Consider the following 144,179-nt stretch of genomic DNA (forward strand, 5'->3'; position numbering starts at 1 on the left):
AGTTAAATATTAACTTGAAAATATGTAAAATGTGTAGATAAATGAAACAATCAAAGGCATGAGCAGCAGCCTGCAGAAGCCAACATTCCTGCTGAAACATGTTGCTTGAAACACAATATTCATCAGGACATCGGCACATGCTTGTCTGAGTGTGCTTCAGCCTGGAGTACTCCCAGTATCGTGGCACAATGAATTTAATCAGTTAGGTTTTAGATGAAGTTGCCAGTGCTTTTGAGGTGACCAAGATTTATTATTTTCCTTAAATTCTTTCTAGCTCAATCTATTGAGGTTTAATCATACCCTGGGCTCTATGGGTGAAACCTGTGTTGGATGTGAACAACTTTCAGCACATTTGCGGCATTAAAATTGATGCTGTGTCAGTTTTGGTTGAAAGCCCATACACGCAAAGCCCTGATCCCCACAGTGTGGCAGCAGCTCTTGGACTGTCCCATGTTCCCTCCAGTGGCTCCCTGGCAGGAAGGAGCATGAGATCCATTTTTGGAGGTCAGAGCTGCAGAGCCTACAGTGGAAATGCTGATAAGACATGAAAGTGCATATCGACAGGACAAGGGGGAATGGCCTCAAGCTCCACCAGGGGAGGTTCAGGCTGGACATCAGGAAAAAAAATTCACTGAAGGGGTCATTGGGCACTGGAACAGGCTGCCCAGGGAGGGGGTTGAGTCACCTTCCTTGGAGGTGTTTAAAGGACAGGTGGATGAGGTGCTGAGGGACATGGTTTAGTGATTGATGGGAATGGTTGGACTTGATGATCCAGTGGGTCCTTTCCAACCTGGTGATTCTGTGATCCTCACAATACCGATACTACAATAAATACTCTGAATGGGATGTTTTCTTGCAGATTTCCTTCAAGACAGGGCGAGTGTAAGACTGCGTGTGGTAGAAGCAAGTTCAACCCTGGGACTCTGACATGTCTCATGGGACACATGCAGGAAGATCCCTGTGACCCTATGGAATGAACAAGTACTGCTGTGTGTCAAGGACAGAAGATAAGTGGCTCTGTGTCCATGTACTTTTGGTGACAGAACGAGCACATTTATAATTCCAGTATTTTTCTAAATCACAAATGGCTCTGAAATGGGATCAACAACCTGCCCAGGGGCTGGAGGTGGGCTGGGAGTTTGTCCTGGCAGCAGAGAGATGATATTGTGACAAATTCCATGCTAGATGGAAGAAATCCGTTCTCTAGCTTTTCTAACTCCATCTAGGACAAGAAACATCCCCATAAACAAGGAAGATGGCAAATAAGGTGCATGGTATAGTGTTTGATAGGAATGGTTGGACTCGATGATCTGGTGGGTCTCTTCCAACGTGGTTATTCTATGATTCTATAACACAAATTTTGGTGCAAAATCTGAATTCTTTCTGATACTGCCTGAAAAGGGAAGCCTGAAGTAAAAGTTAAATTCTGGAGGGGCCCTTTGCATTATGTACTCTTTAATTTGTATAGTAAAAGTCACCACTGTGGCTATTATCTTCTGTTCTGAATTTATCTTGAGTATGTGAGATGTTTTCTATGAATCAAAGGTGGCTGCAGCATTACTAACAACTGGATTTTGGACTATTTTAATGAGTTACTGGCTGTTCAGAGAAATGTATTTATGGGAATTTATTGAAAGAACTTTATGTAAAGAGGGGGAATTAAAACAAAGTTCTTAGTGACAGCTTCATAAAGCCCTTGCGAACTTACTAAAATGCAGTATATTCTGTAGTTAATGAAAATCTATTATTTCCTTTCCAAATGTAGATGCAGCTGGCAGCTATGACTTTATAAGTTAATGTTTACCAGAGAAATCAAAGGATAAAATTAGATGCTCATTAACTAGTTACACTTGCCTTATCTTGCAAATCTGTATTAGACCTTAAAAAGAGACAAATGAATAACCAGCTCACAGGTGACTGATGCTATGTGCTATAGATGCTCTTGGGGCAGCGCATCTTTGTGCCTTCTCTGCTTTGGTCTCTAACACTGAGTACTTAAAGGAGAAAAGTTTCCTCACATCAGGAAAATTGCTAAAAATGAGGTTTTATTTGACCTACCTCAAGTACTGACAGTGACTTGACCTTTAGACCACTGCGTATTAATAATCCATTTAAAAAGATGCCGTCCTTATTTGCTTTGAGGCTCTTGCCTAATCCTGAAGCTGCTGTTATTAGGACTGTTCAGATAGATTATTCGTTTGCCTTGTCCCCAGAATTGCAGTATTTTCTGAGAAGCATAAATAAATACCCATGTTCTCCTGGGCTATTTTGCTCCTAGAAATGTATCTTTGCCAATGTCGCTTCCTGGTGAGGAAGGTACTGGAGGAATTTGGAAGTGATGGATCAGATACTTCTGTAGCCTCATTTCTCCCTTCTGCAAACTCCAACTGTTCTCATTTTTTTTCTCCTCCCTAACTGAAATTTAACCTAGAAGCTGAAAATTTATGGTCTCTGAAGATAACGGCATTCCTGTAGAGCAAGTTAAGACATCTCCTGGGTGTCATGCGGTTCCCTGTGCGTCTGCCCTGCTCCTGCTCTGCCTTGATGGCCTCGACCCTCCTGTGGCACCCACAGGGCTGCCTTGGGCAGAGGGGCAGTTCTGGGGGAAGGAGAAGGGATTTGTCATGTCTGTGACCCATGAGGTCCCAGAGATAACAGCAGCACCTTTTCTGAGCGTTTGTGTGTTTTTTCTTTTAATCCCATATTTAAGCTTTGTGCTCAGGTTCCAGCAAAAGTTCAGCTTGGAAAAAAAAAAATCAATCTGTTCTTTTAAAAACTGACTACCTTTTAAATATAGTTAATACCTTTCAATGAGCTCTTTCAGAACTTGTATAGAAACTTTGGAGATTTGTTCTTAAATATTGTAATTAGCTGTAATTTAATCTACGCTCTAAACAAATGCCTCTGAGCATATCTCTGATGTGCCAGGTGCCATCTCCAAACAGGGCTTCTACCTGTAGACTTTTGAGGCTGCTACAAGTCATAATATTCTTAATTTTACTGTTCTCCTTAGTACTCTCCTATGACTCTTCCAGCACAGACTCACTCCATTGTGTTTTCCCATTTTTGTGTTGGATCCTGTATCTGAGACAGCACATGGAGAGCCTTGAGAGAGGAGCAATAGCAGCAGGGACTGACTCCAGCACTGCTCTGAGGCTGCACGAAGGGTTTGTGGGAGCTGGGATTAACACAGTCAGGGCTTGGTTGCTGAGAGTTAGCGGAAGAAAAAGGATCCTGATAAAGCATTTGTGTGGAATTTCATACAGAATTTGCAGCAAAAGGAAACTCTCCTTTATAGAATAAACTTCTTGTAGGTGAATGTAACCAAAGCTGCCTGAGGTGGACACTTAACAGTCCCTGCCCTTATTTTCAGTTCCAAGCTATAGAAGGGATAGGCAAAGTTAAAAATGGGGGAGGAGTTTTGTTTCAGTGGGCAAATCTGGTATTTGCAGACTTGCTCAAAATGATCATCCCCCCTCACAGCTAAGGAAGGTGTCTGGGCCGTGACCTGGAACATGTCTGGTGCAGATTACCTGGCCAAGGACTGCAGAAACCAGCAGAGACACTTAAAGCTGTCCTACCTCACTCTGTCTTGATGTTTTATGGCTGTTAGGCCAAGACCGATATGGCTGAGGGAGCTGCAAAAACATAGAGTACTTCTAAATATGTCTGGATTTGAGAGTCTATGGAAAACTGCAATTTATATATAACATGCAATCTCTAAATATTTGCATTTTGTTCTGTAGCTGTATAGAAAACGGTGAGAGTGGGATCAAGATGCAGACAGTCTTTGTTTTGTTAGCATGAGGAGTTTTTAACAGGCTTCATTTTCACTACATAAGCCACTCTGTGATCTTTCTTATGCATCTGTTTCCCCTTGATCTTGCTGTGTGAGTGACAGCTACTTTACACTAGCATTATCTGTCAAAATATTATTTAACTGAAATACCTTCTAGAACAAGTTTTTGTTATTATTAGAAATAAAAATGCAGCGATAATTGAATCCCTTTATATTCCCTGTGTAATGCAAGGAGTAAGACATATTCACACCTAAGGGGAAAACACATCTGGATTTCCTCTTTGCCCCAAGACCGTGTGCTCTCCCTTACACTGTAACGGCTTTGATTCATTATACCTTAGAGGGAGATGAAATTTGCAGTGTATGCATATCATCTAAGGAAAACAATAGCATACATACATTTTTTTTTTGCTATAGGAATCGCATTAAATAAATATATAGCAAGCTGCAGTGTCACAACAAGTAGATGTACAATTACGAAGACAAAATACCCCAAGGAAATCAACACAAGGCTTATTAATATCCAGGCCTGCAGAAGACAACTGTCAGACAATTGGTCAACAAGGTACATGGTATCTGTTAGATACTGACTAACCCATTATGATCTTTATGAAGTGTCCTTTTGGGGGTCTAGATCTTCAAATATGAGTTGGAAGACCCTTTTCTTTTATTAGTTGCTAAGCTCTTTATACTTTTACCATATTGCGGCAGGTTAGAAGTCTGAGCTTTATTGTCTTATGTTATTGAAAATCCAGATTCCCGCAGCCTTCTCCCTCAGGTCAAGATTTGTCTGAGAATACATTCTCATTTCTCCATGTACAAAGGCTGTCTGGAGAGAGGCAGAAAAAGATTATGACTGTAATATACTTAAATCCAATTTATTTGCCTGACTAGAAACTTCCACACTTCACAATTGCTTCCTACAGAAGCTTTTGTATTTAATTCCTTCATCGCAGTAAGAAGCAGAAATGATCTTAGTCCTCCAACAGGTATATACTCGGCACACACCTGAGCCAGATGGAGCACGGTGGAAGAGATGATGAAAATAGCAAATGGACACACTTATTTTGCATGTTTGTGGTTTATTTCTGCTCAAGAATAATAAATCTGAAAGGGATCTTTAAATATCCTTTGCAGAGCTGACATTTGGGGTCATTGCATGGATAAACAGATGGTTGTGGGCCTCACCTGTAAATGTTGCTCGATGTAGATGTCACTTTGCTTAGTAACTCTGTGTTCGTGTTCCTCTCAATTAGTTCTCAGTTTCAGACAACTAGTAAAGCTGCTGTGGTCACTAACAAAGCAATCATCATGTCACTGCTTCTATTTTAAACCTTCATTTGAGAAGGCTTGAAAAAGATGTGAGGATCTCGTGTCAGGTTTCCTGCACCCTTTCCCTAAGCACTAGTGGCACCAAACATTTTCTCACTTGTAGAAGCGGTGAAGGAAAACATGGACAGTCAATAATGCTCTCAGCAATCTAGGTCTGCAGCAACACGTTTGTTTAGGGGAAAAAAAGGGGATGAAAAGTTTCCTTGCAAAATGCAGTGCTTGCCTTTGCACTGCAGTTAGAGGACTGTAGCTGAGAGCTGCCACTTTCCATAATGCTGTCTGGGGCCTGGGATATGTGTAGAAGATTGATAAAGCGTCACAAACAGATCAGTAAAGCTGTAATGGAAACAGCTGAATTATTAAACTGTAGCATCAGCTCCTGCTTGGCTTGGGTTTTGCACGTAGTCTCCAGTAGTGGTGGCAGCTCGTTGCCTGGGCAGGGTGATGCTGGGATGCCTGCTGAGGGCAAGGTCAAAAAAGAGAATAATTCACAGTTATGGCAACCACATTTTGGATGCGTGGAGGGCAATGGGACACAACGGAATTGGATGTGAAGGTCAGATTCACTTTGAGGTTGACACTGCCAGTTTGTGGGCCTGAGTGATGAGGGAGATGGTCAGCAATTCCATGTAGCCTGGCAGTGCTGGGCAGTAAGGGGCTCCCAGTGCCCTGCAGCTCCTGGGCACGGGGCTTCTTGGGGAGTGAAGGCTGGGCAGAGTTGGGGTGCTGGGATGCTCTTGCAAACATCTGTGCATGGGATGCCTACATGGGTACGCCTGGGGCTGGAGAGCAGATCAGCAGGGCTTGAGCAAAGGGAGCTTGGCCAGTGCTCACTGATGTACCATGATGGGACAGTGTACACTAAGCAAAGACCCAAGTGACTGGTGGCTGTGGATGGGGGGATGCTCAGAGAGGTGTGCTGACACCAGATGGCACTGAGGTGCCACGTGCCAAATGTCCCAAAGGTGGGAAAGGTCTCTGTATCACTCAAGGTTTTCTCACTACATCTTTCCTGTCTGTCGTAAGACTGAAAAACAGCCTAAAAAGATTGCAAATCAACTCTGGGACAGCTATTTATTTATGATAAATGCTACAGATGTGGTTTGAGGTTGTGGGGTTTTTTTGAGCGTTGAAAAGAAACCTAAGCTCAGTCCTTGGTTTGAAACAAATACAATTCTTTCAGAGAGCACCATGATGCTGATAAATACAGAGCTGACGGGCTGGGCCCTATAAAGCTCTTTTTCATAGCAAGCACCAAGCTAGAGGAAGCTCTTCTGTGGATCACCTGTGAAATCTTGGTTATTTATTCAGTTGCTCCTGAGCTTCTGCAACTTGTAAACTTGAAGCACGCAGATGTATGCTTATGCTTTCGGTGAGCGCTGTATCTTCAGTCTGTGAGCTGGAATGATTTAATTCTCTTTCCTGGCACAGAGACCTGAAGTGCGGGTTTCCCAGCACCGTTCCTGTGCAGGCATTGTGCACGGCCACAGCGCTGGATTTTTTCATTTTCCTCCCAACCTTTAGAATAAATTCTCCTTTTCAAAGTCTCCACCCCATGGGGCTCTAAAATCATAACAATTAATGCTGGAAAAGACTCTTGAAGCCACCTAAGCCGTCCCTTCTGCTAGGGCAGGATTGCTCAAGCATGCAAAGAAATTAATGGAGAGGGAAGGTGCGGGAACTAGGCAGAGACATAGTCTGAAGGTAAAGTTGGGTTAAAAAGTAGAAACTACTTGAAACAGCTGTTTGAGGGGAGGTGGCAGAGCTGCTCTGTTACTGTCGTGTTTGATGGTTGCTCTGGAAACAGTTGTAATCACAAGTTTGTCCCAACTTTAACTCCTATTTCAACTCCTGCATTTTTTTCCTTCTTTTTACTTTATCATAAAGCCTGATTTTTGTAGCAACAAGGGGTAATGTAAGAGACTTACAATAGTCAGTGTTTATCGCCTATTTCACAGACATTAAGTGGCTATAAATGCATATGAAATATCTTTGGTGGATTCATTGCCTGTTAAGCAAAGTGCTCTTCCTACATTTCAAATTGCTAGCAGGAAAAATAGGAGGAATTTGTTTACTAGCTTCCTGAATAATATTCAGACATCTGGAGCTGCTAGGTCTGGATGGCGTTCCTAGGGGAGAGAAGATACATCAAGGACAATTAGACAACTTGGGAGCTGCAGCCTAAAGGGAATATGCCCAAACATGGCAAAGAGCCCTGTTACGATGGCTCCGGCACCGACCGAGCTCCAGCGCTCGCCCTGTGCACCCAACCATGCCATTTCTGCTCTTCCTTCTCTGATGCAGTTTTTTTCCCTGCTCCCATTTATCATTTCCTTAACGAAAGCTGTTCGCCATCGATGTGTGTTGCTGGTGGCTGCCGGGGAGCTCCTGGTGCTGCTTCTGTTTGCACAGTTCGGCTGAGGAACGCAGCGGATGGAGCGGCAGCATCTGTGAGCAGGAGAGAGGGGCACTGACAGGGGATTTCTGGCCTGCTAGTTTTCACCATCCTCAAACATCAGCCCCATCCTTGTCCCTTGTCCATGGGCAATTTTTTCCAAAGAGGGGGCAGTATCCACAGGAAAAATAATTTTTATGGACCACAGGATTTATGCCTGTGTCACTTAAGGATGCTTTAGAAGCTATTTAAGCTATAAATATATAGTCTTTTATGCATCCTGGCTGTGTGAGCCCTTGCCATTCCTTTCTCCCGTAACAGACTTGCAGGTACAAACTCTTGCATTTTTGTGGCTTCCTCTGGGCTTGTGCCACTCCTTGAAAATCTAGGGATCACCTTATGAAAAATGGGGAAAAGCAGTCCCACGGGGATGTTTTCTCATCTGTGACACAGATGGGTTATTGATGATATTCTCTTTTCTTATTTAACTGCTTGAGATCATCTGAGAGATATGGCGTGGATTGATTTAAATCAGTGAGTCAAGTAACTGCTTTTAATCATGATTTAAATCAAGAAGTGGGAAGCCTTGGTTTACGTAATTGATTTTTTTCATTTGCTTTGCATTTGTACTTTTTCAGTTTCCTAAACAAAGGTCTGTCCCCTTTGGTGAGGTACTGGAACTAAGATTGTCCTTGTAACAAATTGCATGATTTTTTTTTTGCCTAAGACTACACAGTACCTGCTTACATTTTCTTGTGAACATTTTTATTCAAATTCTCTTTTTACATAAAAATCATTGCTTCATTTTCATTCTTTTTTGTTGCTTTTGTTGCTTGTATTTTATGCTTCATTACATCAAGCTGCAGCAGGAGAGTTGATTGCAACACAGCAAATGGACAGAGCAGTATTTTTTTCTTGCAGATAGTAATGTTGTTAGGTGAATACCTGAGAAAAGATGCTAAAATATACCTGGCAGTAGGGCATAAGGCTGAACTAATCATACTTGGTTCTGGGGCAGCGTTTTGGGAGAGCACCTGATGATGCACGTGGACAGGTATTTGCAGAGAGGCTGGGGGGGCACCGTGCTGCTCTGCAGCTGCAGCCACAGGCCCCCACTGCAACCGACCCCTTCAGCTGTGGCTTTGCAGAATTCATAGAAATTATCCTCTCGTGTGCACATATATATATAAAAAACAATGGAAAGGAGCATTATTTTTAAGCTCCAATTATTTTTTCAATTTCAAGGGAACTAGCAAAGCTAAAGAAAACCTTTTCTCACTTCCAGGCAGTTCAAAATCACAAGTAATTAGTGTTAAAGTTTTCCAGCACAATGGAGACAAGCATCTAGATTTGAACACGTGTAACTACTAGTATCGGCTCTGCTGAGAGCCTGGAAAGAGTACGGGGCTGCAGAGGCAGAGCCTGTTGTGACAAACAGAAGCCGAGGGTGGCTGCCCCAGCTGGGTGTTGGTCCCCTATGGACCTGCACAGCGTTACCCTTTAGTTTTGAGAGCCTGAGTTTCCTTGGTATGTCACAGTACTTTTATTTCTTGGCTTGATAGGTTTGTTACAGGTTAATAGGTTTGACAGCTTACAGTGACTTTAAGCCTTAGCCCAGGTGTTTGCACTTTCAAGTGATCCTGACCAGCTTGTGATGTATACAATGTCCACTTTCTAAATTTATTTCTTATCAGGTCTAGAGAATGAATGCAACCTGAATATAAGTGTATTATGTAAATTGTGAGAGCACAGTACACTGTGCCAGCTGTGAGTTAGTGCAAGCCCCTGGAAACCTTTTCCTTCCTGGGCAGGAGAGCAGTGATGCTCAGCTCCACCTTTGCCACCAGACCCACCAGGAGCTTTGCAGACTTTGTTCCCTCACACGTTCTGCTGAATATTATGTGCAGCTTATTGGGAAAAGTGTTGAAAGTCTATGGGCTCAACTCCTGGCAAGGATAGACATGCGCCGTTGCTCCTGACTTGTAATCAGTGGGCTGTGCTGACTGGCTGAGAAAGCCAGCATCAAATTGAGAAAATGCAGGTGGAGGGAAAATCCAGGAAAGACAGAAGTTATGTTGCTGGGGAAGCAGGAGAGCTACCCCACAAAATGCTTTCTCCACTCATAAATTATCATCTCGGACCATTTTCTAGTTGTTTTTCTACTTCAGGTGCTAGTCCCCCATATAACTGCATATCCAGGAGCGGTGCAGAACCACTGGCATGAGATTTATTCATTCCTTCTAATGATGCACAGACAGTGTATTTATGTACACTCACTGCCCCCTCATTGACTTACTGGTTTATTGTGTTTGGAAACATCAGCTCTTAAAAAAGGAAGGGTAACTATGATGACTGTGATATCCCTGGGATACAGGACTGGGAGCATGTCACCCCTTTGGGCTGCTTTTCCTCCTGATATGTGAGCTTGTCTTCAAAGCTTTGAATTTAGGGGGTCCAGAGGAGCAGAGATGCTGCCTCAGCCCTGGTGTCTGCTGCTCTGTCTGGCAGGAGCAGAGCCCCTCCACCTGTGCCCACCCTTGCTGGGAACCCTCCTAACAAACCATCCTGCTCCTCTCTGCAGAATTTAGGTCCCCAAAAGGGGGCAAAATGGGGAGCCATGAGTGACAAGGAGACGAACCATAGAGGGACCCCTTTGTAGCACCCAGAGATTGTTAATTTATCCACCCAACTGGTTTACTGTGGCAGTTTTTCACTGAGCCACCTGCACTTCTAAGAAGGCTTTTCTGCCAGAGCTGGTGCTGGGATGGGTTTCGGTGGGCATCGTGTTCTTTTGTAGCAGCAATAAAAAGGCTGCATCAGCTCACCTGCCTGGGGCTTTGTCCTGCCAGGGTGGGAGGTGCTGGGCAGGCAGCAGGACCCTTAGGATGGAGCCCTGGGGCTGCCAGGTGAGGGGGATATGACCATTTGTCTTTGAACATTTGCACTGGTGAGCAGGTAGCTGAGTTACTGGTATGGCCAAATGGTTATAGCTAACTCACAGGGGTTAGAGCTCGTTCAGATCAAACTGGCACTGCTGTGCCTTCTCCAGTTAGGGCTCTGCTCCCTCTCCCATGGCAGAGGTGTGGTTCCCACCTAACAGAAGGCTGGTGCTGCCTGCTGAGAACCTGGCCATTCAGTATTTCACCAGATGTTGAAGGAGGCTGGTGTCAGGAGTGCTCGCTTGCTGGTTTTATGAAGGACTGATCAATATGTGAGCCTATCTTTTGTTGCAGCTGACAGCGCCTGGCAAAGGTTACACTTTGCACTTTCCCTCTAGATAAAACAGAACATAATGTCTTCTTTGAATGGTTTTCAGAATTGCAAATCGCCTGCTCCTGGAAGTGAGATACAGTGAGATACTTGTAGGCAGCTTTGCCAGCGTCAGGCAGGGCTGGTTTCCAGCAGAAACAAGACTCAGACAAACTAAGGTTCCTCCCCAGCAGTCCTGAGACGTGGCCCTGTACCCTCCCCTTGCTAAGCGAGGACAGGGCTCAGAGGGAACCCCTCTGGCTTCCTCGAGGACCCTCAGCTATGGGAAGTGTTTGAACTGAAGAGTGGCAGTGCTTAGGAGAAGAATTAAAAGAGAGTTGAGAGAATAGAGCTGTACATACACAAGAGAGCCCAGGTAGCAGGGAGCAGAGAGCGATGCTCCAAGAGCGGTGCTTGAGCTCCTTCCTGTGGTGGCAATGATGAGTTACTTGTGTACCACTAGCTTTGCGTCGGGAGATCAGCCTGAGCGTGCCTTTGCTTCCAATCTCCCCTTCACCTTCCCCACCCAAGACCACAGCAAGGAGAAGAACAGCCCTGCGATGCCCATGGCTCTGCAGAAGTTGGGGATTGGGGCCGCGCAGCCTGCCCGTAGCTGTCTGCTTCCTCAGTTACTTAGGCTAAGAGGAGTTGAGTTGGATGGTCGTACCCATTGGTTGAGTCGTGGAGAAGCTCTTGGCTGGCCATATGGTCACTTATGGTGCATTCCTTACCCAATGCTGCTTTATCACTGCAGTCACGTGTGTTTTCCCAAGCAGGAACAATCAAATCAAAAAATTCTTCACAGAAGGGGTCATTGGGCACTGGAACAGGCTGCCCAGGGAGGTGGTTGAGTCACCTTCCCTGGAGGTGTTTAAGGCACAGGTGGACGAGGTGCTAAGGGGCATGGTTTAGTGTTTGATAGGAATGGTTGGACTCGATGATCCGGTGGGTCTCTTCCAACCTGGTTATTCTATGATTCTATGAAATAGTTTGTACTGGGCACGTGGAAATGGAGCAGGGGGCAGACGAAGTGGCACATGTACCTGGTGCTCAGTACAGGCCATGGTGAGGAGTCTTGGACCTGGGCAGCTCCAGGGAGGCCCTGTCGGAGGTGAAGGGCAGTTGTGGGTCCTGCTTTTTCTTACCGCACGGAAAGCAGCACTAATTTGCAAGTTGGGCACACAGATCTTCAAAAGAACAGAATTTGGCCCTTAATGTTCTTTTGATGTATTTTTTTGTATGCAAATAAGGTTTAATTTCTGAACTTTGAACAGTTTGCAGATTAGTTTATTGGAGTGTTGTATTATTAAGTTGTATACTCTGGGGGTCAGAGCGAGGCATTTGGAAACCTCAGTGAACATTATTTATATTGTTAAACAAAGTCAAGAACTTCAGACATCTGGTATTCACCACAAAAGCAGACAACCAAAACAAAGACATATTTGTAATCATACTCAGTAGTCTTTTTATGTGAAGTAATTACTAAAATAATCTAAAGACATGGCTCAGATTATTAATGAAAATTATAGCCTGCAAACTACTGTAATATACATCTCTACCTTTCATAAAACAGACGGGAAACTGTATAATGTAATGAATAGCCCTGGGGTTCTGCAATGCCAGAATTCATACTTTGAAATCTGTTGTCTCAGCTGATGAGCTCTAAGGGGAGTATTAGCAGACCTACTGCTGATTGGGCTGTAGCTAGAAAGAGTAGAGTTCAAAATTACCATCTGATGCACTGATTTTGCTCTTTTTGCACTAAAGAAACTAAGTATGAGTTATTAATGAATTCCTTTTAATATAAGCATTTATATGCATATAGCTGGGTAAAATTCAGAATAAGGTAGAAAACATCCAGGGCTAATTTGCTTGAATTAACATAGGAATGGCAAGGGGGAGTATGTAAGTATAAGTGGGAGCCTGTTCCTGCTTCCCCAGTGGTCACAGATCTGGGCTGTGACATTCATGGTCCAGGCTGTGCATTATGTTTGCCTGCAGAACTCTGTAAAGCCCAGTCTTACCAACACCTAGCTGCCAAAAATTAACTGATAGAGATGCACACCAGGTATGGATTTAACTCTCTGACCCCTGCAGGGTCTGCATTTGGGGCTGGGCGTTGCACTGAGAGCAGAGGCAACTGCAAGACTGTGTGTGTGGGGGGTGAAACAAACCCCTTCTGCGCTCCTGGAACAAGAACACAACAGCCAAGCAGCTGAAACAACATGCCACCTGTTTTCCTGCACTAATGAATATCTTGGAGTGCAGGAAGAGCTCTGCAGTGTTATGAAGTCTGGATTTTCAGCTACTCTTAATTTTCTCTTCTAAAAGTGATAGTGAGGCTCAATCCTGTCATCCACTTCCTCTTACAACTGCCACCGACTTCAAAGGAAATCCTGCTGGCAAAATAGCTACAGAATTGTGTCAGTAGTTTATTTGCTCCCAAGATTAGATAATTAATGAAGATAGAATACTAAAATTGCATTTACATAAAGCTAAGGGTAATCTTAAAGTGTTCTATTATTTTGTAAATGACCTGGAGTTTGTAATGCATTTATAATCATGAATCGGGAGACAAGTCCTTTCAAATAAGGAAGTACAATTTATAATATCAGTTTCTTTCATTATTTATTCATACTACTGTTGGATCATCTGCTCTTCAAAACCTGTAGAGCCACAGAGCTTGCTTTACCTGCCAATGCTATTCTAGAAGAAAGTTAAGCTAAGCTCTGTGTTTGAGTCAGTCCAAATTACATCAAAAGGTGAACTCCAAACAGATCCTTTTGCTTAGACCTAGTTATTCTGAAATGCTACAGGACTTGTGCTGTTCGGCGTTCTCTTCAGGCTCAGACTTGCGGTACACCTGAATTACTGAGGACTCGGAGATGGCAAAAGCAGACTTTCCCTGTTTTCAGCATCAAACTGTGGAAAATATTGATTCTGTTCCACTCTAGTACTGTATCTGCGACAGGGCTCTGAGCAATTGCTATTAATGTGAACTCAGTTTTGCTTGTTTTGAAATATGCATCTTTCCGACATCAGAGTTTTATTTAAAGCCAATTACCCCTTCTCAGATGCAGTAGTTCTCCCAGCCCTTTGATGCTGAGGAGGCATTTTCATCACACAAGCATCTTGTGCACACATGGTCCTCAGTGGGAAGCAAGAGTTCAGCAGGATCCACCCAAGTAAATCAGGTCTTTAACCTTCGAGCAGTTCCAGGAGCACAATCCCGGGGGCTGTACCCAAAGCAGCAACAGTAAGAATCTCAAATTCTTTGTCACAATGCGCAGCACTAAAACTGAATTACTTGACTGCTTTTCAATGTAGATAGCAATTCTTTTGTCAAGAAATGGGAGCGAAAAACTTTTAGTCTCTTTTCTAAAATAACTGTCACAGTCGGTGATCTGGGAAAGTGATTGGCTGCACCCAAGACTGCGAAACTGTTAGTCTATAAGGTCTCAGCTTTTAACAGAATGGGAATGGCCTCAACATGATCACCAGCAAAACCATCAAATGGATGCCACCCTGGCAATTAAAAGTGGAAAATTTCTGAATATGATTTATGGTACTATGTATTCTAAATTATTGACTCTTCAGTGAAATAACACTTCTTTACTAAATAACACAAACTATCTATTTCCCTTTCCTTATAAACATATTTTAAAAAAATTTCCTCTGAATTATTTTCCTTCTTGGCTTTTGCTCAGAAGTTAACGTTTTTAAAGCTTCACAGACTCTTTATGAGGTACTGAATCATGGACTCAAAACACATTTAACTTACTATGCATTTTCCAGACAGAGTTGTTGAGTCCAGATAACTTTCTTTTTATATAAAGGTTTCTTTTTACATTGATAAAAATGATCTTGTTTAAGACTTGAACAAAGCAGCACTCGGCAAGAGGCAGCTCTGGGTGCAACCAGCACTGAGGGACTGGGGACAGATTCCAGAGTCCTTTCCTTGTGGCTGTGAAGGTGATGGTGATACAGGCAAAGACCAATGCTCAGGAAGGTGCCCACAAGCAGAGGGAGCCTTTTGGCCAGCACACAATGGATTTTAGCAGTGCTCTGGCTTGCAGGCAGGCTGCTGCTGTCAGTATTGTAAAATACAATGTAATATCCACATGCCACTAAATCTGGGTCTTGTTTTTCCCCTGGATGTGGACAAAGCCCAGTTTAGGACACTGGTGAGAAAGGGAGAGATAGTATTGACATCTCTTTATGAATTAAGGCCTGTTTCATAACAATGCATGTCTAACCAAGCAATTCAGTGGATCCAAATTTCTTGCTTGGGAAGTATCTTGTAGAATCAAGGTTTTAACTTTTAACATTTTGGGTGACCTTTTTTTAATAGTTTCAGTTGAGAGGATTCTGCTTTCTCACCCAGCTGGCATTTTCTCCTTCATAGATGTGGAAACCTGAAAGCAGTGTTAATTTTTCTGCTTTGAGCTCTCACTGTCTCAAACCTTCCACGTGTTTCCTTGTTTTCATAGACTGTATTTGCTGCTCTCCTGCAGAATGTCTCTGAGCACGGGTATTTTCGTTTGGAAATATGGAAGATTACATAGCCACTTTCTTCCTCCTTCCCTTCAGTTGTCCTTGGCCAAGAGGGCAGCTTTGAGGCTGCCATGGGATACTACATCTTGCAGGTGGAGATGGGGATAGGCAGCAGACAAGTTCTTGTACACACAAGGAAGTCTGAGATGACTTTGTATACTATCAGTTTGCTTCCCTGCTGCAGGAGAGGTGGAAGCAAGGGGAGCTGTGATGGAGCACAAGAATACAAGAGGAGAGGGATTACACACAGTGCAAAGCTTTAGTCACTCCCTGTGTGGATACTTAATGCAATTAAGAGGTAAATGTAAATATCCTGGTTTCAGTCTGGAGAGGAAACTCTTGCAGGAGCTGGACGGACTCTCCAGCGCAGACAGATTTGCAGACCTTGAACAACTGGAAAGGGGAAGAAAGTACAATATGAGCTGCGTGTTACTCTTTCAGTGTTCTGAGATAGACAATTTCATTGTAATTATTATTATTTAACCGTTGTGCCTTCTCGGAACCATTACTGGCCATCACTAGGTGGCAACACAGCTGGTGGAAAGATATCCCAATGCTGAACACCCTCGTAGGGAAACCTCAGGCTGATTTTGCACTGCTGGCTCCGTAGATCAGGAAAAATCTTCTTGCTTCTGCAGGTCTATATTCCATCTGTAGGCTTCCTGCAACTTCACAGGCCTCTCACTGTGCAATTACAGAAGGATTTTAGTCTGATTATACATTAAAAATTCCCCTCTATAAAGAAATTGAAAGATCAGAGACAGTTTCTTTTAAGTATTACACTGAAATTTGAATGCTCCTGCTGCTTATTACAAAATGTTTCTACAAGGCACTATGCAACTCTCAGACTTCATATTTTCATTGTTAGAATTTTTTTCTTTTCTCTATTTTAACATTAAATCTGAGCGTTTCACTTCCACCCATTTTTTTTACTGATGTGTATTTTATGGAAGTTTTAATTACAGCCTGAACAGGATGCACAGTCACAAGTCATTGTTATGGATAGCATTAACGGGACTAAGAGAATCAAAACCAAACAACAACAAAAAGACATTTTTGTCTTTCACGTATTTGAAAATGTGAATACAAATTCTGTAGTCTTATTTTTTCTGATCCCCACTATTCTCTAATCTTATCAAATATACATTCCCATATTCTGAGTCAGTCTGATAAAGCAGCTTGCTATAAACAAGTTGCATTAGATTTTGTAGAGCACATTTTCCTTGAAAATCCAATTTCACAATCTTTTTCTGGTGACATATTAGCCATTCCTTAGTATACAAAATGTTCTTTGAATATTTTAACCACTGTGTTCTACAAGATGTAGCATAATGCAGTTGTACTGTACGTTCTCTTTCTTAGAGACCATTCTTTATCAGCAATGCTGTATCATTTTACAGTATGCTCCTTGTTTACCCTTTCAAGGCAGAGGTAAGTAACGGTCCCCAGTAAACCTCTTGATTACAGGTACCTGCCTGTGCATCCGCACAGTTAGCTTTGGATATCACTGTTTGTCTGTGAATGGAGGTGCCTCAAGGTTCATAAATCTGTATGCAGTAGTATGGGTTCTCTAACAGCAATTCATTTTAATTATGTGAGACATAAAAAGACCACCTACAGATGAGACAATACAGCTGTAAGATTCTCAAGGTTACTGTGGGGAATACTTCATAACTGAAGTATGTTTTCCCAAAGGAATTGCACTACCATTTGATTTAATTTTTAATTTTTACATTTTAATCAAAAATAGATCAAATGGTGGTGTTATCTCCTGGGAAACATACTTCAGATATGAAGCAGTCCATGTTCCTTTTAAATATGTAAAGCTGCCATTTATGTATAACTCATGAATGACACCCTGTGTTGCAAGCAAATATCATGCAGTGATTTCTATATTGTTTCAGTAACAACACTATAATCATACACAAATATCACTACATCTGATTCTACAAAGCAAACGGCATTAAATACTGTGGACTTCAGAAGTTAATACAATATATACCTAGCACTACGTAAGAGCTACCCTGTACTGAACGTGTGCACATTAATATTGGCAAGGACCGAATCCCACGGGGCAGCCAAATACTGAGCAAGTTGTTGTTCAGCTGTCAGAAAGGGATGGTTTGAAAACTTGGGTTCGGAACCACAGTTCAGGGCATTCTAGCTGAGAACAAAGCACAACGTGTTCAAATCTGGATGTCACGATTTACAAGGACCTTAAAAACACATTGTCATGGAACGGCAAAAGTAGTTTTTAGAGTTGTGAGGGCATATAATTTGACAGGATGAGGTTCAGATCAATCAATGTCTATTTGATCTTCCTGGGATTCTTTTTCCTTTCTGTATGTGTTTAAGAAGACAAGTTGGCCAATGTTTTTCTTGCCACTTGTGAAAGAGTTGGGAACAACTCAGGAAGAAAGAGAAACAATCATGGAATCACCAGGTTGGAAGAGAGACCCAGTGAGTCCAACCGTTCCCACCAATCTCTAAACCATGCCTCTCAGTACCTCATCCACCAGCACCTTAAACACCTCCAGGGAAGGAGAGTCAACCACCTCCCTGGGCAGACCATTCCATTGCCTAATGACCCTTTCAGTGAAGAATTTTTTCCTTATGTCGAGCCTGAACCTCCCCTGGCGGAGCTTGAGGTGAGCCTTGATGCCTTTTGATGGGGGATATGTCCCATTATACCTGTGGACTATATTTTTTAGTAAAAGTCACTTCAGTAAATTATCTGTCCCCCAGCAATGGAAGCTCTTTGTGCTTCTCAGACCAATAGGTAAATATTTGCATATACAGTATTTGTATGCCATTATTCTGAATGGAAGTTTCACAGGTGATAAAATGTCAAGGTGTAACTTAATTTTCTAATTACTGCCAGTAATCAAGGCAAAAATAGCTTTATTAACGTGTGACAATTAATCTGCTAATACCTGGTATCATACTGTGTTTTCAGGAATCACTGTATGGGGTTCTTGGGGGAGATGCTGAGGTTTTAATACATATAGAGTTTTCCCAACTAATTTAGACATAAATACCATTAATTTTAAATATATTGTTTTCAACATTTAAGTTGTATAAATTCCCTACCTTTGCAGCTAGTCATATACAGACTGCCTTGAAACCCCACATACTAAACCCTGAATTTGTTTTACCATCTTTTTTTTGGCAGTCAAGATAACAAGTCAACATGTAATTATCATCAAATGAATAGTTAAGCAAATGCTAGCACCATAGTCTTGAGCAACTAAACTTAGTGCAGAAGCTTTATATAACATAGATAATATATTTATTATTTTCATCAGTATTACACTTCTCCTATCCCTTTCATGTTTGCTCTTGCGCTTCTTGTTACTTCAGACATCAGATCAGGATTAATTCTCGTCTTGTCTTATGCTTCATCTGGTTACCTTTATACAAAATGTATGTACAATGTTATCCAGCCAGAATCCTGTTCATCTACAGACACTGCTTTACAGCTGATACGTGAAAGAATAGGTGACAAAAGAAGAAAGAAAAGTAAGCAAAAAAGGATGCCTTCATCCTCTCAGGATTCAATATTCCTGTTGTTGAGGACAACTCTTCCTTTTCTAGGACCATTAGCCTGTCCTGTATAGCCAAGGCTAGACTTTTCCAAGGCAGTTAAAACCAGTTTTCCCCAGAAAGGAATAAGTGCAAGCAAGCAAGTCAATGTGTGCTTATTTATCAAAAAGTTTCATTCTACTTTTGGAAGACTTTTGCAGAGTTAAGGGCTTTAAAGGGCAGCGAGGATTCCATCTGTGGTTTAGCAACTGCACTGAGCCTGCAGGAAGGCTTCGCACAGATGAATGCCCTGTACCAGGCTGTCCTAGCACAAGGCAATGGAACCTCTTTCAGGGTGGGAAGGGGTGAACAAACATGCTTATGTGCAGACCAGCAAGTGGTTGGGTCCAGCAGGTGAGCAGCTCATAGCAGCAGCTCCTGTCGAGGCCCCTACAACCACACCAAAATGTTTGTAAATGTATGTTTACAAAGGCTTGTAGTCATGGGAATAGGGGCAATGGGTATAAACTGGAAAGGGGTTAGATTTAGACTAGATACAAGGAGGAATTTCTTCACTATGAGTGTGGTGAGGCCCTGGCCCAGGTTGCCCAGGGAAGCTGTGGCTGCCCCATCCCTTGGGCATCCAGGATTCAAGGCCAGGTTGGATGGAGCCTTGGGCAGCCTAGTCTGGTGGGATGTATCCCTGCCCATGGCCGGGGCATTGGAACTGGATCATCTTCAAGGTCCCTTCCAACCCAAACCATTCTATGATTCTATAATTTGGAGGTTTTATGCTGGGCTCATCAGTCTGCTGCACTGAGCTGAAGCTTTCCAAGGAGCAGCCCTTGGTTTAGACTCCCATGGGGAGAACCCAAGCGCTGTTGGAGTGGAGATCTCAGAGCAGACTCACTTTGAAAGAAGCCATTTCATGTGCACTGAAACTGTGTTCCCAACTGCAGTGAAGCACAGCAAGTGGCAATGATTGGGGATTTGCTTCAAAACCACACTGCTACGAAGCAAAATGATTACCTAAATAAAGCAACAGTCTAAGAAGATCACAGCTTAGATGCATGAAGGTACCTAGATACCCATGTTACTACTGAAATTCACAGGAATTTAGGTCTAGTCCTCAGGTGTTCCAACTAGATGAGGGAAAACAAAATCTGGAAACACAGATGCAGAAGATCAGTTGAAAAAATATCAATGCTTAACTCTCTGTTAAGCCAAAGCTGTTGAGGAATTGCTTTGTTTCATAATATTGATTCTGCGTATCATCCACACATCTGGCCCATAAGGGGGAAACACTGTGTGGGGTCCACTCTACAAGTGAAACTGTGTATAATAGAAACTGCAATTAATTTTTATTTACCCTTATACCTCAGTGTCTGCAGAATGCAATTCAATTACTAATGGAATAACAAAACCAGTTGATTTCATACTGTAGCCAAAATGGTGTTTAATGCTTCTGCTTTTGTAAGTAACAATTTACAAAATACAAAGTTAAAAATATTAGATTTCATCATTTTAACCTGAATTAAAACCAGACCATATGCCAAATTTGCTATATATGTGTAAATTAAGTATTGCTCAGGTTATTTTGTGTAAAAATCACAGTATTGGGAAATACAAAGAGTACATAATTTTTATCAATAAAACAAAATCTCATAGTTACACGAGGCAAAGTCTTACAAAAATAATTTTGTGTTCTACTGCAGATTTAACACAAATCTGCTTTATAGAAATATTCACCTGTACCTATTACAATAGCTTAATAATTCTGACTGGCAAACCCTGGAACAAATTACAAACACTATACATCTATTTTAAAAAATATCACAAATAAAAACCCCCAATACATTAAAGTATTAAACTACAACTTGTTTTCACACTGATTGATTTATAAAAGCATTCCTCACCCCATTAGAGAGCATGGAGGAAGGAACCACCTCCTAGCCAAGATTCACTTTAAAGTTTATTCAGAAATGTATGCTCTCTCATTTATGAAAAAGTCAGGCAGAATGATGTTTCTGAACAGCTTAACATGTTTTTAGTCAGCAGGAGAGGTCAGTAGACACTTTAGAACTGGTAAGACCTGCAACCACTCTGAAAGCACCACGGGAAGCAGGCACAGCAACGCACAGAGGATGCTGCTTTGCCCTGTGAAACAATGAGCGCTTGGATATAAACTCTGGCTCACAAGGTAGCACCACCAGTTATTCACTTTAGAATACTTTACACAGAATATAACTGAAGTTTACATCTATTCAGTTTACTTTATTTATCAGCAGTAGCATTTCCAGAAATGTAAGTAAAACCTGTTTCAAATTTTTTGTTAGGAGTTCCAAGTTTTTGTGAGGACCTGTGGCCTCCCACAAGGAAGAACGTAGAACACTGGATAAAAAGGTACAGTGTGAGTACCCTTCTGCCTCCTGCCTTAAACTGCAACTCCCAGAGTTTCTTCCAATTTTTTTTTTATATTGTAAGCCAACTCAACAAAAACAAAAAGGAAGGAGATGCTACTTTTGACAAATGCTAGGAAGAGTACCCTTACACTGTGCTAATTAAATATGAGTACACACAGGCACTTGGAGTCATGCAGAAACTACTTCTCAGACATTTAAGATAACAATGCTTAATAAAAAAAGTCAAGCTTAACATTCTCCTGATAGCTAATATGTTTTTTTATATCAACAAAACAATAGCAAAGAAAAAAAACTGTTGGAAACTATTGACGTTTTCATAAATTTTGTAGTATCTGATGTTCAAGGCTTAGCTACAAGGCAAGAAATGATGCCCACAACAAAAACCTGATGTAAAATACTAAGTTTGTATTTGTAAAGAGTCTTTCAATTCAATACGTGCCTTGCCTCTTGGACTCTTCCCATGCATCTCCTACTCACTAGAGCATACAGGATACGGGACTAGGTGTTTTCCATTGATCCAGTCTCATGCTTTTGCAGTTAAATAACTAGAGACAATTATCCCAGAAATTAAAATGTTAGGGATTCAAAAATTAAACCACCCATCAGCTCTCAAGGAATAGAAAGATCCAGACAAATTTTCATAGAAATCTTTGCTAAGGAAGAAAGGCATCGTATTTCTGTATCAAAACCTTTTTTTTTTTTTTTTAATACCCTTTAATTACCAATTGTGGGCTGGTAACTGCCGAGTGTTTTTCATTCCATTTCTGATACACTGATATATTTTTTTGACAGGACTCAGTGTAACCACATGACAGTGGTAACTGGGATAGGCTGAAAATCAGGGGAGTTAATTTTCCCCTAGCTAACCTATTTCTATACTCCTTTTTGAAGTTCATTCTCAAAATTCTACTTAACATTTTGAAGTTCATTCTCAAAGCAGATTAAATTGGTAGGGGAACGTGTGTGTCTTTGTTTGTTTGTTTCTAATTTAAATATTATTACAAAATTGATCTGATATATTCAATATTGTGTTCCTGGAGAATGCAAAAGGCTATAGCTAAAAACAAACAAAAGGAACTCTATTTGTGACCATTTTACTCAAGTTTACTTTCTATAGTATAATATGTAGATGTTCAAAATGTATGTATTAATAACACAGGTGCTTACACACTTAGATTTGATGTAAACTGCAGCCTTATATTTTTAACAGTGTAAAGAAAGCACAACAGGCCGGTGTTCACACTGCAGGTTGCAAAGTAAAAAACAGGATAAAGTTCTGTTTTGTTCAGTTGTATAGATGCAGTGATCTCCAAGGACAGTCTTGAAAGTCTGGGTGGACAGTGCAATAAAATACCTGCACAGTGTACAGTAACAATGGGAAGACTGATAGGAAAATATTAGATTAAAATCGAACGTCCATATGACTTCATCAGCCTCTGTAATGCAGCCAGGAACTATGACCAATCCTGTGATTGATGTACAGTAAGTGTTTATAAAAAAACAGGTAATGGTTACTCTAAAAGGAGAGGAATTAAAAAGAACATGGCACAAAACCCACGAGAACCATAAGGAAAACAAATTGGTTGTTGATTTTGCCATATCCCACACCAGATTAAAATACAGTTTAAAGTAAACAGAAGAAACACATGCATTGGCATCTGTGAATTCTTAACATGATAAAATTTTAGTTATTTAAATGAAAAACACCCTTTTGCTTTGATAATCCATAGATGTATCCCCTGTGTTTTAAACGTGATAGCATACTTCTTTGCTCTAATATATACTAGCAGAAAACTCTTCCATCACGGAGTCCAAGTCTACTTTTAATATTCTTTTATTTAGATACCCTAAATTTTGACCATATGCTGTTCTACTAATCATTACTTGTCAAATATATTACTTGATGAAACAGAACCAGGTTTTGAGTAATTTTGGAGTAACTAAGCTTTGACACACCTTTTAGCTTTTTACCTTCAAGCAGCTATTTTGACTTTTACAGCTCAGGAACTGTTGCTTTGACATCTTTATTGTGGCTGCTGTCATTACCAAGATTTTAAAAAACAAGAGTTGCAAAAAGTAATAATTAATTGTGCACAAAGTATGATCAAATTATCCTGGTAACAAATACATTATTTCAGTCTTGGAAAACATTTTACTTTATTATTTTGCACAAGCTGATAAGCTCTGAGATCAGTATATGGGAATTTGCTCATCCCACTATTGTTTCAAGTGAGGATATGTTCCTTCCTAGCTTGGATAGATAATATTACTGGCATCAACCTGCGTTGTGAGTGGAAGGATTCAAGATAAGTTTCAGATCTTCAGGGTAGCAGGGACACTTCTTAAACCCATCATGTTTCTTGGAGATCGTACTGTTGTTGTGATTGAAGAATAATTTGAAGTGCCTGAAAAAATTTTGCACTTGGAAAATATTTATTTTCAACGTAACTAAAATTTCTACTGGCTTGGAGGAAACTTATTCTTTCCTAGCTAACAGTCTGTATGCCAATTAGTGCAAGTCTACTTTATAGACTTATTTTCTCATCTACTACTTAACTGAATTTAGTATTTAGATGACATTCTTATATTTAAGAAGAATATCTCCTTAACAACAGTCAGTTTGGTGCTAGCTACAACTCCACACACAATATGAGAAGCATAACAAACCTTTAAGGATTTTGCACTCTGATGAACCCCACTGGGAAACTAACCTTTAAAAGCCTGTCACTATATTTTTGCAACTTTGGAGCTGCCATTTTAATGTGCTGCTGGCTGCTCTCAGAACAGGAGAGGCCAAATGCTGTTATGCCTGCTGCATCTGTTTTGGTTGAACTCTGCCCGAAAGCTGAGTGGCAGCAGGGCATAGCTAGAGCTCAGCAAGTTCTCCAGACAGTGGAGATTGCTTTCTTTGTGAGCTTAGGCAGGTCACAACAATTTCCCTCCAGTGCAGAGGGTAAACACACTGCCATTCAGTTCTGAGCTTTCAGGACCCTCCTGCCTATCCCAGAGCAGCCACTGATGTGTCACACCCAAACAGCACAACTCCGGTATCTTAGAGTCTAAAAATCTGAATGTGTTAAGAATTAGACGGTCCTATATACTGGTAAGATGTAGATGAAATTATTTGTGACAAGCCGATAAAAGCATGTTGCATGACCAGTGTAAGACTTTTGAAACAGATTTCTTCTAACATCGCAATAACTGGAAAGAACGAACTGGAGAGTATCAAGTGGTACCTTAACAACTTAGGAAGGACGCTACAGAGATGATTTACTATTCACCTTCACTTTATATAGCATTGTTCAAATAATACTGCTTTTTCTATTAGATACTTCCTTATCATACTCACAAACTCTCCTTGTTAAAAAAAAACTAGAAGTTTAGCATCCTGAATTGGATGCATATTTTGGATTCAAACATGTTTCAATAATTATTTTTTTACTGGCCTTCATAGCTGAATAGTCTCTCAAAATGAAGACGTTTCTGTCCTCCTATTTCTGCCCCTGTATTTCTGCCTGTGTATATAGGGCTAAGCTAAAATTGCAGGCCCTGTACCCTGTAAATAGAAGGACCACTTTCCAGGAGTATCAGAGAAAGTGTCCGAGAGAGACAGGAAAATCTCTTGTATCAACAATGACCTTTGGCCGAGTTCCAGGTGGAGACTGGGCCAAAGGCCAAATCAACTTAACTGCTCTAAAATGTTAAATCAACTTTTTTTTTAAAAAAAAATCCATAATATACCAAACTATCTCAAAAGCAGAAGCTTTTTTTTCAAGTGTAATACAATGATAGTCATAGTTGTGCACCGAAAGAAGACAGCAAACTGCTGTATGCTGTATATCACACAAATCCATGCCGTGAGTGAGTGTACAGATATCCAGCTGTACAGGGGTCACAGGTGCGTCTTTAGAACTTGAAAGGAAAAGCAGTGTTGCCGATCTGCCGTCTCTCAGTTACTAGAAGCCCAGGATATGACTGAAGTGTCCCTGAAATGAAAAAAAGTCTCATGTAACTAAAAATTATCTCATCAAAACCTGAAGTCTTTTCCTCAGTATGTGTTTTCAAATTTTATTTTAAAAGAAACTGACAGTTCCACTTACAGCATCACAAATATTCCCTTTTTCTCCCCGTGGGACTCATGGACAACTAAAAAGTCAGGACAGTAAAGGAAATGTTCACTGTAATCTGTATAAGCAGCATGACTTGAGTTTTGACACTTGTTTTGCACATGAATTTAAAATACAGCCATACAGAATAGACAATTTCAGCATTGTCTTTTATACCTTTCTCTGTTCTATCATTAAATGTTTAAGCATTTTTAAGGATAGAACAGAACTTTAATTTCTGGTTGGCAACTTCTATTTCAAACTGAAGCCTGTGTTTGTTTGTATCACCTTGTATTTGTTTAAAGAATATATTCACGTTAAGACTTTAAGAACAAAAAAAAGTGTTATCTTTAATTATAACGTAACATAGAAAAATCTCAAGAATGATTACTTTCTCCCTGCCCCAAAATCCTACCTAGCTTCCTTCTTGTTTACACCACTTATTCATCTTCTTCTAAGCCTCTGCCTAAATAGCCATTAACACATTAAACCAAAGAAAGCTCATTAAAAATGCAACTAAAGTAATACTCTTTTCTCAAAGTGTGGTTTAATACACATCTATTATTCCTTCTGAAACGTGTGGTAGTCATTAAATATAGAAAAAGAGGTCTAAAAGTTAAGAGAGCAAACATCATAGTGATACTTCCTTTAAATACATGCAGAAGTTCAGAGCACTTACACAATTAAATGTGTTCAGGAAAGCTGATGTTAGTCAGGCTCCTCACATGAGTGACCAGCTCCCTAAACATTAGGTTTTGTTGATGCAAAATACAGTCCTGGTAAGGCTACCCACAACAAAACTGTCTCAGCCCAATATGCTTTGTGTTTAACTTATTCCAGCTTAGATCTTTTAATTTATTTGAATTTCCCTGCCATAAGTAGAATAAAACTTCTTATAGGATTTTAACATTAGTATTGATTACGAAAAAAAATTACAACACTCCTTATCTTGCTATCTGTAGCCTCCTCCTTTCTGTTCATTTCAGCTGTTCTGAAGAAATTCCACGATGCATGTTAATCTCTGCAACAGCCTCCCATTTTCCTCAAGTGAAACTTTAACTGTGAAGAAAGTTATCTATCTGAGCTCTTACCGACTTAATAGATGTTACATTCTTAGGATAAGCTTTTTATTATTTTAATAATGAAGAAGATTTACTAATATAATTCCTACCAAATCTATTGAAACAAAATTGTTAACATGTTATGTTACTGGCTATGAATAACTGATTACCCAAAAAGAACACAACTAACAAATCTATACTATCAGTTTATCATCCACAGATAGAATCATACTGTGAATGCAAAGACACTCAGACAAGCCAGTTTATATCATGGTGGTTTTGTCAGCTCAACACGACATGAATTCAGCTATACTGGAACACAATTCTGGCTGCTCTAGTCCTGTCTTTGTGTGTCACTATGTCTAAACTAGCAAACTCTCCTAGTAGGAACTAGGACAAAAGAGTCCTTCCTTTCTGTAAGAGCAGACTATAAGTGCAAAAGCAGTCACACTTTCATCCAGGTTGTTCCAGCCTCATGACTCAAATAATGGAGAACTGAATATATACACTAACTTCATTATTTCATTACCAAACATTGTATGTTACCCCTTGAACTCTAATTTATATTTGACATTTTGCAACACACGTGGGTAAATGCTTCCCCCCACTACAGGGTATGTCATGGAAATCAGAATCATATTTAAACCCAGTCATATTTAAAATCACTCTGCTTTGAGCTAAGTGTTTTCCATTTCTACTCAACAATACGAGTGAGGCTAATTTAGCAAGAAGTCTACCGAGTAGCTCTACAAATGCTCCAGATTTTTCTAACATTACCTTGAGTTTCTATATCAAAAATGCAGATGGACAGTCAAGTAGAAAAACTGTTTAGTTTTGAGACTCCAGTTCTCATTGAATAGAGTATGTTTTCAGTCACAGCTCCCAACATATGACAACAGCCTCAATTTCATCGCATTCAACGGGAACTTTGCTGTTAACTTCATCAAATTTGCTATCAATATTAAGCCTTTCTGAAGAAATGCATGGCATTCCCTCATGCCTTTTGGGTCTCTAAGGAATCCTGTGTGATGGTTCAAATGGATGCAGCGGTTGCAAACAAAAGGCAAGAGTAGCACCCATACATTTAAGAAACTTCCCAAAATTTGCTAAGACAATTTGCCTGGAAAGTGAAACTATAGGAATATTGTAACCTCTTTCATCATTACCAGCCATCTTCTCTTGAAGGTTTTGACCTACTATCCAGGAGAAAAAGAGGGTGGTTAAGATCACTGTCATCTGTCAGCAGGAGATTCTAGTGCTACTGCTGTAGTATTACTGCAGCCTACATGGTGCCAAACTGTAGCTGTGACTACAACCTACGCAAATAAAAAAACCCACAGGTTTTAAACAGCTTACTTTGGATGCCAAGAAGAGCCTATCTGAATCAGCACAGAAGTCAGCGCTGTTCAGCTGTCCAAATACTTGCACTGTTTTTCAGAAAAGTCAAGTTGTCTCTGCCAAGCTCTGATTGCTACTGGTTCTTTAGCTAGCTCATTTAAATCTAGCTCTGGGATGTCTATAGTGTAATATTTTTAGGCTATGTCTATGCTTGGAAAGGAAGTATCCCACTAGAGGGAAAAATAGGAGATGGAATGGGATTCCTGAATATTTTATGATGATCCAGTAAATCAAAGAAGATAGAAAAATGGGGCAGAAGAAGTTGTAATGTTACTGTTTGCTTCAGTTACTTCCTAAACTCTGCTTTTTAGAGTGAATTTGAAAAATGCGTTTGCAGTCTCCATATTTTCCAACTGCTGCTGGAAACATATTAGTTTGTGCTCTGCTGGCGTACCTCAGAAATGCTAAATCAATCTGCCTTCTTTTATTTACATGCTTTATTCCTGAGAAATGTAATTGCGGTTTTTATTAACTTTATGTTTTATGGATCTAATACTTAAGAACAAGTCTATCTTTTATGTCACAGAAAGAAGGTTAATATACTTACAGATTCTCCAGCAATACATCTTGGGCAAGGCTGGGCAGTACCTCTGCTTCCATGGTTTTCAAAAATCTAATGAACAGGAACATACACAAAGCCATCAAAAGGAAAAAGGGGGGCAATTATTTGCAATTTTATTATAAAATTTATTTTAAATGTGTTCTAAAAAATAGATGTTGTTGACAGTGTAAACATACCATTGAATTTTGCTTTGTCTTTGCAGCCCAAGGACCACAGTCAGTGTAGGTTTTCTGTTTAGAATCCAGCTCCATAGCACAGGCAATGAGGCGAGCATCAGCCTCATTTGGAATGGTTTCTAACAGCTTGCATGCTCGCTTCTGAAAGAATCAAAAGCAATATTCACATGTCTTCACAAGGCAGAGGACGCTAAATACAAGTTTCCAGGATTTTATTGTTTGTGACTCATCGGGACCTTGCATTCATTTGAAACGACAGTAAGTTAGTAACAGATTACCAGACACTAGGCTAGAACACCAAAATTCTGTATTTAACATTGCACCCGGTGCTGGATGAGCAGGGAAACCTGCAGATCTCACTAAATGCCTCTGTGCCTCAGTTTCATAAACTGGGGATAAAACGCCACTGGGAAAAGAGCATACTTCATCTTCCATTAGTGTATAATTTACGATGGCATTTATCAAAGGAGTGGATCAGGGAAGTTGTGTGAAATGACTAATTACATCAAGGAAACGGAAGGAAAACCCTGAAGCCAAGTCAGACAGCTATGAAGACATATTTTGTAATGACTTTTGTATCTTTCTCTAAATGCTATCACCTTTCTACAGCTTTCCATTTCTATACAACCCATTAACATCCCACTCTTGGAGTTCTGTCCTGAGCTGTTTTTAGGTACTGAATGACACTTGGGTCTGCTGTGAATCAAAGGCACTCCATCTCCAGAGAAAGGGCTGGTCTAAGCAGGAATCCTTCTCACAGCAATCCGCACCCCAACACAAGATCAGTGGTCCCCAGAGATACCGTTCCACTACTCTGTGTGAACCAGGTTAGGAATGGCTAAGGTTAAGATGCAAATCTGCAGAAGACACCGATGGGAAACCTTAAGAAGACCTGTGACTGCTATTCTGTGCAAGGGGAGGACTACCTAAATCCCAGGGGCTCCTTGAAAATGTAACAGCAAATTCACAGAATAATGGGAAATTTCAAAACTGACACAGATATTGCAGGGTCTGATTCTGGATTCCAGAGAAATACACATGCTTTTGAATTTTTTTTCTAATGGTTTTCTGAACAAACTTTGTTTAAGGAATAACAACATTCGATCTCTTTCACAAGCATGTGATTTCACAGGCAGAAGATGCGTAGCCACAGAACTAACAGACTATTGAAGCATGGAAACTAAATTTAAAATTTGAATATGTTATGCAAAAATAAAATGGATCAATACCACAGGAACCTCAGTGGAGAACAGTTGAAACGGGAACACTATCAAGGAATACAGGATATTTGGACGGGTAGTAAAATCAAAAAGTGAAATATGTATTGTACTAAGAAAGTGAATAATATAATAACAAAATGTCTGAGAAGGTCCTCTAAAGATAGTCTGTCTTCCACTGGGAAAACATTCTCTTCCCTTTGTTGCTGCAGAACTCGTCCTTTATTAAAAGGTACAGCATAGTGGTACAGCAGCATAACTAGCAAGATGTGAGATGAAGGAGAAAAGGGAAAAAAATATTTACTGCCATACATCAGAAGAAATTTGGCCTATTAAAAATAAATTCAAGGTATTGTTTTTTTGGGGGGCTTAAGATGCTTAGCATCAGTGACAGGAATTCAGAGTAGATGGCTGACAAGACTCATCATACTGATGCCAAGACAGTTTGTGGAAGTTTTTAGCAGAAGCTGGCTTCAGGGAAGGCTTCACTCTCTGGAATTCTCTTTCTTAGAAAGAAACAATCAATACATCAATCCTGCCTGTGCAAAGAACAGACATTCAAAGAGCCTGTGATTAACGAGGATCAACAAGCTCTCTATTCAAAAGGCAAGCCAGGATTTCATCAAAACGACTACTTTTGTTAGGGAATGATCATGCTACATCCAGCTTGGAAATGTAGCTTAAGACAAGCAACAAGAAATCACACTGTTCTAAAACATGTAGAAAACAAGTCTCTCTGCAGAGATGATATTCTGTAACTTTCTTCTCCATCTGCAAAGTCCTGGAAAAAAGTGCATTTTCACTGATGCTGAAAGGATGAGGGCCTCACAGATGTTGCTTTTCATGAAGAGTGAAACTAACTTGGTACAAACTAGCCACGTCAAAATAATTAACCTCAAAGCAACAGAAAACATTCTTAAGAAAGACCGCCACTTGCTTTTTTGGTTTTTTTTTTTTTTTAATTTAGCTGTAAGATTTTAAAGATCTATACATTTAAAATGTTAATCGCACGCAATTTCTGTTTAGTCTACCACATTTTTAAAAGCTAGGCTAGCTTCTGGTTTGTGTTTGATAAACCCCAGTTCTATAAGTACAAAACAGGTCTCCATCTAGCCCAGCTTTACTTATTAGCTCTACTGGACACCTTTATAGAAAGGACGACGACGACCACGTGTAGATGCTCCCTGTTACTAGAGCCCAGCTCCCTGCTAAAAGAGGTGCAGATGGCTCAGTCTGGGAAAGCAGTAGGAACGTGAGGTCCATGTAGGTCCTCGTTCTGGGAAATTTTGTTTGCAGTCCAGAACATGCCATGTTACTAGCTCTAGCCTTGAAAATCTGTTAATTCTTTACAGGCCTGTAAGTCCAAATGCCTTAAAACCAGTACAAGATCAATGAGCTCCATCCTAAAGCAAGTTTCTGAAATACTTGCAGATAATTACATCGAAGTACAAAAGGAAATCATATGTATGACACAGTAGGAGTTGAGAGAGAGCAGAAAAAAATGTAAGAAATATTCCCCAGTTGCAACAGCCACTTGCACAAGACACTGCATGATAGCAGCATCACATGAGAGGGTGATTAAGGCTCCACAACAGTTGCCTTCTCAGATCAGCCTGGCCCTACTTGCTTCAGTTAGTACAGCTGAGTTGAGAGCTCCCCTCCCCGAGCGGCTGATTCAGCGATAACATCTCTGCGAAGACCAGTTAACAGTGTTCATAATGACTGCAATGGCTTAAAACCCAAACCAGACAGAATCCCAGGGGGAAAGAGTGACAAATGTTCTGATTTTAATCCTAAAACGTGGAAAATTCTGTACAGCATCACAGCTTGTATGAGCTACAAAGCAAAGCACCGTGTCTGCATTGTCAGTAAGACTCATGCTGCTAGCTAAAATCTAAATCAGAACACAATTGTCCATTATTTGGCTAAAAAATCCCTGCAGCACAGTGAGTAGGTACTGTGGAGAGCACAATTTGACTAGTGTGCATCACCTCAACAGCCAGAAAGGTTTAGCGGAGGCATTTCACCTCCTGTCTGTGATACAGCATCTGACTGCAGTGGCTCAAACGTTTGCTTAAACACACGAAGCCACCGTGACTCAATTGTAATCTGGACCACGACAACTACTGTTAGAGAAAAAAAAACCACCTCGAATGTCTTGGCTAGGCTATTCTACACAGAAAAGTGCTCTGAACTGTAATAAGTTCTCTTTTTAAACCTATCTTGCAGAGCTTGACTCATGTATTCTGCTATCTACAGAGGCAGCAACAGCAATTCAGAGCTACTCGCTGTCATTTTCAAAAGAATTTTATCTGGTCTCCAACCAGCTCATTAGTGCCTTTGTTAGCAGACAAACTGCAGTTCATGAATAAAGCCATTATTTGCCTCTCTAACCTCAAAAACAGGAAAAAGAGGAATTCCTTCTTTCCTCTGTAACCTTGTCGGTTGCAGTCACAAGTTCACTGAACAGATGTTCCTCTTCCTCCCTGAGCACAGCATTTCTCTGATAAATGAGGTTAGCCCCTAACAGTGCAGATTTTTGCTCAAGTCACCCATGAACAGGGACAATGATATGATAACAGCGAGGGAGAGTAGAAACACCAGGGTAAGCTTTTCTTGGAACTCTTGCTAACTTTTTACAAAGTTATATGTAACTTTATTTCACATGATTCCTATCCAGTGCAGGATTGAAAAGAGAGCAGAGGTTACTGAATATTTGAAGACCACTTGAAATCGCTGCCCAGCTGTTAATTACCAATTAATTACCAGTTTATTTATAACTTTTGCAAAGCTAGCAGCTTGGCACTTATTAGGAAGAAAGATGTTTCCAAGGTGGTGGATGAGAGACACCTTGTCAGAATGGATCCAACTGGAGGAACAGACACACACACAAGCTTAGCAGAAATGGGAAGTGATTTCAGCAGCCCAACATATAAATGCTAAATCCCCCCGTTCTGGTGAGCCAGAACAGCAGGCAATGAATCACAGAATGGTTTGGGTTGGAAGGGACCTTAAAGCCCATCCAGTTCCAACCCCGCTGCCATGGGCAGGGACACCTCCCACTGGATCAGGCTGCTCAAAGTCCCATCCAACTTGGCCTTGAACACCTCCAGGGACGGGGCAGTCACAGCTTCCCCAGGCAACCTCTTCCAGTGTCTCACCACCCTCATCATGAAGAATTTCATCCTAATGTCTAATCTAAATCTACCCCTTTCCAATTTGAAGCCACCCCCCACCTTGTCCCATCACTCCATACCCTTGTACAAAGTCCCTCCCCAGCTTTCTTGGAGCCCCTTTGAGGGGGCTCAAAGCTGCTCTAACATCTCCCTGCAGCCTTCTCCTCTCCCGGCTGAACAACCCCAGCTCCCTCAGCCTGTCCTCACAGCAGAGATGCTCCAGATCATCATTGTCGCCTCCTCTGGACCCCTATTAATGGACAGCATTAGTCAAGCTGCCTGCTACTGAAGAGGTTGTTGAGCAAAAAAACCAAAAGAGGCAACCGCTCCTCGAATCCTGTGTTCAGTTCTGGGCCCCTCACCACAAGAAGGATGTTGAGGCTCTGGAGAGAGTCCAGAGAAGAGCAATGAAGCTGGTGAAGGGGCTGGAGAACAAGTCTTAGGAGGAACAGCTGAGAGAGCTGGGGGTGTTTAGCCTGGAGAAGAGGAGGCTGAGGGGAGACCTCATTGCTCTCTACAACTACCTGAAAGGAGGTTGTAGAGAGGAGGGTGCTGGCCTCTTCTCCCAAGTGACAGGGGACAGGACAAGAGGGAATGGCCTCAAGCTCTGCCAGGGGAGGTTTAGGCTGGACATTAGGAAAAAATTCTTCACAGAAAGGGTCATTGGGCACTGGAACAGGCTGCCCAGGGAGGGGGTTGAGTCACCTTCCCTGGAGGGGTTTAAGGCACGGGTGGACGAGGTGCTGAGGGACATGGTTTAGTGTTTGATAGGAATGGTTGGACTCGATGATCCGGTGGGTCTCTTCCAGCCTGGTTGTTCTATGATTTTATGAACCGCCCTGTTTAGTGAAGTTTCACTTCACGAGTGTGTGGACTCCCCGTCTCCCGGCAGGCTCAAAGCTCGCTGCCATCACGCAGCGGCACCTGCTCCCTCACGGTAACCCCGGGGCAGCCCCAGGGGCCTCCGCGTAGCCACGCCCCCTCCCCATGGCCCCGCCCACACCCAACATGACCACGCCCCAGTTACGTCGCCCCAATGTAGCCGCGCCCCCACCGCGTGGCCACGCCCCTTCACAGTGCCCCGCCCACATACCCTATAGTGTCGTCAGCGATGACCACGCCCCCACACCGTGGCCACGCCCACAACGGCATAAAGCCCCCGCCCTCCCATTGGCCACGCCCCCGGCCCTGCGGCCGCGCTGCCGCCAGGGGGCACCGCCCGCCCGCCCGCCCCCGAGGCCAACGGTCTCGCGCCGCTCCCCCCCCACCTCCGCCCGGCGTCAGCGCTGACCGCGGGGCCCCGCCGAGACGTCGCTCCCGCCGTTCCCCGCCTCCGCGTTTCGCTCCCTTCCTCCCCCCCACCCCTTTGCCCGCGTAGCCCCCCCCCCCCCCGGGCGGAACTTACGCGCTCCGGCTCCCCGGGCTCCGGCTCGCGCAGCGCCCCGCGCCGCCCCCGCGCGAGCAGCGGCAGCGCCGCCATGGCCGGGGGCGCGCGGGCTCCCCCCGAGCCGCCTCGCGGAGGAGCTCCGTGCGCGCTCCCGAGCCGCCTCGCGGAGCCTCCGCGGGCGCTCCGGGGCGGAGCTGCGGGTGCGGGCGGTGACGGGCAGCGAGGTCCCGTCAGTATCCGCGCGTCGGGCTTCTCCTCGGGGAGGAAGGACCCGGCATCGCCTGGGGCATCGCCATCAGTCTTACTAACTTTCTCAGCCTCTCTGTAGTCGGTAATTAACAATTTTTCGGGGCACAACAACCCTGTGAAACTACCGACTAGGAGAAGTCTGGCTGGAGAGCTGCCTGGAAGAGAAGGACCTGGGGGTGTTGGTTGACAGCGACTGAACATGAGCCAGCAGTGGCCCAGGTGGCCAAGAAGGCCAATGGCATCTTGGCTTGGATCAGAAACGGTGTGACCAGCAGGTCCAGGGAGGTTATTCTCCCTCTGTACTCGGCACTGACGAGACCGCTCCTTGAATCCTGTGTTCAGTTCTGGGCCCCTCACCACGAGAAGGATGTTGAGGCTCTGGAGCGAGTCCAGAGAAGAGCAACAAAGCTGGTGAAGGGGGCTGGAGAACAGGCCTTATGAGGAACGGCTGAGAAAGCTGGGGGTGTTTAGCCTGGAGAAGAGGAGGCTGAGGGGAGACCTCATTGCTCTCTACAACTACCTGAAAGGAGGTTGTAGGGAGGAGGGAGCTGGCCTCTTCTCCCAAGTGTCAGGGGACAGGACGAGAGGGAATGGCCTCAAGCTCCACCAGGGGAGGTTCAGGCTGGACATTAGGAAAAAATATTTCACGTAAAGGGTCATTGGGCACTGGCAGAGGCTGCCCAGGGAGGTGGTTGATTCACCTTCCCTGGAGGCATTTAAAGGACAGGTGGACAAGGCGCTGAGGGACATGGTTTAGTGATTGATAGGAATGGTTGGACTCGATGATCCAGTGGGTCTCTTCCAGCATTGTGATTCTGTGATTCTATGAATCTGAAGCAATCTCCGAAATCCTGGCACCTCTCTGCTCTCCTTTCAATGAGTCGTGTGGAATACAGGGTAGGCTTTATTTTCCCCTTTGAATTTAATTGGATTTTAGGGGCACAGAAGACAAAAAACATTGTCTAATACCTTTGTGTGTGACTTCATGTAATTTACAGTCTCATTTCTGTGCCAGCAATCTGTGGGAATGCCAAAACATTGGAAAACACAACCCACATGGAAGTACGGTGGAGGCTGGGAAAAAGAGTTTTGAAGTTGACACGGGAGATGGAAAAAGAAAGATGCATCCTAATGATACCGAAAACGTTGGCAAGTAAAACTAAGACTCGTTTTGGAGTTTTAGAAAGCGAGCATCCTTTATGAGGCCTGGGCAACATGCAGGAATGATCTCCATCAATCCTGTGCAACGAGACAGAAGCTGTTACAGAATATATTTCCCACTTACATGCTTATGTATAAATTTCCCCAGAAATCTTATGCATATTCTATTACTTTCCAAGGTCTAATTTTCATGTTATGAAACTTTGCAACAGTCAAAACTCTTGCTAATTAGGAGCTGGCTCCAGCTTTCTGCTTGACCTTGACTTTCAGATTAGTTAGGATTCCACACAGAGGTGATTACAGATGAAGAAACAAAGAGACATCTGTTTAGGACAAATCATTCCTCACACAATATGTTATGATTTTCAAGAAACAAACAATTTCTAGAAACACTGTTTTAAAGAAACCTGCTATCAGAGGGTCATTCTGCTTAAGTTCTGAAAACCACAACTGCTTAGACAAAACATAACTGTATTTTAGCTTAAATCGAAATATTCCACTTTGAAATATTCCACATATTGTATCACTAAGGCAGAATGAAAAGAGTGGCTCTGCCTGTGCACTACCTAAAGCAAGTGTCAGAATGCCACTGGCTCACCTGGGTTTGGCTGTTCAGTGTCAGCAACCTTTCTATTAACAGCAGTTTAGGTAACAGTGTGATTCAAGGATTGTGCCATCAGTGAGTGGAGTTAATCTTGTAATTCTTTCTTTCCCAAAGAACTAAACCTTCTTTAGAGTCTCAGAAAAGATCAGAAGCCATGTAACAACTACAAACAGAAACTTAACACATGCTCAGCATTGTGTTTGTAGAATCATAGAATAACCAGGTTGGAAGAGACCCACCGGATCATCGAGTCCAACCATTCCTATCAAACACTAAACCATGTCCCTCAGCACCTCGTTCACCCGTGCCTTAAACACCTCCAGGGAAAGTGAATCAACCCCCTCCCTGGGCAGCCTGTTCCAGTGCCCAATGACCCTTTCTGTGAAAAACTTCCTCCTAATGTTCATCCTAAACCTCCCCTGGTGGAGCTTGAGGCCATTTCCTCTCGTCCTGTCCCCCGTTACTTGGGAGAAGAGGCCAGCACCCTCCTCTCCACAACCTCCTTTCAGGGAGTTATAGAGAGCAACAAGGTCTCCCCTCAGCCTTCTCTTCTCCAGGCTAAACACTCCCAGCTCTCTCAGCCGCTCCTCATAAAGCCTGCTCTCCAGCCCCTTCACCAGCTTTGTTGCTCTTCTCTGGACTCGCTCCAGAGCCTCAACATCCTTCTCGTGGTGAGGGGCCAGGGAATAAGTTCACTTCTAAAATATGAAGTGTGCTCACTGTGCTGAGGAGTAAGGACTGAACACAGAATTGGCAAGAATACCTTGGCTTGGCTCCTACTTCAGAAAAGTTGTCCTTCTCTAAAAGGAATATTTAAATACCATGTGATGGTGCACCAAAGAGCATTATTATTAGGGAGCAGCTGCAAGTTTGAACAGCATGGAGTGTAACGGGTTTCACTTTTAGGTTTGGGGACATAACATCAGGTTCTTAAGGCTATATGCAGACATTCAGTTAAGTGATTTACCCTTACAGGGATTAACACTGACCTGATGTCCTCCTGCCCAGACTGCTTTGTTTTGTTCTTACTCCCTCAGACTAGTCATCCCTCCCAATGGGATGGCAGGCAATGAGCTGCCCATCATTATTTTAGATTAAGTCACAGGAAAGAGCCTGGGTTTCAATACAGAAATGTCCAATTACTGAACAGAATAATTCAGAAGCTTCCAAAGATCATCTGCAAACTCTCACCGGTGACAGCATAAGACCAAAATCATTTGTGCAGGCTGGGAATGAGAGCTGGCTGCACAAACTGCACGGCAGTCCAGAGCAGGCAGATACTTGTTTCAGATCACATCTGAAAAGACAATCAGAAGATTATTTTCTACAGAATGATACTCTTCTTTAATGAAGCCAAGGTGTCTTCTGCACCCTTTATCTCCTACCAAAAGGCAGAAGACAAAATGCAAGGCAGGAAGTGCAACTGAGCAGAATTCAACAGTGCTTGTTACTTATTAGCACTGTGTCACAGGTAAAATCGGAGTCCTTCACTTTACTTTTGCCAGATCTTGAGAGAAGCACGGGAGTATATCCTCATCGAGGAGGGTGTAATATACTGCTTGTCTTCTGCTCTACTAAATCAAGTTGGTTTGCAGGAGAGAATACATATTGTCAAGCTGTCCTTGGCATTCAGTCCTTCCAGAGCTTATTCTTTACTATGGATCCAGTTGTATGAACAGTGTATGCTCTGTCACATCCTTTGAGCCTGAGGGCGTATCACAAAAAATAATCCACAGATTCTTTTTTTTTTAATTTAGCATTTGACATGCCTGATAGAAGAATAACCCTAAATCTGACTAATCTAGTTTGCAGAACATCTGAAGCATGTCATTTCAGAATATGAAACAAACCCAAATCCATTCACGTCAAATCAGATTTATTAAATTATTTCAAAGCCATCTTCCAATTCCACCCCCAGAGCCTACTTATGTCTCTTGCCAGTACAGCAGGCATAGTGGACTGGTGTCCCACGCATACTTACATGTCTAGAACAATGGGATGCACTACAAAACCCCATGTAAATGTATCAGCATGTGGTAAAGGATCCTTTTCTGCAGGTGTGAAGTTTGGAAATGGCAGTTCTACTAGAAGAGTCACATCTGACATACAAACTGCAGAGTTAAGTAGTACCTGTGCAAACAGAATTACAAAGCTTAGCTTTGTAAGCAGTATGAAAGCTCACTTCAGTAAGTTGCGAAGGATGGTCATGCAAGTCCAAAAGGATGATCTTATAAAGCGATTAATTGCTTATGCTGTGAAGACTGCATGGCCTGAAGTAAAAATGCAAATGCTACAATCACCAGATTTTAAGAGTTCAGTAACAAAGGCAGAGGATACGTAATTTACAAACCTTTTCAAGACATCTGGGGAACTAAGAGCCTAGAAATAAAAGAAGTGCTGATGTTTACATGAATACACCTCCTAATGCAATGTCTTGTGTTTTCAATTAGGGAGGCACCTTGTATCTTGCAGGTGAGACCTGACCAAAAAAAGTCCTTCCAGCAGAGAAAAGAAGATTTACTTTGTCATCAGAGGTAGCTGGTTGCCATCCCCAGATTATCAACTATATTTGCACTTGCTAAATCCACAGACCCTTCCTCTTAGGACTCCTCTGACTTTTATCTGAAGTGGAGGTTTTTTTTGTTTTTTTTTTTTTTTTAGAGAAATGACTTTGTACCGCCCCCAAAATCCCATTCTTAGATTTGGCATTCTTATATCCAGAGAAACTGAGGACTTCCAAGTCTTCTCATTCTTCCCTCCATTTGCTCAGTTTTTTTCCCTTTCCTCCATTAAACTCACTTGCTAAATGTTTCTCCGTGCTTTCTCCACTGTTAACGCCATCACTTGGTGTGGTAACAGGTAATTTTAACACAGAATTTCACAGAATCATTTGGGCTGGAAGGGACCTCTCAAAATGATCTAGTCCATGTCCCTGCTAAAGCACAGTGCCTACAGCGGGTTGTCCAGGACTGTGTCCCATGGGGTTTTAAGAATCTCCAAGAATGGGGCCTCCACAGCCTCTCTGGGCAGCCTGCTCCACAGTTTGGTCACCCTCACAGTAAAAAACCTGTTTTCTTGTGTTCATATTTACCCTTAGTAAATAGATTTAGGAGCCAGAAACCTGACAGACAATCCATCCTGTTTCTTTGCACACCTTCTTGAGCGCTGTTAGAGAAAGACTCCTCCTGACTCTGGGAACTCAGCAATTACAGACATATTCATTCTTTGTCACATCCTTGGTCGAAAGCTAACTGATACTTTTAGGCCTTCAAGTGAGACCCAAATTTTACTGTTTCCCTAGATTAAAATGTCAGAATTTCCATGTTTGCTGTATTTGATTCCCTGTTAAATTTCCCCTCATTTTGTTTTATTCTGTGTATACAACTCTTACTGACATTTAATCAAGAAAACTAGTGACCTGTCATAGCCTTTCTCCAGCGCCATTATACGAAGACCTGACATGTCTTATAGTGAATTCCTGTCTTGTTTCAGAATACTTGCTCTGTGTTTTGCAGTGTTCATACTACAGCATCTCTTCACTTCCCAAATCTATATATTCTCCCAGACCAACATGGTTTTTGCTTTTTGTCATGCATCCAAAGGTAAAAATATAATGCTGGAACATGTGTTTGCTTATTGAAAAGTTTTTTTCAGGACACTATTATGCATTCTCACCACTGTCAGTGCCCTCTCCTGGCTCCTACCCTCTCATTATTACGAGATTTCTATGCTCATCTTCTGAAGCTGTCAGTTTCACCCTTTGTAATCGTATCACACATTCTTATCACATCCAAGCTTTTTTTTTTCTCTTCATGTTCAAGGCTCTCTGAACCCCCTAGAATAAAAGGGGACAATAAAGAGTCCTTCCATGAACCAAAACCAATAGTGTGAACATGTGGTTGCTCGCATGTACTGCATCTCATCTTTGCTTCAGTGAAAGCAGGTTGTCACCCTTGGACATCTCTTGCCACGAAGCTAACAATTCTTCCTTGATTCACAATGAATTTTTAAGGAGGGAGAGAACCTTATGTGTCAATCATATCATCTTGTAGTCACAGTCAAGGCCCCTAACCCAATACTCAAAAAAAAATTAAAATCAACAGAAATAATCTGTTTTAATATAAATTTTAATTTTACTTTGAATGCAATAATTTCCTTTAACCAGAGCGGTTTGTTAAGATCAACCTTCATCTGTACAGTCTAGTGAATCTCACCTGTCCAGATGCTCAAGAAGCTGTTTTTTCAAGAATCAACAAAAATATGCTATTCTTCATCACTTCTTAATCACTTTGTGTAAATAAGATGCCAAATTAGAGCATAATAAGAAGTTTCTTTTAGCAATGGACAGACTAAAATTCCCAGAAGTATAGCTGATGATTTATCAGAATGAACTATGTAACCAGCTAAAACAAGAAAAGGTATTGCTTAGGCATATTCTAAATGTGTTTGTTTTCATTTTACACAGTATATGTACTAATAATACTATTTCTATATTGAAACATAGCTTATCTATATCCTGAATATTTAGTGACTTCCAGCTACATTACTTTCTTCAAGCTGGAATTACACAGTCTCTACTGCTATGTCATTGTCTAAGCACAGCTCAGGAGAATGGTATTATGCACCACTAACTTTTCTGCCACACATAAAATTGTGGGTTCAGGACTAGCTAGAATGAGAATTATGTTAAAACACATCATTATTTTATGAGGAATTCCCAGCTTAAGTGTAACAGAATGAAACCTCTGTCTGTAAGGAATATGCATTTCAGTGCTTTAGCACTGCAATATGGCAATTAGCAAATGTAAACCAAGACACAAGTCCTTTGTAAACCAGCTTATTCGGGCAAGGCTGGAAAATATGAGTGGCTCTCAGGAGTGACCACCCATGCCACTGTGCTGTCTTCAGGTCTTCTTTCATCCCGATTTGGACACCGCCTCTGCAATCAAGTTCTTTGCGACTTGAGGTGAGCAGTAGATCAACTGGGCACTATGGGAGTCTTGCCAGATTAATTTGGCCAGCTGCCTGTTGTTCAATCTGGAGTCACTGAAGCCCCGGGTTTCCCTGGGACTGTGCTGCCAAATACTCCATATGGGATGCCCAGAAATATAGCCTAATGTTAGGGAGATTTAGTTCTCCTGCGTCTCAATGGGCCTATACATTTTTAACAGCAATCCTTGTTTTTACCTTCCAAATGAACCTTGAAAAGGTCTTGTGAACCTTATTAAAGAATGAGGTTTTAAATTATGTGGCATAGCTTTAGTTGACATAGGCTATAGAGAAAGACATTTATTTCCAGAGGTTACATCTGTCCTATGGCTGAAGCAGGGCAAGTTGTTCCTAAAGTGTGATTTTGTCACTGCTCTTTGGCCCACAGAGTGCTTCAGTCTTCCATCCCATCTTGCTTTGACCTGAACAGCATATGGGCCATGATATTTGCTGAATTCCTTCACAGCATAAAAGTATCTCCTTTTGTTGAAAATGGGTCAGACAATAGAACCAACAACATGGACAGTAAATAATAAAACAAGAGTTAATCAGATTACAACAGTGTGTTTTCTGACTGCAAACATCACAGTCTTTTCCAACAAGTATAAGCCTGTTTTTAATACAGCAGAAATGCTTAGATCAAACAGAATGCACATTTCGTGTGGTAGTAGGGCACTTAAAAGGTGAAAGAATTTACCACTAGAAAACAGATCTGTTTGCAGTCTTATTAATGGCACGGTGCTGTCTCCTATGACCCTCTACACAGCCCAATGCTTTTCATTAGTCACAGAAGAGCTGCAGGAGGAGGCTATATGCCATTTGCTTGATGTTTTAGATTATTTAATGTGAGATTTTTTTTTTTAATGATACAAAATCTAAAAATTGGGAAAAAGTGGGATTTATTTATTTAACATGAAAATTTAGAATTTGAGCAGAATTATTTTCTTCGGAACAAATACCTTCTGGGAAAAAATTACTGTTTCTTCCTTGCTTTGTGACTGGAAGGAACAGTAATTTTTAAAAGCTTTGAAACTCAATAAAATACAGTGTAAAATCCCAAATATGCTTTCTAATCATACAAATTTCTGATTATGCCACTTTTTTTTTTTTTTGTCAGGATTTAGACCTTTTTCCCTCCACTTACCCCAAATCATCTCAGAGATGCAGCAATCGGAAGACAGAACTGAGGTCCTCCCCCTTCTTATCACGCCTATGAAATCTTTTAAATTGCTGCTTTTATCACAACACTGGTTCTGACAAACAGGTCACTGTTATGATGGAATAAACTGTGGTGATCTTGCTTCATGATCCATACCCTTTGCTTAAAATTTTGTTTAAATACTTCTAATAATTTCCTAAAGTTTGTTTCTAAACTGTTTTTCCCCCCTCTCAGTCAATTAATAATCACTGAACAGATAAGCAGTGAAGAAGACTTCATATAAACATTTTCAGATATATTCTCCACTTGCTGCTTGTCAAAAGTAATTGAAAAACAACTGTACTGTTGAACAATGGAGATATAGGGTGATCGGAGAACGACCTTAAGGTTAAACCTCTTCTTAGTTGGCCTGGTGCTCTGCTAGGGTGTCATACAGACTTCAGGTCTTTCCCAGGTGCAGCTGCTAGCGCAAAATGCTAGCAATGTACTTTATGTCAACTAGAATTTCTATAACAGAAAGCAGTTCTACAGAAAGTAGTTTTACATCTTTTCCTTTGTTTTATTCGGAAGTATTTACATGGCTTTGTTGTCTTAGAAATACTCTGAGAAAAGACAATAACTCAATGGGGTCATTTTATTTTAGATTAATTTCTGTTATGCTTTTTGAGATTTCACATAAATTATTGTTGAAGATTAATGTGTCAATTTTATATTAAATTTGTAAGAACAGTAAATATTCTTTGGGATCCTTTATGAACATCTTTTTAACAGCACAAAGATAGGACAATATTTTGGATTCAATTTTTTCTTTCTATGCATCAAAAGGACTTCAGTATTGTTAGACAAAACAAAATAAAATATTCACCCTTCTTATCCTATTCCATTCTTCACAATGTGATTTCCCATCACTAGTGGTAATCCTGGTTCCAGTGGCATGAATTGTAACAGCTGCGTATTTATGGATGGTGAGCTTGAGGAGTTAAAAATCTAATTTCAGGTTGACATTATATCGGAATCATTTCAGGAAACTACCTTACCAAATATGAAACAAAATGTTAATATGTTGGTCCTGAACAGCAGCCTGATATGAATGGCAAGAAGTACAGCTCACCTGCTCTGTCCTACCTTTTCTTTCCTTTTTAAGAGTATCATTTAAATGACCTACTATAACTCTGTGGTGTGAGCATTTGTGTGTCAAGCTCCTTGGAAAAATTACAGCCCTGATGTTTGTTTTGGACTAAAAGATTTCATTGCAAGAAGAGAATACGCTGCCTGCCTGCCTGCCTTCCCTCCCATTCTATACACTGAGACTCAGTGACTTGGGTACAAAACTTTAAGTGCTCTTAAATCCAGATTAGTCTTCTTTCCAGCTTTATGTGCTTATATATTCCATCTTATATGCTGTAAACCTCTGGGTTCCTTTATCATGTGAATTACATTGGACTGAAATCTTTAAGTCTTTCCTTCACTCTAAACAGAAGCTGCATTATCTTGACAATAAAAGGGCTCATGACAAATGTGAGGTCTGTTTTAAATTGGTTAACTCTAGAAAACTAAGGAAATTATTCTAGATATGGACTTTGAAGATGACATTAAAATATTTTATGGATATTTTCATCCAGATTTAAAGCTACCTTAATTTAGTAATCGTCTTGTGCACTGGACCTTTTGTGAACAATAAAGTTAATTCTATTTAGACAGAGCACTGGCTAAGCTTTATGATTTTACTTAAGAATATCCCTAGACATGCAAAATGCGGGCCCATTCCCTTGTCCATAGTCTGTGGGCTTATGTTCCCAGGTGAGACTACATGTAGAGCCATTAAATGCAGCAGGTGCAGAGAAAAGAGCAGCAGCATCATTAACAGAACACCGTCATCACTGTACACAAGTGTATGCTCTTTAGATTTACGTTCATTAATTCTATACAAGAAGTAGTAGTCCTTGTAAAGTAATAGAATATGCATAAGATTTGTGGGAAAATGTATACATATCTATTCATGTAAGTGGGAGATATATTCTGTTACCAGCTTCTGGTTTTTTTATATATATATATTCTGTTATGGTCTCATTGTACTTGATTGATGGGAGATCACTCCCTCACGTTGCCCAGGCCTGATAACAGGTGCAAACTTTCTGAAACTCCAAAATGAGTTGACAGAAAAAGTAGTTACTATTACAAAAAGTGGAATATCTTTGATTTAAGCTAAAGGAAAGTCAAGTTTCATAGGAATAATTATACTTTTCGAAAGTTAGACAGAATATCCCTCTGATAGCATGTTTTTCCAGACACTGTTCATTCTTTGGAGATGGCATCATATTGTGTTCAGTCTTATCTGTGCTGAGCAGATGCATCTTCTTCTGTAATCACCTGTTTGCAGTGTTTCTCTGTCTCAAATGCAAGGTCAGGCAGAGCTGGAGCCAAAACTCCACGTTATGAAGAATTTTGACTGTTGTGAAATTCATAACATTAAAATTAGACCTTGGAAAGTGAAGGAATATGTATAAAATTTCTGGGAAAAGTTATACACGTGCATGTAACACAAGCAGCAGTTCCTATTACAAAAAGTGTGATATTTCTATTTAAGCTAAAGTAGAGTTAAGCTTCATCTAGGTAATAGTATTTTTTCGAAGTTAGACCGTTCTTCTCATTGCATATTTTCTTTCAAACAACTCCTTTATCATACACTGTGCATTCTTTGGAGATGGTAGCATCTTGTATTCAGTATGGCCTGTGCTGCGCAGATTCATCTTCTGTGTTCACCTGTTTTCCGTATTTATCTCAAATGCAAGGTCAGGCAGAGCCGACTCCAAAGGTCCAAGCTAGCAAGAGTTTTTGACTCATGATTTTAAAATCAGACTTTGGAAAGTAATGGAATATGCACAAGGTTCCTGGGCAAGTTACACACACGCGTGGAAGGGGGGGAATACATCCTGTAACAGCTCCCGTCTCGCTGCACGCGACTGCTGGAGATCACGCCCTCGTTTTTCCCAGGCCTGATAAAAGACGCCCCCTTTCTAAAACACCAAAATGACTCTTAGAGAGCTGATCTGCCGGCACCTTCGGGACCAACCGGAGCAGCAACGCCCCGCGCCTCCCCTCAACTCCGGCACAAGATGGCGGCCGCGGGCCCGCCCCCACGTGACCGGAGAGCTGTTCCGGCCCCGTCACGTGACCCGGCGCGCGCGTCCCACCCCCACGTGACCAGGCGCGCGTTTCCTGCTGCGGCCGCGGTCCCGTCATGGCGGCGGGGGAGGTGGTGGACGCGGGCTCCGCCGAGCAGTTCGAGCAGCTACTGCGGCAGAAAGACGGGTGAGGCGGGGCAACCCCGGGCGCGGGCGCCGAGAGGGACCGGCGGGCGGCCTCAGCAGGCGGGTTGCGTCTCCGCTGCGCCGCTGCGGGCTTCCCGGTGAGCGCCGGTAGCGCCGGCCCCCCGTGAGGGAAGGGCGCGCTTGGGTCTGGCCCGCTGCGGCCTCGCGGCTCAATGAAGCCTTCGCGGGGAAAGAAAAACAACCCGAACTGTGGGCGGGAGAAGCGTTTTGGATTCCCCTCTTGGCAGATGTTTTTTTTAAGGGCCTGTTTCTTCCGGCACAGCTTCTGAGTCCGTCGGAAAGCTCTGGCGTTCGGGCGCTGGAGCCTCAATGGCAGGAAAATAGCGCAAGACAGAACCAGAAGATTTGGTTTTTTTTCCTCATGACCTCTCAGTTGTCTGCTAAACAAAACAACTACTGTACAGTTTTCAATGAAAACAGCAGCATTAGGTTGTTTATTGAGAAACAATGTGAAGCTAAATCGGTCATCTCTCGTGCATCAGGGCTGGTTTGTCATTAATCTGGTTTCATGCTCGAATAATGAATAACAGGGCTCTTATTGTTGGTAGCTCTCTGCATGGACCAATAATTCCCTGTAGCCTCTGGGCAGTGGCTCTTGGTCTGGAATTAGGTGCATATTCTTTTGTGGGAAACTGTGCATGTGTTTTGCTTTGCTAGGGAAGAGTCGCAGCAGCTACTGCTGCAGTTAAGGATAAATGAGTACTCAACTGCCTGATTAAAGACAGACTGGTTTGGTTGTGAGCTCTTCTTGTTTGTCTTGTTGAATCAAAGGTGTTGTAACTATTACTGTATCTTTTATTCCACTAAGTATATGTGTAACTAGGTCTTGTAAAGCACATTATAATAAGGTGTTGGGTCAAAAACATTTCTGTATCTTTTAACTGCTGTATTAGCAAGTGGCCCTTAAATGAATAAGGAGCGAAATCTGATTAAATGAGTGGTTTGAAAAGGATGATGAAACTACCAGTATCACGTTCTTAAAGACAACATAATCAAATCTTTTCCGTGTTTTTGTTTGAGGGAAGAAGAAACTAGATTCTTTGAAACTTGCTGCAAGACTTTCACTCTTCTTTTCTGTAATTATTTTTTCACTGAACTGTTGGGTGGGGACATCCCAGGGGAGAGCTCACTGATATGCTCACGGAGACATAATGAAATGAAAATGGCTTCAGAAATACAAAATTTTGAATTTCTCTTCAACAACAATTCTCTCATTCCGTTTGTCCATAGAGTGTGATTCAATTTTCTCTTTAATGGACTTGATAATTTTATGCTGGTTTTTTTTTTTTTGATCTGAAGATTAATTGATAGTACTGGTAACATTTTCTCTCTGCTTCATTCAAAAATAACTGGCTTTGGATTTTGTTACTACTAAGAAACCAAACAAACCTGCACTCACAGAGTGTAATACACCCCTTAAATCATACTTTTTAATTATCTTCCTGTTTCCTGATGGTGAAGGAACTTTAAAAATATACATTGACTGACTTAGTCTAAATATAGACAGTACCTTATCAAGTGAATATGAAAATTAATGGTATTAAAAGAAAAAAAAGTTTTAAACATTCACTTTATAAACTGGGGAAGAAGAAGGTTTCTTTAAGGAAATATTTTTCTCTTGAAAGATAAAACTTAAGACAAAATATGCTGAATTTTTAGGGCCAGGCCTAATGCTATTTTACTGCTTTATTTTTTAAAAACAAAGGTCTTCCTGTTTTTTCCAAACCAATAGAATTAGTCAGCCCAGCTTCACTGTGCCTACTAAACCATGTCCTGAAGTGCCACATCTACATGTTTTTTGGACACCACAGGGACCAGGACCAACACTTTCCTGGGCAGCCTATTCCATTGTTTGACCACTCTTCTGGTAAAGAAATTTGCAAATTGAGGCCATTTCCTCTCATTCTGTTTTTTGTTCCGTGGGAGAAGAGACCAACACCAACCTTGCAATAAAGTTTCCCCTCAGCTGTCTTTTCTCCAGGCTAAACAATCCCAGTTCCCTCAGCTGCTCCTTATAAAACTTGTACTCTAGACCTTTCACCAGCTTCCTTGCCCTTCTGTGGACACGCATTTTATGTTGACACTTAATTTCATAGGAGTTCTTGTTTCAGAAAATTAATCCTTCTGACATCCTTATTAAGTAGGATTTGCGTTATGGAATAACTGTAAATTTGAAGGGTTTTTTTTGTTTGTTTTTCCAAAATGCATTAGGATTTTACAGTTTCAAAAGATGAACTGAGCCAACGTCTTCAAAATTATTGAACCACTTCTATTATTGCTTTGTGTTCTGTTGTTTCACTTAGACTATGTTTCAGGAGAATCACCTTATTAAACCAAGTAACTTGGACTGCCTGTCTGAAAGATTATAAATGCTTACAGAATACTTGTATCTTGGCCCCAAAAGGAGGTGAAGTACAGAGTAGTTATTTTCTGGATGTCCCCATCAGAAAATGTCTTGCTGTTCTACAGGCAGTGGACTCCTTGTTTTAAAGGTGTACTTTGTGAGTCTATCTGAACCATTTTTTTAATACACTATAGAAACAAGACCTTCAGCTTTTTGCATCTCCAGAGAAAATGTGTGATATGTCCTTCTTCTTTTCCTTCTGCTATTAAAAGTTTTAAAATAATTGTGTCAAAGGAAGTTACTTTTATTTTTGGGCCCACAGCTTTTACTCCAAAACATGAAATATAAACTGATATGGGAAAAGAAACTTCGGGACTTGTCATAAGTTTGTTGTTTTTAATATCCTCTTTTATAGGTAGATAGAGGTTTTGAGAATCTCTTGGTTGAATATAAGAAATAGTTCTAGTATCACCTATGTGTTTAATTTTATTTAGACTCTATTTTCTTCCTTTCTTTATTTTGAATTACTCTTGCTATTTTTCATATTTAAATTAAAGTGCTCAGATACCAAGAGGGCAGTCTAATTGCAGAAGTAAACTTCTGTGTTGGTAAGGAAAGAATAGGCTCTGATGGAATAAGGATTAAATAACCATGTGCTTAGTCCTTTTCTGCTTGTGAGCTGACATTCACGTGATCAGGTGTGTCCTGCTATGCATACGAAATTAAATTGAGCACTTGTGAAATACTTCTTGGTAGTACAGGAACAGATGAGTTAATGGAAGGAAAATGCATCAAGGTAGTTATTAGTGCTTTGGTCTGATGTATAGCCACTGAACTGCTTTTATGTTCTCTTTTCCTTTCTTCCACTATTTGTTTTTAGTCAGTGGAAGCATTTTCTTGTTCTGCTTGTAGTATAATAAATGTCTGCAAATCTAAAAAATATAATTTTACAGCTGGACAACTTTATACTCCGTAATTGTGGAAGCTGGAGTAGATCTAAGCTTCTTGGACTGTTTTGTCATAAAACTTGATTTCAAAACTTTTTTGTTCATCCTTGATCCGTATTTAACAACTTCTCTGACCTCTTAAAGCTGTCTGTTAATCGTGCATACATTAGGATATTGGAGGAGGTCTCAAAATTGGTATTTAAAATAAAGAGTGTGATCAAGTAAAGGAAAACTAATCCTGGAGCAAAATTCTTGGTAATTCTTTGCATCAGAGCTTTATCTGTCTTCTGAAATATTGAACTGCTGTGTCTTTTTGCATTTTAAAATCTGTCTATTGTGACTTAGTATTCTCATACATATGAATGATTCCTCCCTGTCTCCCAACCTACCTATTATCACCTCATTACTTTATGGTAAAGAAGGTTGGTTGCAGCACGGGGACAGCACTCCCAAGTGATTGTTCCCATTGCCTCAGAAGTCTTAATTAAAATGTGCCTGTGCTGACAGCTGTAGTAATGGTTGGAAGACCTATCTGCTCTGAGGGCAGTTGAAGCTCCTGCATGTGCTGCCTGTACTGTTTTCATTTGCTCTGTAGCCAGGCTCCAAAAGGAGCATTGCTGTAAAAGATTATGTGTTGAAACAGAGTTTTGCAGTTAGGGTTATGCTCAGAGCAATGAGATGTGGTCACAAGTTTCTCAAGAAATTCACATCAAATTCCATTTATAAGTAAAATGTAAATCGCTTAAATGAGCCTTTACTGAGGTCTAAATGCTAGTGTCAAGTTGTGAGCAGTGAAATCAGTTCAAAGAAGTGTACTGCTATTTTGTTGTAATTAAGAAGAGATGTTAGCTTTTGGGATCATTGCTATTGATGACTCTTATACAAGAGTGTTGGAAGAATCTATACAGATGGCAGCCCTGGAGAAGATGTCATGAACTGTTCCTGAGCTCAGGTGTAAATTTGCACTGCAGAAAACTAGAACTGCTGTATTCTGTAATTTCAGTTTTTTCTAGTCTGTAAACTCTAAGTTTTAATCAGTTTTCAAGGCAGGACCATGCTCTGACTGATGGCATGATCAATTAAAAAAAAAGAGGTTATCCTATTATATTTCTACCAAAGTTTTTTAGAATTGCTTTGGCAAACCAAGCTTATGAATTTTAAAGTTCTGTGTCTGAATAGTTTGATGCTGCATTCAGAGCATGAGTCAGAATGTCATTCTACCTGCAGAGCTGTTATTTATCCTGATGTTCTATTATTTAGTGGTAAAAGATATGAAGTGGTATGGCACGGTTCCATTGATTTCTGTATCTCCAAATACAATGAAAGTAGTACATTGTATGTCTTTGATTCTTTGTCCCTTATTACTTAGTGGCTTTGGCTTCAGCAAATCTGGAAAACAGAATTGAAAATTATATGCAAGTGTCTTGTCGCTACTGTCATCAAAGTGTTTGCTTAAGCTCACAAGAACTACATCATGGTATCCAGTTTGATGGGATTTCTGTTGACACATGTAACTTCTTATCCTTAAATGCTGTGTTTAATCAGTACCAAACATTCAAGGAAACCTTACTGAAGTTGTAAGAGGGATAAGAAGTTGAAGCTATAAAGACAGAAAATAACATTTCAGTGTCAGAATACTGTATTTCTAGAAAAGTCCTAATTACTGCCTTATATCCTGGATAAGTAGTAAAGAGGCCACAGTGGTACTGAGAGGAGAAAAGCAATGGTGCAGCCTCTAGCATGAAGCTGCTGAGCTCTTGAACTCCCAGGGCTTCTGAAAATAGAAAGCTTGCCCAGGAAGAGGTTTGGAATGCTGAAGAGCAATTCTGAATGTTTGGCCTACGAGTGCTTCAAGATATGTCTTGTAGCGTATGAATTAATCTTCAGTGTTTTTACTTGTTCTTCATCCTGTCTGACATTCATATGGAATGATCTTTTACTATCAAAATACAGGATGATGTTTTCTTTGTATTGCATTACCTAGTGGTGCTGGCTGGGTTTTGGAATGTTTCTTGAAAAAGCATTAGTGTCTTCTGTGCAAGTCTTGTTAGTTCTTTTTTTTTTTTTTTTGGCATAGCATATCAAACATTTTTAAAATAATCATTGACTATAAAAAGTAAATGCTCTTACTCTTTCTTTTTCTTTTCTTTTCTTTTTTTTTTTTTTTTTCTGGTAGGTCCCTTGTAGTTGTCCACTTCTGGGCACCATGGGCTCCTCAGTGTGCTCAGATGAATGAGGTTATGGCAGCACTAGCAAAGGAACACACACAGGTTACATTTGTCAAGGTAAGTGAGGCAGTTGAGCTTGTTTAAAACAGGAGAGAGCCATTGTTACAAAATATGAGTAAAGTATTCCAAAATATGGGTAAAATTGATTTTGAAGTTCCTTTATGGCTTCACATTGAAGGATGGAAGTGAAACATACACCAGTGATGCATCAAAAATCTGTGGGATGAAAGTTCTAGGTTAACCTTTCTAAGTTTGCTCTTGCAAGCTTCAGTAACCACTTTGATTATCATTGCTGTTTAAAGAAAAAAAAAAAGAAGAAAGAAAAAGTCAGTCTACTAAGATACAATGAAGGATTATTTTTTCACTGGCTGCTCCATCTAACAAGTAGGCTTTTGACTTTCTCTGTGCCTGCAGTGTCTCAGTCCTTTAGTTCTGTAGACAGCCATATTTTTAAAGCATGGTTTTTATCCCTGGATTTGAGATTAATTTAGCAATACTGTTCTTTTTAAGTAGGCTGGAGATTTCTTCTGTTCCTGAGATGGTATTGGTTAGCTAAATAGACCTCAGAACTCAAGAGATTTTCTGTCTGATACTAAAGATGAACTGTAATCTTCATGAAGTTGAAAGGAAGATAAATTTAAGTCTGTGCAACACTGTCACTCTAAGATGACAGTTGTATAGGGCTGGGTGGCATAAACGCAAATGAGAATCTATACTCCAGTGAGATAGTCTGCATGTCCTGGTAACAGAAGCAGTGTGGAGGGGAAAAATGAATGCACTCCATCAACATGCTGTTCATTTTAAAACAACTTTCTCTTGTTAATGAGACACTTCTGTGATTATGAGGGCAGGGAGTAATGGAGCAGCCAGCTGTGTGTGAGTATTTTAATTTGATTTCTTACAGCATTTACATTTTGTAGGGTTTTTTAATTATTCCTCTCTCAGTTGGTATTTCTCTCTAAAACACAAGAACAGAACTATTTTAATGATAGTCTTTTATTACTTATTTTATTACTTTCAGCATTTTGAAAATTCAAGTTGCTTAAATTTATATAGAATAGCTGTAGCTTTTAGTAAGCCCAAGAAAGTTTGAAAACTCTGTTGCGTCTTTATTCATATTCAAATATTTATTTATAACCTTTATTATTTAGCTGTGGTTTATTTTTTAATAACAAGGTTCTGAAGTGATCAAGTGTTGTAAAAGTTCACTCCCGCTCCGTTCCCCCCAATGTTTTTGGCATACTTGCTCACAGAAAATAAGCTACTGAAAGACTTGGGCGAATGTTCTTATGTTTTTATTTTTTCTGGGGTTAAGAGGTGCCTCATGGGGAATGTTAACTCATAAGACGTTCACAGATGACTGACTGCCGCTGTAAATGGTGGTACAGATGGCGCTGTACTGCCTTGCAGATCATAAACAGTTACGTTCTAGAATAGAGTTAAGTAATAATGAAGTGAAATTCAAAAGTGTCAATAAATCTTGAAGTCTTTCTAAATGCAGTTTCTTATTTTAGTCAATGAATAGCCTGACTCTAAGATCCTTGGCTTGGTTAAAATGAAAGTATCTGTATCCAGAACCAGCTAGAAAAATGTTTTGGGAAGTTGTACCAATAAGAGCGAGTTACTGAAATATGAAGTGAAATCTGTGTGAAGCTCACCAAAGTGGAACGCAAATGTCCAAGTAGGTAGGAAATTTTGCTAGAGAAGAAAATTAATAGATAAAGTAATTTAATTAATTGCCACTAGTAGGAGAATAGATAATTGGAATCTATATACAGCTTTCAGTGTATGGCTTTAGCTTCTCAGTTGATCCTTTTGGAGCATTGTTTTATTGATGCAGAAGTGAAGCTTGGACTCTCAGTTTTGACTTAGTCTGCTGAGTTGCTTCTGGATTTAGTGAGTTCATGAATAACCTGGAGCAAATAAAAAAATGCTGTCACACTATAATATTCAGAGGTTCACTGTTTTGATTAAGAATGAGCAACCATCACCACAGTAGCAACCATCACCGCAGTATTTTCTAAAACGCGGGTACGAGCATACTGTTGCATGGCTCTCAATGCTGTATAGTTTGTGGAATATGAATTCCAATGGCTTTTTCTTCTACACTGAATTGCAGGTTTCTGTTGGAGCTGTTTTAGATCTATTACTTTTTTTAACCATTAACTCTGCAGTTATTACTGATCTGGTGTCTTTGACAGCCTTGTATTACATATTCTCTAAGTAAGTAAGCTTTTAGCCTATGGACAGAAAATGACAAGTTTCAGTTAATAGACATATTTTTGGCAAATTACTAGATTTTATATTTCAAGGTATGAATTGTAATGCAGAGTAAAATTAAAACAAATAATCCCAACAAGCTTGCCTCTCAATACTCAGCAGTTGGGCAGGAGTTAAAAACAAAACCAAAATTTAGTAGACATCAATAGATTATTGAAGAAACACTCCTTTTTTTCTTCATAATTTGCAGAAGGCTGCAAATGTCAGTCATGATGTACTGCCCCTTGAAATTAGTCAATAGAGCAAACAGCAAGAATTGCTGTGGGCAGAAAATAAGCACTGTAATCATGACATAACTGGGGTCAATGATTTATGGATTTCAATATAGTAGTAGCTGCATATGATTGAAAATTTACTAGGTCACCAGTGCACGAAAAATTTTATTCGCAGCCTCTGGGCATCTTTTGAAATGTGCAACAAAATAAAAACCTCTGAACCTGTTTTGACACTCTGTAGCCTCAGTGGATGACACTCCAACCCAGCGAGTCTCATTTAAATGCAAATGTGTCACAAACTTCTGCATTGAATCCTTTTAAAATGTATAAAATGCCTAGAAGAACATTCTAGACAGGATTGACGTCAGCAGTCAAACTTTAAAGAAGATTATGAAAATAATCTTTCACTCCTTTGTTTTGGTGTTTTTTTTTTTTTTTAGCTGGAAGCTGAAGCTGTGCCTGAGGTATCTGAAAAATACGGAATTAGTTCTGTTCCAACGTTCTTATTCTTTAAGGTAAGAGAAGACGGATTTAAGAGAAAATTGATTCCATGTGGAACCTTAATATGTATACTTTTCTTAATACTACTGCCAGAAAAGGAGAACCTTAAGAACTTTATCTGTGAAGAAGCACCTCTGTATCTGATTTAAGTCTGTCCAGTGGCACCTAAAAAAAAAATAGATAGAAATTACTCTTACACTTTATATGAAATATTTTAAAGCTTTCTTAATTGCTTTGAGATTCTTACATAGTTTGGATTTTTAGTTGCCATACTTTGTATTGGGTCAAAAAATGTCAGTAATATTTTCCCTTGTTCAGCTATATTCTACAACATGGCAAAACCCCAGGTAAATACTGTTTTGATAGAACGAAGTCTGGGGCACATTTGCCTGCAATAATAAAGTTAAAACTATTTTCTTTAATAAATTCTTCTAATAGCAGATTCACAGGCATTAACAGTAGCCAGCCTGTTAACAGAATGGTATGAGTCGTGGAGTTGAAGGCTGGGTAAAAGATCAATACACTAATCCACCCTGCATCTAAAAATCTATACTTTATATCGTAGTTTGACGATTTTTTTTATTACAGTACAAATTCTGAATGTAATCCTTTAAGATGAGCCTGTGTTTTGGTTTTCTTAGAATTCACAGAAAGTTGACAGATTAGATGGTGCACATGCCCCAGAGCTGACCAAGAAAGTGCAGCGCCACGCGTCCAGCAGTTCCATTTCTGCTGGCTCTAATGATAGTGCAAAAGAAGATCTTAATGTGCGTCTAAAGAAACTCATCAATGCTGCCCCTTGCATGCTGTTTATGAAAGGGTCTCCAAAAGAACCTCGTTGTGGTAAGGATTTTCTGAAGTTTTGTGTTAAATTTGGCAGCACTTGTTTTGGGCTGGTTGTCAGTTTTATTCAGTTTTGGGAAGATGCATCCCAACAGTGTCTTGTACACCGAGAAGCATTAATGGAAGTATTTTCATGTTGCTTATATGCAGCTAAAGAACTGCTATTCCCTTAGTTACATTTTGGAAATGGGATCAAGGGATTCGAGGCTTTCTAAGGGATGTACAGAGCTATCCTTGAGCTAGGACGCTTTTACTGAGGTGGCTCGCTGTTTAGTTGTGACATATTTTGTGCATCGAGTTACGCATATTGAAAATGTAAAATAGTCAGAGGAGAATGTTCCAGTGCAAGGAATAAAAAGATCTGACTGACATCCAGGATTGCTGTTGCCGTTTGGAAAAAGAGATTGAAACTATCCTAGCTGGTAAAATTGAAAGACCAGTAGCATGTGTATCTGCTGCAGTGGAAATACCTTGTATTAAACCTAGTGCTCTTAGCCATTGCTCACTGTTACTAGTGCCTGGTTTCTGACTAACTTGAAGTGTTGGTCTGTGTTGAAAGCACAAATGTTAGATACTCAGAATTTTTCTGTATCAGAAAGCTGTCTTCCTTTTGTTAATGTAGTCTCAATAAGCTGCTTTGCAGAAGTGATCTTGTAGATCCTTCTGTAAATGGAAGTGTAGCACTGGTGTAGAGCAGTAGGGTGGAGATAGCTTGAACGAGCAGCACTCTTGGCAGCCCTTGTTTGGATATGGCTCCCATGTATTCCCATGTAGCTCTAGGTGTATTGTTTTGGCAATTGCCAACACAACACAGCACTTTCTAGGTTGTCCTTTGAGTGTAATCTTGGCCCGCCTTTGTTGAAGTTTATCTTCAATTGTCAGTCTGCTTCTAACCCACCAGTCTTTTTCTGCTGATATCTTACTGGAGTGAACTATAGCTGCTTGTTTCTCTGCTGGTTTCTTTTCATATATGCTTGTTCCCCGAGGCCTGCATTCAATCTTGAAAAAACAAGGATCAAAAAGGAATGCAGAAAACACAACCATTCCTTGTCTCCAAAGCTTCACTTAAAAGTGGGAAGACTGAAAATATCTTATTCTGAGGATGGTGGCAATAAGATATAAAATCCAAAAACTGGAGGGAGGGAAGGGCAACGGGCAAAAAAGTTGCATTGACTTTTTTATCTTTTTTTCTCCAAAGTGGTCTAGAGATCAAATGTTGCAACTTTTACGGTTACTTTTCTGCAGGAGGTTACTTATTGGATTGTTTCGCTAAGCAAACATGTATCCTGTGGGGCAGATCGCATCAACTGCATTGTTGGGCCACAGAGATGAAGGAATTGTGAAATATAACAGGATAATAAGAAAGGGCTTAGCAATACCTAGCTCCTTACATCCAGGCTCTTGAAGAAAGGCCTCTGGCATATATTTATGGAACCAATAAAGAGATGACTGCTCAAAAAAACAAATAATGACAATACTTGTTCTGTCCATGAATTACGGTACCATGTGCAGGTTTGAAAGATTCCTCAAATGTTTCTGTGTAGTGGCGAGATACAGGTGAACTAAACAGTTCCTCCTGAGTGTCTTAAACACATTCTTTTTGACCTCCTCTGGTAAGGACTCAGCACATGCAGCTGAGAGACAGAACAGGGCTGCTTGTGTCTGGTCAGGAGCCCAAGAGTGCTTGGTTTGAACTTCTGTCATACTGTGCTGATTCATTAATGCTGCATTCACTAATGGCCAAATATCTTTGTGGTGTGCATGCGCTGCAAATGTTCCAGCCATGGAAGATCTCACCACAGTTTTAAGTATGAAATTCAGTTAACAGTTTCAAGTGCCGACATCCCCCTGTAACTGCTGCTTGTGCTTTCTATCAGGGTGTGCCCCAAAAGTTTCCAAAAGAAACTGGGTGAAGAAGTACGAAATGGATAAAATAGTAAAAAAGGACCTAAAAGAAAATGATTTTACATTTCTGTCCATTTATCTTAGTCTGGAAGGATTCAAATTGTCCTAAAACCACATACTTTTTAAAGGAGGGAAAGGGAGGGATAACTATATGGAACACATTGATGCAGTGAGAATAACGCAGGTTTGTGGTAAATGGCTTGCCAAACAGCCTTTGCTATTTTGTGTTGTGTTTGTGAAGGCATTCTGTTACAGGAGAGCTATTTATGTAGTTCTGTATCGTACTGATTATTGAAATTGAGGATTGGATCCGTAGGTTAAATGAGTCTTTCCATTAACTTCAGGTAGTTGGGAGTCAGGACCAGTGTTTGACAAATGAGGAGCTGAACAGAGTGGTGAAGCTGCCAGGTGGGCCTGTCTGGGTTGAAGTGTAAAGAGCAGCTTTGGATTGATACAGTTTTATGTTGGGCAGGAAGGGAGGAGAGTCTGTCCAGCACTGTTGATTGGAGTGGGTTTAGTAGAATGCACGCAGCCCTTTTCGAGAAGGAAGGCTTATATGGAAAAGTCACGAAACAGTACTTGAAAGAGGTAGTGGTTAAAGCATGTCAAATGTTTGGAAGAGAAATAGACTTATTAAAGCATGTCAAACTTGTGTCGGTCTGGGCCACGTGCTGTAGAAGGTAATTCTCCAGTGGCACAGTGAGAGGAGTCTTGTAACTTGTTCCAGGCTACTTCAGGTGAATGAAGCACTAGCTTATGAAATGTGTGCAGGTTTTCTTACTGTCTCTGCCCTCTATACCTAATCATACTTGCAGCTGTTTTTAAGCTATTTGCATGACATTTTACAATCTGCTGTTTCGGATGTTATTGTAAAATGATTATAGAAATAGGAGGGGGGGCAAGGCAAGATATTTTATGTACTGAGGCTCCTCATATGCATTGGACTTCTGTGTTGGTATCTGCACATCCTGCTTTCCTCTTTCTTTTTGCCTTTCAAATTTCAAGGCTGCTGTTTCATCTTGATGAACTAATAGGTCCCAGAATTACTTCAGTAGAATTAATTTCAGAAATAGCTACAAGTTTCAAACTTTGATATTCATTGTGCTGTTGGGATTCTAACAGTTTGTGCATAGGCATTTGTTCCTGTGAAGAGCTAGTGAAGTTCCATCTGTTTATGAATAGATAATTCTGTATTTGTATTAAGTAACAATGTGGTTATAGGTGTGTGAAAGTTTCGTATCGTAGGAATTTATGTATAATCTTGTAGGAGTGGAAGTCTTGCCGTATTCTGAAGTAGACTCATGAATTGCATCCATTGATACATCCTGTAATACCTGTATGTATTGGAGCACTGCTTTGATGAGCTCCAAATATGCATGAGTACGTTTTGGGTGTCTACAGCGTATTCAGGTATGTGTGCCTTAAGTTTAACTGCATCGGTTGCCAGTGTGGCACTACTGTTAGCGATAAACCTGCTGTACTTGCACTGCGAGCCGTTTGGTAGGTACGTAGCAAGCTGTAAGGAAACAGTACGGTTCTTGCTATGTCCGTGGTGAGATCTTGTTGTGCAGGCAATGGTGAATCTCAGCTGCTTGTGTGCCCAGGTTCTCCATTATGCCCGAGTCAGCCTCTGTCTGCATGACCGTTTGAAGACACAGGCATGCGTTTTCTCCTTTGCATTTCTGCGAGTGTTCAGTAGAGAGATGGCTTTATAAAGGGCATTGAGCAGAATGCTGGGCAGATTTGATGTAGAGAAAACACCCTTTACTGTTTTCTGACGTATTTGGTTTTGATGGGACTGAATTGTGAGGAAGTTAAAAAAAATCCAAAAACCACAACCAAAAAAAAACCCAAACAGAAAAGACAGTGAGGCATCAAGGTTAAGGATGATTAGGTACTTTATGATAAAGTTGATATAGAAAGCTACTTGAGAGTATAATGCAGGTTGATTTGTGTGTGTTAATATGATAAAGTAGCTATTTCTTCAAGCTTTTAGTTCTTACATTTAATCCTTGGAACCCTATGAAAAGCTTATGGGAGGCACTTACCTGCATAGGTGTATGTATTAGAATTGGAAGTAGTGCAGTGCATGAAGCTATCTGAACTTACAGCTCTTAATTTTGCAGTTAAATACCGTGCCTGCTTTAGATTGCTGTGACAATTTCTGGCAGTAGTTGAGAGATGTTGGTAGGTTGGGTCCATTAAATGTCTGAGAACAGAAGAAGTCTTTTTCAAGGTGAAGGTAACTTAACATTTTATCAATAATATGGATCTGTTCTAACAGTAGTAGGAGTAATATAATTAAATAAAGAGCCATGGCTGTTAAAAGGTGAAGATATTTTTGAATTGTATGTATTTGGATACAAATAAGTCTTGTACTGGATTCTTCAGTGCAATTGACAAGTAGAGGAAACCCTACCCAGCAGTATATTTTGGGATCTTACTGTAGTTTGTAATTTCTTCATTGGAAAAGCTGGCTCAGCATAGTGTGAAGTAAGGTTTGTCCCCTTGGCTATGTGTTTACTGGCAATTGTATGTGGTTATGTATGTTGTATTATTTCAGTGGATTTATTTGGACTGTGGTATTTGTTTATTTGCTTTGTCAATACTGTAATTTATTAAGGGTGTTTTTATTGGTGTAGAATCTGGAGTGGCATTTGTGAGTGTCTCGATAACCTCTTAAAACATTTTGTTAGCAGTTTAATTTTTCCTTGTAATGCGTGTATGGCGTTTCTTCAGAAATGCAACCTAAATCTTTCGTTATGAAAGTAAAGCTGTTCTGGCACTTTATCCCTAAGCATAACACTTTGACAGCTACCATAACCCTTCAAAATGAAACACAACCAATCAATCTTTCTAGTTTGCATGTAATTGCCTACAGCTAAAATAAAGCTTCCCCCCTAGTTCCTTACAGTAGAAATGATTTAATATATTGGCGATGGAATAACCATCAGCAATCAGCCTTTAGCTGTTTACTAATGAACTCCCAGATGTATGAAAAATTTCAGGATCTGTGTTTTACTTCAGGCTGTACATGAACTTAACGCTTCAGTTGTAGAAAGAAAAGCAACTTAGATGCCATACATACAAATACTGCTACTTCATATCTCAATAAATTGCAGAGCATGGAAGCTGCAGAAAGTTGCAGGTGGTCTTGCAAGCTGAAATCAAAGGTTATTCTTCTATGGCACTTTGTTTCTTTTTTTCCATTTAAAGCCTCTTTATCCTTTTATTCCTTTATTAAAGCCTTTAAGCATTATCTCTCTCTTTTTTTTTTTTTTTTTTTTTTTTTAATATTTGTATGGAGGTTTTCATTTGTCTGCACAGCATTTGTTGGAATTCTTTGAGGGAATTGATAGGATTGCAAGGGCATTTGAATCCAAAACAGAATGAGTTAGCAAACATATAAAACACACATTATGATCACATTGATTTATGGACAAATTCTCATGGATCTTTCTTTGCAAGCTGTAGGATAGTGCTGTCTAGGAGGCTTCTAGTTCCTTAGAAGGCATATGCATGAACGCAGCAGTGGCTTGTGTTGAAATACTTTAAGTTAGAGACCATGTGTTAGAAATTAAGCTAAATTCCAAAGTATTTCAATGTGTTGCAGTGTACTTAGCATTTTTTTCTTTCCAGATTAGCATCATTTTCATAGCAGAGCAAATAGGTTGTGGAGAAGCAGTGGAGTTATGAATCAAGATTTGATCGTCTGTCCTAACAATCAAGTCATTGGTTTCCTTACATTACGTACAGCAGACCTCATCCATTTTCTTACGGATTAAATATCGGCAGTACACTGTGAAACATCCAGTAAGCTGGCGTCTTCTCTGGAGGACGATTTGTGATCCTGTGTTAGTGGAAGTGTTAAGTAGATGAAGATGACTGAACATCAGTCTTAAGGTTTCCTTGCAGGTTACCCCAGAAAGAATGGGCTAGGATAAAGCCTAGATGTGGGTGATGTGCATGTGTGTGCTTTTTTTTTTGTTTTAAAGTGATTTTGAAGAGTTTGTGTAAAGACTAATGTTTTAAAGCAATTTATCTTCTTAAAAAAAAATGAATTTAATGTTTCACTGTAATGAGAATGGTGAATTTATAATAGAGGTGAAGAACTATTTGAAAGTGAAATTCTGTGTGGGTTTCCCTCTAGTGTAAAGAAGATCTAGGTGATTATAGACTGTAAATTCTGTAATATTAAAATTCTTATACATCTCACTTTTTACAAATAATGTGATGATTTTCTTAAGAAAAAGATGCTTAGCTACAGAAGGGAGAAACTTTTTTTCTAAGATTGGCCATATAATGAACTTAAACCTGGGTGTTTAAATGGTGATATTCAATGCTCAATATCCTGCTGAGATTGTATTGTCAGAGTAGGACTTAATGAAAATCTTTCGTAAAGGAAAACAAAACATGGCGTGAAAGTGTCACAAGTGATTAATATTAAGTACTCATGTGAACGAAGAGTTAATAAAAATATAAAGGAATATCTCCTTTGCCATGAGGTAGGAAAGGACATGATTTTAAAGCAAAAGTAGTAGAAAACATAATAGAAGCCAAGTTTCAAAGTTAAACTAGTGACACAGTAGCGGGTTTAAATCCTGGTTCTCACATTGTGTGTCAGCTTTGTTAGGCTGGTTGAGGATTAGAGCAACCTTATCTAGTGGAAGATGTCCCTGCCCATGGCAGGGGACTCGGAACTAGATGATGTTTAAGGTCCCTTCTGACCCTAACCATCCCATGATTCATCCATGTTTGGTGTAGGAGCAATGCTTTAGCAGCTGGAGGAAGGAATGATAAGGGGGTAGGGAAAGTGATGTGCAATTAGAGGAATGAAAAGAAGGCTACTGCAGAGCTGTTATGGTCATTGAGAAACTTTTATTCTTTGTGAGTGATCACTGAAGAAGAGCTGGAAAATACAGAATAAGGGAATGCATTTAACTTTTTGTATGTTGGAACAACAGAGAGACTTGCATTAATGTTCCTTATGATGTAGCTCTAAATAGAGAAGTACCAGATTTACCAAGCTGTCCATGTACTTTGGTTTTGTAATTCCAGTACTAAATATGGGGTTTGCCCCATTATAATAGTTCAGAATATGTAATATTATGATAGAACAAAGAATAACATGCTGAAGCTGCTTTGAACTTACTATCTAGAAGAACTGCATTTTTTAAGTGAATAAAGTTTGCAGACATGGGAATGCTCTATTTAAAATTATGCGTAATTCTTCTTTTTGTGTTTACAGGTTTCAGCAAACAAATAGTAGAGATACTGAACAAACATGGTATTTCATTTAGCAGTTTTGATATTTTTTCTGATGAAGAGGTTCGTCAGGGGCTGAAAACATATTCTAATTGGCCAACTTATCCACAGTTGTATGTAGCTGGAGAGCTTATCGGTGGACTTGATATTGTCAAGGTTAGAAACTGAGACATTCTTAATCTTGTTAGTCATTAGAAGCACATTTTTCTTGCTTTTTACATCTGATTTTTCTTCTCCCCCATCTCCCTAGGAACTTGAGTCATCTGGAGAACTGGACACAATCTGTCCAAAGGCGCAGAAGTTGGAGGACAGGTGTGTTATGTCATTACTATAAGGGTGTCTAATTTTGAGGTTTCCTGTATGTTCATTTACATAGGGGGAGACCCCTATATAAATTCCTGTTCTTTGACTTTATCAGAAACGGCAAGATTTTCTTTAATTACAGATCTGCGGGTTTTTAACGTGTCCTGTTCTGTGTACAGTAAGCATCTCTTAATTTTGAATTATACTGTTATGTATTCATTAAACTCTATGCTAATTTTACTTATAGCAAGAATATATAGATTCCTCCTTGTCTCTCCCTTAAGAATTTTTTCTTTAAAGATAACTGGGAATATCATCTTATAAACATTAGTAGCTTTTGTTAGCTTTATTTGACAGAGACTTCATAACTCTGATGTCATTGGAGAAAAGATCTAGCCTTGTCTCCTCATTTTTCTTGATTACTCATGTCCTTCAATTCCTGTTTTGTTTCACCTTGGCGATGTGAATATATACTGCAAGAGCAGGAAGTCTGTTGCTTCCTGAATCAGATGCAATATCTAGAAACCAATTTGTCCTCCTTTTAACCTTCCCTTCTGAAGACTGGCTCTTGTTTGAAATTCTTATGTGCCCCAGGCAGTCAAGCTCCAGGTATCTCACAAGTTGTTCTGTTTGAGAAGTTGCTAGTAGATTTGGGTATTTTTCCTGGTTTTTGTGACAGTGCCATTAGGACATGCAAAAGTGGATTGTTTTACCAAGGACATGGCCTGTACCTAGAAGGGAAATATGTTAGCACAGATTCCTTCTTGCTGTCTAAGCATGATAAGAACAAGTTTTAGTGCTCTCGATGTGACTGGTTCTGGTTCTTTTGCCTTCTCAGCACAGTGGAGGAATAATTTAATGCAAGACATTTCAATGCGTTGATAAAGTCTACTGATTTTCACAGTGGTGTATTTATTAATTCCTTTTTAATTTGCTCTGTGGCTGAGGTTTCCCTTTTCTTAATCTAGTAGAGTAACTTGTAAATTGTTTAACCAAGGCCACAAAAATCAATCACTACCTTTTGCAGTTGGAGATTAAATTCTAGGTAAAGGTGAGATTGTTTCAGTATGGCCTTTTAAAAACTTCTTTTAGAAAGCTTTCTTTAGTCTCTTCCTTTGTTTTTGCAAACTTGCATAAGCTGCAACTTTATTGAGTTAATACATATGTTTTTGCTTTACTTAATCTTTTTGGGGAAAGAAGGTAATGTAACATGTTCTCTGCTTACCTAGTGTATTTTAATAGAACGAAGTTGTTGGTATAGCAAAACGTCTCCCTAAAGGAGCAGCAACAGCATCTTTTGAATAGGCGTGTGAAGTTTTTATCAATTGTATCAAATTTTGATACATAGGTGGCCTGAAGGCAAACTGACTAAAAATTCACTGGACAAGTTACAACTAGCTTCTTGTTGCCTTGTTTGTTCTTCATTTTTTAGCTCGTTTTTTAATTTTGCTGAGGTCTATTCTTTCTCCGTGGCGCAGATTAGTTTTTCTTTGTAGCCAAACTCATACTTAAAATCTGAGCAGCTGACATCTTTCAAACTGCATTCACTCTATCAGTCACTAGTAATAAAAGCACTACAAGGTAGTTATTCAAACATGTTAAGACTTAGTAAAATGAAGGCATATCAGTACTAGAATCTATGTGATACTAAATGATGTTCCTTTACTCAATGTTTGATCTCTTCCCATCAAATAGTTGCGTCTTTCTCACTTGAAAATACCCTTGGAAAGGGATTCCAGAAATCAGCTTAGTTTTATGAAAGGGATCTGGCAGCTGGGGAACTAGCTTGGATTACTGTAGCTCACCTTTGCTGTAACTGTTACTTTTGCTGTTGCTTTTTAAATTGGAGACAACTGGGCTGGAAAAATTGTTGAGATTTACGTGTGCAAAGGCTGTAGGTCACCAATAAAGCTTCATGTAGTTAGATTTTGCAAAGACTCTGCATTCTCCAGTCATGCAAAGCAACTTTTTACAGAAAATGGTCAGATCGCCTGTTACGCATTTTATAGCGGGCAGTTTGCCCTTAGAAGGAAACAACCAAGTAGGAGTCTTTTGTAATTTTTCTGTCATTTATCACAGAAAGCCTTTCCTAAAAGGAGAGGGAAAGGAGGGGAGTGCCTGAGGGTTGTGCGCATGGCCCAGAAGTGGGCCAATGGGGCAAACCAGAACTATTCTTGAATTTCCACAGTGGTTAGTCCTTTGTCCCTATGTCCAAAGAGTTTTATGACTGATGGACAATAAGTATGGCTCTTACTCTGCAAAAGATGTTCTCCCAAGGAGAATGAGAAACACCAAGTATTATACTCAGTATGTGAAGAAGCAATAGGTCACTACATAGAAATGTTGTATTTAAGATACCATAAAATAATGTTTCTCTTTGAACTTATAGCTGCTTGATACTTAGAGGTCAATCTAGAAACCTACATTGTAGACCTAAAAGTAATAGGATTGTTCAGATTCGTTCACTACTGGAAGCAATTGAAATGGAATTGCTTATAATACTGCTTAAAATACATTTGGTAAAGCTGTAAGTTGCTCTATCCGCTTTTGCATTTTGTTTTCCTGTTGAAACAAAGCTTGCGGTAACAGCTGAGCTGTTTTGTGTCTGTCTTTTTGTGCCTTCTATAGGCTTAAAACCTTGATAAACAAAGCTCCTGTGATGCTTTTTATGAAGGGAAGCAAACAGGTAAGATTAAGCCTTGCAGGATATTTTATATTTTAAAAGTTTTTTTATGTGACAGTTACCTTTTTTGCTTGCTTTCATTGCATAATGTAAATTAATGGTGCTGGGAAGTTAGTTATTTGTCTTTTTATTTGGTGCTTCTGTAAGCCGTAGAAAAGCAGTCCTGGTTTCACCTGATGGATATATATTGCTAACATGCTGATAGCTGTGTTACAGTAAAATTGGGGAATTTGATGCCCTGCAGTGATGTCTGTCAATAGCTCTACAATTCAGGAATGAATGAAAGAACAGTGCGTGTCATTTTGGTCTTAGCTATTGATTGTCTTTGCAGATAATGGATTTTCTTCTGCTGTTCTGAGTGTTTGCCCCCAGTGGCAATCCTACTTGAGGCATACACTTGCGAGTGTTGCCCAAAACTTTGTCTCTGGACACAAGTTTCTTGAAGTTTCCTTCTGTTGACCTAACTAGATTGGGCGTCCTATCCTTTTTAATTTATCTGACTTTTAAATGCAATTGTGAAAGCATAATAAAAAAACCCCTGCTAGATGTCTTTAATGTTACAGTGTAGTGCCACGTACAACAAATGATCCACTGGTGTCTTTAAGCTGCACTTAATTGTCTTGCTTACTGAAATAAAGATAGTGACTGAAGACAGACAACTGCTAACAGTCAGGATTAAAATAATAACAAATGGCTGTGAACCAAAAGGTCAGTCTGTTGCTTTGTGTTGCATACTCAAAGTAACTAGGGGATAAATCATTCCCTTTTGATCAGCAAGGCACTGCAGTTCTTTCTGTCAAAATTAGTTGAATGGCACCTAACTCATGCTATTCACTGGAGTGGAGTACCTGAAACAATAACTGTAGTTAGTGATTGCATGTTATGAGTAGTTCATATGGTATTTTTTTTAAAGGGATACAGAGCTAGGGGACCAAGCTTGTTCATGTGGCTTGTTTTCCCATTTAATTTTCTCATTTGTTCTCTGAGCCTTCTCTGTGTATTAAGAGATTCTTTTAAGAGTGTTATAGGCCGTTTTACTAAGCCACTTCATAGCTGCTGGAACCCTGTGGGTTATTCTGCCTCACTGAAACAGTGGTGATGAGCAGGTTTGGCTTAGGTCTTCTAAACAGATGCACTTCTGTCTCCTTTTAAAACTTGCCTTGCCTGCAGAAAGTAAGAGTTTGGGCAGGTTGCTTTACACATTTTGATTTTGCTTGTGCTACCGGCACAGCAAAATCGCTGATAAGAAGGAATAGTCTGGATTAAATATTCAGTGTCTAAAAATTTGTGTGATTTATGTCCTGATAATGTCGATATGAAGAGTTTTGCAATAGATGCTTTCAATGATCAATTTCAGTTGGGAGCTGCTGCACATGCAGCCTAGTTATCAGTTAACCATAGGTTGCTACTGTCTCCAGAATGGTAAGTAAAGGGTAGTGTGTGTCTCAAAATAAAGCATACCTACTTTACAAATGCATATAAGGCACTTTAAACACATCATACCTGTAGTTCTGACTATTTAGACATTCAGAAAATAATCAGGCCTGAACAGTTTTCAAGGCAGTATTGCCAAACCTGGAAAGCAGATTCACCTTGTATCATTTCATAGCTGAGGAAAGCGTTTAATAGTCTCAATGTTTTCATTTATTTCAGCAGAGTATATAAAGAAACAGAGATCCAATACTCTTTAAAGCTCATAGTATAAAGAATATAGAAGGAATTAGCAGTATTGTTCATCCAGTAATGTTATTGCTAGCAAGAAATTGACGACAGTTTAGTGTAGCTTGAGGACTGGGAATTTTGTGGATTAAATATAGCAGATGCATGTTTTAACATACATGTGTTTTGCATTCTAGGTGGCAAAATGTGGATTCAGCAAGCAAATTGTAGAAATAATGAATAATACTGGGTATGTAAGTGGATTTTTTAATTTGCATTTAGGAAGCCAGTTCTGTTTTAAAAATTATATAAATTGTTTGGAAAATATTAGTGGAAGACTTCCTTAAACATAATTTTCTTGAAGAGTGTTTTGAAATATCTTCATGTAAAAGCCTATAGTGTAAATCACTGCTATACTCATTTGATACCAGGTCAAATATAGTGTGTCAGATATGCTGCTTTAACACTACTACATAGTGTTTGTTTTACTCTGATTGTTGATGTGAAAGAAATCCTTCCGCTCTGATAAGCAACTTCTCTTAAAGAGGTCCCTCTTGGTCTGTTTCCTTAGTCTTGGAGCCTTGAATGTTATCTAGCCTCAGTTTTCTTTTTCAAAGTAGTTCTTTCTGTAGGGAGAGTGGTTAATGTCATCTTCCTTTGAATAAACTCCTGTTTTGTTTGTACAACTAGTTAGAGGTTAAGCAGTTGTCTTGATTACTAGATGTCAGAATGGGCTTTTTGAGACAGAGGATAACTATATTCGGTATAAAGCTCAGAAACAAGTAGCAGTTACTCAAGTCATTGTTCCTTGTCACTGGCCCTAGTCCACTTACAGTTGTCTACATACTTGCTAGTTTCTGAATAGTGCCAGTTCTTGGAGTAGTACGCATTGCATACCAGAAATCATACGTGAATCAACCAGAGATTGAATTTACACAAGCATTTTATTTTTGTGTTTTTTTTACACAAATGGTATATGAAGATGGAGAAATAGTTGTAGCTGGTTGATTCCTTAATGAAAACCTCCAGTGTGTGTGTGTTTCTTTTTTTTAAAACTAATAGTGAACAGAACTACTTTGAACACATTTTGGATTATTAGAGTCCAAGCCACACATCTTAAGTTTTTTAGCGCATTGCCGTGTCATCTGTTCATTGTAGGGAGTTTCCCGTGAAGCTGGACATCTTCATTACATTTTTTTGTGCATAAGCCATTGACTTTTTTTTTCCTCTTACCTGTTAGTTCTGAGTGGTTTGGAAGCTAGCTTGTACATGTACCCACCTTGAACTTTTGGGGGTCTTGCATTTCAAAACTCCACAGTAGATGATTTGGTGTTTGTTTTTTGTTCTAGCGTTGATTATGAGACGTTTGACATACTGGAAGATGAAGAGGTAATTCATGCTCTCAATCATTGAAGATTTCATTGTTGCTTTTACTAAAGTTGAAGTTTACATTTAAGACTATTTTTCTTAGGTGCGGCAAGGATTAAAGACTTATTCAAACTGGCCAACGTATCCTCAATTGTATGTGAAAGGTGAACTTGTTGGAGGGCTGGATATTATCAAGGTAGGAATGAGACAATCTTGTTTGAGAGGTAAATTGACCATTTTTTAAAACGTAGAGATGTTTTCTGCCCGTAACACACAGAAATTCCTGTATATAGGCCCTAGATCTTGAAACTGAATGACTTGGTTGATTTTACTGTGACTTCTATTAGCTCAGCATACAGTTGAAAGGAGCTCTAAATCTCCAGCATTCTCATATGCCAAGATTTAGCAGTGAAATGTATTTTCTTGACAGCAGTCAGTTACTGTTACTGTAAAGACCATTTTTACCCCGTGGGTGCATTTTTACAGGTTTCTCTTCCTAGTTTTACTTCTAACATTGCTTTTCTCAAATAAGGTGGGCGAGACATTTTTTTTCCTAGCAAACAGTCTCATTCTGAGAAGAAAGTAAGGTTTATTGTGGTTGTTTGAACAGACCCCGAAGCAACAAAAATAGATCTGCATCTCTTACTGTGGTTTTTGATTTTTGTAACAGAGCAGGCACAGTGTTCTAAACCCCAAATACTCTTGAGCCCATTCTTGTCTGAATGTTTTATAGCCAATTCCTCAGACATTGTGACTCCTGGGAAGATACAATCAATAAATCTCATTTAGTTCTAAAAATACTGGTATTACTTAAATTATATAGATTACTTTAATTTTATTTATTTAACAAGCGTGTGGGTTATTTCGGTGATCAGTAAGTGTAGTCTTGGGCATTGCAGAGATGCTACAAAATACTTCTCTCACTGGTATTTAAATGTAATTTGTCTATTTGCATTGTTGGACTGTTTTCAGTTCATGCTAACTTGAATGAGTAGATGAATGTTGTCAGTATTTTAAAATGCCTTCCGTAACATAGCATAATATGTAATAAAATTGAGACATTTATTTCTCTTGAGATGTGGGAAGAGGATATATGCTCCACAACATGTTATTTTAAAAAATATTCCCTGGTGTTATCTAGCTCTTTAGGAAGTTAACAGCCTTATAATTTGAATTTAAATCATCAAGATAATATGGGCAAGCACCTCTTATTTAGACCTCTGCAAATTTTACTGTCTTGTTTGCTTAAATGTGTAGTAGTAACAAAATCTATCAGGGTTTTTTTTTTGTTTTGTGAGAGGCATTTTGGATGTTGTAAAGCTTTGTGTACGCCTAAAATATATTTTGAATTACATCTAGAATGAGATGTACCAGGGGATTTACCCGGTAAAGCCGATGGCAACTAGTGCTTTTGAAGGCATATCTTTTCACTAAATTTCCTCTCTTACTAAATAGACACAAAACAATTCAAATACAGCATTATGAACATCAGTGTCTTGGTCAGGAGGGACCTCTAGTGGGTCAGCTACTGCATTCCCTTCATAACTTGTGAATTGATTTCCTTGTCCGTAAACTGTCCCTGTTGGTATCTTGTTAGCATAATCACAAAATGTACATACAGAATAATTGCTGTATATATTTCTTTACAGGAACTAAAGGAAAGTGGTGAATTGTTGCCTGTTCTGAAAGGAGAAAATTAATGGAAGAGGACATCATGGGAACAGAAATACTTTTGAACAATTATTCATTGGTAGATTATATTGGAGCAATATACAACTTAGCGTTGTGGAACTGATCAGGAGTAAATAAAGACAGCTTATGTACTCTGTGTATTTCACAAGACCCTGCTACATGTGAGAATGTTTCCACTGAAGATACAAAAATGTCAACATCCTCAAATTCAATTAAAATATAATACTCATAAACTTTTGGTTTGTTATTACGCTTTTTCTGTGTATTCATTGCATCTAGGTGTTTAAGAATTGAGTAATAACACCACTATCCATTGCAGTACAATATAGGACTAAATTACATCTTTCTTTTTGGGCTCAGCTTGCATTAGGAGAATATTAATGAGTATACCTTTGTGGTATGGAGCATAATAATTTTCTGTCCCTGTTAATAATTGTTTTCGTGTCTAGTGAGCGAGAAAAATACTACTGAAACCTTAATCCAGTGCACCATTAGGAAGTTGTTATTAATGAGTTTCAGCTGTACACTATGCATCTTCATTATCTGAGTAGGTACAGTAATTGTTAATTTCAGATGTTCAGCCTATTTTAACATAGCTTTTTGGACATATTTGAGTTACAGTGGAAATGAGCCAATAAACAGAGTGATTAGGGCAGTCTTTTGGTGTATCATCAGTACTGCTTCAGTTAGATAGAATGGTGTACTTTCTGGGCTACGGATTTGGCACTTTAAATCATTGTGTTAATATATGAATCCTTCACTTCTGTATTCACAGGATTTAGGTTGTTTTTAATCCTTCTTTCCATACCTGTAATGCTCTGAAATATAACGGGCTCTAATAATGGGCAGACCATCAAACCAGCTACACAGCACAGATATACCTGCAGGCATGTACAGGAGGATATTTTTCTTAGCGAACCATCTTTTGGTTTCAGTTCTTTTTGAGTTCTTAGCATCTTTTCTGAGACTAATGAACCTTTTCTATTTTGGAAAGTATTTTTGTCTGAAATACTGAAATATTTGTGGTTAATTACATATAGACTGCTGTGTGTGACTGCAGTATCGGCTGCTACTGACTTTTAGTTGTGAAATACTGGTTTAAACTGTGTTGAGTGAATTGGCTATAGAGAGTAAATAGAGCAAGGACATCATATGCATAGAGGCCTGGAACCTGAAGAGAAACCGTCTACCTCTATGAAATCCAACAAATGAAGTGATGGTAAGCAGAAAAGCGCCTGGACTTCACCAGCAATACAATTTGAGCAGAGAGGTATTGCTGAAAGCCCTTTCCTCACCAATTTTTGTGTTGGTTTTGCTTGCAGAGGAAATGCCTGTGGGTGCTCGTGATTCGTGCCCAGAGGCTCTTCAAAATGTGCTGGGGAGATGAGATGCCTGATGAGCTAGGTGTTGTGAAGTTCTAGGCAGCTGCTGAGAATTGACTGCAAGTTTGGGGCTTTGTTGCTTACATTTTAAATGTAATCTATGCTTGAACAGGAGTCAAGACTTATACTGGACTTGGTCCCGAACTAGTAAAGGTTGGCTGCAGAGAAAAAGGTACTTTTATGTGTTACAGAATTCTTAGTGATTGATATTTAACCCAGTCCTAGTATCAGTTTCCTAGGAATAATTATAGTAATTACTATAGTGTATGTTATAACATGAAAACCGGTTTTAATAGTTATAAAAAAAAAAATAAATCTTATCCCTCTCATGAAAACAAGCCTTAATTAATCTCACAAAGTGAATTGCAAATGCACCCGGGCAGTTGTCAGTGTTCTTTGTAACCTACTTCATTTTTTAAAAAAAATACACCTAAAAGTTACATCCCTGTGGTCGAATTAGGAGCTAGAAGCTTTAATTAAAAGAAAATTAAATACAAAATGCTATTCCTTCTATGATAGCTTTCCCATAGAATTCCCTATATTGGAATTTAACTACTGAAGTTTATATTAGAGTACTGCTAACAAAGTTGCAGAAGTGCGAGACCACCAGTGAATAACAGTTGTTTCTCTGGTTTATATTTTTATATTCCATATACTCTTATACTCAATATGTTCTGCTGCACTTCTTACGCCTGTACAGAATTTATTCTTGAAGTGAAACTCCTGTTCCTGTTTGGTGACTGGTCTTGTAACTGTTAATGGCACTCAAGCGAGAGTCTCCAGCTTTGGTGGTGAGCAGCGTTTGGTATATATAGTGCTCATTCTTTTGTCAGAATTCATTGTAAAACAACTCAACATGTGAATGGCATGTTGTTTTTCTTTGGATGAACCCAGACTTCCTGGAGAGAAGTGCTTTTAAAAGTGGTTTATCAGAACAGCACTTTTGTAACTGTTCTCTCTCTGGTTGCAGGTGTAGCCTGCAGCTGGATTTTGGGTGCTTGGGGGCTGCTCACGCAAGGCTGGGGAGCACAGCGTGGGGAGGCCTCCTCCTGATCATCGAGTGTTTAACATGGCAACTAGAACACCATCCTCCTGCAGTTTAATGGTGTGAATGGGGCATCACATCCAAATTTCATGCTGGTGCTGTTAAAATGCTTTTGAAAGTGGCCTTTTTCTGCACAGAGCTTGCGCTGCATGGCACAGGGGCACCCTGGTGGCTCTGTAATTTAAGAATTTGCACCAAGTATGTGTATGGGCTTTACCGTCCTGTAACTAGTTTTGGTTAGGTTCGATTGCGTCTAAGGAGCTTCAAGAACTGTTAGCTCCCAGCTGCCTTGGCGGAGGGAATGATGTGTGGGTGGAGGCTGCCTCTGTGTGGTAGGAGAATGTACATTGCAGGAATGTTTCTGGCCTGCGATCCCCTTGTGCCTTAGCCAGCGTCAGTCAGGAAATCTGCAGCTATGTACAACACGCCTGGAAAACGTTTCAGCCATATGGCTGAAACCTTAATTCAAGGGGCTGCTGGGGAGCATGGCTGGTATGCTGCTGCAGCCCTTCCGTAGGAATACAGGATCCCTCTGCCTCTGGAATGGGCTGCTGTTACTGGGGAAAATGTGTGGAATGGAAGATGATTGTAATGGAAGATGATCTTGTAATGAGATGCAGTTGAGGTCAGTAAATTCATCAAGGGATGGTAAGTGCTGCTGGAAGTTACGCAGTGGATACCTGTAACCACTGTAGATACTGGCTCTTATTTCAGAGCTCTGTATATGCGTTCTTTCATACGTGTTGCCTTCTATGAATGCAATTCTTGGCACTCCTCCCAAAGTCACTTTTCTTAACTGCTAATAGAAAAGTGCTGAAAAACAGGTCAGGAACTCAAGTCTGTAAATAAGAATGATTTGGGTAATTCGGTTCAGTGGCGTTCCCATCTGCCTAAAGCTGAGTGTGTGATGCTGTGCTGGGAAACCTCCTAGGCACTAGGCATGTTTTGCACAGAAGGAAAGAAAGGCAATGAAGTGTCAGAGCTATAGCCTGCCAGGTGAATTAGGAAGTGATATCTTGAGCTTTTATGGCTGCAAAAGATGGCAACTTTTTTACCGGTGGAGAATTATTTGACACTGGTGTTGTGGTTTCTTTGGTGTAACATATTCTGCTTGTTTGTATTTTTCTCTTTTTTTTTTTTGCTTTCTTATCCTTGCCTGTCTCAAGATTTCAGGTAGAACCTTCCTGTATTTTAATATTCGGATATAAGGAAAAAAAGAATTAACCATAATTTCAGTTTGGGAACAGGTTGCCAGTGAGATTGAGGCACTCTATCCTCAGAGCTCTTCAGGACTTGACTAATCTGAGAGAAACCTGATCTGATTTTGATCTGCTCTTAGCAACAGGTTGGACTAGAGGACATGCAGGGATCTGTCCCAACCTGAACTAGTCTCTGCTTTTAAGTGACACAGTGGTGAAGTGTTAGCGGGTAGAGAAAGCTGTTAGCAAATAGGGTGCAGAAGAGCACTTTGGCCAAAATGGGAGTCCTGCTGTGGTGATTAACTGCTACATGCCATTAACTGCATTTAATAACTTTGCCAACAGATAACAGTCACCCCTGTTACCCTCTCCGTGCTTGAATAAGAAATGCTTCTGAAACACTATGGAGTATCCTGTTTTCTAAAGGCAAGTGTCATATGCAAGCTGAGGTAGGTAATGCAATAGTGTTTTTAAATTAAAAATTAATCTGGCAATATATGAACATTGGTTAAAGGATTCTGGCAATCCGAGGAGAAATTTGATGCAGTTAACGATTTTAATTAGGGGAGTATTTCACAGAAAGTAATCGGAAAGATACAGTATCTCATTTCACAGTACCCAGGCAGAAACAGAGGAAAGCAGTGAGTTTTTTTCTTCAGTAGTTCCAGGCAGCCAATTCAGATGCTGCTATACAGAGTTATTCAAGGAGCATTCAATGAACACAGGCTTAAAAAACTTGGTCAGTGTTCTCCTTTTCTCCTGACGCATGTGGTCAGTGGGAGGAGATTCCCTTTCCAACCCAGGGAAACTTGGGAGTGGCTAGCAAAATTAAGAGGAGAAGAGACAGATGTCTTGGCTTGTATCAGAAACAGCGTGACCAGCAGGTCCAGGGAGGTTATTCTCCCTCTGTGCTTGGTACTGGTGAGACTGCACCTCGAATCCTGTGTTCAGCTCTGGGCCCCTCACCACAAGAAGGATGTTGAGGCTCTGGAGCGAGTCCAGGGAAGAGCAACAAAGCTGGTGAGGGGGCTGAAGAACAGGCCTTATGAGGAGTGGCTGAGAGAGCTGGGGTTGTTTAGCCTGGAGAAGAGGAGGCTGAGGGGAGACCTCATTGCTCTCTACAACTACCTGAAAGGAGGTTGTGGAGAGGAGGGTGCTGGCCTCTTCTCCCAAGTGACAGGGGACAGGACGAGAGGGAATGGCCTCAAGCTCTGCCAGGGGAGGTTCAGGCTGGACATTAGGAAAAAAATTTTCACGGAAAGGGTCATTGGGCACTGGCAGAGGCTGCCCAGGGAGGTGGTTGAGTCACCTTCCCTGGAGGCATTTAAGGCACGGGTGGGCAAGGTGCTGAGGGGCAGGGTTTAGTGTTTGATAGGAATGGTTGGACTCGATGATCCGGTGGGTCTCTTCCAACCTGGTGATTCTATTATTCTATGTTGGTACAGTCCTTACCTACTTCTTCATAGGAAAACCTAGATGCCACTGTTAATTCAGGGTCTGAAAGTCCTTCTGCCATGTTGTAAGTGTTTACTGTTGTCTGTCATCATGTAGTTGAGCTTTGTGTGTAGTATTTCTCCCCATACAAGAACTGTCCTATGCCCAGTCATACCTGCAGTCATGCTGGTGTATCTACTGACCTCATTGCTTGTATACAGAAGTGTTTAAAAACCATGAATAACAGTTCCCAGTGTGTTGTGCAAAAAGAAAAGACCTCTCCTTTTTGTGTGTACTGAAGACCTTTGATGTAATGGGACCAAAATAAGAATGCTTTGGTGGAACTCTGAACACTAGCTGAGCTTCTAGTTTCCCAAAAGCCTAGACAGGGAAGGAATGATGCAGCCTGTGAATTTCTGCCTTGGACTTGTGAAAACAAATACTGGCAGCACGCCCTCACGTTGGGTCCCACCAGACAGCATCTCTGTAAGGCCTTTTGGAATGCCCAGTGCCTCGGGGTGTCTCTTGGGCACCTTGGGTTCAAGGCCTTGGCAGGTGTGGGTGAGATGCAGAAGAAGCCTCAGCTGCTCATAGTAGCCTCAGGCAAAAGTGAGGTGTGAGAGAGATGAAGGCATTGCCAGCACTCTCTTGCTCTGGGATGAGTGAAGGCTGGTAGGACGTGGTTTATGGTTCATCAGAGCAGGTAAGTAGGTTGCTGAGTTTTATAGCTTTTTCCTCTTAAAATGCTTTTCCCACTTGACCTATTTCCCATCTTATTTCCTGTCTTAAACTGAGCTTTGTTTAAGCTCCAATCTACCTAAGATGTGAAGCGAGAGGAAAGGATGGATCACAGATTATCACGACCTTTTCTCTCCAAATCATAGAACGGTTTGGGCTAGAAGAGACATTAAATATCATCCAGTTCCACCCCCCTGCCATGGGCAGGGACACCTCCCACTAGATCAGGCTGCTCAAGCCCCATCCAACCTGGCCTTGAACACCTCCAGGGCTGGGGCAGCCACAGCTTCCCTGGGCAACCTGGGCCAGTGTCTCACCTCTTTCAACGTGAAGAAATTCCTCCTTATGTCTAGTCTAAATCTGCCCCTCTCCAGTTTATACTCATTCCCCCTCGTCCTATCACCACAAGCCTTTGTGAACAGTCCCTTCCCAGCTTTCTTGTAGCCCGTTTCAGGTGCTGGAAGGTCACTATTAGGTCTCGTTGGAGCCTTCTCTTCTCCAGGCTGAACAACCCCAACTCTCTCTCAGCCTGTCCTCATATAGGGGCTGCTCCAACTCTCGGATCATCCTTGTAGCCTCCTCTAGCCGGAGGTGTCCCCGTCTATGCCAACAGGATTGGAACTGGATGATCTTTGAGGTCCTTTCCAGCCCAAACCATTCTAGCAATAATAAAAATCAGATTTTGCCTCTTCCAAGTTATTTTACAGAATCGATGCTGTGCTACTACCTTTCTTTTGCCGGTGCTCTACCTAGCCTAGAATTAATTAATTCGTGGTGCTGGTTTTTTTTCCCTTGGGTTTTTTTTTCTTGTTTTTTTTTTTCTTGTTTTTTTTTTTCTTGTTTTTTTTTTTCTTGTTTTTTTTTTCTTGTTTTTTTTTTTCTTTGGGTTTTTTTTTTTCTTTGGGTTTTTTTTTTCTTTGGGTTTTTTTTTTCTTTGGGTTTTTTTTTTCTTTGGGTTTTTTTTTTCTTTGGGTTTTTTTTCTTTGCGTTTTTTTTCCTTTGCGTTTTTTTTCCTTTGCGCTTTTTTTTTTCCTTTGCGCTTTTTTTTTTCCTTTGCGCTTTTTTTTTTCCTTTGCGCTTTTTTTTTTCCTTTGCGCTTTTTTTTTTCCTTTGCGTTTTTTTTGGTTTTTTCCTTTGCGTTTTTTTTGGTTTTTTCCTTTGCGTTTTTTTTCTGTTTTTTCTTTGCGTTTTTTTTCTGTTTTTTCTTTGCGTTTTTTTCTTTTTTTTCTTTGCGTTTTTTTTCTTTTTTTTCTTTGCGTTTTTTTTCTTTTTTTTCTTTGCGTTTTTTTTCTTTTTTCTTTGTTTTTTTCTTTGTTTTTTTCTTTGTTTTTTCTTTGTTTTTTTTCTTTGTTTTTTTTCTTTGTTTTTTTTCTTTGTTTTTTTTCTTTGTTTTTTTTCTTTGTTTTTTTTCTTTGTTTTTTTTCTTTGTTTTTTTTTCTTTGTTTTCTTTGCGTTTTTTTTTCTTTGCGTTTTTTTTTTTCTTTGCGTTTTTTTTTTCTTTGCGTTTTTTTTCTTTGTTTTTTGTTTTTCTCTTTCCTCAGCAATCAAGATTTACCTCGAAGACAAAAAAAAAATCTTCAGAGTCGCCTGGGTGGGTGACCTGCCGGAGGGTTTTCCTCGGCGGAGCGCAGGGTGTCGGGAGGCTGGAGCGCCGCTTGGGGGCGCTGCTGGGCAACATCTGGCAGCAGCTGGAGCGGGGGGTGGGGGGGAAGGGGCTCTGCGGGGCACCCGGGGCCACAGCCAGACCTCTCGGGTGATGCTGTGCAGGGGCTTTAAAGATTAAAGCCAAAACTGTAGGGAGCTGTTTACAAAGGCAAACTTGAACTCTTTTCCAGCTTTTTTTAAGCTTGCGTGTTAGTGGCTGGTAGTAGAAATAGTAGTAATAGTAATAAAAATGGTAATAACAGCAGTAATAATAATTATAATACTGTGCTCTCGCAGCTCAGAAAGCCAACCGTGTCCTGGGCTGCATCAAAAGCAGCGTGGCCAGCAGGGCGAGGGAGGGGATTCTGCCCCTCTGCTCCACTCTCGTCAAACCTCATCTGGAGTGTTGTGGCCAGTTCTGGAATCCTCAACATAAGATGGAGCTGTTGGGATGGGTCCAGAGGAGGCTACAAGGATGATCTGAGGGCTGGAGCACCTCCCGTACGAGGACAGGCTGAGAGAGTTGGGGTTGTTCAGCGTGGAGAAGAGAAGGCTCCAACGAGACTTTATAGTGACCTGCCAGTACCTGAAGGGGCTACAAGAAAGCTGGGGAGGGACTGTTTACAAAGGCTTGTGGTGATAGGATGAGGGACAATGGGTATAAACTGGAGAGGGGCAGATTCAGACTGGACACTAGGAGGAATCTCTTCACGCTGAGAGTTCTGAGGCCCTGGCACAGGTTGCCCAGGGAAGTGGTGGATGTCACAGTTTTGGAGGTGTTCAAGGCCAGGTTGGATGGGGCCTTGAGAAACATCATCTAGTAGGATGTCCCCTCCATCACAAATGATCTTTATGGTCCCTTCCAACCCAAATTATTCTATGATTCTAATTCCATGGCTTTTAACTCCTTTGTGTATTTGTGTGTCTAACCCCTTTCTTTAGATGCTTTCCTCCTAATGAAATTTATGGCGAGCTCTTATCTGCAGTGATCTAGTTTTCTTCTTCCTATGGGTACTGAGACACTCTGACAGTAATTTGAAGTTGAGTGTGCAAGTGTTTGAAGAGATCAGTCACCATGTGAGTGTTAGCAACATTAGTTCATTGGTTTGACCAGGGGCATGCATGTGGGGGCATCTGCAGGGCCGGGACGGGCAGTTGTGCGGCTGAGGGGCCAGGGAGCAGATGCAGTGGAAACTGAGTTAAGGAGCGAAACTGGGAGCACTGCTGAGCCTCCTGGGGAGGGGTTGCCTAGACCCTGAGCATGGCCTGGGTGAGTGCAAGCAGTGTCACAGCTGATGGAGTGGCTCTCAAAGCCCAGCGGTGCCCCGTGTCCCTCAAAAGGAAGGATGGATCGACCAGGTCTTCTCGCAGCTTGGAAGATCTGGGCAAAATTAAAACCCCTAATATTAGGCTGACTGAAGCTGCCATGACTTAAAAAAGCTGTGGCCAGTTCAGGCTCCCAGCTGAATCACTCTGGCATATCTGCCTGCTCAGCACCTGGGATAATCTATCAGCTGAGCTGGCTTAACTCCAGCCCATGGTTTCCAGGATGCTGGTTTGCCTGCCCAGCACTGTGCTCTGAGAACTCTTTTTGTACAGAAACCTATTGCACTCAAATCCATCGCTGGTTATAGTGCAACTTTTGATGTAATTAATTGACAGCAACAGTATTAACAGCGTTACGTGCTAATTAGGATGGAAGATCTGGTCTTCAGCTGATTCGGTCTGGGCTGGAAATCCTGTATTTAATTTTATCCACGATGTGACTTCCAGGTTCAAGGTAAAATATCCACTCCGGATAGAGAGCTGTGACCCTTGACATCCCCACAACCACCGGGCAAATGAGAAAATATTTGATAAGATAGAGCAGCCACAGCACGGCTGTGCTGCCAAAAATCAGTGACAATCCAGTTCTTGGCACCATTCCCACTTGGTCTAAATTATTTCCCATTGTTGTATTATTAAATGTGATGGTATGTATGTGAGGGAATATGGGGACTGAAGAATTCTGCACAGTGAAGACTGCTCCTTATTCTTGTTTGGTTTCATTGCTTTTCAGATTCCAGACAGATAGCAAAGCAAACGTGGCAAAGCATAGGCAGGCAAGTTCAGTTATTTTGCTAGGACAACTTAAAAATCTATAGCAATTATTATCAACTGGCTTTTTCCCTCCTCCTCCTTTTCCCCAGGACTTTGCGTGTGTAACACTAGATGGAGCCTTCTGTGCACTGGAGGAGTAGAGGAGTCTGAGGAGTTCAGAGCAGCTTTCTTCACTTCCAGCAGTGCCTGTAAATGTGTTAATGCAAATATTGCTGGCCACAGGGCTTTCCATTTAATGGGAAAATCATAGTGGGAAATTCTTTCTTACACCTATAGAGGGCAAAAATCATGCGGTGTTTCCCTTTGCATGAAAAATACATCAGAACCAAGAACCTATAGCATTCAAGTTCCTGTGTACATCATTTTATAAGTAGATTTTGAAGTATACATAGTGAAATGTTTGTGTTTGTGGCTTTGAGAACATGTGCCTGCATCCAGATGTGCACAGAATCGTTTCTGTCCTTTACATGTCTGGCTTTCCGCAACAATTCGCAGCCATCTTTCTTAGGAAAATTATTCAAAATATGGTGAGTTTTAGCAGTTTCTTAATAAGATTATTATTATTTTATATTATAACTTAGGTGGTAGTGCTCTAGTGCACCGGCTGCTGATCTTTCTGAATGATGCTGCAGTGGTGGTGGTTGCGTTGGAGAGCTCTTTCCAATGTTATTCTTGCAGAAGAAGAGTGGCATCAGCATTCTGTGCACATCTGCAGCCTTTCAAAGCAGCCAAGAAAGTAGATTACAACATAGTAGCTTCCAAGTAGATGAAATTGCAACATCATTATGAAAGAAACTGTGTAATCTTAATTATTCTTTGCAAATTTTAGACTGCGTATAAACAGCTAGTACATCTTGCTGACATCCAGAATGATTTTAGGATACTGAGAAAAATGCAAATATAGAAAAAAAGATGGGAAACTTACCTATGTTTGTGCTGAGAATGACAATTGAAAGAGACGTTCTCTAAATTGTATTGAAAGAGACTTTTCTGCATCTCATAACGAACTCTCACAGAGGCATGAACGTTGCCGCACAAAGGATAGATCCTTTGAACAAAATGAATGCCAACAATTTTCAAACCTTGTAGAAAGGGACCCTTGATGGGTTAATGACCTAGTTCTGCAAATATTTATGCATACTGCCTTAATTTTGTGCTCAGTTGAATGATTCCTAATGAATTTACTAGAATCACTTCATTATAGTCTCTTTAGTGGAAAAATTGAAAGATAACAATCTTTCATACTTTGACATTTAGAGAGAGACTTTTAAAAAAAAGTCTTATGTTTAAGCAAATAGGCATATGCTTCATAATTGTTTAGAAACAGAAAAAATTAGAGATGTTTAGAATTAAATTTCATTCCTACTTTCATATTCTTTGCTCATGCACTGTGTAGGATGCTAGTTTAACTGTATTATTGCAGTAAGGGGAGGGACAGGAGAGGCTGCCGTTGGCCTTCCAGTCTATGAACTGGGCTGACAGTCTCTTTTCAGTGAGAAACAATCACTGCCTGTAATCCCCCTGCTCACCAACCAACTGAAAAAGACTATAAGGTTTTGCTTGATGGATTCAATCTAGTAAAGTAACACGAATGAGTTGAAAACAACAAAATCATCTGCAGTATAATACTTTTGTCTTCTAAATTAAGTGCAGTACCAACAGAATGTTGAATTCCCATAAATCATTCTGAACAATGATATTTCTCCTAAATCCTCTGAATTAACCTGTGCCTTCCTAAGTTTGCGTCACGTGGTGTAAGTCTTCAGGTATGCAGGCCACTTACATTGAGTAGCTTTCCTTAATTTTCAGGTGAACACGACTTATGCTGCTCAGAGTTTGTCAGTGGCCTTTTAAAAGATTACTACAACCAATCAAAAGAGTAATCTGTCAAAGCTGACATTAATCCTCTGCCCCCTAAATTGCTGTTGCTTTCCACTTCAGCCGTGTACTGGTGTGCTGTGTAGCAAAGTAAAGACCTCTTAGTAGAGTAAGCTCATAAAACGTGCTTTATTTTAGTATTAAAATACCTGTTACTTGTGATTCTGGTAGTGATATGGAAAGTGCTCTTAATAATGGCAATGTTGCTGTCTCCATCTTGATGCTGTTAATGCTCTGATGCCCCAAGCAGGGAGAGCAAGGTAACAGTTGTAGAGCTGATATTTGGCTGTTCTCACCTGGGGCTGCAGTGGGAGCAGTTTTAAGCCATCTACAAGGTGCTCCTAGAAGTGTCTTAATTTATCACTTTGGGGATCTTTGCTTAAAATCCCTCGCTGTCTAGGGGATGGGGCTGTGAGCCCAGGGCAGCGCTCAGCTGGCTGCAAGCAGCTCCAAGGCAGCTTCGGAGCCCAGGGATGTATAGTGGGATATGAGCAATCCCAGCCAGAGTGCTGTGTAAATGGAGCAGCATTACTGTCGGGATAAAGTACAGATCTAGCTACCAGATCCCCAGCACCCCACCTCTGTAAAGCACTGAACTGTGTGAACTCCATGGCTTTTAACTCCTTTGTGTATTTATGTATCTAACTCCTTTCTTTAGATGCTTTCTTCCTAATGAAAACTCTGGCAAGCTATCTTCAGTGATCTTCTTCCTCCTATGGATAGTGAGGCACTTTGATAATATTTTGAAGGTGAGTGTGCAAGCGTTTGAAGAGATCGGTCACTGTATGAGAGTTAATAACAGCAGGCGTCTGGGTCTGGGTCATGGGTCTGACCACATGCATGCTTGCAAAAGATGTTTCCTTCTCAGGAACTGAGATTATTGAAGATGAGCTGATCTCCTAGGTCTTCAGTGCCTAAAAGGCTCTTTGCTGCACTTGCCTCCATGGATATATGCCTGTTCTTGCACTAATTCCCATGAGTTTCTTGGGATATTTTTGTTCCCACCTGGGAGGCTGCTTCTTCTATCGATCTAAAGCTGGTGAGAAGCAACGTATCTCAAGTCAAATAGCAGGTGTTTCATCATCAAACATGCCTTGCACTTTCTATGCCTTTGAATAACGTACTGCCTTTATTTCATCAGAGTGACACTACTAATGCAGATAAAGGAGAAAATGCCATGAGCTCTAAATGCAGGCAATGTAGGTGACTTCCAACACCTCTTTTGGATAAGCTGTAAGGCGCTTAGGGGAACCAGACAGCACTGAGTGGGCAAAAGGGTTAAAGAGATGTGGAAGGGTTGATGGATGATCTTAAGGATTCTGCAACGTTTCAAAGTAGTTTTGGTTTTGCTAGCTTTATTTTGTCATTTTATTAACAAAAAAATCTTAATGGCAATAAGCTGGGGAGATATTTTGAATGATATTGTGTCCCTAGATTTCTTTTCTTTACACTATTTGGATTATTCCTGGATTTTAGCATTTATATGGCATTATAGCAGACGTAGCATTAGGGGATTTCTTATAGGATGGCTTTTCTTGTGTGTTTACAACTATCAGGCAATACTAGGTGCTCAGATATCTCAAAACCGTCACCCTCCTGCATGCAGGGAGCACAGACTGGGTTGCTCTCTATGTGTCTGTGCACTAGTAGTTTCTCCTTCCCAGGCTTCCCTCCTTGTGACTGACCTGAAACAGTTTTGTCAGGTGCTCTTGCTGCCTTGCTATTCACCACCTCTTGTGGGCTGTTAATGAATATATTGAAAAACACCAGCCTGAAGACTGATCCCCAGGGCACTACACTATTAACCTTTCTCCATGCTGAGAATTGGCCATTTATTTCTATTCTCTTTCCTATCTCTTAACTTGTTTTAATCCATGACAAGACTTTATCATTCACCCAGTGGTAACCGTATTTCCTCTACATCCTCTAGCTAGATAGGAACTTTATCAAATACCTTTGGAGTGCATGAACAGGTCATTCCTCCCAGTCCTCTTTTAGATTATCTCTTCCCCGCCCCCCCCACCCTGTGAAAGGCTCCTAATAAGCAAAGGAGGTGCAGATCCCTGTTGTTGGTAGTGTTTGGGTATCGTTTGAGGATTCTGCATTCTGGAAGTGCAACAAGGTACCATTTTTAAAGCACTGATGGCAAATTTGTGGGTATGGAGAGAGCATGTGATCCCAACAGTCAGCTTCTCACTTATTCTCACTCTGAATGTCCATATTTAAAAGCATCTCACAGCTTCTGACCGTCTTGATTTTCATAGAATCATAGAATCACCAGGTTGGAAAAGACCCACTGGATCATCGAGTCCAACCATTCCTATCAAACACTAAACCATGCCCCTCAGTACCTCATCCACCCGTCCCTTAAACACCTCCAGGGATGGTGACTCAACCACCTCCCTGGGCAGCCTGTTCCAGTGCCCAATGACCCTTTCCATGAAAAATTTTTTCCTAATGTCCAGCCTAAAGCTCCCCTGGCTGTAATTTAAAATTTAATTTTAATTCAAGAGAAGGAAACGTATAGTAATCCCTTGGGAATGATGAGCTTTCTCTTACTGGGTCTTGATGCCTGTGGTCATGGATGGTAAGTCCGTTGTGGCAGAAACGGATAGAAGTGCCCCAAGTCTCATGTCTGAGCCTTTGCCAAGTCTGTCCAGCAAAGCAAGAAACTGGAATTGAGATAATTAATGCTTCATGTTCTATCTGTAAATCAATGTGTTATCAGAGTGACAAAGATCGTGTGCTTTGCCACATTTTGTTCAGTAAGAAATCACCTGTGTGGCTCCATGCAGCCTGTCTCCTAGGTTTATCTTCTCACATATGCTTGGTCTGCAAGGAGATAAAAGGAACTACAAAATGGGGGGAATTTTCTTGGATCTGAAACCTTATCTATAATGTTAACTGCATTCATGGCATGGAATACTGTGTATGACTTACTTCCATCCCAGGTGTTACATTTTACTGTTTTCTTGTTACCTATGTAGGATTTCATAGCTTGTCCTCCTGCCTTTCTTCTACTTTTTTTTTTTTTGTTGTTCTTTTTTTCTCTTTGATTTCCAGCTTTTCATGTGTTGTACCAGCTTGTGTTGTTTATCCAGGGTTTTTGCTTAGTTCTGGTATCATATAAAATCCTGCTTATTTATTAAGGATGAAGAGAAACTGAAGAAATCGAATCCATAAATTGGTTTATAGATGTTGAGATGAAAAATAAATAGATTTTCCTGAAATTCTAAGTCATTTATATTAGGGCAACAATGGATTTGGAGAATCTTTAGAAGAAAATTTTTGAAAGGGGAAAGTGACTTGGGGTAAAATGGGGAAACAAAGGCTGCTGTTCCTTGTTAAAATGTTTTGGAAATGGAAGTGTAGAAAGCCTTTTCATGGCATAATTGCTGCAGGGAAAGGAAAAGAGGAGTAAGCACGGGGAGTGCATTATGCGGAGGTTATGCAGAGGGTGGTGACAGAAGTCCTGATTTACTTTAGTCATAAGGAACATGACAAAGCACTGCAGAATTCACTGAAGATTACAAACAAGTAGTTTTTGCTTTTAAATATCCAACATATATGGTAATGAAGTTCCTTTATTTTATAAAATGTCTTAATTTGATTTTTTTTTTCAAGAGTTTAAAATGCAACAAAAGAGAAGTTGGCTTGTGGACAGGGAAGGATTACTGTAATGTCTTAGAGTTCAACAGATGAATTACTCCTCCATATGAAACAAGTCGTAAGTTTAGAGTATGATAAAAGCTCATTCACCACTTAGCAAGAAATTCCTGTTCTTAAGTGACAATGCTTTGGAAACCCACCTCTGAAACTCCTGAAATGTGGAAGTTGACTCAAAGAATTGGGTAGCAACTTTGGGAACATTCCTGGTTTTATACCATGTAGTAATGACCTAAAACTAACCCATAACTTTAGATGGTGTGTCAGTGCCGTGCTCCCTCTGCCTGAGGGTGGGAGCTTGAACGTGCAAAGCTTTTTGTCTTCACTTGGAGGGTTTCAAAGGTGCTAACAGAAAACAAAGCAGCAGTATAGTGTGCAGAGGTGTCTCTGACAGAGAATGGCTTGCAAAGCTATTTTTGTCTTGCAATGGTTGATGTGTCATTAGGGTAAACATATAGTATGACAAATATCTATCAGCTTTTTGACATGTTTTTTGTCCTCACCTTGCTATGATAACTGTAGCTGTTTAGTGACAGAATTTTGTGAATAAGCAATTGTTTTTGTTCAGGAGGACAGCCAAATAACTGAGCAGACCTCCTTAGTTTCACAGAAAACATCACATAGTTTCATCCCGTCAAATGGTAATTTTCAGAAGATATTTTTTTCTTAAAAAATGTCTTTTCCTCGCTTAATATTTGTATGTAATTTATTTCCAGTCTCTTTGAAAACAGGTACTAAAATTTCTTTCTATCAAGAAATAGTTTTGAATTCTTTAGATAAAAACTATTTGAAAATCTAATTGGATTTTTTAAACAGGTTTACCTGCTCTAAATGAAAGATCTCCACCTGAGAACTTTTCCCCAGGTTCAGGGAAGAATTGGATCTATGTGTTGCAACATCTGGTGAGCAGTGTGCTGTAAGCTGGGAGCGTGTGTCTGGGAACTGTAGGACATGGCTTTCTGAAATAGAACAGGTAAATAGAAAACCAGCACCTTAATTTTTAAAAGGTAGACAAAATACAATAAGCATTTGGGAGAAGCAAAATGTGCAATAGGAACATCAGGTGTAAACATGGAGAATCACTGTTTTGCATTACCAAGATCCTTATTTCATCTGTTCTTCTGAAATCCCAGGTTAAATGATATTTTTCTATCCCTGCAAATTTAATGAGACACTTAGGTATTATAGACCCTAATGGGCAACTGTAATTTCTGTATTACTGTAGATTTTTTTAGGTGGAAAGGTGGTATTTTACTACCTTGATATCTCAAGTAAAAAAGATGTTTGTTTTTCCGCTAAGTAATGGAGATCTAGATTTCACTAACCCATCACTTGGCAGAAATTTGATGGTGTCATCTGCACTTGCGAATCTGTACAGAACCACAGACGTATCTAGGACTTCCAGATGAAGCACAGGAATTGATTCAGATTTTAGATTATTTGGAATACTTTAAGAAAACAAATTAGGTGTCTGTGCAGCAAAATTAATCTGATCTAATTACAGTGCTGGAGCCTCTGTTGCTGACTGGCAGTTTGTGTCTTCTGAAGGCAGGAGGGCTGACGTGTTGACATGGAGAATCTTTGCATTTGAGTGGTTGATGTTGGAGCTTTGGCCAACCAAAAAATCAAAACGAAAAATAACAACAAAAATACCCTTGTGCACTATGTTCAGAAAGTTCAGGAAATCACTGTCTTAAGCAAATAGAATTTCAGCCTTCACAGCTCTCTTCTGGCAATTTCTATTTCCTGTAAATAGAAAGCTATTCCTTCTAGGGGCTGAATTTATCTCTTTTTGATGCTGAAAGCCCATTAAAATCTGATTTTAAGCAATTAATGTTCCTAGGGACAAATTGTTTCATGTACTAGGACTTTCTCTAGCCATTGGAAAATAAAACATCCCAGAAAATGACAGGGCCCGTAATAAACTTCACAGCTGCAAAATGTTTGGTGACATTCTTATCAAGTCCCAGTATTTTTACAGAATCTATCAGAATCTGCATGCAGATCAACCATCTGCCTGCTGATGGATGATCCTTGAAAACAGTGTTTCTTGCCATAGTTTACTCTAAGCTTTGATGAATGAAGAGTTAGAACTAAACATGTTTATCCACAGAATCAGTATTAAAATTTGATTATCTCTAATGTTTGTTGGGGAAATAGTCTCCTTTAAATTTTGAGGATGCACTGCTCCTCTGCTTTGCTCTGCGTGCTGACCACCACCTTCCTGCTGAGCCTGACAATGTGAATCAGAGCAGCGTGTCTTATGCCAACTGATAATAGACCCCAAAGATCTGTCCATATCTTCTGGGGTCACCAGAGCCCTTTAAGTTTTTACATTTAATATGCTAGAGAAACAAACAAAAAAAAAGGTTGTTTTCCTTAGGGTTCAGTAGGAAACCCATTATAAGAAGTCAGAGATTATACTATGTGCTTTGCCCTTGCTTGATGAGGCCCTACAAATTCTGTTCCATTCCTACATAGAAGTGCTGCCAGCAATGGTATTTTTTATATGTTGTGTGTTAGGAGAGAAGCACGTGGCCAGTTTTCTCCTGTCCTCGAGAGCTGCGAGTTGGCTTCACTCTCCTTTACTGTTCCTACTGTAAATTGCAAAGGATGTTTTGTTTGCAGTTTTGAAACCCGGTGTTGCTGTTGTTCATTAAGCAAAGTCAAAGTCCTATTTCCATGCTCCAAACAAGCAAAGTAGGAGGAACTTATGAAAAGCCCTATTTAAATATATTTAAAATGTAGAAAGCATCTCCCCATCCCAGTGCCCCAGCTCCTGGGCCGTGTGCTGCCTGCATCATGTGTGAGGGTGTCATCTGTCCTTCTCCATGGCAGCCTTTGTTGCTTCACTCTTTTCCTGAATTTCACACCCAGACAGAGCCATAATAGCTTTTATCTTTTAATCTGAAAGCAAAATCTAGAGATTTCTGTAGAATTTATGAAGATATATTAAATGGCTTTAAACAGGACAAAAATCTTCACTTACTGGCTATTTGCTGAGTTTAGCCCTAAACATTAAACAGAATTGAACCAGAAAATTTAATGAAAATCCTATTTTAGACAGAACTACATTTTCCCCTGTATGTCTTAATAAAAACAATAAAAAGAATAAGAAAATTACTTAGGCAAAAACCCACTTCCCTGTTCTTGCATTTGTTGTCATTATTACCATCAATTTGTGGATAAGGGCATTTCTCATGCAAAACCCCAAGGCTTTTACTACTCAGCCTTATGGTCCTAATGACTGCTCCTGATCTGAAGCCAGTTTACTGCTTTTTTGATAATAACTGCTGCTATGAAGCTTGCTTGCAACAAGGAGACTGAAACTCCTGTTTCACTAAACATTCTGTGTTTTAATAAGCAGTCCTGGTGATAGGAGCTGACATGGACATGTACCACAGCAGTTGTCCCTTTTTAATTCAATCTCTTAATTTTTAAGATCTCCTTTCCTATTACTTCCTTGCATCAAAGTGGGGATTTGTTTTTCCTAGCTCAGATAATTCTGTTTCTTTGCGAGACATAATGAGCTTTTCAATAGTAGAAAATAATCAGTCTTGAAATGCTGGCTTTGGGATGCGACACACATCCCACACTTCTCTTGACACAAATACCTCTTGGCTTCTGCCCTGGACCTCCAGATGGATTGCTTCTGCTAGGACAGTTTTTCTGCGGTGAGAGGAAGGGTGAAAGCTCTGGGAAATTTTCTGGCTCAAGAGTTTGAAGTGGCTGGGAGCAGGGATGAGCATGGGGTACTGCTGCTAGAAATGTGGCTAAAAGACTTCTGATCTCTCAAATGCACTGTCCCACCTGTTTTGGGAAACTCTCTTCTACAACTACTATGTAAAGAATGTGACTTCAAACAAATGAATATTTTATTTATTTTCTCTCACAAATTACCAAGGAGATCTAGAAGTACCCAAATGGAAAATGATGTTTTATGTCCTATCCTGCTGGACCAGTTTTGTGGCAGCAGCCATTGCCAGAGGAAAATGTAAGTAACTTCTGGACTTGTCCTTACTCACTTTTCTAAAATTGATTGTGTTCCAAGAACAAAAGTTGTTTATTGCATCCAACTTTTTATTTACTTACTTTCCTCAAAAGGGTAAACTGTAATTAGGATGTATCTCTGTCACAAAAGGTTCCCACCCCCTCCCCCTGTTATGAACAGTACTTTTGGTTACAGCATCTACCAGCCTTTTTCTTCCCAAGAGCTTTGCAAAATCCTGGTCATTATCTCTGTAATAAGATTTCTGGCCCTTTAGTCATCCAGAATGGGATGTGACAAAATCAAGTTGTCAGTCTGGACTGATCTTAGTGGCAAGAAGGAAATATAATTTTTAGACCTGAGGCTTTCTTTGTGTCTCTTGTGGTGTACAAAGATAAAGACACTTTACTACAAGATTTTACAGGGCCACAGGAATAAATTGGTGCATTAGCTGGCTCTGTTCTTCTGTGCTGTGCTCGTTCTTCCTTTCCTTTAGAAAATACTGGATGGGAATGAGTTGAATAAGATCCATAGCAGTGCAATGTTACCTCGTCCTCTATCATTTGAGGTTCCTTAGCCCAAGAGGTCTCTTATGCTACTTACATTAATGGTGATGCTTTCAAACAGTCCTTGTGTTCTACATTTCTACAGGTTTTTAATTGATCAGGTTATTCTAGATTATAAAATCATACAATAATAGAATAGTTTGGGTGGGAAGGGACCTTAAAGATCATCCAGTTCCAACCCCCCTGCCATGGGCAGGGACACCTCCCACCAGACCAGGCTGCCCAAAGCCCATCCAACCTGGCCTTGAACACCTCCAGGGATGGGGCAGCCACAGCTTCCCTGGGCAACCTGGGCCAGGGTCTCACCACTCTCATATTGAAGAAATTCTTCCTTATGCCTAGTCTAAATCTGCCCTTCTCCAGTTTATACCCATTGCCCCCTAGTTCTATCACTAGAAGCCTTTATCAGAGTCATCTACTGGAGGGTTGTTGTTTTTTTTCTGTGCATCTCCTTCAGTCTGAAATAGGTTGAGAGTAAATTCCAGTGGCTGTCTCACTAATGCTTATCTACTGGGACTTTCATTTTTTCTTCTACTTGAGATTCTAGTGTCAGCTCACTAAATATTTGTGCCCATGTTGGGCAGAATGTCCTAATCAGGTGCTGGCACTTGCTGGATCTGACTTGTTTCTGCTCAATACTCCTGAGAAATAGCACATGATAGTTTTCTTACTTCTCTGGATTTCATTTTATGCTTGTTAGCTTCAAGCATGTTGTGAGAACTGATGTTTTTGGAAGCCCTAGTCCTTCCATTTCAACTACAAAGAGGTGTGATGTACTCTTCCACCATCACTGCCCAGTTGGTCATCTATACCAAATAAATGCAGCCAGATTGCCATGCAAGTTACCATTTTTTTTCTTCTTAAGGTTAAATGAACCTTTATTCCTAAAGGAAGATTCCATTGTTTCTTTTGTTGTCTTTCTGATTCATGTTGCTGTTTAGATTTTTTTCACCCCTCTGCCTGGATGTGGTAATTGAATCATGTGGGTGATCTAGACTTTGGGTGTTTCAGGATGGGGAAGTTCCACTTGGAGCTTTTAGTGTGCATTAAGTAGTCTCTCTCTTTCTGTTTGGTTTCTCTTATGTTAGAGCAGCTCTTGACAAGTGACTTAAAGCAGATCCTAAAACTGAGTGAAGAACCTGTTAAAGTTGCATTAACCCTACAAAGAATGGGCATTAGTCACTTTTTTTCACTGACACAGCCTATCTTGCCTTCTGTCTCTAATGAACAATGATTTTTTTTTCTTTATTCATAAGCCTTAAAAAAAGGAAAGAAAAGCAGATGAGTCATAGAGCAGGTTGCTTAGAGGAAATAAACACTGAGGTCGGAGAGGCTTGTATCTCTGACACCTCAGCTTGGGGGAACTCGCTTATTCTTGACTTCGATTTTTATATGAGTGTCTTCACTGAGTACATGGGTGTGCACTATACAGTCCATAGTATGTATATGTAGTGGAAACTGCGTGAAGCGGACACTGACTTGGACAAAATCAACATAGATTATAATCAACTTGAGCATGTTATAATTGTTATATGTAATTTCAGATTCAGTACTTAACCCCCTGAAGCTTTTTTTCCTGCTTGGTTTCACAGTAAATGCTGTTAAACTAAAACAGTTTGAACACCTTCTTCCCCTGCTGCCAAGGGAGCAGTAAATAGTGAGCAATCATGATCATTTGTGAATCAAATTTCTGTTTCCTCTACTCTTCTTTAAGATTGATGATCTCTCACACCAGGCTTGCCTACAGAATAACCTTCTATTATTACCATTTTTAAGTTCATGCAAAAAAATTATGGCTGCTCTCCTTTTCATTGTTGCCTGCAGGACAAAATATCAGAGTTCTATGGGTGGGAAACTCATCTCTACCTTTGCTATTTCTTGCTTATTTATAGCAGCCCCATGTCTCCTCATCCTGCAGCAGTCCAAGTGTAGCAGAAGTTTGATAGTAAGCCACCACTGTGCAATATTTCACTGCATTCAGCTATTCGAGTATGTATATACTGAAGCCAGTCACTTGTGAGGTGTCAGAGTACTGCAGAAAGGTGACTGAGATGTGACATTAATAATTTAAAGCCATGATAAATGAGTAGAATAATTTAGATTGGAAAAGGCCTTTAAGATCGTTGAGTCCAATAGCTAACCTACCACTGCCAAGTCCACCACTAAATCATGTCCCTAAGCACTGCATCTACACATCTTTTAAAAACCTCCAGGGATGGTGACTCCACCATTTCCCTGGGCAGCCTGTTCCAATGCTTAACAACCCTTTTGGTGAAATAATTTTTCCTAATATCTAATCTAAATTCCCCCTAGCACAACTTGAGGCCATTTCCTCTTGTCTTACTGCTTATTATTTGAGACAAGGGTCCAAAACCCCCTTGCTAAAGCTTCCTTTCACATAGTTGTAGAGAGCAATGAGGTTTCCCCTCAGTTTCCTTTTCTCCAGACTAGACAACTCCGGTTCCCCTACCTGCTCCTCGTAAGACCTGTGCTCCAGACTATCAGATAAAACTGCATAGTACTAAATTCTGGCACAAAATCAATAGTCACTGAAAATAAGCAGCAGCCTGGGAAATGGAGACTTTGATGCCACTTTTGCTGGGATTGCACGTGAGCACTGACCTGCTCCTGAGTATACGTTGCTGCTCACTGTCCTGTGTGTCCAGGCAAGCTCCTACCAGCTGCATCAGTCACCCCAACATGTGGTACTCACTGCCCATCAATGTGGCCTTACTGGTGGTTCTTGGGACTTGTCTTACCTTGGGTCCCATCACTGAACATGCACTCCAGGCACAGAGCATGCAGCCAATGAGGGCACATCTTCCTTCTGTGCCTGAAGTGAAGCTGAGTAGTTTTAGATAATTAAAAAATATATAATTGTAGTAATTAGTTCATTATTTGCAAGATTGTTGCTTAATTATTAACATGTTTACAGTATCTACGTTGTATAGTGTGCCTCTAGATAGTGTGGCAATGGTTATTAAAATGCTTTAATGATTCCAAGAGAGTTCACGTAGATACTTGGAAAAGGGATTTGCAGTAGTGTATTTTTTGTGTATTCACAGCAACCATGTGTTTTGCAAAAAAAGTGTATAAAGATAATTTTTCTGTAAGCTGCATTTTTAATGCATCGCTGTGCACTATCTGAAAATCATTTTGTGGGACTGAAGATGTCTGGTAGCTAAATCATTTGTTATCAGAGTCTGCATTATGAAAGCTCTGATTAGACCTGCAGGTAATAAAATGAAAAAAAAATATTTAAAGCACATGCTAACAAAATATTCTGCTTCTATAAATGATCTTTGTGGGATGTCTACAGTAAAAAAAATAAAAATATTGGGATGACAGTTTAAATATATTTTTTGCTTTATCTGGTGGTATGAGAAATAAAGCCCCAAAATACATCACTACATTATGACCACCTTTATATGCCAAAATCTTGCAAAGAGCTGTGTATATTTTAAGCTACGCTCTCCTAAGCAAATTAAGATACTACAAATTTAATTTGGGCATTTCATAAGTACTTCTGAATACCATCTAAAGGTGCATAGAAAGAAGTTTATTTGTTTTAAATAGTTCATTATTTAAGACTGCGACCTTACAAACTCATTTGGATGCGTAACTTTGTGCTGCGTAATAACCATCCAAATCATTAGAGGAATTTATTTGATTGAAGTTGCCCCTGTGCTTCAAAAGTTTACATAATTAGATCAGAATTCAGATAAAAGAAGGGAAGGAATAACACATGTACAACCTGATCTTGGTTGCAGTTAGGCAGCAGCACATCTTCAAGTGTTTGAGCTGTCTACTGAGTTAAACAGAACTATTTGTGTTTATGGATAGTTTATGGCCAGACTTCAGTGGTGGGAAGATGATGCTTTGATCTGTGCCTAAGTGTATTTTTTTCTTTCCTTTAGGGTTTAGTTGCACTTTATCTTATTTTTCTTCTTGTGTTTTTTAATTTCCAATGTATACACCTTTCTGGAGGGCATTGCTTTCTGATGAAAAACATGGCTCCTCTTCCCAGTTTGCCATGGGTTTTTTTAAGCCCTGGTTATTTATGTTTTGGTTTGCCTGTATGCAAATACTCTTGTTTATGGATACAGCCCAGCTATTAACATCTCTCATTAAGTGATTTGCCCTGGAAGAGGCAAACATGATTTTCTAGTACCTGGGCAAAATAAACCTGTATTTGTTTCGTTTGCCACCAAAAGGACACGGGCAGTAGCAGCTGCGGTTACGTGACCTACAGGTGGCTTTCATAGTCATGCAGGTGGCTGGAGTCACCAGATCCTCGGAATCTTGCCTTATTGAGCCATGGACATCTTCAAGCACGTGGATTTCACAAAGTGTTGCAAGGGGAAATCTGGCCCAGTGCTCATCCAACCTCAGTGCAATATTTCTTCTGTCTTAGTGGAGCTTGCCTCGTTATGTCTTAGCATTGCTAGCACTTTCTCTTTCACTTAGCACCTTTGGATGGGTTTTTCCATCATCCTCTCTAACACGCAGATGTTGGATCCCTCCTTCACCTTCTTTTTTTACCAGGCTATTTTGAAAGTGCTGATGAAATCTAAGTGAATGGCATGCTTGCTTTACTCATGGATCCAGTCGTCTCATCCCAGCATCTGAGGAGCATCGGGCACAATTTGGATGTGCTAAGGTGATCCCAGTTCCCTTCTTGCCTTTCAAGATGACGTTTCCAGGCACATGAGGCTTTGAAGATCCTCAGTCTTCCCAGACGCTGATCTGAGCTTTACTCTGTTTGGGAATGATCAGTGTCTGCCTTTCCCCATCCATGATGAGTGTCCCCTAATCTCTGTATGCTTGCAGAAACTTCTGAGGGCATCTTCACAATGGTGTCTCGCTTCTTCAGCATCCTTGGAGACCGCCTGTCTTCTTGTCCCACAGCGGCGGTAAGTCCACTCTGGACAACAGTGAGGGCATCTGTTGATAAATGAATATATCTTTATTCTACTTGCAAAGGATGATCTTTTGTTTATGTTTATGTGTTCTCTCACTTTCCAATTCACAGCCTGTTGGTTTGCACGGCTTTGCTCTGGGCTCCTGCCTCTGTTTGGCTGGTTGTACTGCTGCTCAGGCAAGTAACCCCAAATGTTTGTTTTCAGCAGAATCAAAGTGGGCATTTGCTTTTTCTGGCCTGGATATAGAACTGACTGAGGGAGCGGTGTTTTTCTGTCCTCTGGGAGTACGCTACATGAGTTGTTTGGTTTTTTTTTTTTATTTTTGTTTGTTTTTCAATACAGAGCAGCTTTGTCTATTAGGCACCTGATCCTGACCCATAAACCAGCCTTCTCATCCTTTGGTTTGCTGAAATTTCAAGAGGCTTAAACTGTAACCCCCCGATCTCTTATTAAGAGGATTATTAGGAAGTACACAAGTAGTATAATTAAATGTATGTCATAATACCTGATTAGACTATGGATTTAGAGATGGAGCCATATTATGCAAAGACACAATGTAACTGGGTTAATAACAATCAACTGATTAATGTAGTACATCTCATTCAAGCCTAAAGGAGAATAGACTGAGATGATTAGTGCAGTTACAAATATGCAGAAATGCACAAAGCAGGATGTATGTGACATGACTGAATAAATGAAGGGGAGTTTTATCAGTGTACCAATATATAAAGATGTTTAAAGAAGAAACAATTTTGTCAGGCATCTCATTGAAACTAGCCTGGAAGATGCAGTGATTCTCAGCATATTTGTGTTACTGTGTATTTATAGTTGCAGTGAGCTAATATTCATAATGGAAGTAAACAGAAGATATTTTCCTGAAATAATATTGGACATAAGGTTTTTTTTATCTGCAGAAGGAAATTGAACTGAGTGGATATCCTGTTCTTAAAGCTTGCCTCAGTATAAATCCTGCTGAAAAGCAAAATCCAGCAGAAGCCTTTAAAGGCTGTGAATACTTGGCTTCACTGGTCATGTCCAAAGTGAGCAGAGAGGCTGTGAGAGCCTTTTTAAAGACCAACATTATCACATTTTCCACCTGTAGGGCTGGGTGTGTCACAGATGCACTAGTATCCTAGGAGATGTTACGGTTGTCTTAAGTTTCATACAATGTTGAAATTTTTTGTATGTCCTTACTAAGTTCTAGAAGCTCTGTTGAAATAAAGTAGTAATACTTCATTGACAGCAACAGGATCAATAGAAAGCTTTTTCTGAAATTGACAATAACCACCTCCAAGATTAAAATTCCTTACTTTGAGAAACTCTTCTGTTTCCAAGAAACAAGGTTAGTTGCCTACTGTCTGAATAACCAAGACAAAAAATCTTCCTAAAAATTGGATAGGAAAGATAAGGTCCCCCATGAAACTTGCTGCGTGTTTTGCAGTAATTATGTGATAATAAGAGACCTTATTGCTCTCTACAGTTACCTGAAAGGAGGTTGTAAAGAGAAGGGAGCTGGCCTCTTCTCCCAAGTGACAGGGAACAGGACGAGAGGGAATGGCCTCAAGCTCCGCCAGGGGAGGTTCAGGCTTGACATCAGAAAAATATTTTTCATGGCAAGGGTCATTGGGCACTGGCAGAGGCTGCCCAGGGAGGTGGTTGAGTCACCTTCCCTGGAGGTGTTTAAGGGACGGGTGGATGAGGTGCTCAGGGACATGGTTTAGTGGTTGATGGGAATGGTTGGACTCGATGATCCTGTGGGTGGCATGGCAAGCTTAGCTGCAGAACTTGAGATCTGATAATTGTTGAGATCAGGCCACAAGGAGCTAAACACCAGTACTTTTGGAAAAACAGAGCTAAATAGAAGCAAGATCTGTACCTGCCCCTCTCCCCAAAATGTAGAGGTGGCTGGAGTGAGGTGTGAAACCTGGAACTATGGAGAGCAGCAGTTTGGGCAGAGCGGGTTAGAAACCATGGCTTGATCATAGCAATCTGATGCTGCTGCTTTCAGAGTTGGTGGATGCTACAGATGGCAAGAATTAACTGTGTCATTGTGTGGGGACTGAAGGTGGACTACCAAAGAGGATTTGTGTTGTTCCTGGATACAGAATTCTCTTGTGGTTTAATGATTTGTTTTACTGGCATGAAAATTGACATACTGTGAGGCAGTGCTCTAGAGATAAGCAACGCATAAACAGCGAGAGGTCTCCCTGGTCTTTCCAGTGATAAAACACTGCAGTGATGCAGGATAGGGATTATGGCATCTGCTGTAATCCACATACCTTTGGGACTCCCCAGCACACCTGTGTAGCATAAAAAAGGATCTGACATTTTGTGTGATGCTATTCTGCAAATGGAGCTGGAATTGCTGTGGGAGTTATCCCACATTCTGGACAAAAAACATTAAATTGCCACAGGAAACAGCTCAAATCACCTGTGGGGAGCATATAATGAAGCATCAGCTTGTGCTTGGATTGTGATAGAGGGAGGGAAATAATCAGTTTGCAGATAGAGTCCAAAACTAGAAGTGATGTTATAAGGTCAAGAGAGGAATACATGTTCACCTGGGATCCAGAAGAAAATATTACTGTGATACTGTGATTTGAACTAGGTATTCGTGGGTCCCTTTCAGCCTCACCTGCTCTGTGGTTTGAGCACAGTCAGTCTGATTTCTTATTTCTGCTGTCACTTCCTATCTATAAAGGCATTTTGAAGAAATTTGAGCAAAGTATTTTGAGGCAGGCTTGAAAACCACCTATTTTTCCGTTCCCTACTATATACCTGTATATATACGTGTGTGTATATACATATATACACACGCACATATATGTCTCCTGTTCAGGCCAGATTCTTGAGAGGCAGCTTTGTTTCTTCTTGCTTTTATTTTTGCTCTTAATTGTTGCTCTCTTGAAATGCAGCTTTACTTTGTCCAGCAACGGCCTGCTTGTGCCTTCCCCTCTGCAGAGGAATTCTTCCTTTGGCATGTATCCCTGCTTCTATTTGCAGTTTCACGTACAAATGGGATTAGTATGTATTCATATGTATTTTTACCTTGCAGAAATGGACATAGGCAACAGTTTTTCAACTGCAAGCATAACAAAGTAGAACAAAGGATGAGGTATAGCAAATAAAAACCTAAATAAATCTATAAAGCGTCATAATCTCACCAGCTCCAAACATAGAACAAGTGTAGGGTGATAGAGCCTTAGGTTAGAACAGTTGCAATAAGTAGTTTTACCACTGTCTCTTCAAGGACCATGAGTTCACCTTTGATAGTATTCATGCTATCTAGATGGGTGAATAAAGGCAATTGGAGATAGGAGTGCCAGCTTTGCTCTTTGCTTTTAACTGGTACCACTGGCTGAATTGGATGCCCCCTATGGGACCAGCGATCTTTTGTCACTGAATGCCTGACTCTGAAGTGTTTGGATTTCAGCTTCTTGCATTTTTTCTCATCCTTCTATTCTTTGATGGAGGGATATACCATCCATATAAAAGACCCTTTATGTATTCTCAGTCATTAGAAGACAGGAAAATTAAATTGCATTTATCCTAACTGGATGTATCTTCATTTCATGGCTTAACTTTATTCTTTTGCTTTACACTCATATAATTTTATAAATCATGAAGACTTTCTATAATTCTTTTCAACTTAGTGAGTCTTCTCCATGCATTCTTTGGTTACATATAACTCTGTTCATTTCACATCTCCTGGGGCTTTTGTAATAGGATACAAGACACTATTATGAGCAATCTGTCTTCTTTCTCCAGTAGAGAGAAGTAGATCTGATTTTAAAGGTAAGCTGATGAACAGTTTCTTATTTAGAAGAAAGAGGTTTTGTAGGAACAAAATAGATTATCTATGGTAGCTCTGATTCATAAAGCTGGCAAATGTATAATTTCTCATTTGAGTTGATAACATGCAATTAGACCTCATGGTAGAGTACAGAAGTCCTAGGAATTTTGCAAGCTAGACCTAATCAGCCTAATGGCTCAGCTTCCCCTCTCCATTGCTTTAGGTTCGTTCAGAGCAACAGGGACTTCACATCAGACATGCAAGTTGTGCTGCTCTATTTGACAGCACTTGATGAAAGGCCAGAGAGGCTGACAGCAGAGAAAAAGAAATTTCATTTGTCTAATGGTGTGAGAGATTTGATTGCAGTGGTATTTATTCTTCATTTCTGCTTGGAGGGTCTAAGCCCTCTAACTTCAAGAAAATGCACAAACATCTCAAGCTGTGCTGTCCCTTAATTGATTTTAATTTCTAGTGAAGAATTACACAGCTTCTGTATTGAGGAAAGCTGACATACTGCAATTCCTGAGATCTGTGCACAGTTGCAATTAATTCCTGATATAAGACTTGGAATAGATAAGTGAAGAAACAGAATATCAGGTATGAATGATGAAAAAAACCCATGTAGTATTGAGTTCAGAGCTTTTTGGTATTTACCTTCTGCTTATTTATTACTGTCTTGCTTGGAGACTTCTAAAGATCTCCATGTGCTTTAGGGATAAGGCATTTTTACTGACCTGGATGGGGAAGAGTAGAATAGCAAGAAACGTTGTTCTCATCTGTACATACATAGAATCACCGTTCTCACCAGGGAGCTTAGAAAGTCTGGAGGGACATCATAGCTCTAAGTATCCCCCAGGAGCAGGCAAGAGGGGCTGGGGACTTGTCAGCGGGGGTTTGCATCTACAGCATCCATTCTGTTGAGCAACACCCAATAAAGAGCAGAGGGAAATGTATGTGCAGGGGAATACTGTAAATACTTGGAAAAAAGCTGAGTAGCTCTTGGGTAAGTGATATTATGGTGGTGTGTCAAACCCTTAGCAATTTAAAGCCCTGGTATGGCAATGGCAATATAGAGACTATATTCCTCCTGTCAGCTTGAGAGCTGGGGCTCTTTCAGTGACCTGTGATGTGATGCAAAGCAGTGGGAAAGAATCAGGAAAATAATGGAAATGGGAAAGGAATGGAAACAGGAAGAGGGTCCTGAGAAGCTGTAGTAAAAAAGCTCTATCAGATCAAGTTAATTGGCAAAGGAGTCCACTAGGATATAAACTTTAATGCATTAAAAATGGGACTTTAATGCATAGTCATTAATTATCATACAAGAAACCAATACTTTGGTGATGCAGGTGCCCTTTTTTCCTCCACAATTAGATTTTACAAACTTCTTATGAGTTCAATTATGACTTTTGAAGCAAGGAAACAGGAAAAAGATCTGAGTTTGATTTATGTGCATTTCAAAGGGCTGCAGGGAGCCACTGTGGGTGTAGTGTAAATCATGCCACATGCACCAATTTCTAGACAAAATTTCTTCATGCAGGGAGAAGATTCAGCACTTGTTGGTTATGATGGGTGGAGAGAGAGCTTGCTTTGGAGCAGTGTCTGTAATTAGGTTTCCTACAGAGCACAGAGTGAATTGCTAATGGTACGATTTTTTCCTGTAGTCTCTCTGAAGGGTAGGTTGATCACAAGCGTGGATAGTCTGGTTGATCCTTTATACAACACTATTATTTTTTTCTTCCTAATCCTACCACAAATGAAATATGATCAGTCACTTCCTTCTGTTCCTCTCTCACATGGCCTTCATTCTTCTCTCACCCTTTTTTTACCTTTCTACCTTTTTTCTTTGCTTTTTCTGTTGGTGATTTTTATTTTTGGTGATTTGTTCATTATTTCTTGCTTTTGGTAGGTTTTCTTTTTCTTTTTATTTCTTTCAGATGTTTACTACATGCTAACTACATGCTAAGATTAGAACATCAAAGGGGAAAGGCAATAGGAAAGGAGCAGAAGACCAGGGAGGTGGTTGATTCATCTTCCCTGGAGGTGTTTAAGGGATGGGTAGACGAGGTGCTAAGGGGCATGATTTAGCGTTTGATAGGAATGGTGGGACTCAATGATCCGGTGGGTCTCTTCCAACCTGGTTATTCTATGATTCTATGAAAGATCTTACAGTTTTCTGAATTATTTTTTCCAATTACCAGCAAGTTTTCCAGTGTTTTCCAGAATCTCAGTATTGCCCCAAACCAGAGGACCTGCTTTTGCTGCATTTTGTATCCTGGTACTCATGCTGTGTCCTAGTTTACAGTAGACTTACTCTTACCAAAGCACTTTGCAAGTAATTTCCTGATTTGGCAGATGGATCTAATATTCAATTTCTTCCTATCATAGAATCATGCTTTGTTAATGTACATCTCAATTCTGGAAAATACCATAATAATAGTAGAGTTAACTTTGACCATGTTGTTAAGCATCCATTAAAATATTCAGTGTGTGATACATTTTTTGCCATAGTGCTGATTAGCAAGTTGCCTGAACAAAACTTGCTTCCTTTAGCACTGTGGTGTCCTAGGAATACTCTGATGTACATTAAAAAAGGATTTAAAAAAGCTGTGAAGATGAAAAATGAGCCTTTTCCTATCAATTATTTACCTCTCTAAGGGCTGGGAATACATTGCATCATGCAGATGCTGATGTACTTGTATGATAATACAGTCTCCAATGAGATCACTTGATATTGGTAGTTAATATAGTGGAATAATTCCTGAGCACATAATAAATCTAATTTTTCCTACATCAGATTCTGTAGCATGGGAGACCATGAAGGAATAAACTGAAAAACACCTGTTTGTTTTTAGAAAAAAACTAATTATACTTGATTCATAGGGCTACTGATAATGTCAATATGCGTGCAACAAAAAAACTTGGTAAGTAATACTGCTATGAAAGGCAGAAGGTACTTGAGGTCTGTGTTACTTTACAAATGGGGTTTACGTATTTCTTTAGAACACTTCAAAGAGTTTTGTTTAAAAATAAGAGTCCCAGAGAACCTGATAGAGAGGAGTATGGTACTTGCGAGCTGGCACTTGACTGAGGTTACTGTCTTCAAAATGAAAGGGGAGCATGTGAGGCTGCTGCTTTGGGGATCTGGCACTTCTCCATGTGCTGTCATTCTAAGGCATCAATAATATTAATACAGACCACACATGCAGATCTTACAGCCACAGAGCCTGTGTGGAGAAAAGAGATGGTCCTACAACTCAGCAATATGGCTCTTCAGGGAGAACAGGCCAGATCCTACGTTTCTCACTCTTTCAACCCAACCCTTATTTATACATTACTGAATTCTGTATGACCATTGTATCTTGATTCTTTTAATGATTATCTGTGCAGGCAAGTGTAAGACATTAACCGTCATCAGAACAGGCTATTCCTGAGTATGCAAAATCACTTTTAATTTGCTTTAGGCCTTGTAGATTCTGGAGTACCATAAGGGACAATCGTGTCACTTTTCTTTCATATTAAACTAGGTAAAACTGTCAAAATGCTGGTGAAGAGCTACAGAGTACTTTTGCTGATATCTGATCATTTTTATTGTTCCTACCACAGAGACAGGTGAGGAAGTAGTTTTACTCAGCTTGACAGATTTACTCAAGAAGGAAGGTTTGAATTGAGAAGAATTTGGTTTGAATTGACAGTGTTTCAGACCAGCAGCTTCACTTAAATCTCTAGGGGAAAATGTATCTGCAGAGACAGCAACAATTAAATGAATTTTTAAAAAAAGTAGAGGACTGTGACTGAGGGCCACTTTTCCCGGTGGATGTGAACAAGGTACTGAAATCGTGTTGATAGTGCTGTACTGCTGGGGGACTCCTCCAGTCATAAAACCACTGCCATGTTGGCAAATGCTTAACATTGACCTTGGTAGGGTTGTTCAGGCACTTTGAGGTGTTTGTGGTTCATGAGCAGGTTATCTAGAGTTTCTTTGTAATGGCTTGATTTTACCTTGGAGAAATGAATGGCTATTTACGTGCAGAATGAATCTTGTTTCTCGGTGTGCGTGAGGTCAACAGGACAAGTACAATTGCCAGAGAAATTGTCAGTAACATAAGTTGTGGACAATTAAGGATTTTAACGAGGAGTTTGTGCAAAAGAAAAGATACATATGATCCCTTCTGTGGCAGGTTTACACTGTGAGGAAGAGTGTGTTAAGGCTGTAGGCAATAATGGCCCACAGCAATATCCCAGAACTGTCACTTGTTGGCTGAACAGCAGAAGTTTGGAAACTGGTCTTCTCCTAAACGGAGGTAGTGACTTTGAGGAATTTCTGTTAGTTTCCTTCTGGAGAGTTTTCTCCTTGAAAAGCCAAGCAAGGATATTTTTTTAAAGAATAATCTTGGTAGCTGATTCTACAATTCTTCAATGCAGCAGGAATTAAACACGTTTCTTCTCTGTCCACTCTGTTTCCTGTGATGCTCTTCCTTCCTTTCTATCTCCTTATGTGTTTTATAGCTATACCTTCATAAATGTTTTTCTCCATACCATTTCCAAAACATTGCATAATTTCATAGAGGTATTAAAATGACAGTTTCTTGCATCTTGGTCTTTTATTTGCTGTGGCACCTCAGCTGCTTCTGTGATGTCTCTTTGTCTTGTTCATGCGGAACCGGGTTTTGGAATATGCTGTTTTTCACAAAGCTCACGGATGACCTGACATTTTGCTTTTTCTAATATTTGTCTCCACCACTGAGTTTTATGGATGCACATTGCATCATGAGTGTTGTGAGGCTGTGCAAATGTTAGATGAAAGGAACTACTTCAGCCACAGATTGGTGAATCATGTACTGACCTGACTGTACTCTAACAGACTGCATCAGCAGTAAAATGAAAAGTAAGTTTTCATGTAGTGCAAGAAGTTAACATCTTTGAAGCTATTTTGTTAATGTTTAGTAATAAAAGTGTGCAAAATAGACCCCAGAACCAAGCACTTCAAGATGGTAATATATGATAAATCTGATGGCCACGTCTTCAGGCATTGCAAGCTGCCAGTGAAATGGGTGTGATTAAAAACTCCCACAGAATAGGTTACTGACTCAGAGCCAGCAAAAATATTCACCGTAAGTCTTGCTTTGCCAATCTGCCTTTATCTCACAGCAACTCTTTTCACTGTAGCTAATAGTGCCTAGCTAGCCTCTGTTTCCTTTGTACTGCTCCAACTTCAACTTTTGGGCTTTGAGATAGTATTGTTGATAACTTGATAACTTAAATATATCAGTATTGACTCTCTTTGCCCTTCTTTGGGAAGTGGATAGGAAGACATTAGCATTAAGAAACTTGCTTTCAGTCTTCCGCTATTAGAGCTGTTGGAGAAGAGCAGTTATTTCAGCTAAGGAAAGCTCTAAGGTAACAAAACACTATGGGAGTACTGCAGCAATGGCCTTGCCACTCACGCCTTGAAATCCAAGTAGTAGAATTTCTCACTTCTCTCTCTTGTGCACTTTTAAGATGTTCAGCAAATAATGTAGTCTCAGTTGTTCCACGTTGTTGATCTGGCCTTTTCAGCTTGCAAGCGCTGCAGTGCCTTATTGTGGAATCAAACACCACAGCATAATTGTTCCCAGTGAGTAGCTTTCCCTTCGAGGCCTGATTTTATTAACATTTACAAGAAAATCAGCTCCACCTTTCACACTGTTTCTCCAAGTGTTTTGGCTTTCTCTGAAGTCAGGGGTAATTACTTTGGTTAGCAGGAATTTATTTCAGACTGCTGAGGCATAGTATCTGTATCAGCTGGCGTTTGCACTATTTAATTATGGCAATGCCTTTTTTTCTTAGAATCATGGAATAGTTTGGGTTCGAAGGGACCTTAAAGGTCATCCAGTTCTGCCCCCCTGCAATAGGCAGGGACACCTCCCACTGGATCAGGCTGCCCAAGGACTCATCCAACCTGGCCTTGAACACCTCCAGGGATGGGGCAGCCACAGCTTCCCTGGGCGGCCTGGGCCAGGGCCTCAGCACCCTCGTCATGAAAAATATCTTCCTAATGTCTAGTCTAAATCTCCCTCCCTCCCATATAAATCTATTCCCCCTTGTCCTATCGCTACACGCCCTTGTGAAAAGTCCTGTCCCGTTCCATCTCCCTTCCCCCCAGATTTCTTGTACTTTTCTTTTTCTTGTACTTTTCTTTTTCTTGTACTCTTCTTTTTCTTGTACTCTTCTTTTTCTTGTACTCTTCTTTTTCTTGTACTCTTCTTTTTCTTGTACTCTTCTTTTTCTTGTACTCTTCTTTTTCTTGTACTCTTCTTTTTCTTGTACTCTTCTTTTTCTTGTACTCTTCTTTTTCTTGTACTCTTCTTTTTCTTGTACTCTTCTTTTTCTTGTACTCTTCTTTTTCTTGTACTCTTCTTTTTCTTGTACTCTTCTTTTTCTTGTACTCTTCTTTTTCTTGTACTCTTCTTTTTCTTGTACTCTTCTTTTTCTTGTACTCTTCTTTTTCTTGTACTCTTCTTTTTCTTGTACTCTTCTTTTTCTTGTACTCTTCTTTTGTTTCTTTCTCGTACTTTCCTGTCTTTCTTGTACTGGACGGTCGCTATAGGGCCTCCCCAGAGCCTTCTCTTCTCCAGGCTGAACAAGCCCAACTCTCTCAGCCTGTCCTCATATGGGAGGTGCTCCAGCCCTCTGATCATCTTTGTAGCCTCCTCTGGACCCGTTCCAACAGCTCCAAATCCTTCTTATGTTGAGGATTCCAGAACTGGGCACAATCCTCCAGATGAGGCCTCACAAGAGAGGAACAGAGGGGCAGAATCCCCTCCCTCACCCTGCTGGTCACGCTGCTTTCGATGCAGCCCAGGACACAGATGGCCTTCTGGGCTGCAAGAGTGCATTGCTGGCTCAGGTTGAGCTTCTTATCAATGAGTACCCCAAGAACTTCTCTGCAGGGCTGGTCTCAGTCACATAATGCCCCATCCTGTATTGAAACTGCAGATTGCCCTGACCGAGGTGTAGGACCTTGCACTTAGCCTTGTTGAATCTCATGATGTTCACACAGGCCCACTTCTGCTGCTTGTCCAGGTACCTTTGGATGACATTGATGTTCTGTGAGGGGTGGAAGCTTTCTGTCACAAAGGAATTAGTTCTTCCCAGCTTAGTCTGTGAAAAAGCAGTGTCGTCTTTATTCCTATTTCTCTCTTTGGAGAATTAACTTCATGCAATGCTCTGTGTGCCTGTTTTGAAAGATGATGGTTTGGATATCAAGAAAAAGCTACAGCTGTTTTCTGATTGAATATACTAACTAGAGTTTGGGTTCAGATGTTGAAGGCAAATTCAGATCATGTTGCTCTGCTAGCTTTTATCTTGAGTAGCTCTATTAAACAGCAAGGTGAAAACCAATGCGGGGGAAGGCAATGAAGTACAGCAAAAAGAGAACTATTGCAGTACGCGTCTAATATAGGCACAGTGAGCTGAGGGTTGGGAACAGCAGGAGAATAGACAGTGGTTCCCATGATGATGTCCCTTTGCCTTAAGTGACAGGGCTCAAATAGATGGAAGGCAATTGATAATTGTTTTGTGTTACAATGGAATACCTTATGTGTATTCAAGAAAGAAAAGTGTAGAGCTTTCATTGCCATTCTGAATTTAATAAAAAAATATTTAAAAACTTTAACTGCTAAAAAAAAGGAAGATGTGAAACACAGTATCTTAACATGGTTGGACTCGATGATCCTGGAGGTCTTTTCCAACCTAGTGATTCTGTGAACATTTCACATCTGAAAAGTGGTAAAACGAGGTGGTGTCAAATTAAAATAGTGACAAAAAAAAAGCACTTCTGGCCTGGTATACTCTTTACCTTTTAAAAATGATGTTGAATCATTCGATGATGGGCTAAGCAAAGTTGATTAGAGGGTCAGCACAGCTCTGGATTCTTACTGTTGATTTGAATTGTTGTATCTTGTATCTGCTCAAATCCAGCATATGAAAATACCTAATGAAGCACTCTGAGCAGCAAGTGGAGCATTCTGCACATTCACTCAACCATGTCTTTTTCTCTTGGTTGCAAACTTAAATTGCTGTTATTGATTTTTCTGTTTCTGGTTAACATATTACAGTAAGATTCATTTTTAAACATATATATGTATTTTATCACAGCATGCCCTTTGAGACACTTTTCTACATAATACTGAAATGCTTTCCATCTGGTCAAGTAGTGTATTTTGTATTATTGTCTCTGTTATTTTCCCCAGATGAGATGTTGGAGTTGCTAGAGAATGAAAACATTAATTTCAAGAGTAGCAGGGGTTTTCTCCTTATTGATGTTGGAGTAATCTTGGAGTGCTAAATCTAATTCCATTCTCTCAATTTTGGAAAGTTTTGATGTAAATTTAGAAGATATATTGCTACAGATTCTTACTCTGATGGCAGCAGTAACTGAGAGATTGGCTCTGGAGGAGCTGCAGCACAGGGCAACGTAACCTCTGTCTGGCCCTGTGGTGGAAGGTATTTCATGGCAGAGAATGAGGATGTAACATCTTGGAAGCTCTAAAACCAGATAGGCAAAAATCCCTCTTGTGACTGTCTACCTGGCATTGTTGTGTAAATTGACTGCTTGATTAGAAAAGTATGTAAGTAATAATTAATACTTGGTATAGAGCAACTCAGGAAAACCAAAGTCAATTCAAGAAGTACATCAATATTCTATGTCATAGTTTCTTTTAATTTAAAAGCAAATTACCAGAGTGTAGGGAATGTTTAGGATCTGCAAGAACAAGTATTAGTTTCTTGCTTTGCAGATTTAATTATCAGTTGTGAGGTCAAGTTTCCATCTACCTAAAACAGCAGAATCACAGAAAATGGGCATGTAAGGGCAAGATATCCTATTGAAAGTCAGTATGGCATCTGTAGCAACTTTTAGAAAAAGTTGATGCACTCTTTGCCAGAAAACACTCACTGAAATATTTGACTGTGTCTTAGGAATCTAGAAATCTTGGTGAAAATCTGTGTGAGGTGGAAGAATCCCAGGAGCATCCTCCTGTCATGGAGGACTCAGGAAGACATAGGATGAGGAAGACCACGCTTTTTGGCTTTATTCCCTCTCCTTTGGTGTTTTTACATTCTTTGTTAGCAAAGAACGCTCACCTTTGGTCCAGACTTGCTGAAGAAATTAGTTTGAACTAAAATTAGATTTAATAGGCTTGGTTATTAAATATTTGTTTTTTAAGATATGCACTAGTTCCAACATATGGAAAATGACCTTATCAAAATGCAGTCCTCAGAAGCATATTGCAGAATAGGCAGATCCTGTGAGGAAGGAGCCCCAGACCTGGGGACTCCTTATCAGTCACCCAGGATAATTCTGCAGATGATGCATCCTCCAGATAAGGGTTTGGTTCCCTTGTGTCTGCAGAGATTCCTGGTGTATCCTAAGTGCAGATAATGAGACACTACGTTAAATGGTTGTTTTATGTTACTTGATGATTCTTCTGGCCTGTGCTATTCTAATGGCTCACTTGTGAACAAGTATTTTTTCATTAACAGAGCTCTCTGTAGCAGTTTCTCCTTCCATAGCATACTAATTTTTATGTGCTAAATGTTGCCATTGTGATGCTGTCTTAGTCCTTTTTATTCATTAAATTTACTGTGTCCAATTAAATGCTGAGACTGATCTGCAATTTTAGTCCCGCTGGTTTGATTCCATACAGCATGTAAATACATTTCATGCCATGTAATTGTAGCCTGCAAAAATGTTGACACAAATTATAATTTGCGTACTAACCATCTTGATAATAGAATAGAAAATTCAGAAAATACTTTGCCATCAGGGGCAAATTTTGATTTTCCCTGTATTGAAGGCCAGGGGCTTATGCTAACTACTACAGTGTACTATGCTTGGAAAGGCAACTGAGGTGGGATGGTACCCAGTGCACCCTGTGATGCAGTTGGCAATAATAAGAGTAAATAATTATTTGATACTCTTAAATGTTAAAGTGGATTAAGGATGTTGGTCTCTGCAGGAAGTATTTTGAGGAAATGTCTTTTGTACAATGAAGAAATTCAGCTGGGCCAGGTGACCTCGAATGATGCCTTCCAACCTCAACCTGTGAGTGTGAAAAGTGCTAATCCCTCATTGTTCACGTTGGCTGCTGCATTCCCAGGTGGTAAGTTGGACATGTGGTTCATGTTTTCCAATAGGACTTGTAGTGGGGGCGGAGAAAAACCAACTCCATCATGACTGGGAGTTTAAAAAGCTGACAGCTAGTGGCAAGCAATTCCCTCAGCCCAGATTACGTGAAAATCTGAAATCCTGAAGTCGGAATACTTTTCAGGAAAAGGGGTTTCAGAGAGCTTTGCCCATTTCACCTCAGCTTGCAACTGGAGGTGATGTGAGGTGAGACTTCCTACCTACTCAGCCTTTTGTTCCAAAAGCATAGGAGATAAAACCTGGAATTATTGCAAAATATTGAAGAGAAAACAGAGCTAAGATGTGAACTGGGAGGAACTTGCCTGGTGCCACCTTTCCCAAAGCCGTTTTCTCTTCATGATACTGAAAGAAATGTTTATCATAGGTTGTTTGTTTGTCCTTTTGATCCTTTGGACAAGCTCTTCCATGTTTTCTAACAACTTTGCCATGGAGCGGCCTGTCCTGTCATCCCAGCATGCAAGTTTTCTTGGGTCCAACAGAGCACTCGCAGTGCAACCACTCTAGAATCTGAGATGTTTCTGAATCTCGATGTTATTGTGGAGGAGCTGAGAGTTTGCCTGCTTCCTTAAGTCTGGGTGCTGAGAAGGAGGGAGAAATATGGGCTGAACTTGCTGTCAACTCTCCTAAAAGCTTTTTGTTGTAGCTCAAATGTGTGATAATGGTACCCAGAACTATCATTACAGTTAATTAAAGGTCTGTTTCTTTTTGTAATGTGAAGGTTTTATTTTCTGGAGTTGATAACATGGCAATAAAACCTTGCTTTAGGCAAAATCTTCGTATTCAAGGTCACAATTTGGAAGTACTTTTCAAATTGAAAGAAAGATCCCAAACCAGCATCTGGTTCCTGTTATTTCTGAGTTATAGAAGTACAAAGAGTATGATTTAGGTTCTAAAGCAAAAAAGAAAGGAACACCAATGCCTGTGCACTAATGAGATGTTCAGTATCGATCACTGGAAAGAGGTGCACAGAGGACAGACAGGTTTGGGTTAGCATCTACTGATCCAAGCGATCTGTGCTCCAGGGAGCACCCCAAAACTATAAGCACTTAAGAAAAAACAGTATTACAGTGAGCGTATTCTATATTAATGTTCATGTGCTTCGAAAACTGCATGAGATGAGAATTTCTGTTTAGCTGACAGGAGGTCTGAAATGCAGTTGTAGATTTGGGATTGGAGATGTTAAGAGCAAGAGATAGAAAGAGTTTGCTCTGTTGTGGTGGCCCATAGTGGTGGAAAGGGTTAACAGCCATGGGCTGGTGCTGTACTGGTGCAAGGGGCACCCATGGTGAACCTCAAAATGTGTGATATTATACTGTCATTGTAAATCCAATGCAAAATTAATCCTGGAAAACACCAAAGAAAAGAAAAAAGCATAGAAATGTGTGTCACCTGGTGGCAGAGAATTTTCTGTCTGGTGGCAGAAAAAAACGTAATAACCATCAACACTGAAGTGTGTTAAAATTTCAAATGGCCTTTTGAATTTGTAAAGCAAAAGTAAACAAAAATATAGACAAATCCCCTGAATATAATCCTTACATGTAGAGCTCTACGTCTGTATGAGATATTGCCAAGTGAGCATGGCCAGGTCTGGAAGACAAATTCCCCACTCATCTTCTGCCGAGTAGGATGCTGTAAAAGCTTCCTCTGCTCTGCTAATGAATCTCTCAGGACCATGTCTGTATGGCTTTAAATGAAAAGAAAAAATAAATTCTAAAGTTCTTTGAAGAGAATAAATGTGCATAAGCAGGATGTGCTTTCTGCTACTGAAAATAATCTTTGTTGAGATGACATGGGGTGCTGTTGGCATACTGGCTTTAGCTGTGTGCCTTTGAGCAGGTGTTGATAAATGTAGATGGAAATCCTGGCTCCTGGCGTACTGAGGATTTGTTGAGTTGTAACAGCAGAGACTTTGCTGTCTCTGGAACTTGGGATGTTGGAGGCTGCTGGCATTGTTAGCAGAATGACAAACACATAACCACACTAGGAGGTTATATGTGGTGCTTTATTTCGAGGCCCCGGGAACCAGGGGTACGCACCCAAATCTGGTTCCAAAGACCGTCACATCGCGTCCGCTTTTTATTCTCTAAAAGTTTCGCAATCTATTGTATATTCAACAGGTTACTTCATTATCTAATACATATGCATAGGTAGGTTACTTCATCGCCTTATTGCGACATCAGTCTCTATTGCGCCTGCGTAGCCCCCTCTGGTGGTCGTCCTGATGAAGTAAGTAGTCTTCCTCAGATGAAGTAAGTAGTCTTCCTCGCATTGTCTTTATTACATCTTGTTCTTTTGGCAAACTCGTCGGTTTTTCTTGGCTGGACCCGCACTTATCTCCACTTGACCGCTCAGGTATATCTTTCTTGCCTCCTGAAACCTATTCTTCTGTCCTTCACAAGATTTATGATGGTCTTTTGGCTGCTGCAGGTGTATGTTCTACTTGGGTAGGGTAGCTAGTACGTACTTTTCCTAAGCATACCTGGATCCTATTTGTTACATGAGGTCCTTTGAGCAAGTACCTCGGGTCTGTTGCTAGGATACGTTAAGAATCAACAGAATCATGAAATTTTACATTCAGTCTTAGTTCCTGATTAGTCGATGATCAGTGTTTTATTCTACTTTAAGTGTAACTTTCCTAGCATTTCCCCCCTTTGAAAATACTTCACCTTAGCAAGTATTTTCATTTTATGTAACTGTTTCTTGGTAAGTTGATGGGGGTATTGGGTGCTGTGGATATTCTCGTGTCACTGCTCCAATAATTTTGTGTGTCTAGTTTTGTTTGCGTGTAATTTCTCTCCGGATACACAAATACACCAGATAGATTGTAAGGAATATAAGCAAAAGTGTGAATAACGTTTGAATGAGAGAGTGTATCTAGCCAGTAAGATGGATGCTTAATCTATCAAATAATGCCCCAACCCAATTTTGACTGATTTCTTCTTTCTCTTTTTCAGCTTCTTCTTCTATTTTTCCCAATTGCGAGATATCATATTCCACATCGGCTGTGACATTAGGTATATGCACACAGCAGTGATCAGTTTGATCTTTGAGATATCCACAGACACCATGTTCTTTTAACAAGAGCATGTCTAATGCCATTCTGTTCTGCAAAGTCATTTTCGTTGTCGCCTGTAGTTGCAAGTTTAAATCTCGAAATCCCTTCTTTGTTATTTTTGCCAATCTTTCAGTTTGTCCAATTAGTTTGTAAATCATTTCTCTATTACGATACGTCGCTATTTGGGCAAAAAGGGATTCTAATGCCCATCCCACTTTAACTCCTGTCTCAGGCTCCTGCCAAGTGTCATCTATGTCTCTAATATCATTTTCTATGTCTCTTTTAGCACGAATTTGTAAAGTTTCCAATTTACCTCTGAAGGGGGATCGCTTCTAAATTGGGCACAGGGTAGGCAACCCCAGAGTTATTTCTTTAACTGGACCCTCCATTGATAAATGTGTAGTCCAAATTCCATCATTAGATGCCCAAACAAAATTACCCATACTGCGTACTGTCGAATATTTACAGTCTATTCCATTAACTGGTACTTGTATTACCTTTCCCCCGACCTTAAATCCCCGACAGGCACACCCCACTATTAGAGCCATTTTAACTGGAGGTATGGTGATCTCTTCAGGGTCTAGGTCACAATCTAAAATTTTAGAACAATTCTACCATGGAACGCTATCAATAGGATCTCTACTGATCCGGCCATTTACTGGTAATTTGTCACTACTTTGTTTTCCTGTCTATTTAAAACACCAAGATGTTTCTCCTCCGTATTGAAATTTTTGTAAAATACTTGTTGACCAAACTGTGTCCCAATTTTGTTCTGTATCATTTCTTTTCTGGCACACCCATTCCATTGTATTTCTTTCCCTCATTATTTCTTTTATTTCATCATATGAACACCATCCTACATCTTTAAATCGTCTGATACGTGTGAACTTATAGTTTGGTAATTTTTCACAATCGCTTCGACTTCCTGCAGTTCTCCACTCCCTTCTTATACTTATTTTCTGTTTTTCCTGTATGGGTGTTATTATTTGTTTACATTCGGTTTTATTTTCTTTTACCTCTGGGAGTGGGAAAGTCAATATTCCCCAGCTTATCGGTTCTCCAGCCGTTTTTGGTAAAGGCAAGCATGCTGTAATCTTACTTGTATTTTGCATTCTAGCAAAATCCTTGATTAACCCAATCATCAAATTTTCTTCAGCATCTTTCTTTTGAACATAAATCTCCTGGGGTGCCTGGGTCAGTTCTATGGCTCGTTTCACTCTGGATTCAGTAATATTGATTTCGCTATATCCAAAGGTAGTAGCATTTTGATACTGGCATCTGTAAGTTCCCAAGTCGGATCTTTTTATCCCTTTAATAATCTGGACTAATATTCCTCCCAGTCTCAATTCTATTGAGTGTCTTTTATCACTTAGAACTGCTTTTCCTTCCTTTATCCATCCAAATTCCTCAGGCTGGGGGTCCTCTAGGAGGCAGTAAATAAGTGCCTCACTACCCAGAGGAGCCGGATAATGTGTATGCCCTGCTTTTATTCCATGGTCTTGAAGGGGATCTATTATCAGTGTTCTTTCTCCATAGTCTACATTACTTCCTGCTCCCACAAAACACCTATATTTTCCTTGGTCAGTCAAAGTTAAATTCGTCAGCTCCAGTTTTGTCTCACCTCGTATGGGATTTCGCGGATAAAACTTGTTCGATACTTTCCCTTTAAGTTTCCATGTCCCTTGTAGTTCTTGTTTGTAACCATCTAACCCCGAATCTTTGCTATCATAGATTGTTTCAGGTGCTCCACAAGTTCCAGACACCTTTTCCCAAAAAATCTGAATTAATTTCCTTTTCATTGGGACATGACTTTGAAACCTGCAAGACAGAATGGCATTTTGTCCAATGGTATACTTGCTTGTTTCTCTCCTACATGGAATTTCTAGAGATGTGACACCTATTATAGGTATCAAGGACCAAACTATAATCAAAGTCCCGTACTCGAAGTACGACATTTTACTTGCTTTTCAACTTCAGTCTCGTTGGTCCGACTACTTCGACTCTCCAGTCCTTGGGTGCCTTCTTCACTCGTGTGTAGTGGATCCAAGAGTCTATTCCTTTTACCTTTACCGCAGTGAAAGTTGTTAGCAGCACCAGGTACGGTCCATTCCACCGTTGTTTCAGTGGCTCTTCACTCCAATCGCGGACGTAGACCTGGTCTCCCGGTTCAATTTCATGTACTGAATTCTCTAATGACACCGGACGGTTCTAGATCAAGGCCCTTCGTAGCTGTGTCAAAGTTCTACCAAGAGATAACACATAGTTGTACACATCTTGGTGTCCTTTAATATGCATGTTTGGGTTTGGTTGTGGCGACTCATATGGTTTCCCAAAGAGGATTTCATAAGGACTCAGTCCCATCCCACTCCTAGGCTTTATCTTTATTCTTAGAAGGGCTATTGGTAATGCATGGGGCCATTGAATTTTAGCTTCTTGGCATATTTTACTGACCTGTCTTTTTATCGTCTGATTCATCTTTTCTACTTGTCTACTAGATTGTGGTCTCCATGGGGTATGGAGACTCCAGGAAATTCCCAATGCCTTACTTACTTGTACAATTGTGGCTACAAAGTGTGGGCCCCTATCAGACGATAGACCTAAGGGAACCCCAAACCTAGGGATAATTTCCCTCAACAACCATTTCACTGTTTCTTTGGCTTGATTGGTGCGACAGGGAAAGGCTTCTGGCCATCCAGAAAAAGTGTCGACCCCAACTAACAAATATTTGTACCCTTGAGCTTTAGGTAATTCTACAAAGTCTATTTGCCAATAATCTCCTGGTTCCATGCCTACTCTGATGTGTCCCATTTCTACTCTCCTCCTAACCACAGGATTATTCCTCAAGCAAAGTTCACATTTTGAATTTACAGATTTTGCCATTGTTAACATCTGTGCCGAAATTATGCTTCGTTTCAGATAAGTCACTAATGCTTCTGCTCCCCAATGGCACTTTTGATGTTCTGCCTGTAGAATTGCCCGCATAATGACAGGAGGTACAATTATTTGTCCAGTTGTAGTTACGTACCATCCTTCAGAATTTAGGTTTGCCTTCATTAAATTGGCCAATTTCTTGTCCTCTTCCGAGTATTTCGGTTTCTGTGTCAGGTAATCTTGTAAAGGGCTTACCTTGGTAGGTATCAAGGCCATCATCGTCTGTACCTGTCGTGCTATCCGCCGAGCTGTTCGATCTGCCAATGCGTTTCCTTCGGCCACCTTAGAGTCTCCTCCTTGATGTGCCTTGCAATGCATGATCGCTACCTGCTCCGGTAATTGCACAGCAGATATCAAGTTTAAAATTTCCTTTTGGTATTTTATATTGGTTCCCTGCGAGGATAATAATCCTCGTTCTTTCCATAAAGCTCCGTGTACATGAACTACTCCAAAGGCATATTTTGAATCTGTCCATATGTTTACTCGTTTATCTTTGCCTAATTCTAATGCCTTTGTGAGGGCTATTATTTCTGCCCGTTGTGCTGAGGTCCCCACCGGTAGGGCCTGTGCTTCTATTACCATGCTCTGTGTGGTCACGGCATATCCTGCATACCGCGTTCCATTCTCCACGAAGCTACTCCCGTCTGTGAAGAGCTCTTGATCAGGCTGTTCGATTGGAGTATCTTTCAAGTCCGCTCTCGTTGCATATGTGTGTTCTATGACTTCTATGCAATCATGTTCCAAAGGACCATCTTCTGTTGCTGCACCTAAAAAGGCTGCTGGGTTTAACAGGTTAGTTGTTTTCAAACTTACATCATCCTGTTCAGTGAGTATGGCTTGGAACTTCATCATTCGGCTAGGGGAAAGCCAATGCCCCCCTTTTTGTTCTAAGACTGTTAACACCATATGAGGTATATAAACTTCAATGTTTTTTCCTAGAGTCAATTTTCTGGCTTCTTGTATCAGAATTACAGTTGCTGCTACGGCTCTCAGGCAGGATGGCCAACCTGCACTAACGGGGTCCAACTGTTTAGAGAAGTATCCCACTGGTCGTTTCCAGCTTCCTAATTTCTGTGTTAAGACACCCAGTGCTAATCGTTGTCTTTCGTGAACAAACAACTGGAAAGTCTTTGTTAAATCCGGTAAGCCCAATGCTGGTGCCTTAGTCAAGGCCTCTTTTAGTTTCCTAAAGGCCTCCTTTTGAGGTCCCTCCCAAATGAGATTAGGCAATTTTTGTGCCTCATACAGAGGTTTTGCTATAAGTCCATAGTCCATTATCCACAGCCTACACCACCCTGCCATTCCCAAGAATGTCCTCAGTTCATGCAAGTTCCGGGGTTCTGGAATTGCACAAATTGCTCTAACACGATCCGTTCCTAACCTTCGTTGTCCCTGTGTTATCTCACATCCAAGATACAATACAGTTGTGCATGCAATTTGAGCTTTTTCTCTTGAAACCTTGTATCCATTTAGGCCCAGTTGGTTTAAAATCTCAATAGTCACTTGTATGCATAATGATTCTTGTTCTGTTGCAAGGAATATGTCATCTACATATTGTAACAAAAGATACTGTGTTCTTGGTACCTGAATTTTTCCTTGCGTAGTCCATATCTCCAATTCTTTCGCCAGTTGGTTTTCAAAAAGAGTTGGGCTATTCTTGAATCCTTGTGGGAGCCTCGTCCACGTGAGTTGTGTTTTTCGTCCATTATATGGGTTTTCCCACTCAAAAGCAAAAAGTTTCCTACTATTTTTGTCAAGGGGAATGCAGAAGAAGGCATCTTTTAAATCAATTACTGTAAACCATTTATATTTTTCCTTCACAGATGTCAACAATGTATATGGGTTAGCTACGACTGGATGTATATCTTTCGTAATATTGTTGATGGCCCTCAGATCTTGTACTAACCTATACTCCCCATTTGGTTTCTTTACTGGAAAGATCGGAGTATTATATTCTGACTCACATTCCTCCAATATTCCAAATTTTAAAAATTTTTCAATGATTTCTACTATTCCGTATCGAGCTTCCATTTTTATGGGATACTGTTTTATTCGTACTGGCCTTGCTCCCTCTTTTAACTCCACTATTACCGGTTGAGCAGTTTTTGATTTTCCTGGTATACTTGTTTCCCAAACTGTAGGGATTACTGCCTCTTCTACCTTCTTGGGTATCTGAGGTTTGGGATTTTCCTTCACTACTAAAATCTTTCTTACGTTCGATTCTGGGACTTGCATAATCAATTCTCCATTTTCAAAGTTGATTTTTGCATTTAGTTTAGATAACAAATCCCGTCCCAGAAGAGGAACCGGGCAGTCGGGTACATATAAGAATTCATGTGTTAATTCCTTTCCCCCCAAATCGTAACTCTAAGGGTCGCATGAATGGCCGTATTTCCTCTTTCCCTGTGGCCCCCACTATTGTAGTAGTTTTATTTCCTATTTTTCCATATAAATCATTTAAAACTGAATATGTTGCGCCAGTATCCACCAAAAATTGCATCACTTACCAGCCCTGGCTGGCGTGGCACCTACAGATGCCCTTGTCCTGCCCTGCGGCATTAGGTCCAGCGATTCTGGGTAGGGCTGTGGGAAAAGGCACGTTGGCTCAAACCTCCCTGTACCTCTGCCAGCAATACCCCTTCTGCTCTGCCCCTGATCCAGGGCTCCTTGACTGCTTGGGTGGCCCTAACAATAGGTGTTTAATAAAAGGATCACAGCAGTGATTTGGAAAAAGAGATGGCTTCGTTCTGTATTTGTGTTGTACATAGACTTCGTCTACTGTCTGTTGTGGGAAGCAGGGACTGGGTTTGTCTCTTATCTGCAGTGCCGTGTTCACTCTGATTACTAAAGCTGTGCTAATTAATGAGCTAGTGTAGGACAGAGTCTTGGAAGTACAAGGAAAACGACTCCTTGTACAAATACAAGTTCTTAGCGTGTATTCCTAATTGCTGTCAGCTGCAAAGTGAGGAAAACCCTTTCAGGGAAGTCTTCCTGAGAAATTCAGCCCAGTGTAATAGGGATTACAGTGGCTAAATGAGTAACAGAAGAATTATTCATGTACTGTCTTTTGTATTTAAATCTGAGTTATAAGTGAAAACAAAGCCCCCATGATAAAGGTACCACTTGTTCACTCCCTCCTCTGGCTACGTGGCACCTGGGGATGTTCAGAACTTGCTAATTATCAGGCTTGAAAGATGGGACTTGATTGGTTTGTTTTCACTGAAACTAACCAACCCATCAGAAATCAGACTTTATCCTGTAATGTTCAGCAAAACATGGAAATAATTGGATTTTAGAAGCAGTCTAACTGCAGCAGATCTACAGAGGGAAATTTTTTCCTTTTTCTAAAAGCATAAAATAATTTTTGCTCAGCTTGCTGGTTTCATGCCTAGACTACTGCTCATATCTGACTAGCCAATACGTTTCTACACTACTTTTTTTTCCTTTATTGCTAGATTTCAGACCTCTCTCAAAGGACTCATGAAGATACTCTTACTATGTTGGAAAAGTAGATATTGGAGAAATAAATGAATAAACTGTGCATCTTTGGCTACAAAAGGATGCTCCTGTGCTTCTAAGGAAATCTCATTGTTCTCCCATTCCTTAGGGTGATCTAAATGTAATGCTTTTGCAGAAGATGGTGCCCTAGTATTTCATCAGGAACCTTTACAGCAAGGAGTGTGTAATAATTATGAGATAATTACAGGAACGATTGTCTTTCCAATTACTCCTTACAAATTGCAAAGCTGTGATTTGAATCACTTGCACGGCAGACTACACAATTAGAAGTGGAATTTTTTGGCTCTTGTTACAGTAGAAAATAAGAGGATTGTTGTATTTTAGTTATGTAAACAAAATCAGTAGTGTGAGTCAATACAAGTTGTATCTTAAAGAAATAGGGATTCTGGCAGAAATGTTCTTAGCTCTGTAGGTGTTCCAGGAAAGTGAGATCAGCAGAAAGGGACTTCTTGTTGTAATCGGAAAAAATACTTTTGGATTAAGAATGAGCCATCAGGATTTTTTTTTTGTTGTCTTCCTTTAACAAATGTTAACTTTTATGTTGCTTAAAATAATATAGAATAAGAGATAGTAACCTCTGAATATAGTTATTTTGGATGATCTTGGAAAGGTGAATCAACTGCCTATTGTACTAAAGCTCTTGGATAAGAAACCCTACTATGCTTTAGCCTTCAGCACCTTCTCTTGTCTCTAAAGGCTTACTGTGTATGCAAATATGGATGGATTCAGTCTAACACGACTTATTACAAACGAGACTGAAAACAAGGCATATTTAAACTTATTCAACCAGTATAATTAGAAATAGTATTTCTAGTACGAGCATTTCTTGATAAATAAGAAATATAGCAGGATTCGCATTAAAAGATCACATGTAACCCCATTATCTCAAAATTTTTATTGCAAGACCTTACCTGCTAAAATATTGTCTGTCCTGAAGCCAAACCTACTCCGAATAGAATGACTATTCCTTTTTGACATAGAGGTTCATAAGCGAGTGTAACATGTAGAGATAATTGTGTAAGTTTCTGACCTCCGGGATGATTCTAAAATGAAGGACTTCTGGGACTGTATGGCTAGTTTAATGTGATATTTATCTCCCTTAGAGAAGTTTTTGATAGGAACCTCGAAGTTATAATAGCCTGCAATAACAAGATTGCTTCCCTATCCACAAAAAGATGAAGTCCGGATTTTTTTACTTACTTTTTCTATAATGGGGTCTTTTATTAGGCCAGAGTGGTCCTAATGTCAGGAAAGTTTATGGAAAAAGCTATGATTTTTCCAACATCAGAAGACCAGTTCAGGCCCATTTTTGCTGTACAATCTCACACAGTCCCTGTCAGGGAGGTGGTTGAGTCCCCTTCCCTGGAGGTGTTTAAGGCATGGGTGGACGAAGTGTTAAGGAGCATGGTTTAGTGTTTGATAGGAGTGGTTGGACTCGATGATCCGGTGGGTCTCTTCCCACCTGGTTATTCTATGATTCTATGATTCTTCTTTTGATGCTGCCCAGGATATTGTTGACCTTCTGAGAAGCCTTGTCCTTGAATGTGTTGAAGAGTGGTTTAGTGACACTGTGAACAGTGAGTGTTCAAATTTCTTTAAAAAACCAGGAGATTATTTGGTTTTTCTTCTAATTTTTAATCCTCCACTTGTAACTATTAAAACTTTTTTTTTTCATCCCGGTGTGCTAATTAATTTTACTAGTTGTACCTTCTGCTCATGCTGGGTGCCCTCTCAAGGGCACTGGTACAGCTGGAAGGGGGAAGGTTATGAGGGATATATACATGCAGTCTCACATGCATCTCAGCTACTTGCTTGGCCCAGGCTCAAAGTCATGTCCCCTGGGCTGACATCGGTGATGATGCACTCCCAGCACGGTGCTGAATCCTCAGAGCAGAAGATCCTACCCCAAACCTGCTGCAGAAGCAGCCAGGACACCTGCTCTGCTTCCCAAGGAGGAAAGCTGTCTCAGAGCTTTCTGTCTTATAATGATAAAGATCAGCCATGGACCTGCAGATGAGGTTCTTCCGCTACACCGCAGAGATGTGCCTTATTTTTTTTAACTTTTTAAAATGAGAACAAGCCCAACATTTTACTATTTGCTGTTCCTCAGCTTCTAAGATGTCATTAGAAATGACACTGCTGACAGAAAATCTTGAAAATTGTTTGTTTGATGAGATAATAGCATTTATATTCCTCCTCCAGGTGTGAGATCTATTTTTAATAAACTGTCACACAGCACATTCTCAGCAGTGGCTCTTCCCACTGTGCAGACAGCATGAGAAGGCTACTGCTTTCTCAGGGCTGACTTACCCAGCATCATGCACTCTGTAGCAAAATACCTCATAAATCTACATAACATGTAGAGTTTGGTGCTATTTAAGCCACTAAACAGAGAATATCCAGAAAAATCTGTCAGTGTCTTCTCAACAATGTGCTGCAGCTCTTGGACTATCAATGCTGATGGACTTCTTGCATGTGGGTGCTTTAAAGGAGTAATTAATCTTGACTTTCTGACAAGCAGTGAAGCTGTATGAGCATTTACATTCATCTCCCTCGTAAAAGTATCACATAAGAAATCTGCAGTAGGGTCACAAATGCATATTTCTTTTTTTTGGAACTGGAAAAAATGATGCTAAAACTTCAGCAGTGACACTAAAAAAAGTTACGGCAACAATTTTCTTTGTCTTAAGCCACTCTGCTTTAGAGGGTGCCATGAAAATAGCAGGCTTTTAAAATGAGTTATCTCTATACATTGCGTTAGGTGAGATAAATGATCATTGAAATTCAGACATCATTGCATGAAGCACAACTGGTCTTAAAGGGGAAACAGAGTAAATCAGGAGACGCGAATGAAAAATAAAATTGCTCTCTGGAAAAGAAAGAGTATGAGTTCAGGGAAAAGATTTCCTGGGTCAAGTTAAGCTATTTGGTCAGGAACTGGCATGTAGAGACAAAAAAAGATGCTTGGAAGTCAGTTTGGAAAACAGTGAAGAGGGGGAGAGCTCACATTAACACAAGATTTAAATTAGAGAAACTGCTGTTTTTCATAACTCTTGTGCTCCAGACCTGTCTCGTGGCCCAAAGTCTGTCAACTGCAGCCTGCTACATTGGAGGACTTTGTAAAGAACTCATCAGCAAATGCTTCATCTGCTTTCCAGTGGATACCTGAGCAGGAGCTGAGAATCAGTGAAGCCACGGGAGGGCAGGATTGCCAGAGATGCCAATGAGTCTTGTTTCCACTGGTGCCAGTAAGAAAAGCATCCCCCACAGGAGAAGGGTACGTGAGAGCAGTGGATCCCTCCCTGCTGTGCAAGCAGTGTGTCCGAGGGTGTCAGAATCAGCAGTAGTTCTAAAAGTTTTACTGTGATAGAAAAAGGTGGAAAAAAGTCTCTCTGTTGACTATGACGTAGGTATAATTAATAAAATTCAGGAAAACAAACTATTAAATAAAGTAATTTTCAAGGGTGCAGAGTTTGATAGGTTTGGGAATGGGAAGGGCTATTTATTTGTTGAAAATTTCTTAGTTTGCAGTGTTACAGAATAATCTTGGTGATCCCTAAAATAGTTCTGTCACAAACAAAAATACATTTCCCCCTTCTATGAAAGATCTTTCGCTTAAGTAAATAATCTTTTGATGAGATTATTTGTCTTTATAATACTCATAGCTGTCATAGATGGTATAGCTACTACTAGTGCCTTTTGTATATCATGATCTGATGCATCTGATCTGAGGCAGGCTAGGCACATGTTCAATTCTCCTGCCTCCTTTATCTCTTTGGAAACAGGTTGGTTGCCCACCTGCAGCACATCTTGGGCTTGGTGATTGAGAATCAGCTGGTTCCTGGGTGCACAAACAGGGGAAAGGCAGCAGAAAAGAGGACCCACCTATAAAACGAGGCGAAAAAAAATCTATCACAGGTAATGCAAAGTCTGTACAAGTTGTTTGGGGCTGCTAAGAAATGCAAGGTTTGTTCAGTAGTGAACAAAATTATCCATATTTGAGTATTTTTAACAAAACTATACCTAAGGCAGAGTCCTTTATTTGCCTGGCTGTTTGTTTCCCTCTGTAAGTGATTTCCAGCGCAGCTCAGATGAGCATCTTTTAGGACTGATCTAGCTGTAGGAACCATCTCGTCCATCCTTCTACGCAGGAGTTTGTGATTTCTGTGGCTGTATTGGCAGTAGTGACCAAAATGTGTGATGATGAAATTCCCCAAGAGGGTCAATATTCAGAGATTTTCTTGTGAATTTAAGCAACATGAGTGTAAAGGAAAAAAGGGAGTTGGGGGAAGAAGACATGTGTCCCCAGCAGCACCATAAAATGCTGCAGCCTGGGTTATCAAGGGTGACTCAAACACCATTTATAACATTTATTTTGGCTTTCTGCACACATGAAACATTTAACAGTTAGAAAAACAAATAAACAAAAATCCCTCGGTGCTTGTTTCAGTGTTGCTTTCCATGTGCTGTTGTTTCCTCCTACACAGACTAGGATGAAGGCTTCGCTGTTCTTTCTCTTGCTCATTGAATGGAGGGTGACTGGAGCTGCTCCTCAATCCCTGCCCTGTGGCTGGTGCTGGCTGGGCAGTCAAGGATGCTTTGTGTTAGCTGAAAGGTTCAGACATCATTCTTTTTCAATAGGTAGAAAACACTCTTGTGCTAAACAGTAGTTATTCAGGTAAGCCAGGCCTGACAAGGCTGAGCTCTAACTTGTGCTGATTTCCTTGCCTCAGGAGCCTGTGGGCGATTCTGACTTTCATGCTATAAGCACAATCTGGGCTGCCTGATCTACATCACACTGGTGAGGTATAATTTCTGTTTATTTTTCTAACGGAGGACTGAAGTTTGGGTTTGTTTTCTTTGTAGCGCAACAGCTGAGGTACAGGTGGTACAGGGTTTATTTTGATTATGAGTGAAGATAAAGTGTTTTAATACTTTCAGAATGTACTATGCATGCAATAATGAGTTTATTGAGAAGTCGTCAATCCCACATATGTTCTGTGGCTGAAGAGGACTTGCTGGACTAATGCAAGGGAAGAGCTGGGCTCATCACTCCTTAGGGAGCTGTGAAAAGGGGATGTTTGGCTGCTGCAGCACAAGTTGCTTTGCTGCTGCCCATGCACAGCTGCTGATGGGCTGAGGATTTCAATTTCTGCCCTTGGAAGCTCCTTCAGAATGGCAAAGTTCAGATAAAAAACAAGGTTACCTTTTCCTTGGTAAAAACGTCACTGCCTGCGAGTTGTGCATGTGTGTATATATATATATATATTCTCAAATACTGTATATATTTAATCATAGTATTTTAACTAAATTCAAACTCACCAGGAATAAAACTAATAGGTGATAAAATTTGATGAGCAGTAAATAGTGATGATAAGACAGTCAGGAGGAGCAGTTATAATCCCTTAGTGCATGCAAACAAAACATTTGGCCAATGTAATCATGTAGTACAGCTTGTGGCCACACCAAGAAAGGACTACACCCGCTGAGCAGGGTCTGCAGCCTAGAAAGGATTTGTACTAAAACAGCTTCCCCCTGGTGCTGGGGAAGGAAACTGCAGAAGTCCTCCCAGTATCGTAAATAACATGGGCTAGTATCTTCCCATGAAAGTCTGGTGGAGAGAAAGTAAAATTTTTGTTAGGAAATTTGAGATAGTATCATAGAATAGTTTGGGTTGGAAGGGACCTCAAAGATCGTCCAGTTCCGCTCCCCCTGCCATGGGCAGGGACACCTCCCACTGGATCAGGCTGCCCAAGATCCCATCCAACCTGGTCTTGAACACCTCCCAGCTTCTCTGGGCAACCTGTGCCAGGGCCTCACCACTCTCATTGTGAAGAAATTCCTCCTTAAAGGGATGAAAAATTAGATGGCTTATAAAGGCAACAGAATTTTTTTCAGGGCTATATTCATGTTCTGGAGGACGAAAGGGCATGTGTGGGTGTGTGTGCATACACACACACACACATACCTCTATAAAAGTGCGCATGTGTATGTATATATTTCAAAAAATATATGCTAACTTGTGCTAAAAGCTCATAGGCGTTTCTGAGTATCAAGACATGCTTTGGTGGCTCTGTTAAAACACTTAAGCCTCTCCTAATTTTGTGTATGGAATTACAAGAGAGGAGGTTTTTTGCTGAGAGCTGCCAGAGGCACTGGAGGACACCCCAGTGAGAGTCTGACATTTCTTAGCTGGGCATCTCCAGGAGGGCAGGGAAAGCAGTTGTGAGCTCTTGTGCTGTAAGGAGGTACAAGCCTCTTTGGTGACAAGGATGACATTTGCCATCTGCTGTTACAGTCATTGCTGACTGGATGGTGCCAAGGACTGATTGTGATGCCTAACCTGCCTTGTTGAATGATACCAGTTGCAGCTTTGCTGAGAGCGTGGTGATGCACTGCAACAAAACAGCGTGGACTGTTTTCTTCAGTGGTGCAAGGCTCAAAGCCCATCCTGCAGCTGGGTTTCAGCACCAAATTTGATAGCTGAAGATTGTAAAAGGGTGGCAGAGGATGGAAGAAGGGACAACAAAGTCTTGGTGGTGTGGTGGAGATCACGGATGGCTCAGCTAGAAGTCTTTGAAGAGGGACAACATCCATCCTAGACTCGGTTGCTTTGCAGGGTATTGATAACACAGTGTGATGGGGATGCAGAGAGGACAGGAATAATGGATTTTGTGTGCAAAAGCAGCATTTCCATAGCATTGTAGTATCCGTGTGCTTTATGAAGGTGCTCCAAAGTGGTCACTGCCACATTGAATGAAGCTTATTGGATTAATGCTGCCACATTGGCACCTTCATCCCAAATCCCATGGTGTGTGCAATCCGAGTAACCACAAGCTCCTTTCCCAGCAAATGGCTTGAGTGGATACACAGCTATGAATAAATAGCGATTATGGTGCTTTGTAACCTAATTGACTGTTTTGACGCAGTTATTAAAGTTTCTCCTCTGGTGTTTAAACTTCTGCATTATTAATGACAACTTTGTTTTAGTGTGTTAGGGCACTGAAATGTGCAGGAGGACATTAGTCTGTAAAGCATCCAATGCACTCATCATGCTGTGTGATTCACCTAAGCAGAGAGTGGAAGGTGGGGGGGCTCCAGTGAGTAAAGAAGGCTGTTTTACCCAGAGGAATCTATTTCTAAGGAGCAGGTTCCTTTTTAGCAGATAGCATTCATTCATAAAATGCATAGATATACCTGAAATTATACATACTTTTATGTATATGCCACCACAGATATTAAATTTTGTTGGTTGCTGCTTAATGTAACGTACAGTAACCAGAACAATAACTTTAAATCACAGAGTTATTGCCAAAACCAGAACTGAATGGTAACAAAAGGATTAGAAAGACATGAAAAAAAAAAGTTGTTTTGTCAGAATCATTTGCTCTCTTATCACAGGGACAATAGGAAGTAGCTCTGTGCTTAAGTGATAAATGACAGCCATTGATATAATCAGAGATCTTCCAGGATCAATTGTAGTCAAAATTAAAAGTTAACAGTGTCTGATGTTTTGAAGACAAGAGTGTAGTTGGGTGTTGTGATAGATTTGGTATAAAGTACAACCTCTAATGTTTATGCATTTCAATATTATTCTCCTCTTACCTCCTCATCAGCTATGAATACCTCTTTGCTTCTTCAAGATCTATTAGAAAAAAAATGAAATAACTTACTGACAAGCTAAAAAATAGCTTTTGTCTCTGTGGAACTCCTGTATTTGACAGCTTACTGGAGGAATAAGCCCCATCACAAAATGTGCAAATCCATCATTTCCATAAAATTCTCTTCTCCGTGAAATGCTAGATATTCATGGGCATGGCATTGCTACACCCATGGAAATTGTTGTGCTGTGGGTTTACCTCTAAAATTGACAACACAGAAACCATAACCTTAAATTAAATCATTGCACTAGAATTGACACGCATATATAGAATCATAGAATAACCAGGTTGGAAGAGACCCACCGGATCATTGACTCCAACCATTCCTATCAAACACTTAACCATGCCCCTTAGCGCCTCATCCACCGATGCCTTAAACACCTCCAGGGAAGGTGACTCAACCACCTCCCTGGGTAGCCCGTTCCAGTGTCCAATGACCCTTTCTGTAAAGAATTTTTTCCTAATGTCCAGCCTAAATCTCCCCTGGCGGAGCTTGAGGCCATTCCCTCTTGTCCTCTCCCCTGTCACTTGGGAGAAGAGGCCAGGTCCCTCCTCTCTACAACCTCCTTTTAGGTAGTTATAGAGAGCAATGAGGTCTCTTCTCAGACTCCTCCAGGCTAAACAACCCCAGCTCTCTCAGCCGCTCCTCATAAGGCCTGTTCTCCAGCCCCTTCACCAGCTTCGTTGCTCTCAATATGCAGACACATAACAAACGTGGACTTTATTTTAAGCAGTGGCTGTGACAGCTCAGTTGCCAGTGTGTTGCACCTGCTGCGAATAAGCAGAGGGTTACATGACTTGTATTGCAGAATAAGAACTATGGAAGAGTCTGTGAAGATACATAATCTACCACACAATTTTTGTGGTAAAAGTTTTCTATTAATTTTTTTGACAGATTATATTCTTCTACTTTTGTGCCAGCTGCCACTTCTGCCTTGTTGCTTATCTACTTAATCTAAGTGTTACTATATATACATATGCACACATACACACACACACAATCTTGCTTTTGCAGAGAAAAGCTGGACCAGATGATCTTTGAGGTCCCTGACAAATATGTTCTATGATTAAAATTATATGATTAAAATTATACAGCGAATATAATTGATATAGAAATACATTAACTAATATACTAATAATAGTAATATGTATTATCTCATAATCTATGTTCTGTTTGCATGTGTTCTTTTCCAGTTTCATGTGGAGTTGTTCCTTCTTTTCTATTTTTCAGAAGATCTACCCATGTTTTGGCCACCAGGAGGTGAGAGTGATGCGTTTATCAGATAACTTATGGCAGGCTCTTTGTGCTGCATGGCATGGGGAGCATCCCCTACCTAAGGATTGGCATGGTTTGGATGCAAAAACCTCTATAGCTTCCATGAGATGTGAATGCAACAACACTTTGTGCCTCAATGTGCATGAGCAGATGTGAGTGAGTTTGGGAATGCCTGGTGGCTGCTTGCAACCTTCCTGACATTGCTTTACTGTTTTTTAAAATGCTTTTTTGTTTCTCGCAGATGCAGTTTGAATTCTTTCTTTGTATTTATCACTTTAACATGAAAGCTAACTTCTCCAGCTCCAAGCACTTTTCAGAAGGTCTATGGAATATTTATATCTGCTTGACAAAGATCGTCTCAGATATTACTGAAAATGCCAAGCTGTTTCTAGAGGTATAATGAAAATAATAAAATAATAATTTTATATCATTCAAGTTTTCATTAAGAGGCTATTGTGACTTAAATCTGAGGTTATAACTTCTGATCAAGTTGACCATTAGTGTGTCATGTGTGAACATCATCGTCTGCATCCATAACATTGCTAACTTTCTACAAGAAAAATCAGTGTTTTTAACTTTGAAATATTAATCCAAATGCTTTCAACATAATGTGAAAGAGCTTTAATATTTGTGTGCTAGAAGAGCAATGAACCAGTTTGTTTTTCTTTAAAAAGCTTTGCAATGTTCTGTCACCAAGGTGAACAATATTTATTGCAAAATGCAAAAAGAAGTGGTGAATACAGAAAACTGAAGAATTAGGGAACACCTTTTGCCAGTTAAAAGTGTAAGGACCTATAGGCATTATATTTACAGTGCTATGATATGCACCTACCATTACTGCCGTATATTTTCTTAGTCTGTGTTTGAGACCAGGACCAGTCCATATGGAAATGACCTGGGGTTTTTAATCCTGTATTATTGTTAACGAGGTCTTGCAATCAGGAAAGACTTTAGGAAAACGAAAAGTACATTCAAGCAAGAGAAAATGCTTCCCTTGGTTTCATTGCAGTCTAAATAGAGGGTAGAGCTCTAGGGAAAAGGAAGAATTATTTCCCCTCTGCTGCCATCTCTCTCCTGAGGCTTGCTCTCTCCCTGTTGATATAGTTTTTCATTTCACATAAAATCTAGGAAAAGCTTTCGGAAAGAAGCATAATTAATCAGATGTAACGTGAAGAGAAAATACACGACAAGACATATGTTAATGCCCTGGCTTCCCGCTGAGAATGAGAGTGATATTTAATCCAAAGTTAAATACCATGTGGCTTTGACCTATTGCTAATGAGCTGATGTTTGGTTGAAGGTTGAAAGGTTTCTCAGGAGAAGTTTCAAACCAAAGCGTTTGTGTTTTACTGCTTCACTGTGGGCATCTGCAATTTAGTTGAGCAGTGGATGTGGGTTGAGGACACACACCCTCTACCACCAGTCACCCTGCTTTAGTGCCTAAGCTGAAGGACATCTCTGCCTGGATTTCCAGCTTGGTTTGCTTTCTACGGCGTGCTTCAGACTTAGGTCACATTTTCAGAGAGTTGCTCTGAAGTCTGTGTTCAAACACACCAGATCAGAGCAAGTTTTCTTTCCACTTTCTCTCTGTTATATAAACGGCACAAATCTAGGATTTGTTTGTTTTAAGCTTCCCAACAGGTGTGCTTCAACTGTTAGATCTGTGAAATTATGGACTGACTCTTTTGAAGACATTGCTTTGTGTTCTCACCGGGGCCAGGCACAGATACAGGTGGCTGCTTGTGAATTGCAAGGAATAATCAGTCTTTCCACAGAGGGTGATTGGAAGTCCTATATGTTCTGTGCCGTGTATAAGAGTTCTGATGAATTGAGGATGTCCAGATGTAAAATGCAGATGACCAATTCCACTGGCAAGTATTTGAAATTACTGTCAAGTAAATATCAAAGCACTTCCAAAGTGAGACAGAGCTAAAATGGGATCTACCTTGGATCTTGCTGCTATCTAAAACTTCCATTTGGCCACATGTATAATGCTCAAGGTGAGCAGAGTGTTTCGTTTAAAACCGATTTTTGTAGTTTGCTGGAGGAAGCCATCCTCTACGACAGGTATTATCCATTCCTCGGCTTATCAGGGTGTTTTTGTATAGGCAGAAAGAAAAACTCATGTTGTGCCTTTCTTTGAAGCACTGAAGTGTAGAAGTGGGATCTGAGAGCTTTCTTGATGTCTGCAATGGGAAGGCTCTTGCACCTCTCTGTCCTTTTCCTGAAGCCACGAGGGATTGGTGTGCAGCACAACAAGGAGTGGCTTTTGTCTCTGTCTTCAGACTAACACATATCTTGGTAACTCTAGCCTGTGGTGGGAACGAAGGGAACAAATAAATGGAAAAAACACCTAGGTTTTTTTCCTGTTAGGTTGATACAGGGTGGGGGGGGGAAAAGAAAAAGAAAATGAAAAAAAATTAAAGAAAAGGGTAAAAAAGGCATTTAATTACTAAATTTTGTGTTATTGCAAGCAATATAAAAGTTCTCAAAGAAAACTCACAGAAACCACTGGTAAATTCCTTAGTTACATAACTCTAGAGCTTTAATTAACGTGGTAAGCGCGTTTGGTGTGTATATTGCCAATACACAAGCATTCCTAGCAGCACCAAACACAGCCAGCATTGAATTTGCTGTCACATTCCTGTGGCACCTGCTCAGCAGAAGAGCTTTCCCTGTTCCTCATAAACTTTGTGGTGGTCCAGTTCTCATAGGGTTTAGCCTCCACTCTGCGGTATTGAGATGCCCCTCTGCTGTATCTCTTCATAGCTCCCAAATGCTACCTGTCGTCATTAAAAAAAATAATGGAAACATTCCATATCAGTGCTACTTTTAACCACTCAGTATTTCCTGTGCCTGTGATTTTTCCAGAACATCCTCTAGGTGCTTCTCTAGTTTTTGTTATTCTCCCTTCCTTTCTGTTTTACTGCAGATGCCTGGGGATATAGTGATGATTCAGCTTCCAATTTACCTGATCCATCATGCTAAATCCACTGACAAAATCTGCTTCTTTAAAATCCTATAATACTGTGGAGACAATTTGTTTTCGAGCCTGAATGTATTATGGCTTTTAGGACTTCTCACTAGTTTGAAGCTGCATCCTCAATAGCATTACATTATTTTTGCTCTTGGGGTTATTTTTTGTTCTGTAGGAGCAAAAGTCCTAAGAATTATTTTCATCTTTTTCTTTTTTTCCCTTTCTCTTCCCCAGGATTAAGACCTTCAAGTCTCAAGGTCTTTATTTCAGTAAGTAGAGTTCCTAGCCCTTCTAAAGCTCCATGTTTTTTCCCTCCCACAGACTTTAGCATCAATCAAATTCTTTTAAATGTCAGTTGTGTTGTTATTAGTTTTACCATTTTTGGTGCCGCAAATGGAACTTGCATTGTTGATGGAAGTGACAAACTGCTTCATGAGAACCTTGCTTAGCTGATTTTTCCATTAAATGAGCTGGTTATATTCTGGGGAGATTGATGGGAGAGGGGCAGCATTTTGAGACTAAAGTGCATTGACTCTAGGTAGTGTGGGATGAAAATATCACGAAAATCCTTACAATTTGTGGCTCTCAGACTTGGCTCTAGAACAGGGTGTGAGCCGCTGTGGGTGTTCAGTTATGTAGTAGGGATAGAGCAAGGACTGGAACCACATGCCTGGTATCAGAGCTTACTACACTTGGAGAAAGGAAGAGCTTTAGCTTTCTGTGTGCGGATGATGACCTCATTCTGATGAACACACAACCACCAGGCTGGAGAGACTGCAGCTCCCAAGGGACTTGCAGGGCAATAGTACAAACACTTCAGAGGTGTTGTGAATACCCAACAGACCAAGCTCTCCTGGCTATCAAAAATGCTTTTCTTTTTTTCCCCAGTCCTGATTCATCTTTGGATTACATCAGCTGTGGCTGTAACAATTTATTTTTTAAGCCAAATTATGAATGTGCACTGCAAAACTGCCTATCCTGGCTCTTTACTCTTCCACAATGTATTTCTGTCTGAGAAATCCTTGCTTGAGTTAAGAAATGTACATAAGTTGCTGAAAACAGCTATCAGAATTGTTTAAGAGCTACAAGTACAAGAAAAGATAAAAAGTGAAACTGTAAGCCTTACCCTATTTTCTTATTCTCTTTACTAACACAACCTAAGTTTAGAATGCGTTCATAGGTGACTGGACTGAGTTCAAAAGCTATATGCCTTTAGTCTTTTAAAAACTACTAAACCAAAGCCTCTGCTCTTAATGAAAGGAGAGATATCCTTTGGCAGTTGTAAATTTATGACCAATTTTAATATGATACTCTCCACTGCCCTACGGCACTTTTCATTTTACAGTACTGATGACTTACTCATTAGCCATAATTCTTCTTAGAGCTTTGCTGACCTCAACACCTTATAAAATTACTTCAGTAATAATTGTTAACTTAAGTAGCACAATGTTGTGAAGTACCTATGTGTCTTGGTTTTGATAGAGCAAAAGGCAGGATGTGCAGATCACTGAATGGTGTTGGTAACGCGTCCTGCTGTCCATCTTCACTGCAGCAGAGCCTAGTCCTGTTGCAGTTCAGTAGATACAGATGAATCAGTCTTTTGGAAAAGAACTTGTCTCTACTTTACATAGCAGCTCTCATGTTGGTCCTTTCGTCTCTGGGAAAATGCTTAGGGGAAATGCTCTGAGATTCTGTTTGCCTAATGCTTTTTTTGGCATGTGGTATCTCGGTGCTGCTTGGGGGTTGCATGGTGCCAGTTGGTGATGAGATTCCCTAGTTTACTTTGGGGTCTGTAATGTGCTTTCACACACATTTCTCCTAATTCCCAGAACAGCATTGTTTTTGTTGCGCTATCTTTCCATCAGTCCTTTGAAATGAAATGATCTACGGGTTTTTGAGAAGTTAGGTTTAGACAGGTGTGTGGATTGTACAAATCCTGAAAGAGATGGCTGGTCTGGAGGACAGCTGGTAGCTTTAATGGAGAGGAGAGGGAGGATGACCACACATTCCATAGAAGTGTCTGCTTGTTGAAAGAGGTTTTCCATGTAGCTGGTGCTTAACTGATAAACCTTGAACATGCTTAAGGCTCAAAATGGAATCTCTGGTAAAGTAGATGGGAAGAAATTCATGGGAAGGACTCAAAGTCCTCAGGCATTAGGGCTTTTTAAATAATGTTCACAAAGAAAAAACCTGTTCTAGATGAAACCTAGGAGTCTAAGTTATACTTATGCATACACATATGTATGTGCATGCACATACTCCAATAATTCCTGGTAAAGGTTTCTTTGTACAGTGTCTGCTTTAAAGGGTAGGTCTCAGAAAGACACAAATAAAGCAGAAAATGCAGCAGCTGTGAAACCAGACAGAAGTGAAATGTCTAAGGTGTCTGTATCATAGGTGTTCTGTTTTGTTTAATTTTCCTAGAATTAAAATGGTGATAATAAACATGGGAGTATGGTACTCTGAAAGTCAGTCCTTTGACATTTACCACATTTTCATATGGCTGAATGGAGAGAAGCTGGGCTGTTGCAGTGAGTTTGCAACAGGAGAAAATTCCAATGTTTATGCAGAAAAAACAACCCATTCAGGAGCTTGCTTATTCGAATACTTATTTGAAGTATTGCCCTACAGCAGAGCGAGACAGTATACTAATTTCTTGTTTCAGATAATAGCTCTGCACAGGTAATCTTTGCCCTGTAGAAGAGAGAGGTTTCAAATGTGCTTTCCAGGTTTAAATTTAATTTTGATCCTAAAGGAGCATTTTATCTGATGAGTTATGACTTAGAGGACAAGCTCCTTTCTCAGGATTGAACATGTCATTGATTCACTAGACAGTACTGGGAATACAGTGCTGCTTCTTTCTGAAACTTAAAAACTGAACGGATGTCAGATGTCTCCCATATTTCTTCTATCAAATGACTTGAAAGCCTTCTAAAAGCTAAATTTTCCCTGCTTACCTAGTCAAAGGCTTGAGGAGAAAGGTAGAAGGAGGTACAAGTGATGCAGTGTGTCACGAATCTATCCAAGGTGGTGATATTCAGAAATTGATTATTAGATTTGCTCTCCTTTAAAAAGCCCCTTTTCTCACTAGCATGTTGAGGTTTACCTTGGTAATAAAGCATAATACTTTGAAAGCCACAGAGAGAAGACTGATTTCCTTAACTAAAACAACAATTTTTAGCTGGAAATGTCTCAAAAGTCAGTCAAGAACTCTTCTGCTAAAAGTTATTATTAATGCAGCAACTTAATAAGCACTGGTGGCCACAAAGTTTTCTCTAATGAAAACGATACATGGGAAAAAAAAATGTGCGATGGCCCTTTGCCCAGTGCTATCTGAAAGAGTAGATTGCTTCCTCCTGTATTGCTGATGTTATTTCCCTCAACCAGCTCTGGTGTTGTTCTGGAGATTGAACATTTACTTTAAATAGCCCTGAATATGTTCTATTTATCACAACCCAAAGGTGTTATTACAGCAAATTAGTCTTGTGTGCTGATCCTGAGAAGATGGCTTTTAGCAGAAATGAAATCTTGGTGACTACTGAGAAACCTCTGTGCAGATTTTTACTAAACCACACGAATACTTGGATTATTTTGGCTATTTTAAAAAGTACCCTCTTATTCCACAACATGTGAATTAGGAAAGTGAGAGAATAGTAGCAAACACTGTATTTTAGTGCCATAGGGACAAGTCTTCTGTAGTCATCCTTTCAGCTCTTGCAATGAGCAGCTTCTTTTTGCTCCTGCCTTCTTGCTTTTTTTGCCTGTAGCTGTGAGAGGAGAGTATTTTTGAGAAAACTGGAAGAGAATAGAGAGGGGATGAAAATGCAATGCAAAAAGCAAAGAGAAGGAAAAGTGAAAGTAGAGGTGGAAGAGAGAAAAGACCAACACAGAGAACAAGAAATACCCACAGGGAAAAGATGTGAATAAAATATGCGTGTATGTGTGTGTATGTACATATATCTGTCTAGAGAGAGCCTCAAACAGACTGCAAATAAAAGAGGCAAAAAGTAACCTGAGCAGATCATATTGCAGCTAGGGGAAAAAAAAAAGATGAAGAAGTACGAAATGGATATCAGGTGACATAAAGCAATGCATTAGAAGAGTCCTGGAGTGGGAGGTTTGATTTGTGAAAATGATAATAATATGGTTTTGCTGGCACACAAAGTGATAATTCTCTGTGCTTATACACAAAATACTTTGTTCTCAAAAATGTTAAGAACTGTAATTCAGCAAAACTTTAAAACTGAAAAGCTGGAATGATTCCCGTGAAGGCTTCAGTGTGCTCTGCCCAGTTCAAGTCATGTTGGCATTTACAACAGGACAGGACAAGGATGAAGTAAAAGCTTCTTAAATTGAAAAACTACTTTGAAGCTGTCATGATATTTCTGAGTGAAAAAAGATATGGCCTGGTTTTGTCTTGGTATAACCATGTTTTGTTCTGGCCACTGAAAGGTCATTCTGTAGTAGTTTTCTTTACCCCGAGACTGAAGTGTTGCCCATAGAATTGGAATGAACTGTCTCACTCTTGATGGCTTTTCTGCCGAAGTACTAGACTAAAGTTAGTCCAGAACTCAGCCAAAGAGCAGAGGAATGGGCTGAGATAGTTAAGCTATAAGCAGGATGTAGTCACCTGAAATCTTCTTACTGCAGTATGATAAGGAGGCTTTGAGAAGTTTACCTCTTTTGACTTAAGCAATTAGTCAGTGAGTGAGAATGTATTTTGTTTCAAAACCATCCAAAGTGTTTCAGTGAATTGTTACAAGAACCAGTAAAATGCTTCCTTTTCCGAAGACTTCCAAGTCTGTTTTCATCTGTTGTTCTTTCATGTCTTCTTTCCAACTGTTGGAGTCCCTGTGTGAACCTCTTGCCTTTGTACTTCTAGTTAACTATGCTTGATTTTTCCCTTCTTTTGAATATTACCCTGGCATGTGTGTGGCTCCAGTTTTAAAAATACAGCTGCCTGCCTTCAACTTGTTTAGCCTGGAGAAGAGGAGGCTGAGGGGTGACCTCATTGCTCTCTACAACTACCTGAAAGGAGGTTGTAGAGAGGAGGGTGCTGGCCTCTTCTTCCAAGTGACAGGGGACAGGACGAGAGGGAATGGCCTCAAGCTCCGCCAGGGGAGGTTTAGGATGAACATTAGGAAAAAATTCTTTACAGAAAGGGTCATTGGGCACTGGAACAGGCTGCCCAGGGAGGGGGTTGATTCACCTTCCCTGGAGGTGTTTAAGGCACGGGTGGACGAGGTGCTGAGGGATATGGTTTAGTGTTTGATAGGAACAGTTGGACTCGATGATCCGGTGGGTCTCTTCCAACCTGGTTATTCTGTGATTCTGTGAACTCTTAACTCTACCTGTGTGTGGGCAGTAGGTCTTGCAGTTTCAGCTAATAATTTCTTATAAACTGCTGGTTTTCTTTTGGCCTTTACACTTGGATATCAAGAGATGGTGATCCTTTAATTTTATCCTACCTTCAAAAAAAGTAGAAAGCCAGTCAGCACAGGTGACTTGTTCTCGTCTCGCTAGTTACCTTGGAAATAATTCTCAAGGGAAAGATTAGAATAATCATAAAAATAAAGAATTAAAGAACAAAGGAACTAATGTCATTTATTAGGTGCTTTTTTAGTAACTTGGTTACACATTGTAGCCTGAAATGGTACTACATGCTTTTCTTCCAAGAAATGCACTAGTCGTAGCATATTTTCCCATGACACATCTGTGCCGTTTTTCTTTGAACAGTTTGGCTGCTCTAATGTGGCCTTTCTGCTCAGGCTAGGAATTAGCAAATGAATATGTGCCACAGTGTCTTAGCTGCCTGCAGTCACCAGGACTGAGTAGATGCCATTCTCAACTAATAGTTAGTTTCTTTGTGTCTTACATATTAATATAAAAAAGGAAAACTTCATAGAAATATATTTACTTCTATCTTTCAGTGGTCAAAAATTTGAAAGACTTTTCTTCTTCTCATATGAGCAAGGTTCATATGTGATGTGTCAATTTGACAAGGAAAATAGATATGTTACTTCTGCTCAGACATGCATTTATCTCTAAAGAGTTTTTCCAAACCAATTGTGTATTAAATGCAAGCACTTGTCCTGAAAACATCTCTGCTTGCCATGTTCAATATCACCAATTTCACTTACACTGATTTTTGAGTCTTAACTGAATTCTAACTATGATATAGCTTCATTTTGCCCTCTGAACGTTTGTTTTTATGGTGCTTTCTCATAATGATCTGTGAAGCGGCTTTAAAGTCTACATAAATTCTATTGTCTAGTTTGCCTTTCTTATTTCTAGGATTTCAAGAAAATCTTTTCTGAACCTGCATAATTTTCACTATTTAAATCAAGTTTTCAACTATTTTCCTAAAGTAAAATTTATTAAGCTCTAATTCCTAAAATGACATTAGACTTTGGGGTTTTTTCCCCCAAAAGGGGCCCCGTTGACTGTGAAGTTGATAATTCATTTCCAATCCTGTGTAAGAAGGAGAAACTGCAAATCTATCATAATGATCTCAGCTGCTTTTCTTCATTAATCCATTGGCCAAGATGACTTGCACTGAAAGACTGCATTTTTTAACAGGCAAAGACTAGAGAGGTATGTGATTTTTTAAAAATAACTTCTTATTAACCCTGTGCTACAAAACATAGGAGACTGGGGAGTTTCCTAGGGAAGTCTCCATGCACACTTGCCCTGGTGTTACCTACTTCCCTAGCTGGAGAGCGCTGAAAATAAGCTAGTGGACTAAATCTACCTTTGAGCTATGTGGTATTGATGTTCCTGTGCATACCTATATAGTGAGTTAAATACACACTTAAAATATTTTAAATATTGTGACAATTAAGATGGGTCCTCTTGTGTTATGCCATGATACGTAATATCATGTCACTGAGTCTTTCTTCTAAATACATTGTCTTTACCCACGGAGTATTATTTACACGTTTATTTGTGAAAATATTCTTCGTTTAGGTATTTCACAGTATGATTTAACCTGCCTGGTCTATTTCTTTAACATTGTCTGGTAATTTCCCTGGCAACAGTATAGAATTTCTTTGGATTATATTGGAAAAAGAAAGCTTAAACAAAGCTTTACTACTTTGTTATTCTCATCCTTTGAACAATATGAACTGTGTTAGAGTATTCTTTATGGCTTGATACTTTCATTTATAATAATTTCATGACTTAAAACTCTTTGGGTATTTCTTTCTCCTAGGAACCACTCAATATGAAGGGATGAAGCTTTCAGGATCCTTTATAAACAATGTGTCAGGCGTAGAGTTAATAGAGTTCAGATCTGTTGCTTTACAGGTAACCCTGAAAAACAAGAAATTGCCTTAAAAGGCAAAGAAATATTTGTGAGTTAGCTGAGCGACAAGCCAGTCTGTTTCCAACGCTTTCAGCTGCCACTCCAAACCAGCACAGATAGTAACACTGTTGTGCATTTAACAGCGTTAGTATTGTGATTATCTGTTAGCATTGCCCTGGTTCTTGCTGTAATTAATTTCCCTCAGATGATTAGATTATTAGATGTGAGAGGATGATAATATGGTATTAGAAAATAATAATTTGCCAGTACTGTTTCTCAAGCATCATGAGTGCCAACAGGACAAAACTGTTGTTTCTCATCCTGGTTTTTGGCCCCTCATCCAGCTGCTCCCAGTCACCTCTGGTCTTACCCTGGACTCACAGTGGTGATCCCACAAAGATAAATTGGGCAATCTATCCTCAAGGCAGGAGCTCTGATGATTTGTAGAAAAACTATCATCACTGATTGGACAGGCAATCTATCACATCAAGCTGTCTCCTTTATCCTTCATTTCATCCCTCTTTATTGCAATACTTTCATGCTAAGCCTCTTGACTCTTCTCTCTCTCACTTGAACTCTACCTCTCTGTAGATCACCTCAAAAATTGGGAGAGGGACACATAACTCCATTTAAAGCACAAAAGTGCAACTTCACTTGCCCAGGCAGACGAGCAGATAATGTGTTATTTTGCCTGCTTGATTTCCATGAGCAGTGTGTCCCTCTGCCAGCCCCACAGCTGATCGGAGAATGCAACCCCAGCTGCTGTCCTGCTGTCAAGTGCAGACCTTTTCTTCTAGTCTGCAGGTACAGCCCTCATGGACATCCAGGCATGTGAATGGCATGAGGCTGATAGATAGTCATCGTCTTGCTCCCTGACATGCCTGGAAGATCCTCAGAAGCCCAGAGGACAATGTTCACTAGTCTACTCAAGGTAATACAACTATCTTTCCTTGGTAGTGCAACTGGTTCTGTCACTCGCAAGTTCAAAGATAATTGGAAATTTATATTCTGATGTTTCCTAAGGAATTAAGAACATCACCTTTTGCACTGAAGGTAACTCATTATGACTAATCGAAGCATGGTTTAAAATGAGCTGTATAAAACACTGAACACCTGCAGCAAATTATGGTATCCTGATGGGCTTTTAGGAGCATCCCCTGCCCTGAATCCCATTTTGAGAAAACATGAATAGTTTCATGGCAAGAAATAAATAATGCATTGACTTAATTCTGTAAAGAATTAATGCTTCCTCTTTAGAGAGAATAGTCACACACACAATTCTTTTAATTTGCTAATCTTCAGAATAGAGGGAATTGCTGTCAGTTAAGACATTTCTGTAGGTATCTAGCTGAATCTCTTGGGTGGGTTTTAAATGAGAAGGCTGACATGCAATTGGAGACCAGGCTGATGGTGCATCAGCTACCAGAAATGCATAGCTGACATAATGGGAATTATTCACAGCTGCTCTGATTTAAACTACTATGGCACTGCTTCATTGTTTTGTTACATAGTCTGCAGACCTTAATCATCTGTTGTGCTAATAGAAGACACCGAGTTCAATCTATAGTACAAAGAAATTTATATAAATTACTTATGTGCTAATTTTGCACCTGCCTCGTAAGAAGTGGTGTATGAAATGCTTCTACGGGCAAAAGATGCTTTCTGAATTTAGACTAAGTTAATATATAAGCATTTTTCACTCTTGGGTAATAAATTTTTTTTGTGGTTGGTGTTATTCTTCTTGCATGTAATGTGAAAATTTTGGCTTCTCTGCACCAGTTTTGCCTTCTAACATCAATAAGAGCCTTTGGCAGAGCTTTTGAAAACTGACAAGTTGTTGGTTATAAAACAGATTTGTCCATGGATGAATTATATTTTTGGTCAAAACCTTCCTCATATAAATTAGAAGCACTGCTGCTTGTTTAATTTACAAATTTTAGAATTCATTAGGGAAAATTGAAATAGCCGACTGATGGCAAGTTTCTTGTTCATTTGCCTTTTATTATATAAATGCCACACAGATAATGAACAACTGAAACAGCCAACCAACTTTTGATTAATATATTTGATATAGTTGCTCTGAAGGGAAAACATATTTTGAATAATTTGTTGTAGTTCATAATGAGCACATGATATGACAGTAGTGATTACCTTAATGAATCAATTAAGTGAAATGAAATTTGAGTTGGATGGAGCTGGTGATGGCCAATTGCACAACTGCCACTGGGAGAGTTATTTAGCAAGTGATACGGGATCTCAGCCAGACTGTTGTTTGTGCAGTAGAGGTGTTTTTGGGAGACGGAGAAGATGAGGAATCAGGTGGTAGAAGAGGAGCATACTTTAGCAACCTGCATGTTTCTGAATGTGGTAATTATCTGTGTTACTTAGGTTGGTTTAGGTCTGGCCCTTGATCTTCTGGAAAGAGCAGACATGGATTTTGAGGCGCAGAAATTTGTCACCAGATAATTCTTTCTGCATCAGTTCAGAAAGGAGTAATATGATTCCTGTAGTAGCAACAAGAAAGTTTGGCTACTTGCTGGCTCTTTAAACTGCTAGCCATAACAAGTTTTTAATGGAAATACTCTATACCTATAATGTTTCTGTGTACTTTCTAATGCTATGTGAAAAAAAAAATCCACATTAGTGCAGATATACTTTTTGTTTGAGGCTGGAGTTCAACAAAGTTGAGATCCCTGTAGTCTGAGCTGCATGCAACATATGCTGTGGGATTTCTCTGAGCTAATTCCGGTCCAATAACTCAGATCGAACTGGAACATTTCTTGTAGAGAAACACTCAGCCTTGTGTTAAAAACCCCTGGCAATAGAATGTCCATGAGAACCTTTGGTAATTTTCTTCAATCATTAATTATCCACACCATTACTTCAAGAGTTTCTTTCTTCTTGGGTGCTTCTGGCACTTTTCCACTTGTAACACTTGGAAATTGATATACGCTCATCTGTAGATTGAAGTGCTTGCTGTAGCAGATTTTCATTATCTTTTTAGGTTCTTAAACTGTGATCAAAGTTCTCTTTTCACCTTCTCCTTGATAAACTAAGTAGTTTGACCCCTGCAGATCTTTCTCTGTGGTCCTACTTTTTAATCCCTTAATGCTTTTTGTAGATTTTCCCTTAACACTCTCCACTTTTGAATTATGAAGTACTGCACAGATAAATCTTTTAAATGGTTGTTTTTCAAGACTTGTGAACTTTCCAGAACTTTCACTGTTTTTAGCAATGGAAGGTGAAGAATTGGCTGTTCTGTTTTTCTATTCTGGACCTGTCATTAATTTGCTGAAAGACTTTCTATTCACCAGTACTCATACCTTGTTTGCACTTTTATTGAGAACAACCACTTCCTTGTATCTCAGGGTTATGTAATTCAACTTAAAGTTTATTGAACTTTGGATATTTAAGAAGTATTTGTATCAAAAGTCTGATGTTTAGATGAAATACTTTGTCTCTTTCCCAGATGAAATTAGTTTCACATTTTGACCTGAATTTATGGATAGTTTTCAAGCGTATAAACTTTAAATGCAGACAGACTAGCTTCTGAAACAGCTTATTCCAGTCTGAGCTAAATGTCTCCAAAGCACATCCCAGCTGGTGGCAGATTGGTGTAGCACTTGCATCTCCTCTGAGTTTGCTGTGGAGCTTCTCCTAATAATTTTTAGTGGTTTGAGATGTATTTTAACTAGTCTATACAAACAGTTGACCTGAACAATCGTGTATGCAGCTATTTTACAGTTATTGACATGCCTGTGTGTAATCTGTTGAGGTTAATGGATATCTTTCTTTGACATCTGGAGCTTCTCTCATAGCCTGAAGTAGATGTCCAGCAGCTTGCTTAAGAGTGGGCTTATTCTACATTATCTTCTCCTTAGGCATTTTGCTATCGTGATCCATGTCATTCCAATGAGGAACTTTCTATCTTGCATAGAGCAGGAAGGAACCTACTGTACACCAAGTGCAATTCTTATACCAGGCTGTTTATTATTCACTTGAGAGATAAGTATAATCTCATTAGAAAAAGGATTTCAGTTTACATGTTTGTAGATTGGCTGCACGCTTCTTCCTTGCTCATGGTTGTATGAATCTTTGTTTTCCTTCATCAGATCACCATTGTCTTAATGTCCAGTTTGTCTTACTTTTATTTGTTAAAAGAACTCTGCATGTTCAGAAATGAGATGCTGGAGTAGTTTAATTAAACACATGTTTCCGATGAGTTGCTTAGTCTGCTGTGCAAAAATTGAACATCTTAGGTAAAACTTAATTTGAGAGACTTGACAAACTGTACAGGAAAAATTCAAGTAATGGATTTCTTGTTGGACCAGTAAATTATGAACAATCTCTTGCTCCTGCTGTTGTGTACAGAGGCATAATGTGCTGTGCTAATGCTTGATTTGACATGGAGTGTTTCTGTATACTTTCTAATACTATGTGGAAAAAAAAATCCATATTAGTGAAGATTTACCTTTTGTTTGAGGCTGGAGTTCAACAAAGTTGAGATCCCTGTAGTCTGTTAGATATTTCGTGCATAAGTTGCAGTAATATAACAATGTAGTAGGATAGAAGAGGGGAGGTGGGGAACTGCAGAACAACTTTCAGAACAAACAGTTGCATTCTGGCTTTGTGGGAACTTGTGTTTTTCTGCAATTCAGACAATTTTCTATTAAGCCAAGAATTTAAAACGAATAAAAAGAGGAGGACAAGTTTGGGCTTGTTTTTTTTTTTTTTTTTTTTTTTAAAGTCTATATTATGTTGGAATAGAAAATAAATATTGGCGTTCCAGCAAAATTTTTGATTTGGCTGGTGGGCTATGAAGTGGACTGAATCTTTTGGTTGTATGCTTGTTTGATGAGGAGGGTTACTTTGTGCAAAATGGGAAGGCTTGTCGGGGTTAATTCACAAGCCCATCTGAATTTAAGTCTTATTTAGGATACTGAAGCATACTCAAGGTACATGAAACTCTGGGGTGGCAGATGACTTTTCAATTCTGATGGTCACATTAGTATAAAATTTAAATATCAATGTAGCCAATAAATGTTCTGTGACTGAAGATGAAGTAATATGTTCATAAAAGATTAATGTGTATTGCTTTAAATATACCTTAAAAATTTCCTGTATTTTGAGCCCTGGTTTGGCTTTTTGAGGATTTATTTGGATTTTCTTTTGTTCCCGAGAAAATAATGCAGCTTCTGTGATTTCAATTAATTAATCTCTTTTTATTAATTAATATTTATTTCTCCATCTTGCTGTATTAGATTTTTTTCCTAAAACTTTTTGTTTTTCTCTCTGCCATTGGATGTTGTCTATATTTGTTGCATGACAGTTCAGGATTTTTTTATCAATATATGTTGGCAAAAATCACTTTTTTGAGGGAATTCAGCCTTTTCTCCGAGAGTGCCCCTCACTGTTCAGACTATGAGGTCTTCAGGGACTACAGCAATGGGTGTCATGATAAGGATGGTATAGTTGAGGTAGTGAGCTTAGCTTTTAAAAAACCTGTGGAAAAGGTCCTATAGCAAAGACTTGAGGTTTTATAGGGATAGAATGTCTTCTGGATTAAATACTGGTCAAGGTATGGGTAACAGTGAGCAAGAGCACCTGGCCAGTATTGATCAGGAAGAACACTGTCCTCCATGTCCTCTGAGGGAAACTCCTGCACCAGTTTCTGCATTCAGAGCTGATGAGGAAAAGTTGAAAGGTCGGGTAAGTTTGGAGACGTTGCTGCTTCACCCAAACGCTAGAGCTAATAGGGAACAACTGTGAAAATATTCCCCAGTTCTGAGGGTTTGGGCAATTTTGGCAGCAAATAGCAAGTATGCAAAGTAATGTACACAAACTATGAGTATGCAGTAGTAGGCACCAAGTGAGTTATCAACACTGGGGACAAGTTTTGGGTTCACATGGAGGGTGAGAGCTCTCTGAGAGGCAGCAGCTTAAAGGAACAAAAAAACAAATACAGAGCAATGACTCAACTAGAGGAAGAAATGAAGGCAAACAAAACTAATCTGTTGGTCGTGGCTGCAGTTATGGTAATCCTAGACATTAATTTTTCTTGCAGCTCTTGTCACCCTCTGAAATGGAAGAGAGCATGTACATGTAGTAGAATGGCAGAGAAGTCAGGACGACTTATCTGGACTCAGGCATGAGCAGATGTACAAGGACAAGAAGTACTGGTGATTGATGCATGGTGAGGGGAAAGCAGAGGATGTTCACTTTCCCATTACCAGGATAAAGAACTGCTCAACAAATCTGGGTGAAGTTTAACAATACAAGGCAGTAATTTTTTTTCATGCAGTTCATACTTTAACTTGGGGAATTGTAGCATTTGGACAATGCAAAACCTACAAATATGTTCAGAAAAAGCGTAACCATTAAAATGAAAAAGAAAAGGTGCATCCAGGTAAAATAACACTGCACGTTTCTTCTTACAGCTATGAGGTGCTGGCTAATGGCCACTTTATTTGAAAGAATACCATTTGAGAAAAATGGTTTATCAGAAACTGTTTCTAGACAGCTTTTCCATGAAATTAAGCTTCTGATTACAGGCATGCTTTTATTTGTTTGGCCTCAATCACTGAGTCTCTTCCCTGCAAAATGTCAATTGTGTCTGAATAACTAAAGGTAGTCTTACATAGTTCAGTATGTGTTTCAGAAGAGAATTTCAGCAGAGCATGAATATTTTAAGATTTAGGTCATGTTTGAATAAAGTTGTTATTGTGTGTTCAGGTTTCTATAGGAATACATAAGGCCACAATACACAGCTTTTTACTTGTTTTTCATTAAGTAACCATAAGGAAGTACAGAATGAGATTTACAACAGTCAAAC

The 144,179-nt window shown here is 40.1% G+C and overlaps 2 protein-coding genes across 2 annotated transcripts; one reads left to right on the forward strand and one right to left on the reverse strand.

The window, feature by feature from the left end:
• Positions 1–20,728: 20,728 nt before the first annotated feature.
• Positions 20,729–34,485, reverse strand: C9H10orf143 (chromosome 9 C10orf143 homolog). Its single transcript, XM_069863404.1, has 4 exons — positions 34,376–34,485; positions 28,578–28,718; positions 28,387–28,452; positions 20,729–25,260 (listed from the first exon to the last, which is right to left on the reverse strand). The coding sequence occupies exons 1-4, from the start codon at positions 34,448–34,450 to the stop codon at positions 25,231–25,233; spliced, it is 312 nt and encodes a 103-aa protein (XP_069719505.1). The 5' UTR covers positions 34,451–34,485; the 3' UTR covers positions 20,729–25,230.
• Positions 34,486–45,731: 11,246 nt separating this feature from the next.
• GLRX3 (glutaredoxin 3) lies at positions 45,732–70,317 on the forward strand. The gene is made up of 11 exons (XM_069863394.1): positions 45,732–45,831; positions 51,319–51,427; positions 54,306–54,380; positions 55,008–55,209; positions 62,363–62,535; positions 62,630–62,691; positions 65,311–65,368; positions 67,222–67,274; positions 68,374–68,413; positions 68,496–68,588; positions 70,042–70,317. Exons 1-11 carry the CDS (start codon positions 45,761–45,763, stop codon positions 70,090–70,092), a joined length of 987 nt encoding a protein of 328 aa, XP_069719495.1. The 5' UTR covers positions 45,732–45,760; the 3' UTR covers positions 70,093–70,317.
• The last annotated feature ends 73,862 nt before the right edge of the window (positions 70,318–144,179 follow it).

The sequence above is a fragment of the Phaenicophaeus curvirostris genome, chromosome 9 (assembly GCF_032191515.1).
Source record: "Phaenicophaeus curvirostris isolate KB17595 chromosome 9, BPBGC_Pcur_1.0, whole genome shotgun sequence".
In the NCBI taxonomy this organism is placed as follows: domain Eukaryota; kingdom Metazoa; phylum Chordata; class Aves; order Cuculiformes; family Cuculidae; genus Phaenicophaeus; species Phaenicophaeus curvirostris.

Coding starts and splice junctions, on each gene's coding strand:
- C9H10orf143 (XM_069863404.1), bottom strand. CDS start 34,450: ATGGCGGCGCTGCCGCTGCTCGCGCGGGGGCGGCGCGGGGCGCTGCGC. Junction 28,719..34,375: donor AGCCCGGGGAGCCGGAGCGC/GTAAGTTCCGCC, acceptor TGATTCTTTCAG/AAGCGAGCATGCAAGCTGTT. Junction 28,453..28,577: donor AGACAAAGCAAAATTCAATG/GTATGTTTACAC, acceptor CCTGTTCATTAG/ATTTTTGAAAACCATGGAAG.
- GLRX3 (XM_069863394.1), top strand. CDS start 45,761: ATGGCGGCGGGGGAGGTGGTGGACGCGGGCTCCGCCGAGCAGTTCGAG. Junction 45,832..51,318: donor CTACTGCGGCAGAAAGACGG/GTGAGGCGGGGC, acceptor TTTTTCTGGTAG/GTCCCTTGTAGTTGTCCACT. Junction 54,381..55,007: donor CAACGTTCTTATTCTTTAAG/GTAAGAGAAGAC, acceptor TGGTTTTCTTAG/AATTCACAGAAAGTTGACAG.